This window comes from Pieris brassicae, chromosome 9 (assembly GCF_905147105.1).
Source record: "Pieris brassicae chromosome 9, ilPieBrab1.1, whole genome shotgun sequence".
In the NCBI taxonomy this organism is placed as follows: Eukaryota; Metazoa; Arthropoda; class Insecta; order Lepidoptera; family Pieridae; genus Pieris; species Pieris brassicae.
In genome coordinates, this window is record NC_059673.1 from 10,380,601 (window position 1) to 10,524,779 (window position 144,179).

Sequence of the window (144,179 nt, forward strand, 5' to 3'; positions counted from 1 at the left end):
TATATCATATACAAATAAACTTATTTACACATTATAATACATTTAAATATCAAAATAATACACGGCCAAAAACAACAAAATATTATTAATCACTTTTTTTTAATAAATCTATATAATAGTGAGTTAACACCAAAATAGTCAAAACAATATTCTAGATATTCATGAATTGATTGTAACTTGTCTTTGGTTTGTCGATTGTCGACACACGCGCAAGGCTTAGTAATAATTTTTGAATTATTTATTCTCTAATGTCGATTGTCACCCTTCATGGGGTAGATTAAGATGGAGGGAGACTGTTAACTATTCATACACTGTACGATATTTGCGTTACTATTGACGTATTTGCTCGAATCGATTGTGTCTCTTTAATTTGTATCCAAGTGAATTTGTTTATTCCTTGTTCCCGAAAGTAGCTTAGATAGAACGTCCAGTGATTAGTTCCAACAAAGCCGCATTAGCTCTCGGGGTCAGTCTATAAAATAATATTTAACTTATTTCTTTGTTTAAGAAACAAAATTATTGGTCTTGAATATCTTTTGACATAGTAATAAAGTAAACCAATTTAATTCCATACTTAAAAAAAATGAGAAATCAGTTGGGTGTTAGTTTAGTTATTATACACTTAGTCTACATTAGTTATTGTTATATCCATAACTTCGTGTTCAGCAGTGTGGACCCGTTTTGGCTAAAGGCATCCATCTGATCTTTTTATTTGGATCTGTTCTTTGCTCCCTCCACCTGTTTCTCCCCAGAAACTTTTATGATAGTATTGTTTTTTGTTAAAATATAACATAACTTTTACATATTAAAAAGTGTTTTCTTAACTTTTATGATGTTATGAGAAATTTACATATTACATATTTTATGTCAAATAATGTGTTTAAAAAAATACATATTGTTTGTTTAAACGTAGCTGTTTAAAATTTAACATTTCTTTTGATATCTCTTAATTAAATTGAAATATTTTCTGATGAAAATATATTTTTAACTCATTTCTAATATTCTAAAAGAACGTCTCGACAGCGTGCGGAAAACTCTTTGAGTGTATTTTCTTTTAGTAAATCTTTGGAGCGGTGCACATCGCCTGGGGGCGCTTCCGATCCCTCCCACCCTTTCGAGGAAAAACTCAGCTAATTATCTTGTATACAGTAAAGTGACTCTAAAATCTTCAGAAGTAATTATAACGTTGAAGCGTAAATGCTGTATTGGTTTCAGTTCTTGGCGTTATCATTGTTTTGTCCAATCATTGATCGTAGAAAAATTATTCGTGTTTGCAGCTACTGGCCCATTGACTTAACCTATATAAATAAAAATGAATAGCAAAATATGTTACTAAAACCAAAACTCGAAGACGGCTGGACTAATTGGATATATTTTTTAATTTATTTTTTGAACTCTTTGGCTTTGGGTTTTATTTAATTTAGTTATAGTTGCATTGTTATTTGATTTTTTTTGTTAATTAATTATGCACTTATTGTACTTTAGCGATAAGACCACCTGTTGCCTAATAACCTACTTACTTTTCGTTTTTTTGGTTGTATAATTATGTATGTTATGATAACAAAGTATAAATAAATAAATAGAATTAAATGAATTCTAAGGATTTATAAAGGAAAAATTGAAATAAATGCACGGAAAAGCTATTAGCATATAATAAAATGTTCCATATGTTTTAAAGCTACTAAAAAGGGGTAAGAAATCATATTAAGGAGAAACGATGATCGCGGAATGTTCATACTCGTTTATAAATAGATTATTTTTTGTCTTATATTTAATTCACTTATTTAATGCAAGACTAATGCAAAGAAATATTGATATTTAATTCTTTTTGAAGATGGTTTCATTTTTTATAGTAATTCATCTAGTATCTGGTATGTTTTATATAATAATACTGAAGTATCCACAAGGATCTAAATGTGATTAAAGTCCTAAATACTGTGAAACGGTTTGCCTAAGCTCGCTTTAACAGGCTATATAACCATGTGAATGCTTAGGCAATCCAACTTCTTGTTACAGGAGAACTAAACCATTTGAGTTACTAAAACTAGTGTAGTGATTATACAGCGTACATAGTGTCGAAACATTATAGAACACTAAGTCTGTTAAAGAACATTATCTTAGTTTAAGCCATTCACTATTATTGTAGAAAATTAAGTCAACATAATCTAACTTATTACCAATAATTATTGTATAGGCTAGATGTAATGTAATTCGCACTCTCTTTTGTGAACTATAAAATATATTTTTTTCTATCATATATACCACATATATTTTTATAGAACAGGGAACACACGAGCAAGAGGCTCATCTGATGTTAAGTGATACCGCCGTCCATAGACACACTGTCAGACGGCTCGCAAGTGGATAGCCGGCCTTTTAAGAATTGGTACGCTCTTTTCTTGAAGGACCTTAAGTCGAATTGGTTTGGAAATACTTCAGTGGGCAGCTGGTTTCAACTTTAAAACGCTCGAAATGATATAAATGTGAAGCAATTATGATTTAAATAAATAATATTCAGTACATGTTGTCTAGAACGCTAGTTTCATACAAGGTTGGCTTATGTTACAATACGAAGACGTGACATGCATTACTATTGAGTCCATGGTTTTACAAATTACGGATTAACTTTTTAATATTCATATTAAAGTCGAATATACACACGTTACTTGTCATAAGCGAAACAATATTTCATTAAAAGAGACTTTTATTTGAATTTATATGAGGTCTTTAATTCTATGAATATTGGTATTTTACACAAGCCAATATTAAATGTATTAATTACAGGTTCCTTCCAGAAGTTCAGAAGTTTTCTGAACACTTGGCAGGCTTCACGGAGCAACCACACTGCTCCGAGGATTTCATTAATTAGCACATTATACATACAAATACTAAGCACTATAGTTCTGAGAATCTATAGAAGCCCAAATGGGTGGAGCTGGATCAACAGATGATGCTGCAATTTCATTAAATATCGTTCGTTCGTATCGTTTATCTATGGGGTGGCGGTATCACTTAACACAAGCCTCCCTTGTTAAAATATACGTCTTTCCGAACGCTCTTCAAGCAAGATTTTATAACGTAATGTTATACCCTAATAAAGACACAACTGAAAAACACGAAATATAAAGGGTAACATGTACGTTAAATCAAACGAATCAACAAAAATAAAATTACAAGTAATTCTGAAAAATTAAACAATTCTTAAACTTAATCTAAAATAAAACAAACAATAAGCCTATCACACATTGATTTTGGTGATGGATAAAAATGTCAATGTCGAATTCCTTACTTGCATTTTTTAATTTCGTCATCAAAATGATGGAGGAAATGTATACAGCCTGTCGTAATGGTCACCCTAAGTGCCACAGTACCTTCAAACACGGTAACTGTAAGCCATAACCTTGCGCTACTGTGAGCTTTATAGTTTTCCAACCGATTTTCCTTAGTACATAATCTCGTTATTCGTTTTTATTTAAGTAGAAGATACAATTTATGTTTATTTTATTAATTCGCTTTAATCAAATAAAGGCCGGTAACGCAATTGTAAGCCTCTGGTTAAGTGATCATGCTCGTTTGCTTCCTGTCCCATCAAAAAAAGGATTTTAATGCAAATACAAAAAAAAACTTATCGTAAGTTGTTTAAAAAATTATTAATGTCGCTACAACCTTTTTAGGTGTGGGACTCAGATTTCTGTATTTGTTTTATGATCATTTGTTAATCGAATAGGCAAGTAGGTGATCCTTCTGGGGAGCCTTCTGTGCCTGACGCACGCCGTCGACTTTTTGGGCCTAAGGCAAGCCGGTTTCCTCACGATGTTTTCCTTCACACAAAGATAAACAGTCCATTGGTGCACAGCCGGGGATTGAACCTACGACCTCAGGGATGAGAGTCCCACGCTTCAGCCACTACGCCAACACTGCTCACAAGCTGTTTAGTACGGTAATTAAAACAAACATTAAAATAAATCTGTAAAATCTAAAATGAATTGAAACGTTCCAAATTTGCTTTACTAAGGTAAATGGTTTTTATTTTCATTTGTAATAATGACAATTATTCACTAGCTCTATAACCCTATATTCGAGGTTAACCCCTTAAACTTCACTTGTTTCTTCTATTTTATAGACAAGTAGGTGATCAGCGTTTTTGTCTGCCATTTTCTCAAGATCTTCACCGTACGGGTGAAATATACTAATTGTACGAGCCAAGGTGTACATTTTGCTCACTCGGTCGTTCTTAGTTTTATAAGTGTGGCGATTTCCTAAATCGTCAGAGTTACCCCCCGAGAGTATAGCCTGACGTAGGTACTCTGTTCGACAGTTACATTGCATTAAATCGTTAGATAGCAATTAACATTTCTTTAACATTAACATTTTTTTGCTTACATTCTATTGTTGTACGCGAGTGGTTTATATAGAGTAAAATTAAAATCCTATATTATATATCATCTCGATGACCCAGGAACCGTACACTAATTAATTATATTAAAGTAGGAAATAATAATATCATTGTTTAGTTTGTATGACAAAAGTCAAATCATTTATTTTAATTAGGCCTATCAAAAAGTCACTTTTGAAAGTCAAAATGGAGAGGAGGAGAGGAATGGGCAAGAAGCTCCATATGTACTCTTTTAAAATAGTTTTTTCAATATTTGGTATACATTGATTTGATAATCATATATGAAGAACATGTACCTAGCACAAAATAAACTACTATACTTAAATAAAATAGGCGCATAGCGTTATTATTTTTCATATAGCAAACGGGCTGGAGGCCCTGATCTCACCCGATCTTAAGTGATTCCGCCGACCATGGACACTGTCAATGCCAGAGGGCTGGCGAGTGCGTTGCCGGCCTTTTGTTATAAAACTCAGAGATAGAAATCCATTTGCATCGGTATTTGAACGCACAGTTCAGAGTTTGGTTCAAATCACTAGACATAAGCAAATTGAAAATAAATATGCCGAAGTCTTGAAATCTTCGATAAAGTAATAAGACTTTCTTGTTAAGTGGATGTTGCGATTGGCATCCCGCTGAGCTCAGCGTGTTCATAACCTTACATTTTGTTACCAGGATTTAGGGTTAATAAAGAACTATAACCTATAGTAGCCAACTGAGTTTTAAAGCATTCAAGCAGCTTTACCTGAAAAGACAACTATTATATGAAAGTTTCAAGAAACTTATTTTTTTTTGATGACGCGCTTATAAATCACACTACTTTTTATAAGTATGAAAAGTTACCTTCAAAACCTATAAAGTGGAGTATGTCCACTGAAAAAAACAAATTGTGAATTCTATTTCCCTATATTGTTTACATTTCCTGTTAATTGAAAAATTCTGATTGTCCATTTATCGAGGAAAACTTCCGGCTATAACATATTACAATCAATAGCATCAATGAAAAGCGCTGTGAAAATAGCAAAAAATTATTTTTATTTTATTTTTTACACAATAATATAATATAATCATGATATGGACATACGTTACATACATTAGAAAACTATTGTGGTTTGTATTAATTTGTCCGTAGCAGTTTGTTAAGGAGCGTTTCAAATGCATATGAAAGTATTTTTGTTTCAAGTTTGTTTACGTTAGACTTTCTAATAACTATGGTGGTCCATTTTCTTATGTAAATTGGTATCCTTGGAACTCCTAAAGAAATTCGATGTATGTCTTTAAGATTAACTGGTATAGCCAATTAATTGTAAGTACAAGTGACAACATAATTGCCGTGATGCTATTTGGCATGAGTCTCCAATCACGTTTTAATCGAGTTTATTTTAAAAACAGCTACCGACAAAGCGCGTAATCAAATAGATGTTTATAAAACGTAACTAAAAACCGCCCATTGACAATACTCGTAAAACCAATCCTTCAAAATAATTGGTATCAAAGGTATCAGTTTCGTTAATACAATATCTCCTAAGTTAAATTTGAATGAGATACGATACCTGTAATTAAATGTTTCAAAGAGATTGCTTTATTAATTAATCGTTGCATTTAGTCTCGGATTTTCTTCGCTCATTTTGTTTTTATTAAAGCGACGACGTCTTTTGAGATGTCTCGGATTGCGTGCTTTGTTTTAAAGACGTTTCAGCTATTGATAAGAGTTTTTAATTTTAAACCCTTTCTCGGCGTATTTCAAGTCGGCGACCTCGGCGTGAATTTATATATTTTTGATAGTTTCGTGAATGTTGTGTATATATAAATATCTCAATAATTATCATTAAATTATATATTCTAAAGATATTATCAATAAATATCCTGTTTCTATATAAAAAGTACTACAAGAAAGATTTTTGAATCAGTCCCGGAATTTTTAGCTTTTGTTAAATTGTTTAAATCGCAAAAGTTTATTTTATAATATTAGAGAAGAGATTTATTTGTAGAACTTCAGTATCTTAGAACATCCCTATACACAACATTTGATGTAGTTTTGTTTTGTGGCAGTAAAATAATTTGATGTTCTGAAGATTCGACTCGGGATAGGCCAATAAACAATTGTCCATAAGTAAAACATTCTTTTTGTAGATGCGTTATATAATTCTGTACATTTTTTTTCTTGTATCACCAACAGTTTACACAGTACCCGCGTGATATATTTTTATAGATATATTTTTCTACGAATTGGGTTAAATTAATGCATTTTTTTAAGGGTTCCCTATTTTTAAAATGTAAAGTACCCAATGTCAGTCAGTGAAGTCAGTTGAAATCATTTTTGAAAGTTTTGAAAGCGAATTTTGTCCAGTTTTTGTGTTAAAACATTACAAACATACATAAACACAAATGTTTCCTCTTTATAATATTAGTATATATATAATGTATATAAAGTAACTTACCTACACTAATAAAGGCACGAGGTTTTGAAGTAATTTAAAGATGATTTTATTGCGACATGAATTAATTTTGTAGTGAAACTTATGTACTCTTCGTTGTTAATAAAAAATCCCAAAACAATTTTCTGCCGTCCAACCGCGGAGTTCGTCGATTTGTATAAAACTGTAACGAAGCGAAAATGAATCGTTCCATTTCTTTTACTAGAGAAAAATTATTTGAAATAAAATCACGCTTCGAATAAACGACTATGAAAATGTTAATAATTTTTATAGCGTTTCAGATAGCGAGATTATTTATTTAGGAAATTCGGGACCGCCGCCTCAGGCATTTGTAATTTGAATCTTAAATTGCCATTATTTATTTTAAGTAGAGAAAAATGCATGAGATTTTTTGTTATGCTAATGTCGTGATTTTTTTCATTTGAATTGAATTTTAGATTGTGACGTAGCAATGGGGATGAAATCCTCTTAGCTTTCTGAATTTTAATGAACCATTACGTTTCTTGGTAATATTGTTTGGGATCTTCTTGGGAGCTTAGGGTCCTTCAAGAGCGTATCAATTTTTAAAAGGCCGGCAACGCATTAATCATTGAGTGTCCATGGGCGACTGTATCACTTAACATCAGATCAGCCTGCTGCCCGTTTAACCCTGTTCTATTGAAAAACTCGTAGTTTTGTCTGTTATTCGGAGAGAATATTTGCCGTTAGCAAATTCTAAAGCCTTGCCTCGGTGAGCTTGGTATCGTCTGGTGACTATGACGTGCATACGCAAGTGTTTCAGCATATATCATGTGAAGTTGTCCATCAGTAGTCCTTGCGCACCTATTCTATCTTACAAATTTTTTAAAAGTCGCGACGACGCGAAAGTCTGGTAACCTTCCTGGCGGTTTGGTTGACATTTTTGTTCTAATAAAATCAATAAAGAAAAGTTAAAAGTGGTTTTACGTCTGACTTGCACATTGAGTGTTAAAAATATTTCCATGAATGAACTTGACTTAATCGAATTTTTCATAAAATATTCTTAGGGTTTTATATGAAATTCTCAAGATTTATAAGCCATCTGCTTTGAAGTTTTATGAAAGTAGAATTTAATTTAGAAATCTCGGAGCCGGTCTGGTCATTGATTTTAAATATCTAAATCTTAGTTATTTTTATTTGAAATAAAAGCAATGTTTACTAATTATGACTCGTGTGTTTATTATATATTCAGTAGATATATAATTTGGTAACTAAATATTGTCAAATTTCCAACTGTAAAAAACATTTTTTTTCTTATATTTTTTAAGGGTAGTACATAGTTTTTTGACACAGGCAACAGCTACATTTGTTTGCCACACGCCGTCGATTTTTATGGTCTAAGCCGGTTTTCTCGCGATATTTTTCTTCAGCGTTCGATCGGATATTAAATGCACACATAGAAATAAATTTTGGTTACACAGCCGGGGTTAGAACCTACGACCTTAGCGATGAAAGTCGCAACTCAGATGGGGCTAACTAGTCATATTAATGGCAAGAAGAAAATACAAAGTGTGTTGATAAATTTAATATGCGTTTATATTTTATATAAAAACAAAACAAAGAGTGTTACGAAGGAAGGGGAGCATTCATTTATCACTTACATCGTACAGACATGTTTTATTCCCTTACGTTTGGGTAAATATTAACCAAGGTTTCCAATATATCTCTGTGACTAAGGAACCCTTATCAAAATCCATCTGGATGTTACGCGTCACGTTCGCCAAACACCCTGTATAAGCGGTCTTGGCAAATAAATATTTCATACTTGGAAGAAACTCCGGACCTTTTGTTGTATTTTCAATATCTTACTTCGGTCGAATGTGAATTCGATATTAATATCTGTATTTAGAAGTTTAAGATCTAGACGTATTATTAACAATTATTATTTAACATAAGGACGTCTGATGTCGTTTAATGTTTGTGTAAAATAGCCATACTATAAAAAAATATTACACCACAACAATAACGCGAATTGTTCGAAATAGATAATTTCAATTTAATAATTTTTGATGAGGGTGATCCCAAATATTTTTTCTCGGCCGACCGCCACATTTATTAGTTGAGTCATTGTTGAGATTTACTCGGGTTACGTTAGACACATTTTTATTTTGATATATACATTTTGTTGATTATAATTCAGTTCCATCCGTTATTTAGACTTTTATAGGGAGTGTTTAGTGCATTTTTGAGAACTATCGTGTGCCAAGGTATTAGCATCAGTTTAACCTCTCTTTGTTCCCAAACTAATAGAATTTCTCCAAATACTTACGGCTGATAATATTGTGTGCCTTTCTTCCTGGTAAGAAGGTCTTGTAACGAGGTATGTACTCAGGACTTATGATTCTAGTATAAGATTGTGTATTGACGGCCACCGAACAGTTCTTTGTGGTACACGAATAATACAGTTTTTTTAAGTATTAGTAAAATCAATCAAGTCAAGATAAAGCCTCATCGCTGTTCATGAAATGTAAATTTTGTTTTATGATTTAATTAAGCTGTTTCATGAAAGGAGTATACAGTATGAGTATACAAATTATGTACGTTTAGAATGGCGAATCAAAGAAATGTATCAATAGTCTGAAAAAAACTCTTAATTAAATTTAAAACCCAAGGGTGTAAATTCGCTCCAGTATTTATTACATTCGTACGGCTAACTCCCTAGAGTGAGACAGTCTAATCGTTTTAGTGGCAACACTCCACTCGTTTAAGAACTTAGTTTCGAATGAGACCAAGAAATTTGTATTTAACTGGCGATCACCAAATGGATGGACGCTATTATTTTTGTTGAAAATTTTGCTATAAGAGCTGTATGATTAAGCCGAGAATATCTCAATCATATAAGAAAACCTAAGGTAGCGATGTTTTATCCTTAGTAGAACTACGTTGTATTTAGAATATGTTTATGTTCCATTTTTTTAGTATACGTCCTACTAATATGCTTAAAGTAAGTGTAAAGAAAAGCGATAGCGCTGCATGTGATTTAGCGCTATGTATTAGCGCGTGTGTATGTGGGTGTATACATACACACTCTCACTTACATACTCTCAGTTTCACACCATCACACAGCACAGTCGAATTAGCTATTACGTATTTAATATTTATTGGATTTTCGTAAATGTTTGAACCTTTTTGTATATATATTATATATTCCATCTTTGGCTATATGTTCAGTAAAAAAAATTATCAATTATTCGATAGCTATTCAGGTACGTGCAAATATTTTGTAAACGTCGGCGGAGTCAACAAAACTTGCTATTTTTACATGCTATTATTACATGCTTTTATTAATGGGCGGATAGATAGTCGTTAATTTCTATTAAAATCCCTCCTCCTTATGCGACAAGATACAAAAAATTGTTCCATGTGCCTCGTACGAAATCGAATTACCTACATAATTCGCCAATGTTTCGGGTTTTATCTAACTAACATCATTTTCCATTTTTCATTTTGATATTTTCCACCTCACCATAGAAGATGTTAGGAAGTTTTTGAAGACGCGGGAAGACTATTATTTTGTTTTAGCAGTAATTTGAATTATTAATTATTATTTGCTGTTTCAAATGTTAAATTTCAGTTTTCTTCAGTTTAATTTTTTTTAAATATATATTGTCTATAGTGGTACTTACTTGTTTTCTGTTACATATATGTATATTGTTAATCTATGTAATCTGTTTTGGTTTTCTATATTGACTGAGTTTTTTATTTTATATTGTGTATGTTAGCTGTAAGATTACTAATAATTAAATAAATAAATAAAATAATTGTTTTTGTTGTATATAATTTATGTTAGTTGTTAGGATTACGGTATAAATAGGTATACTAACGAAGTTGTTGAATTTTTAAATACTTAAATTTCCCGTCTTTTTTTAGAATTTAGTACCCTTTGACTAATTATTCTTATTATTTGTTTACAGTTGTTGAGAGTGGGGACGAACCTACAGTATGCACGAATCGGCGAACACTGGTTCTAGCCAACCATCAGAGTACAGCCGATGTACCAATGCTAATGTCTACATGGAACCCTCGACCTGGAGTTCTCTCAAATCTCATGTGGATCATGGACCGCGTCTTCAAATTCACAAACTTTGGCATCGTCAGCATGCTGCACAAGGACTTCTTCATACAAGCGGTAAGTACGTCTATACTTTTACGAATGATAGAATAACCTTTTTTTATCTAACGGTCTGGAGGCTGATGTTAAGTCATACCGATGACCGTAGGCACTCACATTGCCAGTGAGCTCGAAAGCTATTTTCTTGAAGGACCCTAAGTCGAATTAGTTCGGAAATACATACGTGGGGAGCTGGTTCCACATAGTGGTGGTGCGCGGCAAAACTGGCTTAACAACGCTCAGTTGTGGTACGACGGACGTCGAGGTGATACGGATGGTATTATGAATTCTGACTCGTCGTCCGATGATAGAAATACCTCTACAAAGAAGCTATGAAATGATTATGTATTTGTTATAAAAGTTCAATTGTTACTCTTTCTATTGTAAAAGCCAATCTTCCAAAGAAAAACGCCAGTAAGTAAAATAAAAACAGATTTTAATCTTATTTACTGTAACGGCTATATTGGCATCTCATATATATAACAAAACACAGATTGTTGTGGTGGCGTGAACTAGAGCACTTCCTCTCTTTCTGTTTAATTGTGATTTAGTTGCGAAGAAAAGAGACAGGGCCACGCTTTTGTATAGCGCTCAAAACATATTACTATACCCAGTCGGATGTTATTTGTATCCCGGAGTATTCTCGTGCTAATTAGCCTATTCCGTGCAATGAATCACCAATGCGTTCATTGTTTATGTTGAAATATTACATTTAAAAATAATTATTGATTCATTTAAGTTTAATCAGGAAATTATTAATAGATACTATAGTTAATATTGTTTTTGTTTGGATAAACCAATTATGAGGAAGGTTATATGTAACTATAGTTATAACGCGGAAGAACTGGTTCAGTCAGTGTTTTATATGTCTAAACTCAAATGTATGTTGAAAGGCTCGCAAGTGAGTCTTCTGGCAATGTGAGTGTCCATGGGCGGCTGTATCACTTAACATCAGGTGAGCCTCCTGACCGTACGCCTCCTATTACATTAAAGAAAAGTGTACCAGTATATGAACACTCCATGTATTTGTATATGTATACGTGCTAATGATAATATAAATAAATACAATTTTGCGTTTACTGCATAAGACGTTATGTGACAGAATTGCCATCTAAAGTTCTAATATGTAACTACTAAACGAATACATCAACCAATAGCGTGTATTTTTTCTCGATCTCCCTTTCGCACTCCCTCTCAATCGGTCTCTCATTTTTCTTCGACTAGAACGCTGCAGATGTTTGTTGACGTTTCCGTCAAAATTTTACCATCATGCGCATAAAGAAGTTTCACTTCAAAAAAACTGAAATGATAAAATCTAATATGTATTTTCGAAGACAGGTACAGTAATGAATAAACCTGAAATAATCATAGAAACAACATTTTGAGTTCATTATTTCATAAAAGTTCTTAAATTAGTTTATGTAGTTCCTTAAAAAACTAAAATGTTCTAACAAAAACTCTTCTTGTAATTTTTACAAGAAGAATTTTAAATGACTAGCTTAAACTCGCTTTTCCACAGACTATCAATATTACAAATTAAATGAAACGTCAGTTTTAACATATAAAAGATTTTAAACAATCTAAACTTTCTAATCTAAGAAATATTTCTTTAAATGCATAAAAAATATAATTCGGGTTTGTAAAATAACCGGTGAGTTAAAAACGGCGGTTATCTGATTTCTTTGAATGTATTTCTTTATCCAAGTGGTGTTAGCATTTTTTTGTGAAAACCCCTCACCCGGAAAACATCGGATCACGTTGGGGTTTTTCGGTATTTCCATTTGGTACAAAGAGATTCCGAAACACGCTCCAACAGTATTAAGATTTACATTTTGTCACTTAATTATTAAAGATTTTAAACCGTTGCGTTGCCCCTCGCTAATCTTTTACCGAGATTACTTCGCTCGTGACAAATGCCCGGTTCGAATATTTACGAGAATTTTCGACGCAGGTTCAATTTTGAATTTAGAATGACTTTTCTTGTATCGTTAAATTGAGAACTGTATCGAAATGAAACGGATGAAAGATATAAATCAAATTTTCGTCGCAGTTATAAAAAAACATCTACTTAACAAAAATCTCACGAAATATAGTTTTTAATCCGCCCAAAAATATGGGTATACGTTATTATCTATTTCTTAACAATTATTCTTATTTTTAATTTTATTTAATTTACACAAGACTTCATTCCTATCAATCCTAACTTTTACGACTATTATTATTATTTGTTTCTAATAAGTATTAGTATTATTACATTCTTATTCTTTTTTGCGACTGAGGCGGAAACTAGCTTCTGTGTCTCTGGTTTTTATCTTTGATTATTGTGATTTCGTGTGTTTCTGTGTGTGTGTTTTGTTAGTAGTAAATTATGTATTAAAAAATCGTTTTCCAACACACGTTAGATAATTGTGCTCCCGGTTTAAAACATTAAAGGTTTGTAATGTAATGGGATAACTTTTTGAGATTGCGAAACATGTACATAATTAGATAATATAATTTTCATGTAAATATTTTAAAAGAATATTTTGGCTGCATAGTCATAGACATAAATAATATGTTAAAAATATTACAACAAACATGTGGGCAATAGTTTGTCTTACATCGTATTTTTTTTATTTATAATTATTTAGTTTGTGTAATTATATAATTTTTAAGTTTTATTTGTAAATATTTCTTTTTTTTACTAGCACTGTCTAGAAGACATCGCTTGTTAGCGATTAGCCCGCCTATAGCATCTCTAATAAATTATGTATAATGTTACGATGTTTTAATAAATAATGTAAACATAGTACTGATTTTACGTGAAAAGCATAAAACAAAATAACATATAGATCTAAAAGTAACTAATCGATGTCCTTAATTATTATACCTGATTTAATCAAAACCTATGAAGTACTTTTTAATTCCGTTTTACTACTAGGCGTATGCTACTCGAAGAGAATCGAATATCTCAGCCTCTACAACAATTCGCGTTTATTAAAAAAACAATACCGTGTCTGGTTAATATGTGTTAGTTCATTAAGCATTACCAATAAGTCATTCACCTCTCACCGGATGTGGCGTCACGATAAGAAAAATTGATGATTTATTAACAAAACAAACTAGCGGAAGTAATACGTTCTTCTTAAATTTTCAATGGATTTTAAGTTTTATCCCAACGCGTGAGAGTCTAGTTTTAAATATGGTTACTGGTTTTAACTGGATGTTCAGTTTATTGTGGTACAAGGCACGGAAGGTATGATGTTAATAGAGATATGCAACTTTTTATATGAATTCAGAGCCAATATTTTCACAAGAAACTTGTAAGTGTTACACAAATTGGCAGTAATCAATGACCCGGAGAACTTTGTATCACCTACATTTGTGTCAAAATATAGTAAAACTAGCTGTCCCTGCGAACTTCGTTTCTCCTTAATGTGGTTTTAGTTAGCCTTAATACCGTGACACGAAAGAATAATTTCACTGTATTATTGTCACTATAATTTGAATTTGATTTACACTTCGGTCTAAGTAACACGTGGTTGGCTATGCTAACACCAAAAATTAAAAAAGTAGAAATAATTGAATTTCATGGTATTTCGTTTACTACAAAATAAATTAATTTATACTTTAGCCTCAATAACACGTGGTAATCATGATATTGAATTGTAGCTTTTATGACACGTTTGTCAGTTTACCATAGCGGTGCCATCTATTGATTAGTTACTCAATCCAGTCGCAAAGTATCTGTTAGAATCTTTTGGAGTTAACAGATAATTGTGACTGTCAATTAAATAATTTGCCATAAAATAAAATTGCGACTATAATTAAAGATCTAAGCTATCCTATCTCTTAAGTTGGACCAAACTGCTCACGGTGTGCCAATTTAATTTAAAATCGGTTAAGTAGTTTAGGTGTCCATCGCGGACAAACATCGTGACAGGAGATTTATATATATTAAGATATCTTAAACAGACCATAGAGAACTTCCCTGTATCTACAGCTACGAAATACACATTGCTAAAGGCACCATTAAATATATGACATCCAAGCGACAATTTTTTATTTTGAAAATTACCAAAGATATCAAATATTATTAGCTAGAAATTGTTTTTATTGGAAAATCCAAACGTCGTTTCTAGTATTTAGGGTTCCCGCCTTCCCTGAACTTCCACGAATATTGCAAGAACATACTTAACCGAATCGGTCCAGCCATTCTCGAGTTTACCTCTATATGCGAGACAAACGAACAGCAATTCATATATATATATATATATATATATATATATATATATATATATATATATATCTTTGTCACTCTTTTTCGAAAAAAAATTGTCCCATTACTTTAGTTCTAGACATAAACAACTGCGTAGTCCAACTCCCTCCTTGATACCTGTATGGTTGAAATTTCTTCAATATATGAGAGTTGATCTTCGTATAACTTTGCAGTTACGGTATTAATACGTAAATTAACGCGTAGTTTCTGTCACCTACACCACAGGTTCAGTATTAAAAACATTGTATGTTCCGGTAGAGCCCGATGCAGGTTTACTGCCTCTGCCCCTTTTATGGGCAAAACTAATAAACTTCAATCGCTTACTCCCGAAGAAATACAACGTTGCATTGCGGAACAAAATTTTAAACCCAATTGCGATATCATGTTTTTCTTTACCTTAATTCATGAAGTATTTATAAGTTCAATACGAAATATTATAATAATCGATTGGATTATGAGTTATGATCGGTATTATTATGTTATTATAAAAAGCTTTATCTTAGTTTTTCATGCATTGTATGATGAATATTGCTGTAGAGCGAGTTGTGTTGGGCTAGTAGCTTCAGCGTGCGACACTCATCCCTGAGGTCGTAGGTTCGATCCCCGGCTGTGTACCAATGGACTTTCTTTTTATGTGCGCATTCAACATTGGTTCGAACGGCGAAGGAAAACATCGTGAGGAAACTGCGTGGGCGTGCGTAAGGCACAAAACGCTTATCACCTACTTGCCTATTTGATTAACAAATTATCATGAAACAGATACAGAAATCTGAAGCCCTAAAAAGATTGTAACGTTATTGATTTATTTAATATTTTAACTTTCGTAAACAATTAATATAAGAAATGTAATAATGGCAACAAAAAATAAAACTGCTTTAATCCTAAAGATACGCGGACATGTCCTTGTATTTTTAGACGCAGTCCCAAAAAGTCGTCTCCTATATCATTTATGAAGTGACCTTTATATGTATCTGTTTAATTGTACACATTTATTTTATTTATAATACAATTATTTATATATTTATTTTAAATAGATCTCTGGTATAGGACCTCAATTCTTTTGACTTCTTATAAAAAAATCAAGTTTAACGGGAAAATTAAATTAGTTTAAAGAAGTGCCGGAAAATTCGCCATTGCTTTGCGTACCACGCCCTTGATTTGACATTAAATATAAATTTAGTCATTTCATTATAAAAAATCATAGGTAATTTTTATCTAAATAAAAAAATGTACTTGAGTAAATTATATATGTAAAGTATAAAACCCTTCGTGTTATGGTTTGGCTAAAAATTATAAAGCGTGTCCTATTTCATTAAAATGCGCGACATCTGGCGCCAAGTGCCGGGCCAGGGCTAATGAGTGTAACTTCATTTTCAATTTTTGCCCAACCGTACTTTATGATTCTATTTTCCTTATTAATGGCATTTTATTTAATTGAAAATTTGCTTAACATTGACTTCATACGGGATTTACAGTAAAACTGATGAAAATGACGCGATGGACATTTTCAGCAACTCCATTGCTGACAGAGACCTTTCGCTGATTCGTTTTATAAACCTTTTTGTGTTAATTATTTGCTACATAATTACAGTATATATTCGCGGATGCTCGGCGGACCCATGTGACTTCTATGATTGTGATTGATGTGCTTCAATCTAAAAATGAAGGGGGGTTTGTTATTAGGTCGTATACCTGTATCTAGCACTCAAAATGTCAGGACAGTATATTTCTAAATTACAATTATTTTAAACGATAAGTTGTATTTTTGTTAAAAAAAAATGTTTTAGCCTGCTCTAAGCCGTACCCTGAGTGGTAGCTCTAGGAATTCTACGTTGCTTTTTTTTTTAAAAAACCTGTGTTCATACTACGCCAAACAAGGATGAACCTTTCAGTCGAATCCACACAAGCAAAAAACTTAAAATTCTATTATATTTATCCTATCCTATCTTATGTAATTTAATACATTTTTCTTTTATTTACTCATAGTGGTTGCCTGGAATAGATCGCTCGAAAGCGATAAGGCCGCCAGTTGATTTAATTATGTTCAATTTTTTTTTATATCGTAATGTAACGAAGTGTTAATAAATAAATATATTTTACGACGGAATTACTGACGGAAACTAAATCCTATACAGGAATGACTCAGCCAGTCCTCAGCATCGAAGTATTTACTACCAAGCCACGGATGCAATTAAGCTTAGTAGACAGTATTATAATGTAATTTGGATAGATATCAAGCTACCAGCCATGGCCTTACACGAAATTTTGACGCTTAAAGTGGAACAATGGTTGAGCTTGAAACGCTTGGCGAAACGCCAGTTACGGTAGCGCTAAACCTTATCTATATAGTGCATAGAAGTTACAGTGGGGAACTGCCTTCACCGGGGGCGGGTTACTCCAGTGAGCTTCCGTCCTGCCCTTCGATTGACCACCCCACGCCGGCCCAAGCTGAGGTTGAAGGACACGTCCTTTCGCCAGTCGCGAGAAAACGCAATACAACAACAATTGATCTGTCAAGTACCTTAAGGCCAGCAACATTCCATTAAAAAAAGTGGGGAATCTACATGTCTTACATTTATGGTTGACGCATGGTTGGAAAATGGAAATGGATGTACCGTACTGATGCCGTATTATTAGAGCCGCGTTTGATGCCGGGAGCCGGGAGGTAATGGCACCTAGAGGAGGTCTATGCCAGAAGGCATAGAAATATACGACATAATTATATGTTGTTTATGTGGCTGTTGCGTATTTCTTATGAACATATATATTGATACAAGATGTATTTTGTCAATGTATATGTATATCTGAGTCAATTAAATCAATCAAAGTCAATCAAATTAGTCAAGTCAAAGTCTTAAAACAATCAAAACTATAACATTATATATTTAAAAAACATCAATTGACTTTAAAAAATGGAAACAAAGATTGTAGTAAATTTCAAAATATAAAAGATAATCATATAAAGATATTACAGCACTATTGCTTCGTTTATTTTTTTCATTGTCAAGAACGATTGCAAGAAAAGTGGTTCCTCAAATTCTTATAGCGCCTGGTAATATTGAGAAAGCAAGCATACGTTTCTTATTAGTCAACTTTATTATAACAAAATATGGTTGTAATAAAATTGATCTACCGCTAATTTTACGGACACAGGGGTGTGGGAGACTAGTGTACAGGTCCTCCGTGGTCGTTTGAAACAAAAGTAATCTTAATATAACATCTAAACAAAAAATCGTAAAACACCTTAAGTGTGTATTTGTGTGTGGATAATGACAGTTTGCATGAGATTGTATTCCTCCTATGTTGCAGTCTTTGTTTCTAACTTAATTATAAGTTAAAACATAAGGAAATAGAGGATCACAATTATTTTATTTACTACTAAAGTATGTAAACTGTGGTAACATTAAGTGCTTGTAATGCACTGAAAGCAGTGAATGCGGAAACTAGACAATCACAAATTTATTTTACCTTTATCTAGTCTTTTGTATTTAGGACACCATATTGTTATGAATAAAGTTTATAATATTTGCCTTAAATATATCAAAATACCTCCCTTAACACATGATATTAAAATAAAAACAATAATCAATGTTGCTACAACCTTACCAACACATGATAGTAATTATTAAAATTATTTTTTATTATATAAATCCCTAAATAGCAATCATCCATCCTCCTGAAAAGTTTGGTCCAAATATTTTCACACTTTGTAAATAAATAAACAAGATACATTATTTAAGTAATAAAGATTTAATCAATATCAGATTTACTAAATAAATTAAATATCTAAAATCGGTATAGTGAAAGCTATTTGTTTCCGGTTCGATCTATGAAACATTTAATGCAAAAACAATAATTATAAAAATAATAAAACTGTATTTATTCATAACAAACAATTCATTATAATGTGTAAGATTAGGGAACCCTTTTAAGTTAAAAATATCTGTATCGTGGTTCCCAGCTCTTCCATAACAAACATAATAGTACATTCCAAAACAATATTATTATTATTTTATTTTATTACATTTTTTTACTGTTAAAAATACGCGTGAGTGAATGAGTGAGTGTGAAACTAATCGTTTAATTTCAGTCGATAAACATACAATAGTCAATGATGGTACCTCAAAATCACATATTTATAAAGACACAAAGACGTCTGGGACTTTTGTCTTACATAAATAGTGTGTACAGTTTCAAACACCTCGCACAACTGCAATTTACAATTATACTCTAATTAAATTTAAATTAGAATTTCCGTCGATGGTATTTCTATCAAATTAATGCCTTGAATGATATTAAAAAGGCATGTTGACCTATTTCCAGCAAGCAAGAGCAAATATGTATTATTTACGAACATCTAGACGTAGAAACGAGTCCGCAGTGAATTCTAAGGAAACTGAAAAAGTTTTCCAAGCAGTGAGGTCCCGCTCGCTTGGAAATGTGGAGTTATTCGCGTTATATTCAGTAGATAAAATGCACACGCGAATTAAAACTGATTGATTATTTTATATTAGATTTCAATATTTTTTATATATAATGGAAGTAAGTTGATGCAATACATCACTGACGAACAAAAGATCTTAAGGCTTATTCAAAACCAAGGAATAGAATTTACGACTGAATACTTTTTTCTAAATATTTTCGTTATAGTTAGAGGAAATTCAAAATATATTTGATATAAATATAGACCACTCAGCTATAATGCATATTTATAATCAAATAAGTCTTTATTTAATAACTTGAATTGCCGGATATCTGGTGCTATTCTATAAGGCTCCTCGACGGATGTGATGCCGGTCCACTCCCCTACTTTCTACCAGCCCGTCTCTTACCTCAAAATTTGCCCATCATTATATAAGCAATAAGTATCGATGATGTCGCGAAACGCGTCCGAGATATGTATGAGTATTCTTTACAACCATACAAAACTTACAAATCCTCCTCTATATATTTGATTGATATAGTAAAGATTTGAATCTCTATAAAAGTCTAATGCAAATTTTATTAAAATCAGATTTTGGTTGATTTAAAACAATTGTATGGCTTTATTTTAAGAAACAAATAAAACAAAAAATATTTCATAAAACAATTATGAAAATTATCTTCGATAGTATCGAAGCTTTCTTACGCGAATTGGGCTATTGAGAATTTTTACAAGTTGCAACGCTGGCGCTGGGCCAAGTATTTATTGCGAGTGTATTAGTAATGAAAAATTATTAGTAGATTATGGAATCTCATTCGGATTTATACAGTATTTGTTTCTCCATATTTTTCACGATAGCTGCAAACAATTTTTAATTCAAAAGGAAGATTGCAAAAGATTTTATTAATTCGAAACTATTATATTTCGATATAGATGATAATAAATTGATGTATATTAGGTCCTTACATATGAAATTGGCGTTTTGTCGTACTGGCCACTTTGACCTCAAATACCTCCTCTTTGGTAAGGAATTTCAAATTCAAATTTGTACAGCTATTTACTCATGTATTTGTGCTTCGATGACCGTCATTCATTTGTTTTATGTCTTCTGTTTTATTTCTGTTTGTGTCACTCATTTTACAAAACCTAAAGTATCGCATTATTTACGAGTACGAGTTCCGCCGTGGCACTAACTGAAGAAACGACTCGAAAGGTGAATGATGTGTATAGCGGTCCTGTTGCAAAAGAAAACACAGTTTGTTTTTGGTTCCAACGTTTTCCTTCTGGAAATTTCGACCTGCAGAACAAGCCCCGTGGACGGCCTGAGACCCAAGTTGATAATGAAGTATTGAAGGCTATTGTGGAAGCGGATCCATCACAAACCACGTCCGAGTTAGCTGCAGGCTGTGGTGTTAGTGATAAAACTGTTTTAATTCACTTGAAGCAAATTGGGAAGATTAAAAAGCTTGAAAGGTGGGTATCTCACGAATTGACTGAAGCAAACCGGCAAACGCGCGTCGACTGCTGCGTTACATTACTGAACCGGCACAATCATGAAGGTATTTTAAACCGAATCATTGTGATGAAAAATGGATTCTTTACGATAATCGGAAGCGCTCAGCGCAATGGTTGGATCCTGGCCAGCCAGCCAAATCCTGCCCCAAGCGAAAATTAACCCCAAAAAAGTTACTTGTAAGCGTTTGGTGGCCGGCACCGGCACTAGTATTGTTCATTGCAGTTTTATCAAATCTGGCCAAACTATTACGGCTGATGTCTATTGTCAGCAATTGCAAACCATGGTGGAAAACCTAGCGGCTAAACAACCTAGGCTGGTCAATCGCTCCACGCCACTGCTACTTCACGACAGCGCTAGAGCACACACTGCACAACAGACGGCTACCAAATTAGAAGAGCTTCAATTGGAATGTCTAAGACATCCTCCGTACTCCCTGGACCTTGCTCCAACAGATTACCTTTTTTTTTGAAATTTGGACAACTTCTTGCAAGGGAAAAAATTTAACTCTGATGGATCAGTCCAAATCGCCTTCACAGATTTTATTGATTCCCGTCCGACTGGTTTTTTTAGTAAAGGGATCAATGAAATACCTATGAGATGGCAAAAGTGCATAGAAAACAATGGTTCATACTTTGATTAATTAAATTTATTATATTTAAAAATATTCGACTTTTCGTTCCTCCCATACAAAACGCCAATTTCATATGTAAGGACCTAATATTATAATACATCTTCAGTGATAGTGTGATAATGATAACACAACCCTTGGTACTTGGCTTTAGATATCTATATCTGTTGAAAGTGTTTATTTTCTATTCAGTAGGTAATCAGCCTGTACCTGACACATATCGTCGACTTTTTGGGTCTTGTCGGGTGTCACGATTTTTTCCTTCACCGCTTGACGGAGTGTTAAATGCGCTTATAGGAATTCACTGGTTCAGAAGCAACCTACCTCCGTGAAGAGATTTCGATTAGTAGAAATTATAAAATAATAATATTGGATACTTATGCCATGTTCCTTCAATAAATATATAAAATAATAATTTCCCGTACAGTACAAGGTAGTGTATAATTACGCTCACAGTGCTATGATGAATGATAAATTATAAAGCTCGATAAATAAAGGAGTGAAACAAAAGTTTAATATATTTTTAATTTTCCTTTCCAAGAATTCTCTTATCGCAGGATAATGGATTTCAATTAGGATTCTAAATTAAATTTTCACTAGGACAACTTGAATTGAAGTCCATTAGCAAACCACAAGGTTTGGGATCGTGTGAAAAGATCTTTGGACAAAACACATCGGGTTGTGGGTTCTTTATATACGACTCATTTGCGACAGGTTTGGAAAGTACTGTACGATGTTTTTATTTTCTAAATAGTATCACAAATTGTTTGTAGTTTATTATGTACGATATAATAATAATAATAACGTTTCTGTTTTAATCTTATTTTAGGTATCTGTGTGTCCTGTTTTGGCGAAGACCTCCTTCAAATCCTATTCCTCTCTGCTATGTACCACCTGCTATTTCTCCACCTTCTAAGTAGTCTCCCTCTTTTTCGTTTGCTGTACCTTGGACGCCAGTTTAGTTTTTTTCTGTTCCTCTTACCTCGGCCATTAGTTGTTTTTCATAAAGCTGTTCTTTATTTTGTCCATTTACATTTTTTTCTCTATCATACATCGTTCCATTGATCTTTGATAGGTAATAAGCATAAGTCAGTGATATATATTGTAATTATTTTTGGTATTTTTTTTTTACTGTAAATAAATATCCAAGCTATATATAAAATGATATAATGATATATATATGAGTTTTTAAATCGGTCATGTATATTATTACTTTGTTCATTACAATGATACAAAGTTACAAATCTAGATTAAGGTATCGTTTTCAAGTAAATAAAAATAATAAATACCTATTATACAAGTGTATAGTTTTCTTCAATTTTATTGACCAATATCGACATTGAGGTCTTTATATTTTAAGGGTCCAAAGCGCACATTTAGGTGGTCTAATTGGAATTAATGATTTGACTTTGACACATTTCTATATTACTTACCTCGTAAGGTAAATGTCCATGCGTATTGAGATTTTATATCCCTTAGTGTTATTACCAGTCATCGATTATACGGAATATAAATGAGAGGAGGGATTACAGTATGCTTAAAGCTAGCTAGGTAAAAGGGATATAAGCCTCAGTTACGTATATTATGGTCAAATGATAGTCTGAGGTCAGCATCTTGATACCAATTTACTCCACCATATTAGGTCGTGTTTATAGTATGCGGTGCCTACGTGGTTTGGTAATTGAAGCTTTCAAAATGCAGTTACAAGTATTAAATAACAGTATTTCTTTTTTCCATTGATTGGCTTTGTACTTCTAACATAATTAAATGTTTTTATATATAAATATATCAGCCTGACGATGACGAAGCTTAAACGTGTGACCCTAATCCCTGAAGTCATACGTTCGTATCCCGGCTCTTGACCAAAGGATTTTTTTAACATATTCTACAGAGTAGAAAAACAACCTTCTTGTCTATAAAATAAATTATCGAGACCCTCACAGGGTTGGAACCGCTGTGGAAACACTGGCTGCCCTTCGTATTCCTGAAAAACTTTTACGGAGCGTACCAATTCCTAAAAGGCCGGCAACGCACGTGCAAGCCCTCTGACATTGACTGTCCATCACGTATCACTTAACATCAGATGTGCCTCCTGCCCGTTTGCCGTTTGTTCTATTAAAAAAATGTATTTTTGGTATATAAATATTGAATGAATGGAAGACGTATGATGATATTTGGCGAATTTTATCAATAAAAAGGAATGTTCCCCAGTCTTATTCTCCAAACAGGTTGATATATTCTGATATATAGCTTAACTTCAGCATAGCACTTTGTAAAAGGTTACAATGCTATTATTCTTTTGAGTCAATGGGCAATATCAGGGAAGCCTCCAGCCCGTTTGCCTCCTATAACATTAAAAACAAAGACAGCCCAGCCCGTATTTTCCCTTTGTACTAAAACATATATTCTGTCCAATAAGTTGGCATTTCAAATTTAGAACACATTTTAACGTAATCACGAAATCAAACGTATTGTTTACAAAAGAGAACGTTATAATTTATTGTGAACCTAAATTTACATTATATTTCACCACAAAGAGTAATTATTCTCACACAACAATGAATATACTTATTCGGGTTTCCGGTTTGCATTATGAAAATCAACAGACCCACAAAAGCCACTAATCAGACTTCAAAAAGTTCTCAAAACAAATTCAACACGAATTTCAGCAGGTTTATGCTTTAGCCGTACGATATTTCTGTTTATTTAAAACATTGGCTAAAAGTTATATAGCCTATAACCACTATATAATCTACTATTCATTTTTAGCCTTGTTTTTTTTATACAATAGGGGGCAAATGTGCAGTAGGCTTACCTGATGTTAAGTGATACCGCCGCCCATGGACAATGTCAATGCAAGAGGGCTCGCAAATTAGATGCCGGCGCTTAGTTTTTATCGGGCCACTATTATGTTCCAGGTGCCCATCTATGTATTTCTGAACCAATACAACATAGTCTCCTTCAAGAAAAGAGCGTACCAATTCCTAAAAGACCGGCAACGCACTTGCGGGCCTTCTGGCAATGTAAGTGTATGTCACCCCATGGGGGCGGCGGTATCGCGGTGAAAAGATTAAAACAATTTAAAGATTAACATTAAGATTGCGATGCTCATGTTAATACTATAATAAATAAATAAGCAAATTTTCTCAGACAATTATCTGTGATATATACATAGGTGCATGCATGCTTAAAAAAATGATTACATCAACTGAAGCAAGACTCAGTAATATTATTAGTATTTAAAGTTTTTTAAACATTTGTTTGTTTGTCTACCGTTATTCGTGTTTTTAGTTTTATATTTTTTGTTGGTCTATGGTTCAATTGTATCAATGGCTTACGATATCGTGTAAATGTTCGTCCGGCTGCTTGCACCGCAAAAACGTAATCCGGCTTAGCTACAATTTTCCATAGCACACTTAATCACGGACCTCACCTAATTTCCACTCGAGATTACTCTTTGTGAATCTGATGGAATATTCCGAATTCGGCATTTCCCGGCTCTCCTATTACAGCCGAAATGAAGTTCGTGATGCCAATCAGTAAGTGCTTTATACCATATTCATCAGTGTTCCAGGCGAAAATGTCCTTCACGTAGTGTTATTTCAGCAACAAGATAATTCACAATTTTGTAGGTAGTTCCCGATACGTTTGATTGAAATATCTAAAAAGATAGAATAAAAGAAACCTATCAAAATATACAAGCCTTTAAGATTGCACTAGTTCTTACTTCAGTTATATAAAGTTACGTTTATATTATATCATTACAGTATTACCTTTAAAAGTATAATTCTCAAACCAGAGCGCTACTGTACTGACGATTGTTGTATGGATGTTCAAATAAATGTTAACTGAAACACTTTATTTGAAGCTAAGTAACAACTGGATTTAATGATTAAAACATGAGCTTACAACTTAGATAACATTAGGGGTAGTGGGGTTGCGATGCTGCATTAAAAAAAACTAACTTGACTTATTGAAGAGTTCGTAATCTAACTCACATTTATGTTATTGGACATTATCGGAAACGAGACTTAAATTTCTGAGTGTGGTAAAAACTAAAGGGTTCATGTATGCAATGACTGTTTACATTTTGTTTACGCTTTTAATTATTAACTAGTATATACATGGAACTTTACCAATATTAGGTTACAGAACTTGAGCCAAACAGTACTTTGGACAAACACTTGTTAGCGCATGGAGACCTTTTTTAAAATTGTAATACAAAATAAATAAATGACTTTAAAACATGAAGTACCTGTATATTACCATTGTTGTTGTACAGAGTCATTCAACAACTATACATACTCTATATTAAATAACGTTTTTCGCCTTAAACCTAACGTTTTTAATAAAATGTCAACACTCGTCCGCATTACGGCCTTTTGTACACATAGGTGACACGTCCAAAATAAATCCATTTGGCGTCAGGTACGGAGTTCCAAGCCGCAGGAGGCCGATCTACAAAGCGTGGTCTTAACAGTGTCAATACCCCGGCCCCGCTTGATTGAAATTCCATTATCATAGACCCTCGTAATAGCAAATCTTAGGGCGCACATACGGCGAGGAAAATATCTTTAGGATAGACGTTTTGTGTGAAGTGGTCAAACTCGTAATTTGATTGTCTATACCTTTGAAAAGGCCTTTTGTAAGGCTTTGAAACTTTTATATATTGCGATATCATCGTAAATGAAAGTTACACACACTTTTTAGTTAATTATTAACTTCTATGTCTGTTTTTAAGGCTTTATTTTAAAGCTATGTTAAAGTTACAGCGGGTGTCTGGTGTTTTAGTGTAGGTAGTGTTCAAGCGTGCAAACGCGCGTAAACACAGACGGAAGATCACCTTTTTTTTTGAAAAATTAGATGCCGTAGTTTAAAGCTAAGATCATCGTCATTGGTATGTATACCGAGGTATATAAAGTAAATACCACTAAATCGATTTTACACATATATTTTTAATATACAATATTTATCTACGTTTTGTATGTTAGAAACATTATATATTAGTTTTCCAATATTTATCTAATAAAGGATTTCGAGGTCAAGTCTGTACTCAAATGCTGGATTAATACTTTACATGGAATCAGAGTATAAAAACTGATTTTGTTAGAAACTCAATCTATTTGTGTAGTATTGTAGGCATTAAACTAATAAAGCTTACACAATAACGTGTATCAGACAGATTCTTGAGGTTTCCTCACGGCTCTTTGTACGATCTGCCACGCCCTTCGCCGTAAGAGAAGCGTTTGATGTGGATTGGCTTATAGTTAAAGTGTTTTCCAAAATTGTAAGCTGTTTTATGTGAATGGAATTTATTGGTCCCTTTGACTTGATAATTCGAAATTGGAATTGCGATGCAAAGTGTTTTTTTGGTTGACACATTTAATATGTAAAATCTAGATATTACCTACAGTTTTTAAATACCCCTTTGATACATGAGTGGACTAAATATTTAGTACATATTTTTACTCCAATTTTTTTAAATTTAAACGATCATAGTTTTAGTATAGGCAAATCCTTTATTAAGTCCTAGACGTACAACAAAATTCGTCATACCTTTTCAAAATAAGGTATTTACAGAAAAATGAATGGAATAAGACTTGTACACTTTCAAAGAACATCAGCTCAGTTAAACTTTTCATCGAGATTCCTTTGAGTTTAATTCAAGAGAAGAAAATATGTAGACTACGTTAATAAAGACGACAGAGGCGTTCAGGACTCTTAGTATGAGTTTGTACCGAAACGAAACGAGCAAAATTAATCGAGATTGAAATTATATAAAAGCTTGAAGTTCAAATTATATGAACAAACGTGATGTTTGTAATGCCATAGACATTTCTTCTTGGTAATCTTCATTACTGAAAGTTGTGTTTATTTGAAAATACTCTAACCGACACGATGCATTTGTCTTCCCCTTGGGACAGAGCATTAGGTATATTGATCCCCATGTCTTTTTTTGATTAGATCAACTGTAAGGCGATTGACCCTGACTTTTCTTACCATCACTCCACCCTGCCATTACCAGTTTGTCGAGATCTTCTGGCAATATGGACAAAGTAGCTAAGGATTGGACTTGTAGGTTCTTTTTGCAGTGGACACACTTTTAAAACAATTCTACGCTATTACAATATTTTTTATTTTAAGTATAATTGTTCAAACATTAATGTGTTCTGATGGTTCACATGGTGGTGGTACGTGGCTAAAATCACCTTTAAACTGCTTAGATATTTTACTAGCAAACCTCCTTTTTCCTCCGACTCTCCTACTCCTCCTTTAAGTACACAACGCAACATGTTTTACCATATACATTTTTGATGACATTTCACAGAACTGATCGTAAAACCTGCAGTCATCATAGTTGTACTTTTCCACAAAAAACATTAAATTCCCGCGTTATCTTTCCACTAACGTAGTCGTTGCGTACAATCTACACTAACGTATTACTGAGACCAATGTAAAAATGTTCTTGGAGCGACTAAAGCAAACATTTATTTGCTCTCTCCGTCCACGTCCCTTGTAAATGTGAACAATATTTTTAATTCAAAAAACCGAGCGTATGTTTTCCTTGTAAAGGTTTTATTTTCCGCGTAATTAATGTGATTTTTTGTGGCTTTTGGCTGAAAAAGAGATATGGACTATTTTATAATTGAGTTACTTTTTAATGTTATTAAGTGTATATAGCAGGATTTATTTCACAAACCCAAAATATATTTATATCAAATTATATAACGAAAGCTATATTTGTTTTTGTATATTTGAAGATTTACTTAGAATATATAAACTAAGCATTTGTTTATCTTCATTCTATATAAAGAAAAAAATATCGTCTCGTGAAAGTTACACATGCCTTTACTTGCTAGCTTGCAATTTAAACGAATCTTATACAAACGCATTCTTATAGTTGTTTAGTGCTTCAAGTGACAAAACTAAAAAAAGTAATATATATTCATTAGGAAATTTCCTTCGCCGTATACTGTCACTAATTACGCTTTCATATTACTTATTTACAAAACCTGTTAACGCGAGGTACAACGTCATTACATAAGTTTTCTTTGAAAGATGCACTTGTTCCTGCGACGCGAGACTCGATTTAAGTCTCATTAAGTACACAACGCCGCTCTTGGGTTTGTTTGTATTCAATGTTGAAAGAGCAGCTATGTCAGACTAGACTGAGAATGTATCTTGGTGAATGTAGAATGAAAAAGGAAGGGATAGCGCGTTCTGTTTGATTGTGATTGGACAAGCATTTCTAGTTCATCACGCACGTGCATACGGGGCATGATAGGTTTATATGTATAGTAGTTTTAAAAAGTTTTGTATAGTAAGTTATAGTTTACCTAATCCTAATTTTCATACCCTACTCTTTTTTATAGAATAGGAAACGGGCAGGAGGCTCTCCTGATGTGAAGTGATACCGCCGCCAAAAGACACTCTTAATGTCAGAGGTCGCGAGTGCCGACCTCAGAGATAACTTATCGAAAATCATCTAATAGCTGAGCTCGAAGTGTCTGTTGATGGTTTAACTGGTTCAGATGAGAGATTCCATAGTAAAACATTTTTGTAAATTTGTATACTGATTCTATAAAATCTTTGAATGATTGATACATATTTCTATGTATACGTTATTCTGAATTCGATGGGGTTAAAATAAATTTGATTTGACCAAATTATATTAAATTAGATTTGAAGTATTATTGTTTATACAAATAATAATATAAAGGCAACGCAATTGCCTACCGGCTTCTGTGAGTGTCAATGAGGTATCACTTAACATCTGGTAAACTTCCTGCCCATGTGTCACATATTAAAAACAATTTATTTTTTTATACTTAAAAAAAATTATGTCAATTACGGTTACTTGAAGAATCTTAGTGAGGGTTTCTTGTATATACCTTCGCAATTCCAGAGTAAATTCCAGACCTTTGAGTCAAAAACAAAGGCAGAAATTGAATTTGTAAGAAGTTGGTGGTTGAAAATCAGTGGCTGGAATAATGGATTCTTTCTGGATACAAAGCCGGAATTTTAAAGCGGATTAAATTAGTTGAAGCCGCAAAGGTTTTCTAGGTTTCTTTGGTCAGATGGTCTTAAAGAGAAGATTAATCTGAAAGTCGTATTTAGATAATGATTTTTCTAATGAGCTTATTTGATTACTTTGTCTGCTCCAGGCTTTATTATAGCTCAATAACTCTGGTCTGCAGTATTATACTAGACTTATATATGTATTTAAAACTGTCACTCCTCACGGCACCTCAGGTAATTCCAACACAGTTTCATTGAAGCCTTTAGGGTTGCGTCTGGTTTACGAATAGTATAAGTATTATTGTACTGAATTTTATGATACACACGATCTATGTAAGAATGTTTTTTTTATTATTTCTTGAGCTCTAAAAATTTTAGAGTGAAAATCCTGTTTGGTCAATTTGACATTGTCAGCAACAACATGCAAAATGTATACTGTATGTTTTATCCGATCTCTTTCTTTTGTTGGTGAACTATTTTGTCACATCAACAAACAAAGACGAATAGTAAATCCTCACGGATTTCTAGTTATTATTCAGTGGAAACGTTCAAAGTTCTAAGAAAGTAAACATACGTCTCACACAGAGTTCAGGGAAACTTTTAACTTGAAAAATTTAAAGTAGGGAGCAATCCATCAGAGCCCGTGGAGAATTGCGATCTTTCTTATTCTTTGAATTTGTTTCGTTGCGAATTGTTTGTAAATAAACTTTTAAAATGATTAGTAAAACCCACATAGCATCCAAAAATTATAATTTGACAGTTCTTCGTGTTAGAAAGTTCACTTGAAGGATTTTGGTTTGCACTCATTGTCGAAAAATAAGAGATTGTTGTTTTGTTCTTCACTTCAGGGTGGTAAGAATGTATAACAAAGGACATCGCGTGCGTCAATTGTGATAGATAAACTGTTTTTTTATATATAGACCACAAAATTAGGACAAACACATGATACAAACAAACTTTTTGGTGTACATTCAAAAATATAAAAAGCTGTGCCGGCTCTACAACATGCCGACCAGCGAGATAAAGTATGTACAAAAACAGTGATAACAATACAAACCAGCTCCTTCTGCTTGACCATATCCAACTATGATCAGTTCGAATCGTCGACGATCAGTCACTTTCTGAGCTGAGTTCCACCATCGGATGTCAAGGCAGAATTGTAAATACCATCATTAAGGCAGTATTTGCCGCGCACCACCACTATGTGGAACCAGCTGCCCACTGAAGTATTTCCTAACCAATGCGACTTATGGTCCTTCAATAAAAGAGCGCACCAATGAATAGGCTGGAAACGCACTGGCGAGTGCAACGCACTTACCATCAGGTGAGAATAATTAAACTTAATATTATGTCTGGACTAGAGATGCTGTTGACCAATCACAATCAAGCAAAACGTGTCATCGTTTTATCTTCCTTTAACATTCTCACAGGACACGTTATTAAAGATATACATAAACGTATAAATATCTAATTGAACTCTTTGAACGTACTCCTTGTCTCTAAGATTGTGTTTACGCTTTGATAAAAAGAGACAAATGACTACTCTTATGAGTAGTTTCATGAATAAGATAGTGAGTTTTAAAAGTGACATTGAAATTTAATTAGAGTGAAATTTGATTCTCAAATCCGAAACATGAATGCGAGCGTTAATACAATACCAATATATTCCAATTATATAACATTTACGGAAGACTTTTAAGATTGTAAATTAGCCGTCGTAATCTTAGGTAAAATGTATAAATCAACAATGGGTGATTCTGTGGGGGCTGAAGGTGGAATTGTAAATGCCTTTTTCCAATAATTCTCCCCTTTGTAGCATCAATCAATTAATGTCCCCCATTGTTCAGAGGTACGGGGGTGATTAAATGTACCTTTACAAAAAGACTTAACGTTTCTTATACATCTTTTTATAGCTGTGTAAGACAAAATGTTAAACTTAAAATCCATTTACGATTTTGTTGCTAACGAAGCATGTATATAGTAGCTATTAAAATGTGGCGCCTTTAAGTCTGGACCTAAGATTTCTGTATCAGTTTGATTATTTATGAATTTAATAGGCATGTAGGTAATTACTAATTAGTGACAGAGGCCGTCGACTTTTTGGGTTTGAGACAAGCCGGCTTTCTCACGATGTTTTCCTATCGGCGTTCCAGCGGTAACTTAGAAATACCAACAAGTCATAGATATTTATATGACCGATTTAGCATACATTTCAAATTGAAAATTATCGGAACCTTCACCTAATGAAAATAATTCTCTAAATTCAAATTTATATCCGTTAAAAAAAATGTATTCAAAGCTTACATGTGTATATATATACACATCCATCCACTGTCAAACAATTCAAGCTATACATATAATATCTATAGAGCTTTTTACTGTATTGTATTGGTCTGTTGAGTATTGCCTAACCAGTTTTCAATATATTTATTAAACAGTATGGCCATATTTATATAAAAGAGGCTTTTAGAGTTTCCAAGGTTTATAATAGCCTATACAAGAGTGTGTGGCCCTAGGCGTGCGGTCAAGAGCAAGCATGCATTCTTCCGGTTGACTTGACTGTATGGGTTAAGCCATTGTGAGAAATATAAAGGATGCACTTAAAACTGTTTTTACATCGCTATTTGGTAAAACCTCTCTCATTTCCACACAAAAAGACAAGAACGAGTAACTCCTGAGATCAGTTCAATCAACTAACAAACTCTTGATATTAAGGACATCTTATAATTAACGTTTACTTGTGTAAAATTATAGGAAAATCGTATTGCATTCATGATACTGGTTATTATTATAACAGCTTCTGCTAGACGAAGCTGTTTCTCAGGCTTCTCATAACCACTGAGATGTGAACTTAGTTATCGACGATTCCCATTGCAGAATTAAACGCATTTTAAAATATTTTTGTTTTTATGCAGAATGAGTTGTATGTATGCAGTAGATGCACATATACATTTTAAAACTACATACTTGTATTAAATAATATAAAATATGGGCAATGGGGCTCATCTGATGTTAAGTGATACCACCGCCCATTGAGACATACTACATGGGGCACAAACTGTCTTAACTAACGCTGAGTTGTGATATTTTACGATTTTAATAAATAAACGGGGTATATAACTAGATAAGCTTATGTTATATGATACCGCCGTCAAACTCAAACTAAAAATATCTTTATTCATATAGGTAAAGAAGTACACTTTTGAACGTCAAAAAGAAGTTAAATTAATTGTAAATTTATATTTACTACCAGTTCGCAAGTCAAGGGCGTAGCGCGGGTAAGAAGAACTGGCAAGATACTCCGCCACTCTTTTAAATCGCCACTAACACTAGGCGGCGCTGTGTTCATATTTACGTCACATAAAAATAATAAAATGGAATGTAATCATATCCAAATCCATCAAGTAACAATGTGCCATTCTTTGCGTCGAAGTGTTTCTTTTATAACACCTGGCTACAAAATACATTTTCAGTTTTAATCGAATTTAATCATGATCCCCTCGACATAAGACTCATATTCCCCTGGGATGATCCCAGGGGTAACATAATTTCACTGACAGGAGGGGAACAAGATTTGTGATCGATCAAAAGTTGCGTACTTAAAGAGATTCCATTTTGTGAGATACGTGTATTAAAAAGTTTGTTGCGACTTAAAGTAGGGCTTAATAATCTAAATCAATATTTTATCGGATGAAGTATATAAAATGAATTTCAATTACCATATAAGAAACAAGTAATACAACCTTTTAAGGTCTGAGCAAGAAAGAGAAAAGATTTCTGTATCTGTTTTCTGATTATTTGTTTTATATAAACGGGAAGTTTTTGGGTCTGAGGATTACCAATTTTTCACGATGTTTTCCTTCACTCGAGCGAGTGTTAAATAGAGAGAAATTCTATTGGCATAGACGAGGTTCAAACCTACTACTACTTAGCCATGAGAGTCACACGCTGAACCCACTAGGCCAACTCTGCTCTGTATAATCCTGTAATGGTTCTTATAAGCTGGGTAGTGCTCTCAGTTTTATTCCTCACCACAAAATAATTATAGCGAAATCATTACAGATGCTCGGTTTCATTAGGCGTAATACCACTGACTTTAAGAATTTTAAAACTCTTATTGTTCTGTACAATGCATTGGTGCGCAGCCACCTTGAGTACGCTAGTGTTGTGTGGAATCCCACATACCAAACACACAAGTATGCACTAGAACGTCCACAAAGAACGTTCCTGGCGTACAAAACCCCCAAATTTTACTACAGAAGTGATTATGTTGATCGATTACAGAAGTTCAATTTGCAAACTCTCGAGGATCGTCGTATGATTGTGGACCAGGTGTTTTTGTACAAATTGATGCACGGCACGATTATTTGTCCAGATATTTTAAAAAAGATTTACTTCGTAGTGCCTAGAATCAACGCAAGAAGAAAACAGACTTATACTTTTGTCGTTCCACAGTCCTTAACCAATCTAGGTAAACATGCGCTCCTCAGTAGAATACTTAGGAATTTTAACCAATGTAATTGTAGATATGGTCTTGACGTGTATTATGACTCACTTCCTAGTTTTAAGAAAAAATATCAGTCATCTCAGCCATAAGTCATTGAATATTTTCCACGTTTCAATTTATTTATGTTTAAAGATACAAATACTTAATTAAACTCTGTCCGCTCTCATTTATTAGAGTCAATGTTGTGTACAACTATTATTAGATTGCATGCTAGAATAAAACCCAATGTTGTTAATTAGAAAATGTATACATGTAATCTGTTGTTGTTCCTTAATAAATAAATAAATAAGTACGTTACATGAATTTTAAAATTAATATGTTTATTATAACATAAACGATAATTTTAATAAAGGGATATTAAACGATTCTACTCACGAAATATTTGACTTAAAAAATTATAGAATTAAAAAAAACACGGATTTATTGATTAACGGATTGAAGCTATAGTTTATAATTATACATAGCTTTAATCCGTTAAAAAAGTGTTTTCTTTAAATGTGTAAAAGTTATGTTAATAAAAGACAATACGAAATTATAGAATTACTCGGTAATGTAAAGAAATGGTAGCTCATCTATATTATCCTACTTCCAATTATTATGAAAGAGCTCATTTATATAGCGATTATATTATTTACCTTTAATTAGAAAGACCAACATATAGAGAAGAAGTAGTCAAATTGGTTCGGAAAAACGCGGCAAAAACTTTTGTGCAAAAACATTTGTGAACGACGTCTGTCGTGGACGTTGAGGTGAAACGGGTGGAATTTCGTAGTCTGCCTTGACGTCCGATGATTAAACTAAGCTGCAGGTATAAAACCGAACAACTCTAAACACTCTCTGGGGTAAATGCGGTAGAAGATGCAAGAAGATTCGTCTCTTCCGTACCCAAAGCCTAAGTCGATGTGTCACATAAGGCTGAGACGTACGAAAAAAAATTATCAGATGCAAAAATATGTCTGCCATATAATACTTTAACAATATATAGCGATACCTACAATTGCGAAGGCGTCATACCCAAAAATGCGCTGACAAAGTTGTTCCGACCGCTAAGGATATACACTTCTCGATCATTGGGCCTGCCAGTTAGTAATATAAACAATATTTGTATTATGTTTTTAAAAAAATCTTCACAGCACTTTTTAATCGGTTACTCTGAGCGTCGTGATCAGCATGGACGCATCTTAGGTAGACTATCTGTTTTCATCGGTTTCTGTACAGCGCCTTTCTTCTGACAGTGTACAGTTTTGAGGGTGATGAGTCTTTCACTTGATTGGCAAATCTGGTTTATGAACGGCCCGGCCGGTAATTTTTTGACTTCTGTGTTACCAACCACGATCTGTTTCTCCAAGATCTCAATGCCTCTGAGCATTGTATGGCTGGAATAAGATACAATTCTCTGTAGGCATATGGTAGACAGGCGAGTTCGTTTGCGGAGTTGGATCACGATCAATGTAGTGGTGCTCTTCGCAGTCCTCGGTATTCTGAGCATTCGTTGCCAGCACCAAAAGGTCAGCCTTTGCCTTCTTCGAGCCAAGATAGAAACATGAACATGTTTCTACTCCATAGAAGATAGGGAATACAAGAGCCCGTATCAGTCTTACATTGGTTTTGATACCAATTCCACTTTTCTTCCAAATGTTACTTAAACTTGTCATGGCATCTTTAGCCATGCCAATTCGCCTTTCTATCTCGGGAACAGAGACGAGAACTTCGCAGTATATCTAAAAAATAAACATAATAACGAATGAGGAAGAAAGATAAAACAGTCAAATCAAATTATACTCATGTTTATAGATCATCAAATAATCTCCGACACAGGAAAATAAATGTCCTATTTTGAGATTTCTTTACGAAATACAATATCAAAGAGATGATATTCTGCGGGATATGGAAATTACTCTGGTCGCCAAATGGTAAACAACTATTTTAATATTGGATAATTTCCCTGTTGCTGTATTGTTTTTTCCTTTCACTACTTTTAATATAAGATTGTTCGTAAACATTATACATAGTGTGAAGGATTACTCGTCACTAGTGTTAACTTCTAATATTTATTTAATTAAATCCTAAACATTTTTATGAAATATATTCTTAAGAATCTTGCTATAAGTGCGCATGTGCAATAGTTATTCATTTGGCTCGTTTGGTTGTTTACGAATTGTTACGAATTGACTCGACCATCTCCCCGAAGTGTCGAGTCGGAGGAGGGAGTTGTGATTAGAGGTTGTGACACTTGCGCGGGCTTTTTTCTTTGTACAAGTTTGAAGTTATACAGTTCACGTAAAATCAGTGAAGTAAATTATAGTAAATTAAGTCATCATTGAAGTGTTTAATTTCCTACCCTAAGAACTAGATCAACTACCGCTAACACTAGTAAGTTCATTTTTGTTGTGTGCATAAATTCGTCAATAGATTCTAATTTTATTAGTAATTAGTTGCCTCTATGAACTTCGTTTCCTTTAATTTAACTATCTTTGTAGTAGCTAAATACAACAAAAATGTGCTTTCCCATACTTACATACTGTTCACTTTTTCTAAACCTAAGGAGGAGTAATAATAACCAACTTATTGTAAACGTCAATGCAGCTACAACCAATCTTGAACAGTTCTGTGTCTTATCAGCCTAACTGATATCCTCGATTTTTGAGTCTAAACACTACTAGTATTTGCCTTCACCAGGATTTGTACGTTACACACGATATCAGATGTGACTGGTACTAACTTAACACCAACACTATGTACGAGAAAAGAATCGAATGTTTTCTCGGGTCGAGATAATCACGATTATATAATCGTAAAGCATTTTCTTTCGAACCTTGTGATCTCATATTCTAGAAAACAAGGTCAAACAAGCCATCCAAGCCTACTTCATATTCATGGCGATATTCAAATCTCTATGAACTTTAACTTCTAGTATTTTCAATAATCAAATCGCGCGGAATTTAAAATTACCGGTAACAAGAGTGTGAGGGGAATTTTTAAAGCGAATGGATTCGTACAAGACAGGAATAATAATTCTTTAGCTGAGTTAGGACACGACTTTGAATGATAAATAGTCTTCTGGCTGTGACCTATCCTTTGAAATATTGTATGAATATATTTCGTTTTATAAGTAAAACTCTGGCATATATAAATATAGTGTATATTAACAAGTTTACTTAACATTAAATTCATAAGGTTTTTATTTAATAACAAATGACATTTTAAGAAAACACTTTTTAAACGGATTCAAGCTGCATTATTATCGTGATTTATGTGTCTTTTTACTTTCTATTTTTAATGTATCATCTTTTTAGTTTAGTTTGTTTTTTTTGTTCATGTTTGGTTTTGTCTTTATAAATGTCTATAACATGTATTTTTGCACTCCTTGCCTATCTTATGTAATTTAATAAATTTTTATTTTTTCTTTACTCACAGTGGTTTCCTGGAAGAGATCGCTCGTAAGCGATAAGGTCGCCAGTTGTCCTCCTTTTGATTTAATTATGTTCAATTTTTTTTTATATTGTAGTGTAACGAACTGTAAATAAATAAATAAATATAAAAAAAAATTAAAATTATGTAAATAATTATAAGTTATAATAATAGATAGCTTCAATCCGGTTAAAAAGTGTTTTCTTAATGTGTAAAAGCTATGTTAACAAAAAAAATAAGGTGAAAGCATAAAACAAATTTGCTGATTATTATGTTGCTTTTTGTGAAATGAAGTGTCAATAAATCACTACAATTTTTATTGACTTCGCTATCAAAGTGATTTAGATTTTTATGAAATTCTAAGTTTATAAACTATATTTATTTATTTTAATTTAAAAAATTAAAACAAAAACAATTATGCTAAAGATAAATTATAAGAAAGATAAACAGAATACATGATATTTATAAAAAAGGTTCAAACATTTACGGAAGGAACAAATCAATAAAAGTTATCAAATACATATAATTAATTAACCCAATTTGAATATGGTGTGATGGTGTGAAGTATACACACCGTATGTGGGGTATTTAGGGATATGGATATTCTAAATTTAAGCGTATTCCGCGATAGCTTAAACCGTACCAGGCTTAAATAGTGGCCGTTGTATGTCCGGGCTGCGTGATACAAAGCTGACTTGTTTTTTCATAAAGTGGCTTGATGTGTTCAACTTATATTTAACTTGAACAAGTTATAAATATAACTTTAACACATAATTGCTGATAAATCTTGACTTTTATTTATAACAACATTACAGTTTAATTAAATCTTGGTGGAGGCACCACAAATGAACACGGAATTACTTTTGAAAGCAAACAGGGGTCTTTGAAAACAAAAGAAAAGCGCTAAATGAACGCTAAATTGTTTTAAACACTAGATTACGAAGGATCTCATCTCATCGCGGACACAGATTAATTCTAACAGTTGAATAAATAAAACAAATCAGTGGCGGTAAAACCTTTTCAGGTCTGGTCCTCTGATTTCTGTATCTCTTAAGAAAACACTTTTTAAAGGGATTGAAGCTAGCTGGTCACCATGACCACGCACGCTGAAAAGCACGTGAAACGTCGGAAAAAAATTAAAATTATGTAAATAATTATAAGTTTTTAATAATAACACATAGCTTCAATCCGTTTTAAAAATGTTTTCTTAATGTGTAAGAGCTATGTTAACAAAAGACAATACTTCTGTATCTATTTCATGGTAATTTGTCATTATAATCCGTACCGGAATCGTACCTACGAACTCAAGGATGAGTGTCGCACGCTAAAACCACTAGGCCAACAACGTTAACAGTTGAATACTTAATTATTTACCATGATAATATTAAAAAAAAAACTATGATATTTTTTTTAATTATAGGGTTTTTAAAGTTATTTATTTGCGTTATTTTATGTACCTTTAAGATCCTTATCATTGTTTATTTACATAGAAATATTCAGCTATTTTGATTCTACGTCATTCTAAATCCATGATCTCTTTTGAAGTTTGTAAGTATTTAAAAGTTACCTACATTAAAAGTTGTCTAAAATTTACGTGACAATAGTTATTCACATCAATATTCAAGTATAACGCGTAGATTTTCCTGTTTCTATCCCTAATTCATTGATAGTTTTAGACCTACTCATAAAATTTATTGAACCAATTATACTGATATAAATATACTGTGAAGTCTATTCGCCCGCGGCTCGTGCTATCTTGTTCAACTCGTGTCTTAGGCGTTTGTAATCTTAATCTTAAGTATTATTTTGTTTCAAAGGCGTATTCTTTGTGTACTTGTCACTCTATCTCTTATGTGGGTAGCTCATGTCAGCAGGGTTGCATCTGAGTGGGCTATTCTTACCAAAATTATTCAGTGTTACTTGAATAGTCCATCTCCTTTGTGAACAGCCTCCTGTGTCCTCCTGGTGTTATCAATGATCAGTGTATTCAAATTCTTATATACGCAAGAGCTAAAATGTGGAAGGCTTTATCGGCAAATATGCTGTTTAATCTAGAAAAATAGCATCTTCGGCCATCAATAATAGATCTTTCATTGATGATTACAGGCCCTTGTATTAGGCGAAATTCTGCTCTTAACATGTTAATATAATTTAATCATTGAGGTAACACATCCGAAACATTTACAATTGTTTCTATTAGAATTTGCCAATTCAGTTGCAGAGCCGGAAATACTTGGATCGAGGTAAAATACGCGATGAAGACTTATTGTGGATGCCCGCTGCCCCATTTAGGGATTATAGGAAATTAATAAATCAATAAAAACTGAAATCAAAATGCATGTCACCTTATATAAATATACTGCAAGCAAAGCTTTCTGCTTTCTAAATGTACTAAACCCATGCTCAATATAAGAAACACAAACATGAAGACAATTTAGAAAGTGGATAAACCAAATGAAGGTTACAGCTGGTGGAACATGGCAGAGAGTGCACAATGCAGATAGAAATGACAGGATTTGAAAGAGGAGGTTTTTAAGGAGATCGACTCGAACCAGACCAGAACCTCTGCTATTCAGAGACTGGGTGAGCCATATACACTAAAACCACCCTGAGTAGTTCCTAGACATCCGCGTTATAGCCGCCGCACAATATATTGTGTGGTCTATCGTGTGGTATCATCTTTCTAAATAAAAAAGAAATATAAATGTTATCTACATTTACGAACGTCGGTAAATAAAACTTATGCTTCTTACTTTATATTTATTGCAAGTTAAAATCAAGCGTGTAGATTCTCTACTGGCAATCTTTCCGACACTCTATTAAATCGTCGATATTTTTAAACCTACAGCTCCTTGGAGCTGCAACCATTAATTAGACTCTAGACTATTGGTTATTATTATCATAAACATAGTTAACTCTATCAGCAATGCTATCAAGGTAAATCAAGGAAGACGAGAAACGCCAGTTCTCGGTTACGACGCTTGGCCATCGCGTAAAAATAAAAGTTGAGAATCGCTTTACCGTCTGCTTTCACAATATATAAATCGGGATAAAAAACTTTAAAATAATAAATACGATATCGCCCTCAGTTCAATTATTTTAATTATGCTATAACTGAACGTGTCCATGACGCACGATTCCAACTTCCGATGTATTTTTTATTTTAATATGAGAATATATTTTTACTGAAACTTTAACTTGTCCATTGCAGAACACAACGAGGATTGAATTTATTTCATTTCTAATAGAGTAATTTATTGTAATATTATACAAGTGTGTTTAATTTTGTGTGTGGTAGAATAGATAGATATTTCAGTGTTCACGTATCAATTTTTAAAAAGCAACGTACTTCTCGGTATCACTTAACATCAGATGAGCATCCTGCCCATTTGCCATCCTTAATATAAGAAAATGATTAAGATCACGTCATATATACTTTCTATAATGATTCTTGGTCCCGGTGGTCGAAAATGTGATCAACAGCATCACTTCTACGGTGGCATGACGCATACACATTCTCTAAACCGTAGTGCGTTCTAGTAAATTATTTTCACAGTGACATTTTCAAATCCTTTGAAGTCGGTTTTTTTTATAAAATAGGGGGCAAACGGGCAGGACACCTGATGTTAAGTGATACCGCCGCCCATGGGCAATATCAAAGCCAGAACGCACTCGGTTGCCGGCCTTTTAAGAATTTCTATGCTCTTTTCTTGAAGGACCCTAAGTCGAATTGGTTCGGAAATACTTCATTGGGCAGCTGGTTCCATATAGCGGTGGAACTATTATTAATTAGGAAATTTTTAAATAGTATTATTTATATGAAATTTATTGTTATTCCCATCATTGATATCACGTCAAAAATAACCCTCAAACCGCTTGTTATTTTTCTTAATCCCGAAAAAGGTGCTATTTGCTTTGGGCCCCTCGTGCGTGACGTTTGATTAGCGTGACAACTCTTGTTTATTTTATAAAACCCTAAGATTAAGTGTTGATGAAGTTTGTGATGCTTCCAGTAAATGAGTGAGTGTTTTGATATTCGTTTGTCTGTAGGAAAAGTAAAGTTAGAACAATAAAGTAATATTATAGAGAGGAAGATTTTCTCGTCGTATGTTTGTCAAATAATAAACTTCATAAGAATTGTGCTTTTGTGCTGTTAGTATTACTAGTGTGTCGAGATCATGTTTCTTTATTTAAATCAACTTGAAACAGTTCGAGTGTTTTCAAATTCATATATTAGTTCTCAAGATATATATGTAGTTCTGGAGGGAAAATAATTTCGTTCGTTTTTCTTTTTTACCCAGTTTAGATAAAGACATACGGCCATTCATAAAACTTCCACTTCTCGGTTTTTATAATTCTTGGCTATTGATTGGCACAAGAATCTTGTGATACAGAAATCTTAGATGGTTGTAAAGCCACTGGTTTGTACTTTGTTTTATCAAATTAATATTTTATCCAACATTACATTCATATAGTGTAAATTTAAGAAATCACAAGTACCTAGGTATTAAAGTCCCCTCGATACGTGGAAAAGTTTGTTTGCACCGAATTGTTAGGGTTGAAATATTTACATTTTTGATAAGAATGTTTGTGTCGTGTTTAAACAACTAATTGAATAATATCATATTGAGCTTATTTTTAATTCAAATAATCTGTTTTAACTTGAAACAATTAACAGACTCCAAAATGTATTATTATGTATATTATAAAGTATTTTTTATTGATTTACCTTGTCACTCAGATAAATATATATCGTAATTAAATTGTTATTAGAGGTTTGGTAATGAATCCGTTAAAAAATTGGTTAGTTAACATTTCTTAATAAGAGTAATAGTTGTGTTCGTATAAGTTGTAAAAAATTAAGTTAGTTTTTATAGGTAGACCTAATACTAGAGTATTGTATCCCCTTTTAGGGTAAAAGCCCTCCTCCATATGTTTTCATTTTTTTCTCAATGCACTGTTCTGTTTTGTATGATTTTAATTGTTGTGACTTGGAGCTCCTTTTTTTCTTAACACTTGTTGATTCATCGTTTTTCTCATATAATGAAGGGTGGTGGTCGCTTTCCCTATGGACCACCCGGATTACACTCTCCGTATTTAGTTTATATACAACACCCAAAGTGTTCAACGTAAGAAACTTCACGTAAATATCAGGTAAATAATAGTTAATATAAAAAAAAAACATACGAGCAAAGTTATAAAGAACGCTCACCTATAATATATAAAAGATTAAGCAAAAACAAAATGAATTTCGCCCCTCGTATGTCCGAGCGAATGACCCTCGTCGCCTCAAGGTCCCCTTATCATGATCTGAAAAATTAGCTCAAAGCGAAGGGGACAGGGTTGAACGAGTATTTCCGTTAGTTACGCCTATTTTTTAATTCCTTTTGTAGAAATAATAATTACTGAGTCCGACTTTAATAATGGTTATTCAATCTTCTGTTTTAGTACTCAAATTGATCTAATCGGATTAGGCCTCAGTCATGTATTTTTTCACCACTAGTAGCTACTTACGATTGAAAGGAATTGCGGTCGCAGCAACGCACAATCTTTAGGGTTAATGTTCGCGTTCTTATTTTAATTGTGCTTAACAAAGGTTTTTAAAAAAGCTGCTCAGTTGAATCACTTGATACTTCAACGGTTCATTAGCCGAAATATAAAAAAGGACAGGTTTTTTTAAGGAACTCGAAAATTATTTATGTTTGTTATGTAATGAGATTATATTCTCTAATCATCACAGACTTTATGATTTGAGTCACTATATGTATATTTCACAAATTTCTCTGAAACTAAGCCGTATCATGCATTACCTTATCAAGTTATATGTATTATATTTTATTAAATTCGTGTTCTTCTAGTTCTTAATATAATAAACGATATGACCGAGCTTTACGTAAGTTCAAATCATCTTTAAATAAACATTATATGTGTTTCTTACTCTACAAAGAAATAAATCCACAGTCAGCTGAGCTACTGAACTCGGGCATTTTGATAAATGACCGTAATTGGTTACCGTGCCCTCGCCGGGCGAAGCTCGAAACATCTGAATGACCAAATATTTTTCATTCTTGAATGAAATGTATAGATAACGGTGAATTATTTTGTAATTTACATGGGATAAAAGGGTCCGATAAATGATAACGAAAGCACAATCCATACTCTAAGATAAAGTTGAATGATTAAGTTTATATCGTCCAAACGCATCGTCATTATAATTTCAGATTGGTAAATAATTTGATTTCCCACTCCGCGACGGCCCAAACCGAGTTCCGAGTCTTGCAGGAGACGCCCTTGCGCTAGTCGCGAGAGAAAGCTCAATACCGCCGTCTAATATATTCATTATAATTTAATATTCAGTTTAGAAAAAAAAAATTTTTAGTGTAACTTTAAATAACTGTTATAATTATTTATATATATATGAATATTTCTTATATTATCTTAACCGAAATAATGAAAAAGAATTTACGAGTCGTTAATCTCCCAAATCCCTCATCTGCTGTATTTTCCTTTATAAACATATATTTGGTCCCCAAGTATATGTGAAACCTTGAGGCTTTTATTTTACGAGACAAAGTTACGAGAAAACTCCCAGACGGACTATTAAAGGCTATATGCCTGGAATCTCATAAAGTAAAAAAAACACATTTCAACTGTGTGTGTATAGTGACAGAGTTCAAAGTCCACTGACACGTATGAAGTGCAAACTTTTGGTCGCCATTTTGTTACTCGTAAAACATTAACGCGGTTCTGAATTTTTGCGTTTAGCAACAAGTAATATTAAACTCGTAATTGCGGTTGTAATTCCCTGATGACGATACTTGCTGCATTCGAATTACTTATATAATACTAGCTTCCGTCTGAAGCTCCATCTGCGTGGGATGTGTAATTTTCCGGTCTTTGCAACAATTATTGCTATCTATGTTATCTATATTATCATTATTTATTATCTTTGCATTTTCTACAAAGTGTACTATGGTGAGTGTTCTAAAGATTTTTTTGGGTTGATCACGCCTGCCTCATTTCAGTACAGTACGAGCCGTATCAATTCAACATTTCAACAACGTCACCTTGATGGCTATAAGTCATCTACAGACCGTTACACAAGGCACTCTATTGCAAACTACCGAACTGTGGAATCGGCTCCCGGTAGGAGTCTTCCCTGAGAGATACGACCTCCAACTGATCAAAGTTATAGTGTACGCCTCTCTTAAATGCCGGCAATGCACCCACTAAAAATGGGTGTCCATGGGCTGTGATGACTGCCCTGTTTGGGCGTCCCGTAGGTTCGTTTGCACCCCTATTAAATATTTAAAACAGAAAACCATCCGTATCTATAGACATAACTGTTTAATATGTTAAGATTTTTCTGTTTTTCTGTTTTTATTAAAAGGACATAAAAAAGTCACAAATAGCACTCAAGAAAACCAAATTATTGATAGCAATGCCTTGATGAGTAAAAAATTCAAATATTATTATATTTATTGTTAATTAATATAGTCTGACGAGCGTTATATATAGCGCGTAGCATACAAACAATGAATGAAATCAAAAGATATGAAAATGGAAAGTTGTGTATGAAAAATAGATCGAATTACAAATCGAATACATATTATTTCGTAATTTATGTACGAACTATAAAATGATTTATGTATGTATGTATATCTTTTTTGTTTGAATTTAAAGACCCACGTCCTGTATTTTGGGACTAAGACATGCCAGTTTCCTCACAATTTTCTTTACTATATACGTTTATTATACGCGAATGTAAATCCTGTATATCATTGATTGTGTAGCATCAGCTACGAACGCGTAACCCGTAGAGCCTTAATTTCGTAGCCCTAAACGTAGAGGCTTGTTGACCTAAAACCTAGCTCAAAATACCTCCTGATTCTGAGTTGGGTAATTTAATTTTCCCTAGCGAAAATTCGTGTAATTCGTAAATATTTAGACGGCTCTTCAAAGCTGTCAGCACAGAAATAATTTTATTTCAGAAAATATGATGAGAGTATTTTTTGCTCGAGAGAGTTGATGTTTTTCCCGCACACAAAGGTACTTTCGTATTTAGAAATAATGTCAATAGAAATAATGACACAGAACTTAATAAATTAAAACTTAAAAATATTCTTGCAGATTTCGTGGTGTAAATACATATAATAATAATAATTGCACATTTTATTTTCTTCTTATAAAAGCTGTATAGTACTAGTTGTTATATAATTAATTTGCGTTTATACCAGTTAAAACATTAAACGTCGACTGAGTCTATAATAATTAACAAAGCAAAGCTGTATAACCAATGTTACGTTAATTTAAATGTGCATAATGAGCTTTTTGTATTAAGAAATTCTACAAAAGAGCCAAAAAAAAATTCTCAAAACTCAAAAGCGAAACGCTCTTCATTCATCTTTTGAGCACGTAATTGCCAAACAAGGAATTGAAAACGCTGCAAGCTAATTCATATCTAGTGCTTCATCTAAATCTGTACTTATCCTAAACATTATTCATTGCTGAGGGATATGCGATCTATTAAAAGAAGGTAAGGTTTAAAATGCCTTGTGCTATACGTTTGTATGCTGGGGTCTAGCTCGGGCTCAGCCCGTATCCTAGGATACCGACGGTAGTCTTCCCCCTAGCCTCTTATTGCACTAATGTATACAAGCAATGTTGAATTTACACACAGCAGAATAGAACCTATTTCTGTATGAACCTAATAAAGGAATTTAGACTAGCAAATTCTTGTGCGTTTCTATGTTTGTTTTTGTCGGAATAGATGGGGTTTTGATTGGTATAGCGGTTTGTTTTAAAAAGTTTAGCGAGTGGATAGTTGAGTTTATCTTTTTGTATGGCCCCGTGTAGATTCAGCCGTGAATCGTGATGCGTCGGTGAATGGAAATATATACGGTTTTATTTAAGCTCGAATCGAATTTTCTGAGGTTTCACACATTTTTTCCAGTGACATATAGATAATATACCTCGGTTTGTTAACCACACTCAATAACATGTCCGGAAAAATGTACGTAAATATTGTTATTAATTACTAGAAGAATGTGTTTATAACCCTTAATTATTTTTATGTGAATGTTAATATTCTATCGCATTTTTAATACGAAATATGATGTTCGAAATTAATTTTAATCAAAATATGTTACTAGCTATTTTAATTGTGTATGTAAAAGTGTATCCAATTATTAAAAAAAAACTACATATTTTATTAATGGACTTCAAAAAATTATATTAAAGTTAACAATTTGGTAAATAATATAACAATTCGCAAGAGGTATATTTACATTTATTACTTTTTTTTAAATTTATGCTCCTTTGTGATAAATAAAATGAACTATAATTGTTTAATATGAACTTTAGAAACTAAAAAACTTAGCTATTACCGACGGTTGGGTCGCGTCCCCATTTTATGGGATATACACATAATAACAATAGCCCATAATACCACATCCCCTCATCTAGAATATCTCTTAAGAGCTTTTATTTCGCGCAACTGTTACCTCTATACACTGTCAATAGTTGACACCCTTTTGACGTTTGTGGGAATAAAGTTTGAGTCACGTGACGAGAATACTTAAATGTGACAAGACAATTCGGCAGATGTTTGCATTAAAATCTCTATTGTAAACATAAAAACAAATAGTTGTATATGTTTATGAGTATGAACGTTATTCAAGTAAAAACATTACTTACGAAAGTTTGGGATTACTTTTGGCTTTTAATTAATTGTAGAAATTATCTGAATCTGATCGCCAAACTATAAAAACTGGTGTTCTAAGGAAATGTCTAAAGATTAGTTTACATACAAATATGTTATTCTTTATATTACGAAAATGTAGTATAATAATTTTACTTAGCTGGCTACGCACTCGCTGGCCTTCTGTCAGTATAAGGTTCATGGATGGCTGGTTGATGGATGTTTAAAAATACATAAATCAAATTGAAAATTTGAGATGAATCAAAGGTAAGGTTCATTAGATTAACAACCTCCTCCTTTCGTTTTTTTGAAATCGGTTAAAAACGTTCCGAAGGCACACTTTGTCATCAGTAGTTAAGCATTGTTATCCTAAGTATGAGACTCGCTCGCGTGAGTTATACTAAAGTGATAATAAATATAGAATTTAGTTACTTTAGTTAACAAATATATATTCTGTGATGATATATATGATGTTAGTAATATCAAAATAAATATTAATGAATAATATAAAAAAATAAATGTGTAACTTCGCGTACACTTGTCTCTCATAATTTGCGACTGTGTACAGTCATCTATAGTACTGAAGATACTGTTCCTGCTATATAAAGTTGATAAAAACGCACTCTGAGACAAATTCAATGGACTGAGAAGAGAAAATGTCGTATTTTAATAGGTATTTATTTTATCATCTGAGGGTGTTATAATTGCATGTCATTATGTTCGTTGCAATTATTTTTTATTAATCTTAATAAAAAAAGTTGAGATTTAAAATAATTATGTATACTTTTATAGAGCAGTGTTGGCCAAGTAGCTTCAGCGTGCGACTCTCATCCATTAGGTCGTAGGTTCGATCCCCGGCGGTGCACCAATGGACATTCTTTCTATGTGCGCATTTAACTACTATTAGATTAACAAATGATCATGAAAAAGATACAGAAATCTGAGGCCCAGATCTAAAAATGGTTTAGCGCCATTGGTAATTTGTTTGTAAAATCTGATTGGATTTTAATGTGAGTCGATTAAAAATCCAAAATGAAGATTGAACCCATGTTATCCCGGTTAATTAATTCATTATTAAGTACATTTAAAAAAACATTAGATAAAAATATGTATATTTTGAACCACGGCTCGATGGAGAGCTGTATTCAGCATCATTCTAATTCAATTAGATTGATTCAAGACTTGAAATCGAAGGTTTTGAGTTCTCGACTTCTAAAAATCCTGGAAGTGTATTTATTTTTTGTTTATATCCAAGCATAACATTGCCATCTGTGGACTGGTCTCAATGATCGAGGTAACAAATGATTCGGATTTGTAGTGAATAATAAACGCATATCTTCCAAAAAATAGCTATATAAAAAGATCATCAATAGTGTAGAAACAAACTAATTATCGTATATTTTGTTGTTCAATATTGTTGTTTGTTGTATAATTTCTATAAGGTTCAATTTTAAACACACAAAAAAGGGATAAAGGGAATTTTGTTTCAAAGATATCTCTTATATAGAAAACGTTGGTATTACTATAAAGTTATGGAGACGAGAGCATTGAAACTAAGGTTGCATTTGTAAAAGAAACACGCTATGTTTATTCCAGTATATTTTGAAATTAATATGTGTGTTTAGTAAGTATGTGTCCCAATGTAGGTATGCTATAAGATAATATTTTTGCAAAAATAATACGCTGTCACGATATTTCAAGTTTGGTAGGATGATTTTTTTTAAATTCTATTTGGCGTTTTTGTTTTGAATAATCAATTATGTTACACGGTAGGATAAAGACAATGAAAATGGCTATTGCTTGGCTTGCAGCTTGTTAGATTGACGAAATTTTTTAAGTTTAAATTATTACATTACAAGTTGTCTAATTGTTATATTATACAAGCAAGTAATATTAATTTAATAAATGTTTAACGTCCAATAAATGTCAGTCCAAACTTAGTCCAAATTATTTCAGTTTGGTTCGTAAAGTTATATATTACCTCTTGTGGACAAAACACACATAGAATTGTGTCTGCCTCATGCCAATGCATGTGAGCATTAGTAGGTAATAGAAATACTAAATATTGTTACGAAGATGGGGAAATGGTTCTCGATTTTTTCACAAGTTAGAGACGTTTTCAGGAAGCTGATTTATGACCAAATCAGGAGAGGCTCTTTTTACAGAACTTCTCGGATTACAATTAAATATCTCGTTTAAAATAAACCATTGAAGAGATCTACGGTGATTTATATCTATATCTATTAACATTAATGTCTGTGCACCATTTTGCATCATGCTTTTCCAATTGTGAATAGGGCGATATACATCCTAAATTATCGCTGTCTCTGGTCGTAAACTTTTTACTATATAAAAACATTTTCTGCGCTTGGCCGACCTTTTTGATATAACTCATAGACAACGCGTATTGCTCGCATTCTGGAGTTGCACAATGCACTTTAATGAATGCATTCCGATGTCACGTGGGGTTCTTCCCTAGGGCTTTGTGGACGTTCCTTTTCATTTTTTCTAGGGGAGAATGAGCGAACTTCAACCTGGCTGGACTTGTTTGATTTGGATTTTGTTAACAAGGATAATTAACGTTAAAATTTGTGATTTTAAATTTGTAACTATTAAAATAAACAGTAAAAATATAAGAAGTCATATATCTATAAGTGATTACGAAACAATTTGCTACTTATCAAATATATATTTAATTGAACGTCAGTAAAAAATTAAAGGAATTTATATTTACATTAGCACCAATTTTAAAATCAAGAACTGACGCGAAAGTGAACCAAAACCTTGATTCCCGGTCAAGGGATCTCTATTTATTCGCCAAGTTTTTCAAGCTGTTTCTTTTAACCATTTCAAGTACGAATTTATTTCTTTATCCAAAAATATATACAAATAAAGTATGATCATCAAATGGTACCTTTATCACCAAATCCTGTTTGACAACAATGTCTTAATGTACAAATAAGTAATATTATTTTAACATGAAGTACTGAACACCTTACTATTCAACCATTAAATTCCTCTAAAGCCTTGATTTAAGCTCATCCATTTCTAAAAGGCCGACTACACACCTGCGAGTCTACTGGCAGTGCAAATGAGCGGCGGTATTACAAGGCGCAGGAAGTTCAACTGATGTTGAACTTGGGCGTTAGGCCCCTGTACTAAAGAGAAAATAATTAAATTTCTATCCTTAATTAATATCCTTTGATAAAAATAATAACCATGCTTATACATAGTCCATCCCTTTTTTGATATTGTATTAAATGTCAAAGCTTGGAAGTATAAAGTTCCGATATAACACATAAAATGCGAGTAAAAACTTCGTATGCTTACCGTTAGTTAGTTATGCTGTTTCAGAGCAAATTAGATGTCATTGCAAGCTCATGCCTGGACCGCCCGCGGCGTGTATAAACTAAGTAGACTGTCAAGACTCGTATGAGTTAGCTATCCTTTTCTTTTGTATCTTAAATGTCGGAGACAGGTGTATTAACCGGTTTGATTGGATTTTAATACAGCCTTTTAGTAATTACGTTGTTGTGCTTTTGAATTCTTGCTCTCTTGGAATATCTGTGCCCAAGTTGAGGATAGGACAGACATTATTTTGGTCATTGATTGATGAAACCTGGTTCCAAAGCCGCTGATTAAAAAGTAATTCAATATAAAGTTTTTTTTATTGTTTTTTTTTATTAATATTGCTTATAAATAAACTAACAGGAGGTTTTGATTGACCAAGTTTTAGGTTTCTATAGTTTTATATTTAGAGTTTATTAATTTAAAAACGGGTCCAGTTAATAGATTTTCTATTGAACTTTGGAAAGTAGTGGCACAAAGCACGCTATTAACTATGATAGTGTTGAGTACAGTCCAGTACTTGTTTAAAAGGAAAAACTTGCTTGACTATTCTCTTCTTTTCTGACCTTTTTTCTTCGGTTTTCGCCAGGCAGTCTAGACAAGGCTTTTATTCAAAATTGGGCAAAATCAACGAGGATAAAGGATAAAAGACAAAAATGTATTACTATAATTTTTATTGAAACAAATAGGCAATCTTGCACTTCAATTGAACACAATAAAAATGAAATTCAGAAAACGCCACTAACTGGTTTAACCTTAATGCCTGAAGGGCTACAGTAAAACGTACGTTATATACTAAAGAGTTAAAACAGTAGAATTAATACAAAAACATTTTTATGTACTTACGTTATTATAACAAAAATAATCTAGGGCTTAGAAGATAACAGGACGCCTTATAATCAAAATTGTCCAGCTACTCTAGGAAGAATCATACAAAAATTTGTGGAAAAAATAATTATTTTGCGGGTAGAATAGGTGAACGACATATGTAGAGCAGTGACTTTCAATTAACGTATGACGTCACCGTCTTTTATAAAAGCCCCTTTTTGCCCAGCTGTCATGTGTCGCGAAGATGGCGTCTTTTTTATCAAGGTTTGTGGAGATTGTAACGAAGCATTATTTGTCACATATAAATAAAAACTATAATCGTAAAATTGCTTCCTTATCACAAGAGTATTTTATTATAAATATATTTAATTGTAATTAAATAATCTGTAACTGTAGTACGACCTTTTTAGATCTGGGCCTCAGATTTATGTATGTTTCTGACATGTGTCAATATAATAGGCAAGTAGGTAATCAGCCTCCTGTGATTGATGCACGCCGTCGACTATTTGGGTCTAAGGCAAGCCGGTTTCGTCACAATGTTTTCCTTCACTTTCACACAAAATGTCTATTAGTATACGACCTCAAGGATAAGAGTCGCACGCCGAAGCCACTAGGTCAGCTCTGCTCAAAAATATAACAGTCATAAAATATATAAATTAACCTTTTAAAAAAAAATATTTAAGAACAAAATATTAAAAAAATTGCTAAGTAAACTATAAATTGAGTTTACAGCAGATGTCACAGACATAACAATTAAAAACTTATAGTTAAATATATAAAAACAATTAAACATCGTAAAAACAAAACAAAATACGGATGTCTAAGTCCTAAGTTTGTTTAGACTCCATAGGTGCCGAGATTTCTAAATAGAATTTTCCTTTTAAATAATGTAATTAATTACTTTATAAGCTGCATAAAACAGAGCATATATAAATACTTCCGGTGAGAAAAACTAATTTCCAAAAGCAATGAATGTAACGGTAATTATGTTTTATTTCCGGGAAAAAACGAAAAGTTTTGATCGATCATTCACGTAGGCCGCGGGCTTTTACAATATTTCATCAGGGATGATGAATTGTTTTACATTATACAACAGGTGAGTTTCCAAATTGCGCTAAAAATTATCTTGTCGAATGACCGTAATATTAATCTCAAACAATTTACAGAATATTGCATATTACGTAAATTTCTTTTGAGTTTCTATTGCTTTCACTATTTTAGTTTCATTTCGTTCCATAGAGACAGTAGAATACTCTTCGTGAATGGTAATTTTGACGTCTTCAATATTGATAGCCATTGAGATTGTTCGTACGAATACGACATATTTTTTACTTAGTATTGTCTTTGGTTAATATAGATTGAAAAAAAATAATCGACTAAAAGATGACGGGTTTTTGCAGAAATGACTCACTTAAGCTTTAAAATTATGTAAATAATTATAAGTTTATAATAATACAAATAGCTTTAATCCGGTTAAAAAATTGTTTTCTTTCAATATTTTTTACTTGTCTGAATTTAGCCATGCAAATATGTCAATTCACACAGTTTAGCCGATAATGGTAATGGCCGAAATGATAACTCTGTTGTTATAAGCAGTGCTGGCCTAGTGGCTTCGTCTTGCGACTCTCATCCCTGAGGTCGATATGCACTAAAGAATTTTCTGTCTATGAATAAGTAGAATAACGGGAGTAAACGGCCTGTCTTAGGCCCAAAAAGTCAACGGCGTCTATTGCTTGTATGTGAACACGAAACAGATACAAAAATCTTAGGCGGAAACCTAAAAGGTTGTAAAGCCACTGGTTTCAGTTATAAAGTACAACAAAATATTGACACAAGTATAAAAATATATATTTCAGACGATTGCATGTAAAATACGAAATATGTATACGGAAAATTGAAGTATCCGTTCCATAGTCTATGTTGTCTGTGGTGAATGTATTTTAATTAAGTCCTGCAATGGTCGCTTGTGGCTGTGTTTACCCGTTACAGACGGGCTTGTTTTAATTTTAAGATTAATAAGGACTTTATTTGCTTTGCCTTTATATTAGTTTCATGTTTGTTTTAAGAACTGTAATATAGAATACTTCAAATGTGCATATTAAACGATTGGTATCTGATTTTGAATTGTATATTATTATTCAATCTGTATTAGTAGATCTTTATTATAGAAGAGATATAAAAATATAATTTAATTTAATGTTTTTATTTCAGGTAAGTTTGCTGTTAACGGAACTTATTTGAAAGCTTTGTTGTCATGTCGGTATGTAAAAAATAATTTAATATTTTTTTATCAGTAATAATATCCATCTCCATATGTTTATTAATGTGTTAGTTATAAAATTAAAAGGGTAACATGCAGTCCATTGCACTGACCCATGTAAAGGGCAATCCGGCCTCCTCAGCAGGTTGTTGGGGCTCCCCTGCTCGCGCCGTACTTATATACTTTTATTTTCTATAGAACACGGGGCAAACTGGCAGGAGGCTCACCTGATGTTAAGTGATGCCGCCGCCCATGGGCACTCTCAATGCTAGAGGGCTCGCGAGTGCGTTTCCGTCCTTTACGTTTTATTTTTCAAGTGTGGCTATTGTTTGTTCTTAATATTTACCCGTATCAATTCATAGTAATTCGTACTTTTTATTCATTTTAGTTCCTTTTTATCGCTCTCAGAGATATGATATACACGTTGTTATCATATTATCTCCTATATAACTTTGTTACCCTTGATATTTTGTAGAAAAATAACCTGATAAAAAAGTATCACATGTACAGCGATCTTATCTCGTATATAGCGCAAATCTCCTTGAAGGACTTGTCTCGTGTAATAACATATGTATGTAGTAGTAATTAAAGTTCGTATTGCCTGCCATCCACACATGCGGTGCATCATTTCATATTGTCAAAATCACTCCTACCACAACCCTTTGAAGATAAGTGATGTGATTGAGAATTTTTGACATGTAATAACATTACATTTTGAGTTAAGTTATTAATTATTTAGAACTGGTTTAATATTGATCGATTATAGCATAATTATTTGGTCCGTTCCTCTCACTAGAACGTATAGACAATATATTCGATAGTAATTAATATTAAGTTGTTTTAAGTGGTACATTCCGATTTATTAATTATATAACCGCATATTCAGCTATACAAAATTAGGCATGCAAATTTCATATTGTTATAATAATCATAACAGTTAAGATATAATTGTTGTCAAAACATGGTCTAAATATCCTCCCGCGTTATGAAGGCATTATGATGCCTTAAAAAATCTAATGACATTTTGAAATTATACAGCAGTGATCTATAATTTCTGGGAAGATGATTAAATAGTTTGATAGCCGTGGCGTAACTATGTTTTAAATATATCGTGCTGAAACATGCAGTTATCCCAGCTGTGTATAACCCTCGGTAGATAGCGAGTTTCTTTAAGTACGATCGTTGTAAAATATTGGTTTAGTGGTAAAACAAGTGAATGATTCTTTGCGTGCGTTTAATAGACTAATTCTTCGTTGGTTGTTATTTCCAGAACGAAAACGTTGGAACCAAAAACGCAGTATGTTTTCTTTTGCGACACCGCCGCCATACACATCATTAATCCTTCGAGCCGTTTCTGCAGCACTGGTGCCACGGTGGAACTCGTACTCGTAAATAACGCGATATTTCATGTTTTCCATTTTATAAATAGAGTGATGCAAAAAAAAAAATAAACGTGAAAATGAAATGAATCATGGTTTTCGCATAACAAATGTACGAGTAAATAGCTGTAAAAAATTTGAATTTAGAATTCTTAACCAAAGAGGAGATATTTGAGGTCAAAGTGGCCAGAACGATAAAACGCTAATATCATATGTAAGGACCTAATATATAGGCTGTGCCTAAAATAGTAACAAAACAGGTGACCAGTACCTGCCGGTTGTTTCATTTTATAATATCACGATGTTCACGCCTTTATCGCACAAATTATTTCCAGCTTCTTCAGAACTCCCAGCGACTCCCAGCAACTCTATCAATCTATTTATTGTACTCCTCTTCAATATAATACGGTACACAAACCTAAGCGTTATATTCAAATTTTTGAGCAACTTGAAAATGGTACTAGGCGAGTGCCCACAGCGGTGCAACGCAATAACAGCTATTCGGTTTTCTTTCAATGTCCACTCCATCGTGAAAAATTACGGAAAGTGATTGTTTTTTGTTTTAAAACAATAGTCAAACATTTAAAAATAGTATTAGTATTTTTTGTATACAATCATGTTAGAAATTTAAAAATAATGTGGCCGTGAGACCGACTACGTATATTATATCCGTGTGGTGATAATTTGTGCGATGAAGGCGTGAACCTCGTGATATTATAATATGAAAAAACGGGTTAGGTACTGGTCACCTGTTTTGTTATTAGAAAAAAAATGATAGACGTTAACATCAATCTGATCCAATTTTTAAATGTTTTTATATAACTTGTAAATGTAAATAGTAAATGAATAACATAAAAAATATCTAATTTATTACCTAATATATATGTTAAATTCAAAAATGGTCCCCCCTAATGTTGTGTCTAATTAACAATACGCAGAAAGGGTTCCGAATCGATGGGTTAATTTTCACGACTTATTTGCATCGCGTCTCCATACAAATGTATGTAATTTTGCACTGTGACAGCTTGCGTTAGACAAATGAACGCCGAGATTCTCTTGATTAAGGACGGATGACGAGCTGCGAGCAAGTGTCGAATGGTGCTTTACTATAATGTATGACGTTAACTCATCTCCGTAAAAGGATTGCTACCGAGTGTACTTTGCTGAGTAAGCTCTAAAAAGATTGAACAATTAATTTTAATTTTCTTTATTTTATAGCATTTTTCACGTTGTTGAAACGGAACAGCAATTTGTATGTGCGTATTTATTTCAGAAAAGATTAATATTCTTTACCGTTGCCTTCATTTAGCTATCTGTTAGTACGGATCTATACAACTAGGTGGCGGTATATCAAGATTTGTCATTAACATAATAATGCCATATATCGCCGATAGATGGTAATCGCTATGCAATAAAACTCGCTAGTGTTGTGCTTCTTGATTTACATATATAATTTGAATAATTGAAATTTTATAAGACCTTACTTCATAGGATCATTTCTATAGTAAGCTCTTCACGCAACTTCTCACTATACGTGGGAAATTTCCAGCCATGATGAGGAGACGTGGCGCGGTGCCCTGAGCGTGAGGCGGGCGATGATGTAAATTATCAGCCTTCGATGATCGTTCACTTCCTCGCTTTCGAGGGAGCGTGGGGTACTGTCGCTGTCTGAGTGGCTTTTTAAACAATTATTTTAATGTAAAATATTGCCAAGTTGGTTCTAATTAAATGTAATAATGATTAGTGGTTAACTGCTGTGTCATTTTCTTAATATTTCGTTAAACTAATATGAAAGACGTGTTAATATTTTGTTAAACTAATATGAAAGACGTGTTAATATTTTGTTAAACCAATATGAAAGACGTGATAATACTAAGAGATGTCACTTATCAAATTTATACAAACTTTGTAATTTGACATGACGTTGCATATAATTGATTTCGATAATTTTACAACGGTTCCAATGTTATTATTTAATTAATATGATATTTTATAAAGGTCTATTTTCTCTTGAATACTCTAATAAATTAAATACTGTATTTACAAGTAAACCAAGGGTTTAATAGCGCAGAGCCAGAAATATACTTCGCTTACTGATTTGAATGAAAAAAGTCGATTATAAAACCTAAAAGTATTTTGCCTTTCATGTTTTCATATTAAAACTTTTCAAGCGCCGCCTTCGCTGTAAAACAAACTTTCAGACAAATTCATTTTCTTTGCGTCTCGTTATTTGTAAGGGCGTATTTTTATTTATTATGGCAACCCTTTAATTAAGTGCCTATAAATTGGCAGCGATATAACATTTTTTGAATAGTTTCAAATTATTTTCTATCAACAACTTACTAAATGAACGTGAACTTATGTTTGCTTTAAATTTCGAATTTCCTCTTTCAAACCAGATCCTAAATTTTAAAACGTTCCATTATAATAATCAAGCCTCATTTATTCCTTAAACTATTAACAAAATATGCACACGATTAATATACAAGGACCTCTTCATGAGTATTATCTCTATCTTATTAGGTCTCTATCAATTGCCTCCATCTCTCTGTCTTGCATTTTTCTCCCATTCTTCTCCACCAACTTTCTTAAGCTCGTCAGCCTACCGCAATAGAGCGACCTCTCTTTCGTATTCTCCTCTTTCTACATCTGCCATTGTTCATGCGAGCGGTATGGCCCGCCCATTTCCACATAAGTTTTTTGCAATGGGATAGTGCATCTGTAATTCTGACCTTGTCCTTTAATTTTAAATTGAGAACACTCGAGTCCGTTCCTCGATGACATGTTGTTGTTTGTGTGATATATCCATGATTGATTACCGTAAGAAAGACATGACAATGTACACGTGTCAAAGACTTTCTTCGAACATTCAAGACTTACTTCGAACATTCCATATTGCTAAATATATATTAAAATAACTCAACTCGCGTAAGAAAATTTCGAGTATTCATAAGTAACGCACACTAATTATATTAAATTACGTGCATACCATAATATACGAGCACCAAGTTTACTCATCCACGTATTCTAATAGACCCTTAGCACAGTCTGATAGGAACAGTAAAATACACCTGTTCAGTCATAGTAGATTCGCAATCTCCAATGTGTCAATCAGCTTGATTCTCTCTATTCACTGTCATTGCGTCTCAATGCGTATTCTACAAAGTGTACTGAAGAGTAGTTTGGGTTTATCCCTCCGGCTCGTTTCAACACCATTCCAGCCGTATTAACTCACCATTTCATTCATCACCACGCAGCGTTACCTTGACGGATGGAAGTCTTCTACGGTCCGTTTCACAAGATACTTTCTTTTGAGAACTGTCGAATGGACAACCGGTGGTAATCTTTCCCGGGAGATACGACCTCCAATTGTTTAAAAAGTGTACTCAAAGGCTACCTTCTAAAATGGGTAGGTTCATGTAAGATTTTTTTTATGTGTAAAAAGAGTGACATGAATAAGAACCAGTAGTGTAAGAATCAATGACCCCAGATTTTTGTATCATTATTTAAAAATTAATAACAAACATATTCAAATGTAATATGTCTTACTGTTTTAAATAAATCTCGGCTACGTTCGAAGCGGGAGGGAGTGGTTGTGAGCTTCTTAAATAATTACGGAGCAGTTTGTGTAATAAATATTACTTATAAAGCGATTTCAGTCGAAATAACTCCGTAGAGTATGATGTATATGTTTAGATTCGACTTTAACGAGGTAAGAGAAATGTTTAAGATAATTGATTTGAGAACTGGCAGTAAATGTAAAATTAGAAGCATTTAATGTATATTACTTTTTTATTGACGTTCATAAGTATCGCATTACCATGGAGACCGTTCAGAGGAGTTGTTCGGATTAACAGCTGTTTTATCGACGTCGAGGCAGAATATGAAATTTCACCCGTATCACCTCGACGTCCGCCTTTCCACGACTGAGCGTTTTTCACGGCAAATTTTGCCGCGCACCACCGCCATGTAGAACCAGCTGCCCACTGAAGTATTTCTGAACCAATTAGCCTGAGGGTCCTTCAAGAAAAGAACGTACCAATTATTAAAAGGCCGGCAACGCACTCGCGAGACCTCTGGCATTGAGAGTGTCTATGGGCGGCGGCATCACTTAACATTAGATGAGCCTCCTGCCCGTTTGCCCCTGTTGTATAAAAATAATAATAAGAGTAAATCTTGTTGGCTGATTAACATTTTATTCAATATAGATTTCTGCGATTCAGTTCATGCAAAACCGTTTGCATGTAGCTGATATCATCTGAAAAGTTGTAGACAAAGAGTGTGTCCCATTCAAAGGTGTGGCCTACATTGAACTGAGATAGGCACTGAGGGAATAAATATATGTGAGATACATCCATTCTTTTACCAAATTTCTACCAAAATTCGTTGCAAGAATCATTGTGTGATCGACGGTGACTAAAACACTGGTGTAGCAAGATTTTCAGAATTTAAGAACATGCTCATGCTCAGATGAGCAGATAGTTTTAACGTATAATATTATGTTATTACTTTCATACTAACTTTATAATGGGGTGTGTATTGTATGTTTTTTACAAATGAAATCGATTTCAAAACATTTTATTAAAGTAAATTTCCATATGTTAAATGTTGGATGTTTGACATGTCTTTACGAAAAAAATTACACGTACAATGTTCAATCAAATCTAAATAATCTTTTAATAACTTGTTTCTGGGAACAAAACATTTGTTAAACAAAAATTATATCAAATCAATTGGAACGTGTAGGGGCAATTTTGAAATAATGACGGTTTTGGGCCTTCTCATTATTTATGGATTAGCTTTTGTTTCTTTTGTATATGTAAACACAGGGGGAATAAGTTTTACATTACCATAATCATTGAAACTTATCATGGAGGAGCTGCATTGATAACAAGGAGGATTGCATAACAATTATTATGTTAACATTCAAGTCAAGATTTGCATTGATGCGCTTGTTCTGTTGTTATAATAAAAAAATATAAGTTAAGAAAACACGTTTTAAACGGATTGAAGCTGTTTATTATTATTATAAACTTATCATTATTTATATGATTTTAAATTTAATTTTTTTCTGACGTTTCGCCTGGTTAACAGCGTGCGTGGTCACGGTGAGCTTGAATTGAATTTTTATGGGGACAAAATATAAAAGAAAAAGTATTTAGTACTGTTTATTCCGGAAAATTGAACATTCTTTCTGGGGTAGCATAGAAAAATGTTCCGTATGTTGGTATGTAGCTACTAAAAATTTGTTAAGTCGTTTTAAAAATATAACCGGACGTTTAAAACAGAAGGGTGACAACTTACTTGTCTATAAAGAAAAAAACGGATGCAAAGACCTCCAGGATACGGTAGGGTTGAATACATTGGATTGTTATTACTATTTTTGTAATAACAATCTTATAATAAAGACCTTTAAAAATACTACTCTTTAGTACGAATGTTTTATGTACTTTACAAAATCTACTGTAGAGAGTAATGGAACGTGATTTAAAAATTAATGCTTAAGCAACTTTGTTGCTTAAGCAACAAAGTACAATGATCTATTCCTGATATACATAGTACACACTTCTACAAAGCGTCTTAAAGCCTACTCGTTTTTTCATTTGTTTAAGCAGATTTTCCCACGGGTCTTATGGAAGTAATTGGAAATTCTTTTGAATATTCGTTGGACGTCACACTGGATTTTAACATAGAGCTTTACTCGATCTTTTGTAGAGGATTTGAATGACGTTTTTAATTACTAACTCCCTTGGATGAGAGGCTTTTGTGAAAGAATTTGTTTTTTACGCACGCCCGGTACCTGAAGTTAAAGGTATTCTTAAAGATTACTCAAACTCATAATATCTTTATTCATATAGGTAAACAAATACACTGATGAACGTCAAAAAGAAGTTAAATTAATTGTAAATTTGCATTTACTACCAGTTCGCAAGACTAGGACGTAGCGGGCAAGAAGAACTGGCAATAAACTTTCCGCCACTCTTTTTAATCGCCAAGTATTGAGTATTGATATAAAAGGGACACTCACTGAGAACACAGAAATTGCTTAGACACACAGATAGTCACATTAAATCCATCATAATATATAAACATACAGATATTAAATATGTCAATTATAAATGATACATTAAAGTTTATTCTTTCAACTAAAATTATGTATCGACCATACAAAGGATGTAATTAAAAATATAGTTCAGTTGTCTTAATATAAATGATTGTATATATAAATGAATAATAATGATTCCGAGCTTTCGATAATTGTCTTTGAAAGTTATACGGTAGGTTTTGTTTTCTCTTCATTTTTTAAATTTACATTAGATAACCAAAAAATCAGATTTGAAGTTAGATTTAGGATTAGGATAATAGATATATCAGTACCAGGAGAGTAGCCCAACTCCGAAGCACTTACTCATACAAGGGCAGATTTTCATAACATTTGCATAATCCGAGGGTCGCTCTTGGTGTCGGGGGACAGCCCTCAGTGGTTTTGTTATTCAATAACAAATCTCTCAGACGTCATGTGTAGTGTCCTTGAGGCATCTGGTATTACAGAACATTATAATAAACGGACTGATTGTTACATTGTGCTAGGATTCGGCTTTCAATGTTATTAAATTTTTTTTTGATATCCTATTGTTAAATAAATACAAGAAAAATGCCTGAAACACGTAAGCCTAAAGCGAAAAAAAAACTTTTTCGTGAAGATTTTATTGACAATATCACAGCCTACACAAAGTTGAATAAGAGTTTGTTTAAGAAATGTAAAAAAATATTTTAAAATGACTGTATTAAATATTGACTAAGTTTTATTAGTTTGCTTAGTGGCGATTAAAAAGAGTTTATTGCCATTGTTCTTCTCTTCCGTTCTACGCCCTTGATTTGAGAACTGGCAGTAAATTTAAAATTAGAAACATTTTATGTACATTTCTGTTTTTGACGTTCATAAGTGTACATTGTGTTACCTATATGAATAAATTGTTTTGAATTTGAATAAGATTGACTTACTTGACGTTAAGTCCTACATTCCCCAAATGGGGCAGAAGGTAGCGTAGAAAACCTGATCGGTCCTGGTCAAACCAAAGGTTGTATACGATTAGTTTGGTTTTATTCTGCTCGATTTCTTTCGATAACCTGCTTAATTATACGTAGATTATATCGATTATATGTCTTCAAGTCCTTATTACTTACTATATTAGTGATTTAGAGCTCAGTTACTTAGTAACTGTGCTTAGTATAAACTCACATCAGTAATTTGTATGTATGACCTTAGGGTTGAGAGATGCACCCTCAAGCCAGTAGACCAAGACTTTTAAAACCTACGCAAAATAAATCGAGAACGCCGCTTAAATAAACAGTTATACGAGTGGACATACATAATGTTTTCTGCAAACGCTTGTTACGTAATCTACACGAGAGCCTGCTCGTACTAACAACCTAGATTCACTAACTGGCTGCGTTCCGACTTATTGTTAATGCAACGTTGAATATTTTATTTGGATTATATAATATTTTACATAGAACATTGCGTTTTACTTGAGTCCATACATAATTTATGGTACACATTTTTGTAACTTTATCTAGCAAGAATCATTTACAATTTATAGGTACGCAAGATATTTATTTCCAGGCATCGGTAAATAAGTAGTGAGTTTTTGAAGTGAAACTTTATCGACGTTGGAAAAAAAATTACCGTCACATTTTTACGTTACGCGCCATCTTTTTTTGTCCACGCTTGATTCGAAGAGATTCGATCTCATTAAAAACAAAAATATATAATAACGATAACAATGATAGTTATAATTTTATTACAATTAATGAAATTCTGTAATAATCTTAGTGGTAATAAGGTAAAATGAAATAATTGTATTATTTGTATTCATGTCTATGATAATAACAGCCTTTTGTTAAACTATATCTTATTGAACGTTATTTAACCAATTTCTGTAAAGTTGCATATAGTAGATCGTTTTTCGAAAAATAAGGTCATAAAGAACTTCATAAACATAACTTTAAGAACGTTTCACTTCTTACGTGTGTACTCGCACACATTTTTTTTGAAGTGAAACTTCTTGCAAAGCGCTGTTAAAAAAATTACCATCACATTATTTTACAGAACAGGGGGCAAACGGGCAGGAGGCTCGCCTGATATTAAGTAATACCGCCGCCCATGGACACTCTCAATGCCAGACGGCTCGCGAGTGCGTTGCTGGATTTTTAAGAATCGGTACGCTCTTTTCTTGAAGGACATTAAGTCGAATTGGTTCGGAAATACTTTAATGGGCAGCTGGTTCCACATAGCAGTGGTGCGCTGCAAAAACTGCCTTAACAAACTCTCAGTTGTGAAATGGCGGACGTCGATAACTAATTGATAGTGAAGTTATTACTCTGATTATTTTAATTTATTTTATTATAGCGGGACACCACTTGATTATTATGGTAATAAAGACTCTTGATACATTTATCTTTATAACCCAGGCGTGTTTGTTGTGATTATATGAATAATGTTTGCTTTGAATACTTGTTGTATTAAAAAGTATCTGATATTAATTACAGTTCAAACTACTGTCGATACTAAACATTGGCGCCGGCTAGTATTTACTAGGAGTAATTATAGATGTTATCTAAGCGCCGAGCGAGCATTACCGCTCATAGTTCACCCTTACATTAGTAGAATTGCTTATTTTTTATAGCACACGATTGTATACGGCCATTACTTGTTTGTATAAAGGATCATAATTTTGTTTAGTCTCTGTCTGGCTATGATCGCACCCAAAAGTTTAAGATATATAACTAAGCCTCATATATGTTTACAACAGATACACTTTATACACAGTAATTTTTTTTCAAGGAGCCCTTGTACAGTCTAGGTTGTTAAAAACGTGGTTCCATATTTATCTTTATCTTGAGCAGTCGTCCTCACCAACTTCTTAAGGTCATCCGCATACCAAAAGGGCGACCTCTCTTTTGTTTCCCTGGTGGCCCTTTCCACCTTGTTTTACTCTGCCATCTGCTATTGTTCATGCTACTAAAGATATATATATATATATGACAACGATAATCGACGGGATAACAGGGTAAGACAGACAAACTGTAAGGGAAAGGAGAATTAGGCACAATCACGATAGTTCACCTTGAAAGCATATTTTGACTTCAAAATGTAGTTTGCTGGCATCAGCCGTTTTGATAGTAAGTTTATTTCGACATGAGCATGATTATAAGCAAAAACCATATTTACTCCGCCAGCTTCACATATCTAATGTGTGTGTATTATTTCACTTCAGAAATATTCGTTATATTTATATATATTTAAGGTATTTTTATGAATAAGATTGTATATTCTTACATTTGTACGGAAGTTATTTTTGATATATTGGACGAGCCTTCTAACATTGCGCTGAATAGCAGTTGTTACACTGTTCAAAACAAAAGAGAAACTACAGTGTTTTTGGAGACTTATGTTTTATATAGTTGACACAATACATTGTATATATAAATTTGATTATAATAAACATTTTAAAATGAAATAAAAGCCGCCGCATGGCTCTTGAATGGAATGCAATCTAAACTTCAATTAAATTTACTCCTAAAACACTGAATGTACTTGAAATGAACATCAATTTAGGGCCCTTTTATTTAAATTCAATTTTGATTTAAATACAAGGGAGCTATCGTCCTGTCGGTGAATAGAATATTGATTATTGAGTCTGCGTGAAAACCAATTAGCTAACTGGTAGACATAGTTATATCATTTTGGGGCCTCTGAATTTAAAGTTTTGAGCAGTGTACTAGGCCATGCAGCGGCTCTAAACACTGACTTTGTGGGTTCAGATCATGGCTCGGAGTTTTCTTTCTGTGTGCAATTAATAATAATAGTTATTTTCCAGAGAAGAACAACAGAGGTAAGAGAACAGGAACGACTTGCTTTTTTAAAACGCGAATGTTTAGTGTTTAGCAGCGGTCTTTATTCAAAATTTTCTAGGGATATACTTTTTTAATAATTCGGGATTATATATTTATCCCTCATATGTGAAGTATATATATTATTATTGATATACTTGCAGAAAAAGGTGTAAAAGAAATTAACGTTCGCAAATCATCATCTCACCATACCACATTTCTACCCTACTATATATTGGAAAAGTAGTTGGGCCCTAAGTGGTAAAAATACGTGTCTGCATCTAGGCCGAAGAGCCGAAGCTGCGCCAACCTGATAACCGGCTCGTCCATTAAGCGATATAATGGTCGCGCAAAATTGATGGAAAAAATGCAGCTTTCCCTCGGTAGTTTGATGAATCTATTCGGAATTCAACATTCTCGATTCGTGGTTTAAGTTTACTAGACTATGATTTCTAAAGATTTTCAGATTAATAGGTAGAACTGGTAGGTGTAGGATTAATAATTTATACATATAGGTATATGCACAATGTACACTTATGAACGTCGAAAACGCGTGTACATAAGTACACACACGTGTTTTTTTTACATTTTGAATGTAATAATTCATTAAGAAAACACTTTTTAAACGGATTGAAACTATGTATTATTATTACAAACTTATAATTATTTACATAATTTTAAATTTAAAAAAGTGTAAAAGCTATGTTAACAAAAGATTATTGATATGGTAACATATGATGACAATACTTATATTATTTTTCATATCAAATTCGATGTGTGTGCTCACTGTGTGTGTAATATCATACTTATTTTTTTATTTATTTTAGCATTAATATAATAAAAATTTAACATTATTAAAGGAAAAAGAGGCACCTTAACGTAGATTAATCTTCGGAAATAAGTTTGCATATTTTTTTATCCTACGCAGATGTTTTACGCTAATAATTTACATTTATTCATGAAAAAATATCTTTAAATAAAACATAACCACAGCTTCGATGTAATATTGAGTTATTAGAAATGAAAAAGTCTACGTTGAAACGTTTATTTCTTTGAAGTGATGTAACCTGTTAGTTGGTTCACTCAATGAGTATCGCAGAATGACCACTAATAGGCAACGATGGCGAAACGTCGTGATGCGTATACATCTGCCCCTATGAAAAATATTTATTCCTGGAGTATCGACCCAGGACCCCTCAATATAATAATAATCATAATCCTCTGGTGGAATAACTCTAAAAGCGTCTTGGACTCGGACTATATCCGCTTCTTTAATCATTTTCATTTCATAGACATGTCGCCGGTTTATGGATTTGAAACATGCTTCTGTCCTCAAAATATTTTCCTTCGCCGTACGAGCGACTGTTAAATTCGCAGACAGACAGAAAGTCCATTGTTATACTGCTGGGGATCGAGCTCACGACCTCACGGATGAGAGTCCTCTAAGCCAACACTGCTTACACGCCGTGGAAATCCGAGACAGCGGATTTTTAATGTTTGAAATTCCCAACACCCTGTTGATAAGCAGAATATTTACAGATGAGCGGACGAGCTCGTTTATATTTTTCGACGCCTTTTATTTGAGGTTCGATAACTTCCCTGAAACTTTACAAAGGAAAAAATTGAAATTTCAGGAACAAAGGCATTATAGGCGTTAACTCACTCAAAGGCTCATAACTCAAAGGGCTAAGGCTTTTTTATTAGACTTTCCGATTTTCATTTTTCTTCTAGCCGATGCCAGCAACTTAGGTGAAATAAGGTTGTTTTTAATGAGAATTGTAATTGATTATTAGTATACAACATTTTAAAAAAAAACTTAGTTAAGCTGTATGCAGAAGATATAAAAATACATTATATTAAAACTATTAAAAAAGGTTTTTTTACCACAATGAGACAGAATCTTTGGTTTACCGAGTACTACACTTTTAACGAACGTATACGTACTATAAAGATACATAATTATTATGTATATTTGACTTTGAAAAACGCAAGTGAACCGTGTTCTCTTACTCTGTTTACGTTGCGAGAATGATTACTGAGGTTGTAGGTTCGATTCCCGGCTGTGAAAATGCCTTGTCGTGTGGCATAGAAGGTGGATCACCTAATTGCCTATTAGAAAATACAAATGATCAGGAAACGGATACTGAAATCTGGGGCCTAGACCTAAAATTTTTATAGCGCTTAATTTAATTTAATTTAATATATTATTGTATAGAACATGATTAAAAGTTTTGACGTATGCTTGTGATACTTATGACAAAGTGTATTTCAATTAATAACCTTATTTCCCTTTAAAGAGTAAAAATTCGCAAACGTTTTCACGTTTAAAAACGGATACTGGAGCGATGCACGGTAGAGTTTTTAGGTTTAAGCGGATTTTGCAGGAAGTTTGATGCGCTTCCAATTCGCTTTAATTGATTTTACAACAAATTACTTGAACAATGTGTGTTAAGCTACTTAATTAATGCATGCTAGCTTGCACAATTTTGATGGTTTTTGTTACATGCAATTTTTGCTTTGTTCGTCTAAAATCACATTGTTATATAAAGAGTTGAGAGAAGAGAGAGCAGTGTTAGCCTAGTGGCTTCAGCATGCGACGCTCATTCCTGAGGTCGTAGTCTCGATTCCCGGCTGAGCACCAATGGATTTTCTTTCTATTTAACATTAGCTCGAATGGTGAAGGAAAACATCGTGAGGAAACCTACTTGCCTTAGACCCAAAAAGTCGACGTGCGTCAGGCACAGAAGGCTGATCACCTACTTGCCTATTCAATTTACAAATGATCATGAAACAGATACAGAAATCTGAAGCCCAGGCCTAAAAAGGTTGTAGTGATATTAATATTTTTTTATGTAAAGAGTTCCCTCAGCTCAGTAATTTTGCATTAGGGTGAGATTCAGAGTCGAGATTTTCTGAGTGACTCTCAAATGTCAAAAACGTATTGAATTAGACAGATACAGTCTCGACTGAAGATTACCTTTACCCTCAAGGCAAAATAATGTTTATGTGTTAATGTTTAGTCCGATTGCATATAATATTGTGATAATATAATTACGTTTGCCATAATGGGGAAAGTACGAGTTTTTTATAATATAATAATGATGTTCAGTAATTATGCTTTCATTACTTTTTTCGGCATTTAATTAAAACAAAATAACTAAGCCAATTAATTTGAATACCAAATGAACTACACAACAGTACTTTTTAACAATACTTCAACTGTTTCAAACCCTTTTAAAAAATACATACAAGAGCATCAAAAGCTATTTAAATACAACAAATATTTACGAAATCTATAATTAAGTTACGGGAAACCCGAAATCTATCGTAAAAGGTTCCAAATTTTACATTTTATCCGTATCGTTGCTGATTTGAATCACAGATTCGGATGAACTTTCCTGTTTACACTTTTTTCATCGGAAATTCATCGAACTTTATCGAACTGAAATAGATTTCATACAAAGGACGAAACGAAAACCCCCAATAACGGTGGTGCCTCGGGCTGTGACATTTGGACAGTTTATTTACGCGACTGTCGACCTTAATAGTATAGCAATAAAATGTATTGTGTCGTCCACTATAAAACCTTTGGCGCGAATTTGACCCGTATTACTTTGAGTTTATGCCGATTTGAAAGGAAATTCCGTGATAGGTAATATCAGTGTTTGTAAAGACAACTGATAGATGAATAAACGGAATGTTTGTGCTGTCATAAAATATTTGAAAAATTATAAGCTTTTTAGTTTTTTTTAATAACATTATCTATTTGTTTTAAAAGCTAATGAACATTGGTTACTTAACTTAAATTTTAAAGTTAAAACCCAACAGTTCATAATAAGATAACTGTAAAGGAACAGGGTCCAAGAAATTAAACTGTACCAAAATGGACCAAATGTTTCGTACCTTATTACCATCTGATACATTTACATTTATTTTGCGGGAACCCAGCATCTCCAAGTTTAATGTCTAACCAACGACTGTGAAGGGAAAAATAAATGTGAAATGCATGGTTTTAATATTGTCCACGTATTCAACGCATTATTGTCTATAGATATTACCAGTTTTCATTAGTTTCTTACTTAATTGTAAATGTTTTACGTAGCAACTTGTGTAGCACATTGGTAGAACGAGCGCCGCGCTACGTAGGTACGTAAGTTGGTTTAATTAGTATGAGATGTTATGCTACAGGAACAAGATTTGGTTATATATATAATAATATGTTTGAGTCTTAGACAGATTTGTATATACGTTGCTTGATAAAAAATATTTTTCAATCAGTCATAATGAGTCTTCTGTGTCTTAACCACTTTTCCAAATTTTGACCTAAGAGATGACCTCATCATAAAATAAAATATTAATTTTATTAATTGAAAACACTTTTTAATTAATGAACATTTACGATGAACATTTTCTCAATGCAATATAATATACCTTTATTTCATTTATGTACATTGAATTAAAATGTATGTCTATTTTACAATACACAATTTAAAGCAGCATTATTCACAATCTGGCTACAATTAGTATGATGACATCAGTGCGGTATCAAAATGTCTTCAACGATATATCCAACACTGAGGCTTTCGAGCTGGCTCAGTAGTTCGATTAATCGAAGATCCCGTTATGTTTCTGGAGGAGCACAATATCCTTCACGTTGGTAACTCCATCGTTGTTATATTATATAGTTAAAAGATCCCTCTTTTAAAAAATCTTCTTTGATCATACGATAGACTTCAATTAAAAAATTCAATATACATATAGGCATTCAATTTAGGTAATTGCCATCATGCTAACAAGGTCTTTTGAAGTGACACACTTCATGTAATCGAAATTGAGTAAATACGATTACTTTGTAAAAGGGCGTTAAAGCATTTAAGATATTTTGGGAAGTTAACACGGTGTCTTATTAGGGGGACTGAACAAAGAACTTGCCAAAAATGGTTTTTTATAGTAATTATAGGCTACTAGCGCGAATATATTTAATTTTAATTATACTGCCATATGCATGAGAGGTTTTTAGATTGATTGATTGAAATGGTATGTTGTATTGCTTCCGATACAGTATAAATATTTAAGACTTGAATATGCTAAATGGATTCCTCCCTTGGTAATATTATTAAAGAAATTTAATTATTTCGTAACTTTTGTTTGATTACATATGATTATTTTATGATTGTATAAATGGAACAAAAGTTAAAATGTGTGCGTGTACTAGTGTACACTACGTGTGTGAAACTTCTTTATGACTTTATACATTTACTTTATATATTTAGAAATTGGTTAAATAAAGTTAAATTAGATAAAGTTTAACAAAAGGCTTTTATTATCATAGATATGAATACAAATAATAAAATTATTTAATTTTACCTAATTACTACTTAGATTATTACAGAATTTCATTAATTGTAATATAATTATTACTTTTACTATTATCACTTCAATAAATAAATAATAATTTATTAAGTACCGAAAAACTCGTTTGTTATGAATAAAATGTTTTTTTTTCTTCGATTTTAAGGAGCAACCATTACACCAAGCTCCGTATGGCATATTAAAGCAATGTCTAATAATATAAAGGCGTTTAGTATATAAGTATATAAATGAAGGGAAGACTCAACATTAGCTACAAAATAATTAACATTGGAAAAGGATTACAGAGTAGTATTGAATATTTAGTTTAGCTTCAAGTTGAAGCCATGTTAGAGTTGGCCAACTGTGCTCGATGCAAATGAGGCTGTAAGCTGTTAAGCTAAAGTGCCTTCGAACAGATGACGCCTGTACATTCACTAATGGACCGTATTATTTTAAAATCAAAGTACGCTATATTTCCTTAACTAAAACATTATTGTATTCAATCTTTTTAAATATATATTTACGTATTTTTTTATTCACAGTTCGTTTCATTAAAAAACTAAAAAAATGTTGAGTAAAGTGCAAGAAGTATGTAGTATTAAGAATATCCATAGCGCTAAATCACCTGCATCTTGAGCCCACCCCACACCACACCACACCATTTTCTACATATCCTTTATATATTATGGATTCTAACTTTGCCTATATGTTTAGTGTAATTGTTTTTTATTGTATATAATTTATGTTAGCTGTATAGGAGTATGTAATGCACAGATGAAACTAGTATATGCATAATTTAGCTATCTTTTATAAATTACCAGTAAAGTATTTGTCATACTTCATTCCTGGAACTTACTCATAGATACTCAATCCAATCTATTAATGAATATTTTTGATGTTCAATAGTAAGTAGTATACAAGATATGGTATAAACAAAATTTTCAAATACTACAGCGACAATTACGAATAAACTTTTATTTCCGAAACAATAAACGAAAAGTAGAGATTCCGAACACCCGGTTGACGCCCCGCGTGTCATTACAATTTTTTACTCACAGGTGCGAGAAACGAGGTGAGATTACAGGCATTTTTGTCGAGTTCCGGCGACATTTTGCTTTGGTATTGAACACTGTTTGGAACTTCTTAAATTATTTTGTAATAGTATTTAACGGAAATTATAATTTCATATTAACATGATCATCAAATTAAGCCAAAATGAGATGTTTAACTAAATATAAACGCATTTATTAAGAGTTACCAATTAAAATATGAAGTATATTAAACTCGAGATATCTGGCTGTAGGGTAGACTGTGTACCATTGCAAACGTCTTTTAATCCTTCAAAGTGTTTAATTTGTGACAATTGTGAACACAAACGAGAATACAGGTATACTATTATAAAGGTAACATATGAAGTAATCCAAACATTCTATATCCGATTCATGTAATTTGATTGTTATTATACATTTAAGTAAATCATCCAAAACCATTATTTCATCAGAGTATATGCATCTGTTAATAAATATTTAAGCCCGCAAGTTTACATAAATAATTATTTCTGTCATTTCTCATTTCATCATGAATTTCCATTAATTAGTGGGGCTGTCCATATTCATCGTTAAGCACAAATGAAGCATTGTCGCTTAATGGAATTGCTTTTAATGTATTGTTAGGCTCGCACTACAGAACAAACGCCGCGTTTTTTAGGTTACTGAAGTATTTCCGAACCAATTCGATTTAGGGTTCTTCATGAAAAGAGCGTACCAATTCTTAGAAGGCTGGCGAGCCCTCGGCGTTAAGTATTCATGGGCGGTGATATCACTTAACATTAGATTACCCTCTTGCCCCTTTGCCCCCTGTTCTATAAAAAAAATATTAATAGAAAGTAACTCATTTTTAGATCCATTCATAGACAGTATTAACGTAAGAGTAGTGCTAAAATAGTCGATTATCCTCTGGAATTAAGTGTCAATGGGCGGCGGTATTACTTAACATTAGATGCGGCTCCTGCCCATTTGCCCCCTGATCTATAAAAAAAACAAATCAATGGAAAGCCACTCCTTTTAAAATCCTTATGTGTTGGCTCATTTGTACAGCCATTGATTTTCCTTTCAATCTTCTTTTCTTATTTCTACTTTCTTTCTATGTACATTTTATATATTTGCTCTTAGTGGGTTACGAAAATCATTGTCGTATAGACACAAAATGCTTTCTTATAAAAATATAAATACATAAGACGCAAAACACGTTTCGTTTTCCACACACCATAAATTTACGAGATCTAATGAGGACTTAGGAAAGCTTTGTTATAAAAATATAGGGTAAATATACATCGCGATTATATTATGTATGTGAGTGTAGCAGTGCGGGCTGACCTCAAACTATAGTGGTAGGATAATTATACGAAAACAAATACGGTATGTAATGACAGTGATAACAGGTTAGTGGCGATTTATGTTATTGTGTTCTTACTACTTCCGGTTTTACAAACCCATTACAATGCTTTTATATATTAACTACAGTTTGAACTTTAGATTTGTATTGTAGTATAAAGTTTGTAAACTTTGCTTTCTATACGGTTGATATTAAGGTTTTTTTTAACAACTAATGGGGTTTCAAACAAGTTATTGTGTTTCATTAATTAACGAGTTTGGTATATTTCTATAATAATACAAAAGTATCACTTTCATCAGTAGGTATTGTTTTGCTTGGAAGCAAACTTGGGATATACGGATCATGTACCTAATACACAAGGCCATTGAGACGGTAGTAAAAACTTTATCGTATTTCAAGTGAGAAAAACCTTTTAATAATAAAAATGTACTAAATAATACTGTAAAAATTATAACAACTACTATTCATTGCAATATTAGAACATTAGGAACATATTCCTTAACCTTCATTAAAATAATATTTGGAAGCGCGAACAGTATAAAACTACTAATAATATTCCATAACTTTGACATAAAGAAAAAACAAATATAGGCGATGTATAGAATACATATCTATTTATCAATTTCATCGCTTAAAGGCTTTCATACTGTCATGTTACTGTAAATATTATATAATATATCAAATAACAATAACAATCACACATATCGATGTTGAAATTATTTTAACTTTCAATAAAAGCATTTTAAACTTAGTTGACTGTTATACCAGTAAACAAATAATTTTCTAATTATATTAACGGCTATTATTTATATAAGTTTAAAATAAATGTCTCGTTTGTCTGATTTTATGGGCAAATCGATGGGTCTTAGTGGGTCGAAGTACTGATTTCGTATTTTTGATGAACCGGTAATCCCCGTAGATTTATAACCGGTCGTTAAATGTAAGTGTATTTTTGCAACATGTTAACACGTTCAATAGATTGAGTTTTTAATTATAACAAAAAGTATGGTTTTTCCTAGAGTCATTTTAAACTGTATTAATAAATTCAGTTTTGATTAATATTAAAATATTGAAGAACTTTTTTTTTATTTAGTGGTCTTGTGTTGCATATATAATAAAATGTATTAAGCTTATTATGGGAAGTCGGCGACAAGACAATATCCCATATATAATATAGATATAATAATAATATCCTTCTGCTTTCGAATAGCCAACAAATTGGATTTTAAGATGCTAACAATTTTAGTCGTCATATACATTTTGGCACGAATGTTCCTATTAGTCTAAATTTTAAGTATTCAGAACTTGTATACAAAATATCGCCTTTAATTATTTAACTTTCTATTAAATTCAGTAGAGCTCACACGACGTGAAAGTGATTATAAAATATATATTGTCGCATAAAAGTTTTAACATTCAAAAATATGATAACTTGTTATTTGCCAACGCAACCTGAAATAAAAATCCATTTTTGATTTCATAACAGCAATAGTCAGAAATTCATAGCGTTTATTACTCGACAGTTTTTACCTTGAATACTTTATTTAAGTCAAAACATCGCTTTTAGATTGAACTTTATTGATGTCGAGTTCGGCACTTAAATAAATTGAAACTGATTTGTGACTTTTGAAATCATCGTTTCTTTGAGCGTAGCACAAGCCTACCGCGTAGCAGTTGCGTAGCAGATGTGGCTACTATTCACAAATCATATTTGCATTACTCGGTATTTTTTCTGTTAACTATCATTTTTTAAAATCTTATCCCAAATACGTTATAAAAACGATACGTTCTTGAGGTACAGCCAAACTCAGTGGCGTGTTTAATTCATGATATATACATAATAATATTAATAAAAATAATCTGAAACTTGTTATCAGTTTCAATTTCACATTAGTTTTTATTAATACATTACATTTAATTATTTTTTTCACTGAGTAATTTCATATGAGTATGTTAAGGTTATATTTATTTGTTTCAAGTTAATAACTCATAATAAATGAAAATAATTAAAAACATCTGGAAACCAATAAAATATTTTTTTGAGGAAAGTGGATATAGAATTTATAATAACCTGATATTTCATAATAGAAACGAATTATTAACACAGAATCCGTGCACAATAAAGCTCCAACTGAAAGCAAATAAAAATAAATTGTAACTGTAATTACGTCCTAAATTCAAGGAGGTTCGCAATCGAGCCTACTCTTTATTTAAGTTATGAATTTTTATTAAATTCCCTCGAAAAGGTTTTGGCGTGTCCGCTTTCGGATTTAATTAATTTTCCGTTTAATGTAATTTATCGCGGATCCGGTGGCCCTCGAAGGTAGGTTTTAAAATTAACCGTACCCCTTTTCGGGGAAGTGATTCGGTCGTGTCTTCAAGGCGCGAAGGGGCGCGGCGTCAATGTTGTTTTCCAAAAACATTACGATGTTGAAGCTGTTACATATTCATTTTTATTTATATAAATTTTATGGTCACGTTTGCTAATTTTCTGTAGATTTTATTAGAAATGGGGAAAATATATTGATGTATTTATATTAATAATATATCTTGTATAATAATAATTAACCTTTACCATATAATCCTATCTGAGCAGTAAATATAAAAATAATAATAATACCAAAATAAATTTTAAAGTTTGGTCCCTGTGGCCTCTGAGTATCCTGAATTGTTTGAGAAGGGAAAGCTCTAGGGTTACCGGTACTGTCTACCAGTCGCCAACTTAAATCTTTGACTAGCGCATGTACCCGAGAGTATAAAAATAAAATTCTCTGTTCAATACGAATATTAAATTAATATCTAAATACCAATATTATCTATGTAGGGATTTATCGTTGGTCAGAGCAAGATTGACAATTTTTATCTAGTGTAAATACACTTAATTCTTGATGAAGTTTGGTCAAAAAAAATGGTGGATTGTGTCACACTTATATTTGTTTCTTCAAATTACAAAAAATAATAGTATTCGATATAAAATTACACAATGTTGAAGTAGTATTATTCGTACAACAGTTTATATAGATAAGTAATAAAATAAAGAAATAAATTTAATATAAATATTATATTAATAAACTATGTTTCTTTTTCAGGTAAGTCATCATAGCAGAATTAGTAAGTAAATTTAAAGATATCTTTATTACAAAGCGCTTCTTAATAAGTGTTTTCTTCTGTGAAGAGTTGGATATTGCGCGTTTTTTAAAATTGTTATTGGTCCATTGTAGTATAATAAATCCAGTTTACATGCGAAATTATTAGCCCTTTTATTTCAAAAATCATAACTAAACAAAAACGTCCTCTTACGTAACGTCTTTTGTTTTATATTTTCACCCAAGAAGCCTGGTGCCGTTTTATAAAGTATATAACGAAAGCAATACTCAAACAAAACGCGAAATTGCGAGCAAATATCGTCGAAATTAGATTTACGAGTTGGGAATTTTTCGGGGACTCATCCCGGCAAGTTTCGGATCAGTTTCGAATGCCGCATTATCATATAAATGCGGTGTTGACGCAAAAATTTGGCGAGCACCTACCTGAGGATGCATACGTGAGCTAAATATCAGTTAGCTCATATTTGAGCAGCTTTATTGTATTGTCCGAGGTTAATATATCACTTCATTTACATATATATGAATTATTAGAAATTATATATTTTAGTTGAGAGAAAGACAACTTACATTCTATAACCAAGTAAATGTAATTTTGACAAGTGTGTTATACAAAGATATTCGTAATTTTATATATGCCTTGTTAAAAGTTTAAGGTATCTAAGCTTTAGTCCAGAAACGAATGAAGATTTAAATAAATTTTTCGTAAAATATTTTTTTTCACGTCTTCAATACTACACGAGAGTGATATGGAATATTTTATCCTTATCTAAAGCGTCAAACATATGTTCTTTAATAGCCAGGAAACATTTCAGAACAATAATTGAAAGTAATGTAAAGAAGTGCCTATTTTTAAAGTTCCGGTCTTTAAAAGGTATTCCCATTTCAGTAAACAATGTCGTACAAACAAGTAATATAGAAAAATCATTATTAAAATTCAGATACGTTTTACATACTTAAAATATATCGATACGTTCACAATTCCCTTTGAACATTTTTATCCTAAAAAAGCCTTGTTGTTTTCGCTCGAATGACATGAAAAGGAATTGTAACCGATCCCCAATACGGTAAATAAGAATCGATTATTGTCTCAGGAAATACCTCTGTTCAATTGGGGGATTAATCCAGAATAGTTTTGAACAGGGGATATTTTAGATGGGGCCCAGGATGTCCCCAGGGGAGGGGGTTGGAGGGATTATATTTGGAGCTCGCGGGGAAAAATTGTTTTATTCACAATTTGGAGATTTTACGACAAGCCTTAGATATATTGGTACATTATAGTTATATTTGTGCGTTCTCAAGTAAATATTATTTGTATTTACAAAAAAAAATGCGATCGAAACGTTTTCCTAAACTCTTTAGATCAAAAGCAACATGTTATTTTTAATTAGTAACCATATATATATATATATATATATATATATATATATATTATTATTATTATTCTTCTTTATATGATATATATATATATATCATATAAAGAAAAAATCAAAAATTTACCAATAACCACATAAAACACTACTGTATGTTAGTTTTCGTATTTTTGACATTATACGCATGGAAATATTGTAAAATGCCTATTAAAGATGATTTATGAAAATCAAACCTGATATAATGACATTTATTTTTAATGAACCCAAAACAGCCTCGAAGCCAGACGATAGATAATGATGTCAAATTGTTTCCTCAACTCAAACCACAGGCTTAAAGTCCAATTTATTTCATCTTTCAATCTTAGGAAACTGTACAGTCGTAAAGCTTAATTAATCACTTGCTGAGGTGGAAAATTGTGCAGCTGTGTCTCATAATGACGCCTTCGATGAGGCTTCGGTGTAACTCATCCATTTGCGGCCTCGCTTCACACGCAAAGAGAGATGAGAATTAAAAACGTTAATGGAAATGGTAAATTAGAAATGTTATATTGTGGTAAAGTTATTGAAGTAGAGGAAGGCTTTAATGTGTGTTTTTGAAAATTGTTCAATTATTCTGATTATGGGACATTTTATCATTTGAATGTAATTTTGTGATATTGAAGTATTTTTCACTAACGTAATGTAACGATCATCTTAGAGCTCACAAACTAAGAATAATAATTTAAGATTAGGTAGTGTAAGCCTATTTAAAAATCCGTATGAATTTATTTAACCTGTATTTGTTTTATATTTTCTTTAGTTTTTGACTAAAGAATAGTTTGTTTCTGTTTCTACATTACAGCACTCACTACGGAATTAACTAAGACACACTTGTAACACTCCATATTGTCATAATAAAGCAACGAATTTCGTAGCGCGTAGCACCACGTAGCATTACGTAGAGGTCCATTCATTAAACCTCGAAACAATGGAGAGATAAGTAGATAATTCAATAAGCTACCGCCTCAACTCCACTCATATTTCACCATCTATGAACCGGGGTCGAGGTAGCGTAAGCGCTGGCCTTTGTATATTTTTAACCACTTATAAATATACAAATATTAAACTGTTGTTGCTTTAATTTTAATCTTTTTTTGCTAAGATAAAGCGAATATTTCGTATCTCAGTATGACTGAAAGGTATCCTTGTTAAAAATAAGATTGACACATATGCCATTTTGGATATTTTTTTAGAACAGAGAGCAAACGGGCAGGAGGCTCATCTGATGATAAGTGATACCGCCGCCCATGGACACTCTTAATGCCAGAAGGCTCGCGAGTGCGTTTACGGTCATTTTATAATTGTTACGCTCTTATTTTAAAATTCCCTAAGTCGGATTGCTTCGGAAATACTTCAGTGGGTAGCTGGTTCCACATAGTGGTGGTGAGCAGGAAAAACTGTCTTTTAAAAAGTGATCAGTTGTGAAACGGCAGTCGTTGAGGTGATATGGGTTGGATTTAACTTTATGCCTCGACGTCCGATTATGAAATTCAGCTGCATGAAATAATTAGACCAAATCCATTCAGGAAAGTTATTCGGTTCAGAGAGAGATTTCACTGTCCATGGTATAAGATGAAGAGTCATATTTAGTTCCTTAACAAGTCCCGTACCCCAAAGTAAATTAAGCAGACACATTACGTCTGTGTAAATGTTTATTACTCTTTATTGACAATAAGGTAACCTTTTGCCTGATCTTCATTTTTTATGTGTGTATGTCATGCTTTAAAACCAAAATCAGATTTGTATTGCGCAGCCCGGATATACAACGCCCACTATTTAAGCCTTGACTTGTTTAAGCTATCGCTGAATACGATTAAAAGGGTATTAATAATCCATGGCGCTAAATCACCTGCATCATGAGCACAGTCCACATAATCTGTTCATCTCCTGGCCTATGTGTATCTGAATGTTTATGTATAGGTGGAGTCGATAGTGGAAGCGAATTCTTACCTAATGTATATTTTATGAAGAGCTTAATGTTTGGATATTTACGTTCAGTTACGTACCTCTACTATGTTAAATGACCGTAGTTAAAATATGAAGAAGGCTTATAGATGAATTATTCAGTCGTAAAGTTTATTCAAACTTTCGCTTCGTTAATATAAATGGAATGAATTTAACACATCTAGTCCCTAAAGTATTTTGTTAACACTTTATTTCATGTTAGGACTTAGGTTAGATATTCCAATTAAGTAACTTTATAACAAACGTTTACATTAATAGATTAAATATATTTAAAGTTTATACAGCTATAACATATAGCAATTATAATAGAGTATATAACTAAGCCAGTCGGGCGGCAAAATACTTTGACGTATTTTTGCTATTTCAAAAATTTATTATTTCTAAACGCTTCATACAGAAACTTAAAAAATTATATTACACTAAAAATTATATTTTTATTACAATAGAAATAGTATGACCCTACAAGTAGGGCGTTGTAATATTCAATTATGAAATATATAACTATGTGTGAAATAAATAAATAATTTCATCGTTTATTTGTAAAGAAAATGGTTCATTTAGATCGATGAATTATAGAAATCCGCAAAATCAGCCAATAGACAAATGTCAATTGTCAAATGTCAAAATAATAAATTAAGTTATTTTCGAGTATAATCGTTGTCAAAGTACTCGTCTACGCTATAAAGGCACACAAAGGCAAGGAGATTTTTTTTATTTCCCATCCCCAAGAATTTAGTATTAAAAGTTATTAATCAAAAACGAGTATATTCTATATGTACATTGTGTTTATAAAATACGAATGTATGTCACGTCACGGCCAACACCAAACGTTAAACGGGTATACTTTCACACGGATGAGTTATTATCTCATCTATCACCTTTGACAGGCCGTAATTAAGCCAAGGTCGTGTGCTATTAATAGATTTCGCTATTCATAAGTATTATTAATACCTTAATATATTTTTAGTATGACTAGTGTATTCTATTAATTATATTACAACAACAATACATAACGTTGAAAGCAAAAACCAATATTCTAAAATATTTAGAATAATAGAAACAAAACTAATATCTATTCGATGTAAGTGAAAAAAAGTATATACACACATTTACATTATTAAACGATAGCTTTTGTGCATTGAATACCAATAATATTATGTGAAACGAGATTGTATCCGTTAAGTTAAGGATTTTTACTTCCTTAAATAGCATAATGTAATTTGTATTATATCTAGTAACCGCAAGTGTAACGAGAAAAATCATTACATGATTGCCTAATTTTTTTGACTGTCTTCTCAATTTATGTATTGGCTTAACTTTATTTACGTTGTGTATTTATTTATTTTAATGTAATTATTGCATAATTAAGCTCTTAATTATTGCCTAATTTTATTGGCTTACCTTTCAATTTGTCTATTGACTTATGTATTTTTATGTTTTCTTTGTCCATAAGATAGGAAAGTAAATAATGTTATATCGAATTCGTTATGAGAAATAAACTGTATCGTAGATGAAACAGAAATTCATTTCAGTACTGCGACTCGGCATCAATCGGTTTGGACAACACGCTGACTGGAGGCTGGCCATAGACTATGATATTTTACGCTTTATGTTGAACCTTGCAATACAAGTTAGGTTTATATCAAGGCATTTTTATAGATTTAATACAAAGAAAAGCATGTTTGATTTTGAGCCATCTGTGGCATATGGCTGTAATTTTTGCATAACAATAAACCTCTTTCTGATAGAAAATATCTTTAATCTTATACCACTTTTGAGGCTATTTTAAGGTTAATTGCTTCTTCTTCTTCTTCAACTTCTTTAACAATACATATATTTTAATTTCGTAATAAATGCTTATCTTTATAAAATATTTATCCACTTTTTATTGTATTCATTTTTTACAAAACATAAATAATGGACGTCGAACAATGGGCATCTAAGTACTAATTGTAACAAAGGAAAACCTACAGGTGTAGTACATTGAGCAGGTCTGTTTCTTAATCTGTGGCAAGTGTAAGCGGGTGTGTGGTAGGCGGGCGGCGGGGCGGGCGGCGCGCTGTACCTGCGCGGGGCACCGTATTGATTATTCTGCGTTTACTTTCGCCACTGTTTTAATGCGACCTATGAAATGTTTTTATTGGCAACTGGCAGCCCTCGCATACCTAATAAATGCTATACCTAAAGATTAAATGCCTTTATGATATTTATTATAATAGGTTTACAGCGGATGAAATTTTGTGGTTATAAATTAGGTATAGGTAGCCCAATTTTCTCCATATCAAATGCGAAGTTATGGAAAAGTTTAATATAGGTAGCGATGTCTAGGTGTTAATTTTAATTTACAAAATGAGAAGTGGTATCAAAGGAAGGAAACGTGGAGTTTTCTCTTATGCTTAATTACTCACTCCATTGTTACTGTATTTATTGTAAAATAAAAAAAATCGTATGAATAATTTTTTGTTTAAAATTCTTAATACTAAAATAATATTTGATCTAAATATAATCATAACGTTATTAGACTAATAAATTTGAACGATGAACCTTCATGAATCATCGTAAGTTTTCTTAATATTACTAATATCACACAGTAAAAGATCGTAGTGAAGCATTGCGACTTTTTAGGAAAAAATCGCTTTATTAAGTATAAAAAATATGACATTTTTATATAATCATTATAAATTTTTACGTTTTCTGTTTCATGTCTTGTAATCATCTTGCAAATAATATTTTAATTTTTAAGGCAATTTTGATTAGCCCATTGTAAAGTTTCGAAAAACGAAGTTATGCTCTCCTAGTAGTAATGGTGCTCGTGATGTCTGCCCTTTTCAGTGTTTTAGTTATTTCTATCAGATGTTTTTATTTTAATTTTTGTATAGTATAGGGGGAAAACGGGCTGGAGGCTCACCTGATGTTACGTGATACCACCCCGCCCATGGACAATCTCAATGCCAGAGAGCTCGTGAGTAGGATGCCGGCCATCTAAGAATTCATACGCTTTTCTTGAATGACCCTAAGTAGTAGTTGGTTCGGAAATACTTCAGTGGGCATCTGGTTTCACATAGTGCTGGTACGCGGCAAAAACGGCCCCTCTGAAAATTTCTCATTTTATTGTGTAGCATAGATTTTAGTTACAAAAAAGTTCAAAAGCCTTAAATAAGCTTCACCACCGCCATTACCCTTTACATTTTGTTATATTAAGTTCTTGAAACAAAGGTCGAGAGTGATTATTCATGTTATATTGTCTCAGCCGTGAAACGATTCTTGTTCGTAGTATATTATTTGTTTGCATCGTCAGATCGCTTTGATGAAATAGCCTTTAATATTTTTGCCTATACATTTCGTCCTTGTGAAAGTCAAGAAACGTTATACAAATACAAAATGAGAACGCCCTCTTGAGTACTTTCTTTTGTTTTTTCTTTTAACATATTTACGAATGAAAAATAATTATTTTAACTTTACTACTATATTTGTTAATGCATTCCAGTTCTTAACACGTTTTGCAAATTTAGCATTGACAAAATTAAACATTTAAACAATCTTGGAACCCATTTATTGACTAAGAATGCTTAGAGTCCCACTACATTATTTGCTTTGTTATTGATATCTGAGACATGAAAAAGAATGATATTTATATTAGAGACTGTTACAACAATGTATTCTATATAACGCTGAATAAATTAACTTTATCTGTAAAAAACATCGTTTATAGTTTGAAAGCGGTTCAGTTACGGTGTTTAAATAATAAGTTAGACATTTTTATCTAAGTCTAAGTCTGTGTTAGTAATCAAGTTACTTAAAGACAAATTTTGTGTTCCCCTCAGACGGCAGTTTTGATTTGCATTTTCGTGTAAATCTAATTCTCAAAACCCCTAATCATAAAACTGAATTCTATCACTCCTTTACTGTGCAAAGTATTCTGCTTTGGAACTCCTTACCACTTGACATCTTGATGAGCTCAGTCTTTAAATTTATTAAAAAAAATTCTTCTCATCATTTGTCTTCTGCATGGTAATTTATATAATAATTGTTACTCTTTAACCATTGAATTAGCTTTTACATTTTTGTTTATATTATTATAGATTTTAATTTATTTTAGTTACATTTAGTGTTACATGTTACTTTATGGTTGTGTTTGTTAATTATACATGCACTTCTTGTGTACCCTCTGAAGGTGTTTCTTTTTTATTGTTCCATATTAGGGTGGGCTGGAAGAAACCGCTTGTCTAATAACTTATAACCGTGCTTTTATTGTGTATGTTTTTACACAAGGTAACGAAGTTTAAATAAATATTATTTTAAGAAGTATAGTGTAATTTGTAATATATTTCTTTATTTATCGTATTGAACATATTAAGAACCGTATCAAAAGCTTTCTGATAACTCAAAGGTGCGAGTGAAGCCGTATTTAATAGTTAGTTTAACTACACACAAGACAGGATTACTCCAATAACCTTAAAGGGGTTGGTAACGAGAGGGTTGCAGATTGATTGGCACAGGTATTATGTATGCACATCTTTGGGTAACATTAATTTCCGGCCCGGTAACAAGATCCCTGGAGATTAAGTTGTTTAGTAATAATGACTTAGTATACACCGCGATATTGTCTTGTGTGTTACATACTAGGGCGAAGAACTTAAGTGTTAAGGTAACTTATGTATACTCGGCCTTTAAGGACAGTTGAAATTTAATTTAATTAATTAATGAAAATGTTTAATCTTTAATAAGCTTATTTATTTTGGTACTAATGGTAAAATAATAAACGGCTCAAATATGAGTCTTTCCTGCATTTTCGATTTTGTTACCTTTGGAGTAGAGACTCTTGGGCCGTGGGTTAAAGTGCACAGGCGGTAATTAAAGATTTAAGTTGGCGCCTGGTAGAGAGTACCAGTGACCCAGAGCTGGTGCTTTCCTCGCTCAAGGAATAAGTATCGCAATACAGCGAGGACACGCTGCCAGCGTTAAAGGTACACTGCCACAGGTACTAAACTTTTCAAATTTGTTTTAATTTTCTTCTTATCAATTTTTATTATCATGTAGGTAAAATTGTAAATATTCAACTGTAAACAAAGACTTAATATACTTTTAAATAAATAAAAGTTAAAAAAATAAGCAATATTTTTGCATTTAAATCAATAATTATAAGTTGAAAATATTTCCAACTTATAATTATTGTAACCCAGGTAATATGGCGACGTGACTATAAAACTGATGGGATTTCTTTGACTAGGGTGGTAATGATCTTCTGTGATATTAATAACTATAAACATTTAAACATACTTTTTAAACAGGCCCGTTTTATATTACTACTGTTTTAGTAGTACGGAGTATAAAATGTTTTCTATATGATATTTTGATACAGCGTGTCAACGAGTCGCCCCGAGCACAGAGCTAATTATAAATTTTCTGAGTGAATTTTTCAACTAATGAGCCGTACTGTTCTAAATTATATTGTGCAGATTTTTATACGTATATTTCTAGTGAATTATTTGCTTCTAAGAAATGTTCGGACTTTTTCTTGGAAAATTATAATATATAGAAATAATTAAGACTCATTTTTTTCATCGTCATCTTTCCGTGAACTCCTTAATTAAAAGATGCATTTATTCTAAATCATTCCCATAACTAATCAAATGTATAAGTGTAACATGTGAGCACCATATATATACATAATAATTTATTTGTATACACCATGTGCCCTGTACTTAGAGTAGTTTTTTTAGGTACATGGTCTTCACATATAATTATCAAATCAATGTATACAACATATTTAAAATTTTAAAAGAGTAAATATGTAGTATTTTATTTCCTTTTGGAAATAAACTACGAGTAAAGGAATGTGTTTTAAATATTTTGAACATTTATTTTTAATTGGGCTAATTGAAATAAATAAAATATATATGTTTATTATGGAATATAATATACAGATCACTTATTCCATGTCATTAAATTTGTTCGCAGACATCCCTACTCATCGGCAAAGACAGAGGGTGTAGGCTGAGTGAAAAAGCCGACGTAAAAAACTCTCGGTACTCTTGTAAAATAGCTAATCATCATACGATTTGACTTTGCTTATTTTAATAGGAAAAATTATAAAATTGTAGTGAAGTTATTCTATATCTACCTCAGTCAGGGTAATCATAAGACATTGGCTACCCAGTCCTTATATTATTATTTTCTTTTTATTAATCGAAATATTATCATTATTATTTCACAACCTAGATACTATCTTGTTAACCCATAATTTTGTATGTAGGTAAGTAGTGACATAGCGAATTCCAATTTTAAATTATTTTTTCTCATCTCAGATGTAATAGCACTGGTAATAAGTTTCGTAAAAGGGGCCTTTTCGTCCTAATATTGGGGTTTTGGGGTGGACGAGTCAAATGAGACGCACGTGACTACCAAGTTAATAGTAGCTATAATTTTATACGGTAGCTTTGCTTGCCATTTCACGACCCTTTTAAGTGGGCCTTAAAAATATGCGATGTCAGTCGTGATAAGAATTCTGGTTTATTGCAGTCTATAAAGTATTATGTTTAATTTGACGGAATTTAATTGAATATCTATTGAGAGTAACTGAATTAAATAAAAACTTGATATAAATTCTAATATTTTGTTGTGTATTATTATTGATAATTAGACTTTGGGAATACGTCACCTAGTCGTCCCTATAGTGATATTATATGACCATTATTGCTAGTACAATAGAACGTGGGATGAAAAGTTCATAGGTTGACATAGAAATATTTTTGTTATAGAATTTGATTTGATTATTCAATGCCTACGAGAGCGATACAACGACTATAGTGGTCATTAATTTTTTAGATACCATTTTTCTTGCTTTTGTCTTTCGAATGCTTCAATAACGCTCCGTATTAAACTGATTTTAAGTAACCACTAAACTAAACGTGTATTCCGATGTATCCTATAAAATAATAGTAAAATTTTATGAGATGAATATTCCTTTACGGCGTTTGTAAAGGTATTGTTTATTTAAAGTGTATGTCTTTATTAAAAATTTTACTGCGTTTTGTGCAGTAGATTCCAAAGTATTTTTTTTAATAATTGGTTTTTGTAGATAGGTTTTTTGGCGGCAACCGGTAGGAATCTCATCGGATGTTAAGTGATAGGCACACTCAAATTGTCAAAAGGCTCGCAAGTGAGTTGCCGACCTTTTAAGAATTAGTACGCTCTAATGTATATACCCTATATGAAACTAAATATGTACTGCACCGTTTTCCGTTACTCATTTATATTTTGTTAGCGAGTATAAACACAAGCTTGAATGTTTACTTTTTGGGTAAACTTATGAAAGTTCTAATAATATTTTATTTATGTATTTATTTTAAATCTTACATCAAATACATAGGATAAAACAAAACACAGCCAAAACAGATTCCATTGATAAATAATAATTTAAATTTGAACAGATAACATAAGTGTCATAAAAAATCATTAAATAAATGAAAGAAAACTAAACTTTAATAATTAACGTCTCTTGAAATACTTCCTCTTTGGTGAGGTAAAAATATCAATATCCTCATAATTAGAGTCATAGATAAAACCCGAAACATTGGCGAATAATGCAAGTGATTCGTGTCCGGTTAACAATTAAAAATTTAACCCCTTGAAATTACTCTTTAGTGTTACCTATTAACCTAATTATAAAGTGAATTTTAACCGAGTTTGTTCGATATTTTTAGATCTTCATTTCAACTTTCGCTTTATTTATTCGGGCATCCGAATTATTTGCACACAACTCGGCGGATCTTCGCCTTTAGTTTATGAACTTAAAGGCGAAAATCCTATGAACGACGTAATCGAGTTTTACGAAGTTGCTGGGGTCAATTCTATTTGTACGGAGTTGGAAATATTTAAGTATTCCAAACGTTTGATGCTGGAGTTATCCCTAATATTTGAGAAATTTTATCTAATTTATTCAATACTAGCCGTCGAGTTTTCTTTGCGAGTAAAGATTACAATGTAGGTGTAATATCTATATTAACAATACGAGGAAGATGTAATAAACAAAACACTCTATTTTTCCATACAAAATAATTGAGATAAACTCTGTGGATAAATTTAACACCATTGCAAATTCATTTACACTAGACGACGGTGATAAACGCCAAGGCCAATCATTGCCGTGGTGGTTCGGTACGATGAAAAGAATACAGACCAGGGCTTAACTATCATCGCTAAGTTCATTTGTGGCGAAATAATAACAAATGCAGATTAATTGTATAATTGTTTACTGTTTAGATGTCCAGAAGTGTCGTATGAAAATAGTCTTATTTTCCACCCAGATATGACCCATCCTACATCTTATAAAGGATTTTCTAAAGCAATATTGTTTATCATTGAAATACATACATTGTACATTACGTATACATATATTTTATTTGTTATATTATAACGTATAATTTCCACCCCATTACCACCTATATTTTTTAATAGTAATATATAAGTGTGCTGTTCATCGTCCTTCACATCATCTGATCAGTAAAAATGTCACACTATTTGTTTAAAAATCATGCATAAATATAATTTTATTAGCCTATTATTAGAATTATCTTATAAAATAGGTATTTAATACAAATTTAAACGTTTTTTTTTTCGTTTTCAATATAACTTCGTAACATATACTATATATAGGCACTCTATACGTCGAGTTATATAAATAAGTTATTAATTTTTTTAATAAGATTTATTTGTTAGTCGTAAAACACATCGAACAAAACGTTTTTCGCCTCTATTTCACTAATTAATAGACAAGGATAAAGATTTTATCTAATTAAATTTAGTCATATAATACAGCCTCCAAAGGCTCTATTCAATTAAGCTGCCTGAGATTTTATCGTCGCTCGCTAATAGGATTACGGGCGTGGGGTGTAAACATATGTATAAAACGTTTAATTAGACTTAAACTGGTCTTTATTGTATGCTAATAAGTACTATACCTAATCCTTATGTAATTTATAAACTTTATATATTCAATAGTATATAATAGGAATAGAGCGTGTGATAAGATATATTTTTCTATTGCATCTAGATACTATATGTGTGAAAAATATCGTAAAATTTTCAAAAGAAAAAAGAAATGCATACTTTCTATGACTTATTCCAAAAGTGTAATGTATCCTTTTTAATCGTGACTTTAATAATAATAAGCCTTCTTATTTCCTGTTTTACAATAGATGGTAGTTGCTATATTACAGTAAACAAAAAAATTGATTTTTGTTGTAGCTTAGATTAAAGTAATATAATATTTATTATACATTATTTATTTATGAATTAACAGGAACCCCGGTTTTAGTAAAGGCCTTCTCCAAAGATACCCATTTTTGTCGGTCTTGTGCTATGAGTGTCAGTTTATGCCAGCTGATCTTTTCAGGTCATATTCCTAGCGGTCTAAGGGTCTCCCCTTCCGGCTCTTGCCTGGTGGTCCTTTCCATTGGGTAACTCGTTTGGTCTACTTTCTGCTAGACATTCTCGCTACATGGCCAGCCCAATGCCATTTCAGATTTTGAGCATGATTCGTGACTTAATAGAGGTGTAATGTTAAGTTTTGTTTTAATTACAATAATCAACTCTACTAACAGGCATTATGAGCATAATAAACTAAGAGGAGCTTACAAATATTTTATAAAAAACTTCGGACGGAGAATTTATTGCTAGTTCTTCTCGTTTCTTCGTCCTGAACGTAAACTTAGAAGCATTTTTAAAGTTAACCTATACGAATGATTGTTATTCGATTTAAACGAAAGAAGGAAATTTACTAGACTTTCTACTTCACCTGATTTCGGTTGAAAATTTAAAAAAAATTAAGCGCCAAACAAATGATTTTATTATTATTATTTAACATCTATAGTCAAGTATGCAGTATATTTTCCAAAGAAAGCTTTGATAAAAAAAAAGTTTTAACGAGGAAATAATTTGATAGTCCCATTGAACATTCTAAATACTCCCACGGTTAATAACAATTATAAGTTTATTAGATCCTATTTAGCGTATCCGGTTTAATGGTTCTATGCATTTGAACGATTTTATTACTAAAGCACAGAATATTTAAATACAGTAAACATTTATTAAACAGCCGCTTTGAATCGCAAAAATCTTATATCGTCTTTCTTATTCAAGTATTTAACATGTTTCATGATTGGGAATTCTCTGGTATAAAACTAAGTCTTCCTTATAAAGTATTACGTTAGTAAAGATAAACTAGAAAACATTGATAAGTGAGAGAGCGTCCCCCGCGTCGGCGTTTTTTTCAAACACCGCTAACGCAATCGCAAGATATCTGACATTAAAAATGTTCAGAGAAGGTCTTACACACGACCATATGTATTGTTAGCTTCTTTTTTGTATTAAAAGTATACTAGTTATTTGTAAGAAGAAATCTTTTGCATACCGACGTAAAATTTTAGAGTTTTTAAAATATTTTTTAAACGCTTGTATTTTAAATAGTTTTAGCGTTGTAGCCCTACTAACACAATAATACTGTGCTATGTGAATTGTCGGCAGCTAGGGAGAAAATCTCAATATTTCTTAGTATTTTTCATTTATTTCCAATTTTCCACGCTTATGATCGAGAGGAATGTCAGGTATTTAACGCGCGCGGACGAGCGATTTTATTGTGAAGAAAATATTTAATAAGTATGATTTTCTTTGAAACGCGCTACGATTTTGCCGGTTTTCAGTAATATTATGGAAGCAATTTTACGGCGATTGATTCTAAATCGTATGCCGATGTAACAAGGTTGAATGTTGTACATGTGTTACATAAAAGAGTTTAAGCAAACGTTTGTAAAAACGAAAAAAGCTATAAAAGTATGAAAAATATTGCGAAGTTTTCAAGAGTAATTTTCTTCCGAGAGAAATTAGGTTCATATTGAGTGTGCAATTTGTATGTGATTTTTTGATCTCGGTTCATTTCACTTTATTTTTATTTAAAACATTACACATAATTACATACGTATAACACATTACTTACTGTTCACTTGAACCTTGCCGATAAGGCACACTTGGCTCCTCCAAGTTTTAATAGCTGAAGATGCGCGATACACCGTTAGATCTCAAGAGTAATTTTATATTTTTGTGAGTTGGTAAATAGTATTTAAGATGTTGAATAACTCTATTAATATCTCGCTTCTCTCAAAGTGGCGAACTTTCCTTCAAACCCTTAATGCCCTGCCCTGATGTCCCATATACATCTATAGATTTACTATTTATTATAGGAATCAGTAAGATTGTTAGGCTTTAGGTTTCCACCCTCTGATATATTTCGTCCTTTCACTGACTGGCAAGCAGTACCTGAAATATAAACTATACCTTTATAGAAAAGTATCGATAGAAAAACTCAATAATTTGATTTTTTTTTGTTAAATTTTAATACATATAATGTAGAAGGTCTTTTGAGATTCGGTTGAACTAGCTTTCTTTATATTCGGGTGTAACATATCCTGTTGAGGAATATAGTTATGTCTCAAAGTTACTACTTACTACATACTATTTTTAGTATAGTCCGAAATATGAATGCTGTTTTCTTATTTTAACCACTATTATCGCTTTATCCCAAAAACGAGAGATGATGATGAAATAATGATTTTGTACTAATTGTAATTGTAAATGTAACAAGTACATTAAGTATTGCATTTTATTTTTGATTATATCAGAATGCCGATGGTTGGCAATCTGATAGGCCTGTATTCGAATGAGAATTCTCGTCAAGAACTGGTTTCTTGCATCGGCTGACTGTGGAGCATTAATGTTTCAATAGGTTTGTGACGGTTTGCGTGCAATTTTAATGGTTATTGTGTATATGTCACTGGCCTTAGTATATAAGTTAATTATTTAAAGAGGTTTGACGTCCTGCTGGACAGAAAAACTGTGTCCAATGTTTTTCCACTACACCAACTTTTACATCATCATCATCAATACAGCCCCTTATGGGCCTTAGCCTCCTTAAGTACACTTCGCCATCGCAATCTATCCAGAGCTTCCCGTTTCCAATTGCGAACCCCTATTGTTTCGAGGTCCTTCACAACTCCACCCCACCACCGGGTTGTTCAGTAAGGACCTCGGGGTTCTGTCGTTCGCCATTCGGTGCACATGTCCCAGCCACTTGAGCCCGTGTCACTTTATGAATTGGACGATGTTGGCGTCGTCTAGGATGTTATAAAGTTCCTCATTGTAGCGAATACGCCAAACACCGTCGTCTCAAACAGGACCAAGGATTCTTCGAAATATCTTCCGCTCGAAATTTAGGAGAGAAGTCTCGTCTTTCTTGCTAAGGGTTTTAGAACTATAAGTAAACCGGTCGCAGAAGAGTTTTGTCTCAACTTCTTTTATACAATAAATAAATAATCATAAAAATAAAACACAACAGTTAACAATTAACCTACTTATACAAAAAAAATGTATATAATAAATTGTAAAATGCATTGATATTATGTATAATAAAAGGATACTAGAGTTAGAGATACTAGACTATTTTTAAAGCATTTTTTGTAACATTAAATATAGCTGGAAACTTGTGTTATAATGTGACGGTATACAATACATAACCGTATTACGTAAATAGTTTGTAATAATAATTGCAATGTACACCTGTTAACCTATAATCCTAAATTATCGCATACTAAATCGTTTTTTTATAAATACATTTTTTAAAACTTAATATAAAAAAGATCAAGACACAATGTGCAATAGTTTTCTCCATTAAAGGCAGCATGCTCAGCCTTCTTAATAAAAAGAAAATTTGAAACGAAGTTAGTGCACAACGTAACTGTTGTAGATTGTGTTTGGCAAACGTTCAGTTTGTAACATACACTAAACAACTTGTGGATACTGGAATATTAGATTGAATATCTCTTTATAAAATATATACAGTTATTTTTTAAATATTTAAGTTAAAGTAAGCCGTTCGAGCCTTGACTGACTACCATTTTTATATTGCTGTCGGTTAGTCAGAGAAGACAAATGAGGCCTAGAAGAGTAAGAAAGGTAATAAAGATATCACTAACCTGTATTTATATTTATCTGAAACTAAGGTTATACTAAAGTATTTCCCTTCTAAACATACCAAATGTTGATTCGTGTTAAATGAAGTGAAATTTTATAGATTTATTTTGTTTTTATAAGAGATTTTATACGTTTATAAATGGAAATTAGAATCTCGCACTTATCATTCACGAGAATAGCTTAAGATAAATAGGTCTTCTGTAGCCAACTATGATGAGATGTTCATATATTCTTCACAAACGTAGCATTTAGCATTCTTTGATGATTAATTATGTAAAATAATTTATAGTTTATTTACATACCTTCAATTCGGTAAAAAAGTGTTTTTTTTCAATGTGTAAAAGCCATGTTAAACAAAAGAGAATACTATATTTCTTGGATGATGTTAATATGGCGATTTTAAGTTTGACGATGCCTTTTTCTCTTTCTTAGTATTAGTGGGTGTGTTAATAATCTTTCTTATTTAAAAGAGACAAAACTTAGTTAAATGATTTTTCATTTCATTCTGCAGTATCCATATTTTCGTCTAATTTTTCTCTATTTAGACTGCTAAATCATAATACTCGTTCCACAACTTAGCGTTTTTCAACGCAGTTTTGTCACGCACTACCGCTATGTGGAACTAGGTGCTTACTGAAGTATTTCCGAAACAATTCGACTTAGGGTCCTTCAAGAAAAGATCGTACCAATGCCCATTTGTCCACTTTTATGTAAAAAAAGGTTTAATGCACTAAGATGTCCAGTTCCGAAAAAAAGAAGTGGAGACGTCGAACTAGTTAAGGTTCCAAAGCCTTAACTCATATTTATCTGAATATCGTCTAACTATGACATTATTTTTGTAATATTACCAAAATGCCTATAACTTGTACCAGACTTACAAGGAAGACGGTTCACACCTCCGTCACTGACTGAAAGGTCCTTTGATAATTTATTATTGAAACCTCGCCTTTATTCTTTCCTTTTGTAATATTGTCTTCGGCTTATTTGTTCCGGTGTTATTGGGAAATTTTCGTTATTCTTCCATTTCTTATTTCACGGCGGTAATTTGTGAAATTTTTACAGGGTTTTATGGTAGATTAGTTTTTTATATATTTTATTTTATACAAGAAGTTTTTATATTTAGTAAGAAAATACATTGATAGATATTAGAAATTAAATTATAAAAATGTTTTTGACTGACTATGATTTTTTTACATGTGTCTTTTTTAAATCATGGATCATTACGATCTAGCCTAGCTTAAGACTAATAAGTAATTTAAGTCTAACCTAATGTACTATAAAGGACATAAGAAAGTGTCCAATAACACTACTAAAGGGAAGACACTCTGTTCATGTGTTCTATTTTTTCACTTACTGTTTAGCACATAATACTAACCGTCTATATGAACACGAAATTGTTAAACGGTTTTAAACATTAAAAGTCGTGTCAGGCGTTGGCATGGCATAATTGCTATCTGCAATACACACAATATGAACCAGAATCTTTAGACCAGCTTAAACGATATTAATATAAGGATATTGGTCGATCAGGTTTTGAAAACACTGTTATAAAAATGTATGAATAATGTATGAGATCATAAGTAACAAGTTTTTCTTAATTTTTTTTTATAGAATAGAGGGAAAACGGGAAGGAGACCCACATAATGGTAAGTGATACCGCCGCCCATGGACACTCTCCATGCTAGAGGGCACCCGGGTGAATTGACGGCTTTTTAAGAAAACCTTTATAACCTATACATTTTACGGAATATAATTTACATATGTTATCAAATTATCAACGGTGGTGATAAACTTTCACGTCAGCGTTTTCTCCAAAAATTATCAAACAAAAAAGCCATAATACTTTTATGCAAAGATACAAACACGCTGAAAATATTTAATGAAAACATCACCTGTGCTCAAGATATTTATAGATTTTTAATAAGAAAAATTCGTTTTCAAATAATCAAAGAAATATCACCCCTATTTATATTAATTCTGAGGTCATAGTCGCCTGGAGTAAAGAATGCAATGAGGAAAGGTAACGCGAGGGGACGCAACAATACGCCTCGTTTGATAAATTGCTATATTGTAAATTCGACCAGTTGTGTTGACCCGTTCGGTGGTGTAAATAAGGAATAACGTGGACGGAGAGGATATAACGCGCGGGTCAAATTATACCGGTCGTTGTGCATCGTGCGGAATTTCTTTCATTGGTTGAATTTTCCATTTGGCGTCTCGGTTTGTTGGTTATTGAATTGTTTGATGTGTAACGAAGGTTTTTATAGGCTCAAAGGATGTTGTAATTGAAGAGACAATGACATGTACTCGGTTTGGTTCTTGTTATTGTTGAGTCGATAAGTTCGTTCGTGAGATGAGTTTTGCTAAATGTTTTGTGTTTATTACATATCGGTTTAGACTTTTGAGATATGAGACAGGCTTTCGGTACTTCTCAAAGTCCATAATGTTTTATAACTTTGTCTTATTACTTTAAAATATTGGTTTATCGATTTTGAATTTTTTATATATTTAGATTTTAGTAAAGTTTTTGATAGAACCTCAGATATACTTTTTGATACTCATTTAATAGATACTATCTAGTTTTTTTATATAGAAATAAAAATGAAATAATAAAAAAACAAGTTACGCTCTTAATATAATAAATACTGAAAGTAAAATATTTAAAAAAATGTGTGCCTGTACTAATGTACACACGTAAGAAATGAAACTTCTTTATGACCTTATTTTTCGAAAAATGATCTACTATATGCAACTTTACAGAAATTGGTTAAATAAAGTTAAATTAGATAAAGTTTAACAAAAGACTTTTATTATCATAGACATGAATACAAATAATACAATTATTTCATTTTACCTCATTACTACTAAGATTATTACAGAATTTCATTAATTGTAATTGAATTATTACTATCATTGGTATCGAATCTCTTCGAATCAACCGTGGTAGGGACAAGAAAAAGAGGACATGTAACAGAAAATGTGACGCGTAACGGAAAAATGTGACTCGTAACGAAAAAATGAAACGCGTAACGGGAAAATGTGACGGTATTTTTTTTCCAACGCCGATAAAGAAATTTCACTTTAAAAATGTGTCAAAACATTTCTAACACGTAAACCATTATAAACGCAGTTACAATGTACAATTGATTCGAATTACAAATTAGAAGTCTAATAACTAATTACTTCGGTAAGCAAATAATGCCGTGCTGCCGAGGTGGAATAGCCGTCCGATGTATGCGGCGGATTATTCGCGTAATTTCGAGCCGTGGTCGCCGGTTACGGACATGATATCGGCACGTAACTCGCGGTTTTGTGTACAGTCAGCTATTTCTAGAATACTGTATCTCGTATACCGAGAGAATGATCGGTCAAAGTTGTCCTGTTAAGCTTGCGACCCTGAGGCCGTACAACCGCAGTACAACTGTACTATGTGATTTATGTAAACACGATAGTGTGTCAGTCATAGACCCGAATATCCATAATGACAGTCAGAAATCTTGCCTTTTTGGGAATCTCGGACTTAATAAGTGATTACAAGATTTCAAAAGAATCTAGAATGCTTGTGTTATTTACTGACCATGTTCTAAAGCATCTCTGCTTGCGAGATGACAGATTGTTATTAAATATAAAATACGTAACAATAATAACAAAATGTGCTATGTTGCACTTTGTTTTCCGTTAATTGTTCAATAATATCGAATCAGCACGCATTTTGACACTTTAAACGAAAATATCTTTAAAAGTCTCATTGGACAGCTATATACTGAAAGTCTTGGTGGGCAACCCAAGTGCTCTCCTCGGTTTCTTAGTACTTAGAGAATATTTGCGACGAGTGTATTTATTTTTTGAATAAATACATAATCAAGTTATATGCTATCCCTACCGATCGATGTTTGTACTGACAGCAGTATAATCTGTTTGGCTTCGATAATTTTATCAGCGGTCTCTTGTGAAGCTCATTTGGATCGTAATCAGCTTGGTAACCAGAGAAAATAATTTTCCGCTTTCGCCTTTGCATAAAATTTTTTCAGACAACAGCAAAACACAACGTAACTAATTCATTTTTTAATTTTGTTTAATAGTTCGAAAGGTTATGAATTGGTGGCTTAAGCTTGCAATTTTGAAAATCTTTATATCGTTCAGATCACGAGTTTTTCACCACCAATGTAATTTCTGTCTGATTTTAAACACATCGTGAGGAAACCGACATACCTTAGACTTATTGTATTTTCGCTCTACTTCTTTATTAACGTTCATAAGTGTACATTGTGTTACTTAAATGAATAAATGATTTTGAATAATTTCTAAAAATAATTACATATAAACTATTACTTATAACGAATTATTTATAAAGGCCGGCAACGCACTCGTAAGCTCATTGTTATTAAGTATCCACGGGCGCAGTATCACTTAACATGAGCCCAGCCTCCTGCCTGTTTTCCCCCTGTTATATAAAAAAAATATAACGACGACAAATGTAATTATAACTAGTCTTATACGGCATATATAATTTCGCTTAAGGTTGACAACGTATCGTGCGTGTAGCTTGACACAATTATGTCACTTATAGGACTTCCGTATCCGGTTACTCTATCCGGCTTCCGATTTCTTTATATTATTATCAATATTTAGGGCGTTTAGAGGAGGTTATGAGTTTGATTAAATTATTGGTTCACATAGTATTGTCTTTTGTTAACATGGCTTTTACACATTAAGGAAACACTTTTTAAACGGATTGAAGCTATGTATTATTAGTAGTATTAGTACTTATAATTATTTACAAAATTTTAAATTTAAATTATTAATAAAATTTAATTGTATGAATAATTATAAGTTTATAATAATAATACATAGCTTCAATCCGTTTAAAATGTGTTTACTTAAATTATTGGTTGTTTAATGTGAATGGAACAGATGTATTTTTCGTATAGAATGGACAAGAGGGTCATGTTTAGCATTACATTAGGTAATACCGCTGCCCATGGGCACTCTCAATGCCAGAGTGCGAGTGTGTTGCCGGCCTTTTAATAATTGCTCTTATACAATTAAGACAGTGTTAAGTATGATTGGCTGGTCTTTGTATCATAAACAGAATGCAATTTTTTTTGTTATGTTGGTAATACAGTTACATCATTGTAGTTAATAAGAAAAAAATAAAAGTGTGTGATTTTACAACCGCCACGCTGCCATTCTTCGCACAGACTCTATTAAGGATTGTGCTATTCCACCTGTAGAAGATCAGGACTGAGCAAAGCTCTATGATGAAAACCTATGTTTTCTTCTAGTCTTGTATGATATATCAGTGACACTTAGGGCTCTGTATTTAAAAAAATTCTCTATTTGTAACATCCTTAAATTTGATAACACTGTTTTTTATTATTGGATGGCAATCGAGCCTACGTAACGACTAAAAGGGAAAACAATCCATGGACACACATTTTAGTGGGTTTGATGCCTTTGAGGGAGGAGTATACTCTTTCTTTCAACAATTGAAGGTCGTGTCTCATCGGGAGTCGATTTCAAAGTATAATTCAACAAATAAACAATTATAACTAACAAAGTTTACCTTGGATAATTACAAACCCCTTTATCCGAGGAAGAAAGCCGCGACCACGAGATAGTTATTAAATAAGTTTGGATTCAAACTCAAAGAGCAAATTATGACATTCTAATTCGATTAAACGTGAACTTTCAGTACTTTACGGTTCGGGAGCCTCTCCGAGCGTGGTTTGTTCGAAAACTTGGCAATCATCTATTCGAAGTTAAATTATCGCTTACAATTATTGGGCCGGAAACCGCGGGGAGCTTATTAATAATAGATGCGACAGAGGCGAAAATATTTTATTATTCACAGGTTTTAAGGTATGGGACTTGGTAATGCCTTGTGAAGTTCTTGGTTTAATAACCCTGAAACAGAAAAAAATATTTCATGGATATAATGATCGCTTGCAAACGGCAGATTGTTGAGTTAGAGAAGAAATATATTAAACTTACATTTATTGCCTGTTCGCAAATCAAGAATGTAGAACGAGAAGAAATAGCTCAATGTCACTGAAGTATTTCCAAACCAATTCGACTTAGGGTCTTTCAAGAAAAGAGCATACCAACAACACTCCTTTAAAACGAATGTCCATGAGATGGAATAAATCATAATAAATAAAAAAATGTTTATTCAAGTGAGAACATAACAATAAACGTCATTTCTGTTTCTGTGTTTGGTATCAAAAACTATAATCGTGTAAACATATATGTGAAAGTCCCGTCGGTCTGTTTCACCCTCCCCATTGCGGTTCTCCAATCGCTTGATTAATACAAAGTTGTCAATTATTATAATTGAGGCCCGTAAAGCCTACTCCATTGATAATTACTTGACTCTCAATGTTGAACGATATTGATAAATGCTAATTGCCAATTAATTTACGAATGGGACAAATATGTCAAAAAGACATGGAGTTTATATTTAAATAATATATTAGAAATGTGAGTGCTAGCGAGAAATTTGCCAACTATTATGTGATGTAAACATTTTTTATTAATTATAAGGAGATGTCCATTACAATATGTCAGATTTGGGAACCCTTTTAAGTAAAAAATACCTCTGTCAGTTATTATTATTTTATTAGTAAACTTAATAATGTTGTATTTAACTAATAATTATAATTAATTTATATATAATTAAACTAATTAATTTCTGCTGCTGAGTTTCATCATTGGACCTTAAAGCAGAATACAAAATACAATCCGTATCACCTTGACGTCCGTCGTTCCACAACAGAGCGTTTCTTAAGACATTTTCTGCCGCGAACCACCACTGAAGTATTTCCGAACCAATTCGACTTAGGGTCTTTCAAGAAAAGAGCGTACCAATTCTTAAAAGGCCGGCAGCGCGCTTGTGAACCTTCTGACAGTGCGAGTGTCCTGAGAGCCTCCTGCCCGTTTGCCTCCTGTAACATAATAATAATTACACTGAATTTATATTTAAATAATAATAATACAGACTGAAAACCTCAATTAAAAAAATCTCTACCTACCTACTCTAGATAGATAGATAGATAGAATACACTTGTGTATATTTCTCCAGCAATCTTTATGCAATACATTGAATGGATCTTACGAAAAAGAAGTGAAAAGCGTGTTACTGCTTTAATAATGAATCAATATAGTATTTTTTTTTGCTTTTTAAGTGAGTATTTTTTCTCATTATCTAATCATTCGACAAATAAGGTAGAGGATGAATACTGTAGGTAAAGTCAGGGGCTAGTTAAAATACAGTCCTCTTTTCTGTTATTGGTCCGCGGAGGTATCTAGTTTTGTGTTATTTCCCAAGAGAGGTTTAGCAATATTCATTCAAAAGGTAGTGTTGAAATTATATTTTAAGATTGAAGTGTACGTTTGGGGTGTTGTATTTATAAGTTATACGCTACGGTATATTTTAAAGACTTTTCTCTTAATATTTAATTAAAGGTTGTATAGAGAAACATAGTGAGGAACCTTGTTGTTCCTGGATTAAAAAAAATACCGCATGATAGGCATTGTCTAAGCCAAGTAAGAAGTCATGTTGCGTCATTAAAATACTCTAAAACTATTTAAGGATCGTAGTATATACATATTTAGTATGTAGTATATATAGTACTATATTGGTAGACAATATGAGTTGACTTTGTAATTTTATTAATCACGTTTTAATAAGTCTATTAAATATTTGATCTGTATTAGTTAGAATAAATAAATTACACAGAAGTTTCAGAATACATTTATAAGCGGCTGTACTGTGAACTGGAGAACCTTTGAGATGACAAAATAAATGTATAGACACAATAAATGTAAGAAAATTAAAGTAGTAGATTTAAACATTATATATGTTATATGTGTCGACAGCAGTGTTGGCTTAGAGTCGTCAGCGTGCCTCTCTCATAACTGAGGTCGTAGGTTCGATTCCGGCTGTGCACCAATGGTCTTTCTGTCTATATGCGCATTTAACATCCGCTCGATCGGTGAAGGAAATAATCGTAAGGAAACCGGCTTGCCTTAAACCCAAAAAGTGGATGGCGTGTGCCAAGCATAGGAGGCTGATCACCTACTTGTCTATTAGATATATAAGCATGATACAAAAATCTCAGGCCCAAATCTAAAAAGGTTGTAGCGCCACTGGTTACAGTCTTACTGACTACGATTTCTGAAGCGTATTCAAAACGTCGAGTTTAATTATGTAATGATTTGCGTTTTTATCCGTTAAACAACTTTTATCTACATTAATATACTTCAACCTCTTATCGTCATCATCGTTATAATCTATTTTATCTTTCATATTATTTGCCTCTGTATAGATTCACACTACAAACAGTAATTAACGCAAATGCTATTGATAATTGTTAACCCACCAGTCTTCCGTTCAGCACACATAATTATTACCACAATAAGCTATTTATATATATTATTGTTTTATCCGTCGTGTACGTATATAAATAAATAATTAAGTTGTAGTTATAAAAAAAATGGTTTGTAACAAGCGTGTACTATTGGCTTTATCACAACCAAACGTTTAGTTTACAAAACTATAACTCACTTTCAAAGTATAAGAAATCAATACGTAGCTCGAAATTACCGAGTAGAGAAAACTTTGATCCAATAATACAGCATCGAGAGGGGCTCGCTTCAAAAAACTTAATTACACGACACGAAGATAAATAAAGATTATCCCGAAAGTGCGCGAGTTAATTTCCCAGGGCCAAAGTAGGTCCAGGGCAATTGGAGAGAAACTTCTCTTCATTTCCTGCGTCTGATCCCGGAATTTTCCCATCAAGGAGGCGGTTATTTTTTCGCTTTACCCGAGATTTGTTTGGATATTATGAAGGTTTAATGCTCGTATGTATAATATAAAGCGCGTCAGAAAAACACATTTGTGCTATTGCAGCGCCTGTTTATTTATGTAAAAAAAGAGTTATATGTACGAGCTAAAATTACACGTTGTGATTTGACAGAAATTTTGCGCTGATGAAGACGTAATTGCCGAAACTGAAGCGTATTTTGAGACTAAAAACAAATCATACTCTAAAAATAATTAGAAATAAAATTCTTTAAAAAATTGTTTTACATTATTTTACGAACTTTTCAGTCCAACTAATATTAGCCAGGCTACAAAAAATCGGTTACATAATGTGCTTGAAATAAACTCCTTTAACTAGACTTTGCATCTCTTATAGAAAACGTATTTTACAGTAATATATAGGAGCTTTAAAGATCGGCAACGCACTTGCGGCCACTTTGATAGGCTGGATTAAAAAAATATAATATAAGAGGGTATATAAGTACACAAAAACAAAATGATTTGATTCACTACCAATGTATGAATATTTAAATACAACAATGTTTTTACCACGTGGAATTTGTAACGATTCATAAACCGGAACGACGCGTGCGCTTCGCTCAACTGTACTTCCGGCGCAGGTGCGCTTCTTCACACTTGTTTTGCACTTTGGGGCTTTAGACCCGTACAAGATAATTTCAATTGGTGGATTTTTTATATTTGGAATTTCTTACCTCTTCGTGTACGTCATGGTTGTTATAACTGCTTGTCATTTAATATTGTATTTTATTTTCCTTGTACCAAAATATATCAGCGTGCCGAGCATTGTGAAACTTCTATAAATTTGTTACATTACATTTCAATTTTGTTAATGTCACTGCTTGATTTTATAGACAAGTAGTAATGTTGAGTTTATAGATATTACTGCTTGCTTGACCACTAGAATATGTACATATACAATTGGCATACGACATTTCCATAACTCATACTAAGATAATATTTTATATCCAATGCGTTGTCCAATAAAACATGTATGAGGCGCGTGCGCATTCGATGCCTCTCATTTGCATATCGGCAGTCATGCAGAACGGATGTGTTCCACGTCGCTTGTTTGTTTATTTTTGGTTAGTTAATTTAATTTACATGATGTTTTACACCATTAATTATGATGTGTTAAATTTCGTAACTAAACGAAGTATACTCAAACCTAACCACAATATATTTACCTTTTCATAAAAAAATTGAATTACCCATATCAAAATGCTATTTTAAAAACTTTTCGTTCCGGAATATTTCAATTTTATTTTTGTTTATGGCAAACCCGTGGTGCTACAACCCTTGGTCTCAGATTTATGTACCTTTTTAGATCATTGATTGATCATTTTGATGTAAGACAAGTAGGTGATCAGCCGTCTATGCCTGACACAGTGTTGACGTGGGTCTAAGACATGCCGGGATTCCTACTTTTTTTTCCGTCATCGTACGTATGAGTGAACGCCAGTCACTGTTGTGAAACATTTTAAAAACGTTTAGTGTAGCGAAGCGGTACAGATCTAAAAAAAAGCACGTTAATTTATCTTGGTTGGACAATGACCCTTTGGGGCTTCTTATTTCCAAAAGCAGTTAAAAGAAATCATACAATCATGTTGGCAAATAGGCTTGACCTCGTAATCAAGTAATCTTGTTTCATTGGCCCTTGTTGACTTGCGGCACAATAAAATACATTTCTAGGCTTTCTAAACCTATAAATAAATATCCAGTGGTTTTGGTTGTTAAGTAAGTTGTTTCCATCTATATATATCAATTAATATAGGTCGGATTTTGTGTTCATTAACTTTAAATATGTCTCTAAGTTTTCAGTGCAAATTGTTGTTCGAAATACAACATTTTTGTTCATTTTTTTTATGAGGGTGACTCGGCCGACGGTCACATTTATGATTCACTTACTGCTTTGTTTCACTCGGATCGTGTTGGACGCATTTTTCTTTATTAGTTTTTTGTAAATTATGTTCGTTAATAGTTACATACGTTTTCAATTTTATAATTTTGTTGTGAGTGTTTTGTGCGTTTTGTGAACTGTTGTAGGGCAATGTATCAGTAAGTTATCAGTCTGACCTCATTTTTTGTTACTAAACTAATATAATTTCTCCATATCCTTACGACTAACAATTGTGTGACTTTCTTCTTGTTAAGGATATATCGAAACGAGGTTTACACTCAGGACTTATTATTTTAGAATAAAATTGTGTATCGACGGGCCATCGGACCTTTCTTTGTGGTGCACTATTGCCAGCAGTGGGCTCACGTACTTTAATTATAGTAAAAACGCGCAATAATATATGTCGGTTGTAACTTCGATCACAAGGAGCAACCACCACGTGTAAGACGCATGCCCAGCCATCAGCCCCCTCGCTAAACAGTCGTGCGGAAAAATCTCTCAAGAACCAATAACGTTCTATTGCTAACAACTCAGCTTAATTCAACTAGACTTGTGATTTTGAAAAATGCATACACATTTTGTGAATAGTACGTATATATTATGTCGAGTAAAATGACAGAAGGCATAGTTAATGTTAGTTCCTATACTGGAAATATTTAGCCTTTATGTTTACAATAAAATATTAATCTTTTAATGTAATTCTGTCATTATTATTATTATATTTTAAGTTTAGTTATTGTTTTTTGTTTTATTTATTTATGTAAGCAGTATAACATTATTACTATTTTATTTAGAATAATAATATTTTACATACAGACATACGAATGCATGTTACATAAACACTGCGGTTCTGTAGTCTGCCCTACCTAAAGATACTATTTATCCATACAAATTAGTTTACATTCCTTAATATTAGTGTTACATGTGTATAAGTATAAGTTAAAAATATATAGGTATTTTACTATAAGTTTGAAAAATTTTAAGTTAGATTTATTTTTTAATGGTCTAGTTTTTGTATGTCCCCCTATAGGGTAAAAGCGTCCTCCATATCTTTCCATTTCTCTTTGTCTTGAGCAACATTAATCCAGTTTTCCCCCGCTCGTTCTATAATGTCATCTGTCCATCTTTTCTTTTGTCGTCCTATACATCTCTTTCCAGTAGGTCCAGTCCATTTTGTTATTTCTAGTGTCCATCTTTTATTCCACGCTCTAGCAATATGACCTGCCCATTTTCATCTAAGCTTTGTTTTGTTTACGAATGCCAACATTCCTTGTTGTGTTTATTTTCCTCAACTTTAAGATGCTTCCTTCCATTGAATGCTAGCAAGACAGGATTTTTTGTTGTTTTCTTACTAAAATCCCACGTTTGACTTGCGTATGTCACACAAGGTAGAATATTTGAATCCATTATTTTCTTGTGTAGATTGTAGTTCATTCCATTCCGTTCATCCATTCATCCATTCTGAATTTCCTTGTGGGTTCAGTACTTCTTTCAAGTCGCATTTATTATTTTATCTACTTCGTTTTCTCTGCTGTTCTTGTCGAAAGATACTTGTTTCCCTGAATAAACATAGTTGTTAAAATATTCTATAGGTTTACTGTCTGGGACACACTTGCGGGTCATATGGTATACTAAATGTTAAGTCAGATATGTTTGATAATCAATTGTTAATCAAAATTATGCCTGTAAGATTCTTGTAGCAGGTAACAGAAAGAGCTAAGATACATTTCGATTCTTTTTTAAGAAAATCACTCAAGTTCGTTTAGAAGCTACGAGGCCTCTCTTTGCGACGATAATTTACAGTTCATTCAAATGAATCTTACTACTGATTCTGTTTTGTTTCTTGCCAATTTCTTTACTTTGATGGTTTCGAGACCGAAACAATCTTTATTACTTACCACTTACCTGAAACGCGATGAAAGTTTGAAAAACTTGTGAAAGCAATCGATCTTCCTGCCATTGTTCCCACGGGTTCATTGGCCCCTTACTGATTGTATCCTACAATCGGCTCTTTAAACCTAATGATCGACCACTTTGGCGATATAAGACCATTATGTTGTAGTGTAAATTATTGTTTTTTGGTATATTAATTTATGTTCGCAGTATTATGTTATTTTTATTTTATTAAGAATAATTGTATTTTATATATAGACATACGAATGCATGTTACATAAACACTGCTGTTCTATAGTTTGCCCTACGCAAAGATATTCTGTTTAATTTTGTGTTGTTTTCATCATCTAATGATCGACCACTTTGGCGATATAAGACCATTGTGTTGTTGGGTATAGGGAGGGCGTCTGTATAATCGTAATAAAATCGAAAAGGATTTTTGGCCTGTTTTCACCAATGAATCCTGATTTTTAGTTAGGTGTATAATTGGTTATGACTTTATGCAAATTAACTGAAATATAATATTATTATTGATGAGGTTGCAAACTAATTTCAATATCGCTATACATTTCATTATCATCAATTAAATTAAAAGCCGCCCGCGCGGTAAATAATAGTCAAATCAGATTAGAGTAAAAAACCACCTTCTCCGGGTAAGGCGTGGACCTTTACTTAGTACTTCGCTCACTCCAATGAGCTTCCGCCCTGCCCATCAGGTGATTGACTACCCGCGACGGCCCAAGCCGAGGTCCGAGTATCGCAGGAGACGCCCTTGCGCTAGTAGCTTCGCTCGCCAACACAGCCCGAGCTGAGCTGTAAAGGCCCTTAAGGCCAACAGCGAGATTCCATTTAAAAAAATGCCATCAAGTATATTCTATCTTTGAAAATACACAAAGTTAGTGTTTTAATACACATCATAAGTTTCAAATATACTTTTACTGATCTATACCTATGTTATAGTTCCATATAACAGTAAATATATTTTACTGCACCTATTGTTAACATTAATCAAATATAGACATTATATAAAATAAAAATAAATCAATGGCGCTACAACCTTTTTGGCTTGCAAGGTTTATACCTGAGGTATAGACATTATATACCTTAAGTATAAACCTTACAAGCCAGTAAAAATTAAATCCAAATTGTTCAGCTCGCGCGAGATATTACGTATTCGAATTGAAAAGTGCTGGATAGTCCTTTTATTTTTTAAATATTTTTTTGCTGATTCTCTTGACTGACTATCTTGTCGTCCATTGGTGTTTAATAACTTATGTATATGTACAACTTAAGAAAATGGTATTGACAACCCAGATGATTCATCACTGCTACCCAGTTTTTTAAACAGCTTTTTGTATACAATTTACAGCAAATTCCAGAAAGTTGCCTCTTAAACTATTGTTGAACATTATTTATTTTATCTTAGTCTCTGTTACTTTCATTCCCATAACTTGTTCACTGTTATACCTGTCGTAACCGAACATTAGACAGTCGGTCCGGATATGTAACACCGTCTCTTCAGCTGTATTGCTACAAGGACAGGCAGCACTTTGTCTGACCCTGAACCTGTAAAGATACGACAAGAATCCACCGTGATCTGTTAACATATAGGTAATCAATTCTGTACGGTTACTTTATTAAGACATCACGCTACGACTGAATTAACGTGAGCAAAGCTAGTCAGACAATATGGCGGTATGCGGTAATATGATTTCTCGCTGCATGAAGTTTGCCTCTACAATTAGTATGGCCAAATTGTGTTATGTGCAAGTTTGCGCTGGGCCCTTGCTTGATTGTGTTCACCTGTACTCTCTAGGATTACATTGATATATACCGATAGATCAACTAACGTAGTATTTGATAATGGGGCCTTGAAATGTTATGGTTTAAATTTAGGTTTAATAATTCATCGTTATCGCTAAATAAAATAAAATAACTCGTGTATAAACACGTGATTACATTTACATCCTTGTATATCGTGCAAGTCGCTGATGAAGTGATATAGGTGACCACAGTTACTTCCAACGTTGCTAAAATGCGTGGCCGGCCTTTTTAGAAATATTATATATGTATATCAAAAATATTATCTTTGTCATAAAATTTTGTGAGATTCTATACCTTTATATTGATTGAATATAAAATTGTGGCACTATTGTGGCAACTATACTCGAAAAGTATACTTACACTTTGGGACAACTATAATCAAATAAACACTAATGGCATATTGTTTAAATACGCCCCTACATTCATTTGTTTTTGTGTTAATGTTTGAATTACCACTGTTGAGGAAGACATTAAAAGATCAATCCTAACAAAAGGAACCTTCAGCAACTCGTCATACCCCTAAGCTTTGGGGCTCTTGGAAAAGCCGGACTTCGTGGTTCGGCTGACTGAAAAGGGAGAGACTCGCCGCCGTTTGATAGATTGTGAGTTAGGAGGGAATTTATTGGATTTGAACTCCCTAATTGACTCAGAATCATATCATAAAATCTGATAAAAGCCAAGAGGCTGATTGCAGATGGGTATAGAAAAATGTTTTTGATGAATCAAGTTTAAAATAGCGTTTAATTATAATTACAATTTTATAAACTATTGCTTTTGTTGTGAAGCGTTTCGAAAAAACTTAAACGTAATAAGTGGTTATTACTTTATACAAAAGGTTTGAAGGGAACGTCCAACTCAACTGTAAAATTACTACATTTAATAATTAAAAGTAAAAGTACAATTTAGACGGTGAAGAAAACTACAACCTTTTTATGTCTGATACAGAATAGTGAGGTTCTGTATCAGATCATTTGTCATTGTAATAGGCAACTAGATGATCAGCTTCTTGTATTTCACACACGACGGTTTCCTCACGCTGTTTTCTTTTAACATTCGAATCTTAAATGCACACATAAACAGAAAGTCCATTGGTGCACAGCCGGAAATCGAACCTATGATCGCAAGGTTGAGAGTCGCATGCTGAAGCCACAAGCCCAACAACGCTCTATATTATCTATAACAATCTAATAATGTCTCTACTCGTAAAGAATTTATTGAAGCCGAAACATGATATCTCATATTATGTAATTTTTTAAGTAATGTTTAAAGAACTTTATTTCTCATTACAGAAAAAAAATTTTTACGAAAAAGAAACTTAATATTAGGTCCTTACATATGAAATTGGCGTTTTGTATGGGAGGAACAAAAAGTCGAATATTTTTAAATATAATATATTTAATTAATCAAAGTATGAACCATTGTTTTCTATGCACTTTTGCCATCTCATAGGTAGTTCATTTATCCCTTTACTAAAAAAAACCAGTCGGACGGGAATCAATAAAATCTGTGAAGGCGATTTGGACTGCCCCATCAAAGTTAATTTTTTTCCCTTGCAAGAAGTTGTTCAAATTTCGAAAAAAATGGCAATCTGTTGGAGCAATGTCCGGGGAGTACGGAGGATGTCTTAGACATTCCAATTGAAGCTCTTCTAATTTGGTAGCCGTCTGTTGTGCAGTGTGTGGTCTAGCGTTGTCGTGAAGTAGCAGTGGCGTGGAGCGATTGACCAGCCTAGGTTGTTTAGGCGCTAGCTTTTCCATCATGTTTTGTAATTGCTGACAATAGACATCAGCCGTAATAGTCTGGCCAGATTTGAGAAAACTGCAATAAACAATACCGGCACTAGTCCACCAAACGCTTACAAGTAACTTTTTTGGGGTTAATTTTCGCTTGGGCCAGGATTTGGCTGGCTGACCAGGATCCAACCATTGCGCTTAGCCCTTCCGATTATCGTAAAGAATCCATTTTTCATCACAGGTAATGATTCTGTTTAAAATACCTTCATTATTGTGCCGGTTCACTAATGTAACGCAGCAGTCGACGCGCGTTTGCCGGTTTGCTTCAGTCAATTCGTGAGGTACCCTCCTTTCAAGCTTTTTAATCTTCCCAATTTACTTTAAGTGAATTACAACAGTTTTATCACTAACACCACCTGCAGCTAACTCGGACGTGGTTTGCGATGGATCCGCTTCCACAATAGCCTTCAATATTTCATTATCAACTTGGGTCTCAGGCCGTCCACGGGGCTTGTTCTGCAGGTCGAAATTTCCAGAACGAAGACGTTGGAACCAAAAACGAACTGTGTTTTATTTTGCAACATGACCGCCATACACATCATTCACCCTTCGAGTCGATTCCGCAGCACTAGTGCCACGGCGTCGTAAATAATGCGATACTTTAAGTTTTCCATTTTGTAAAATGAGTGACGCAAACAGAAAAAAACAGAAGAAAAAAACAAATGAATGACGGTCATCGAAGCACAAATACATGAGTAAATAGCTGTACAAATTTGAATTTGAAATTCCTAACCAATGAGGAAGTATTTGAAAGTGGCCAGTAGGACAAAACGCCAATTTCATATGTAAGGACCTAATATATATATTTACCGTATTTACCGTACCGACGTATAACTAGTTTGTATACAAACTAGTTATACGTCGTCATCAGCCGTCCTAATTTTAGTCTACTAAGCTTATTATGATATTATGTATCTTTAAAGCACTTTTGAATTGATACGCTTATATCACATTTTTTAGATGGGATTGATTAAATTTTTGTACCTTCATGCTTAATAAGACTTTTCAAATAATTTGAACGCGGCTCCAAATAAGCAAACTCTCTCGGCGAGTACTGCTTGTATTTTTTTAACGATGAGCTATTATGAAGAGAGTTATTTTAATTTATTTTAATAAAGATATAAGTGCTATAAACATATAGTTTTAATAGTCATAATTCTGGTTAATTTTTAGATTTTATTTGTCTTAGTCAAAAAAATTAACGTTTATATGTTAGAAATTTTATTTTTGCTTGCTGTACCACATACTTTAATTAGATATATGAAATGTAACTTGACTAAACAATTATAAATCAAATGACATTCAGTAGTGTACTTCTTTTTTAAGCCTCTATTCTTAGAACGATCCGCGATTTCTGTGATAACATTGTACTTGAATTCTTTTGATGTAGAGTACGTAGGTACAAAGGGTCGTGAAGTGCATTCTCATCGAGTGCTAATAACCATTACCGGAGTTCATGGCCCGTGACGTACACATTAATAGTTGCCATATTGTGGCTACTTTTAGGGTGAGAATATAAGGGTGTTATATGGGATCGATTATGTCTTAACATATCTAAACTAAAGTCACTAAAACTAGACGTTGCGATTTACTTTTATGGGTGAAAATCATTCGAACCATCGAGTTATGATATTATGATAAATTCGCATTTAAAAGAAGTTCAATTGCGTTTAATATACACGCCCAATTCGAACATTATTAATAGTAAATCTGGTAATTCGTTTTAAATTATGAATAAAAAATAATAAAAGTCTTCTATACCTACGGCTCGCCTATCTGCTACTTTGAATGGTCCAATTGTAAATAGGATATCTCGCTCTTAGAACATGATTACTAACATCAATGTGAAAATATTGATGTTTTACAACAGTCTGCCCAGTCACTTAACCGTAACCTTGTTTATCATTATCTTAATAAGGTTTAAGTTTTCATTTAGTTTAGGTTATTTTTGTTTTGTTTTCCTTATCTTTTTATTTTTATATATTATATTATTTTATTTTTAGTTTTATTTTTCTATTGTGTTTGTTAGAATTTTTTCCTTTGATGGATTTATGTTCTAATATAATTGATGTGTATGTGTGTTAAATTTGTGTTGCCATAATGTCTTGTATTTTTTAGGCTTAGACATTGTTTTGGAACGTATAAATAAATACGTCCTTTGTTTATCTGTAAATTCTGTATACAATATATATTCGGAAATTGCATTTTACAGTGTCATTCTTCACTTGTAATGTTTTTTATATTATTTCCAGGGAAAGGCGAGACGTGACGTATCTCTTGAAGAGCTAAGAGAGCACATTCACCAATACTACATACCTTTGGGGCGACAATTCATGGTGCTGTTCCCCGAGGGTGGCTTCTTGCACAAGAGGAGAGAGATTAGCCAAAGGTCTGGCATTCTATTATCTTGATCCATTAAATGTTTTATAAAGTGGAGGTTCAGCCTCTTAAAAGTAGTTCTAATAATATAATTTTTTTTCTTTGCAAATTAAGTGGTAGATTTAGATTGTTTAATTATAAAAATAATCAAATTAGCCATGACAAAATAGGCATAAAAATGTCACATTAATTACCATGATATCATAATAACTGAGCAGTGTTGGCCTAGTGGCTTCAGCGTACGATTCTCATCACTGAGGTTGTGGGTTCGATCTCCGGCTGTGCACCTTTGAACTGCACTTCTTTGTTACATGCGTACATATCAAAAGAAAAACATTCCAACGGTGAAGAAAAACATCTTGAGCAAACCAGCTTGCCTTAGACCCAAAGAGTCGACGGCGTTCGTCAGGCACATGAGGCTGATCACCTACTTACCTATTAGATTAAGACATGATCATGAAACAGATACGGAAATCTGATTCCTAAACCTGAAAAGGTTGTAGCGCAACGGAGTTTTTACAATCTATAAGTAATTTATAGTTGTTGTCAAAACTTATAGTCTACTCTCTCATGCTATAAAGCACTTCGCCTTTAAAAAAATAAATTGTTAGCAAAACGTGTTTACGTTAATAACCGTATATCCAAATATATTACGTTAATAACCGTAAAATTCTTAAAAATACACGTATAGACTAGAGAAATCAGATCTTTTTTTATATAAAACAGGACAAGTATGTATCGCGTGTCCCTGAAAGTAGCTTTGAGCATTTAAAATAAAAATTTCACAGAGCATTCTTAAAAACAAAACAAATACATTGTTATGTTTCATTTGAAAGACATTTCGAGCCAATTAAAACCATTCTAACAATAAATTGTCATGTTTGTTTTAGTTACGTCTACTATGTATTATTATAAACATATAATTATTTTACATAATTTTCCCGACGTTTCGCGTGCTTGACATTAGTCGATATCAACTCCGGGGAAATAAATACAGATAAAACAATTTTCTCTACAGCTGTGTGACTTTTTGACATTCAACACTTTTTGTCTTCAGTCACCGTGACCACGCACGCGGTAAAGCACGCGAAACGTCGAGAAAAATAAAATGATGTAAAATAATAATACATAGCTGCAATCCGGTAAAAAAGTGTTTTCTTTAAATGTGTAAAACCTATGTTAATAAAAGACAATACTAAATAATGACTTAAAAAAACACTGACTCTAATTTGAATCAAAAAATATATTTTTACTATGAGAATTACATAATATGTTGCGTTTGTGCGTGTGTGTTCTATAGGGATCGGAATAGTCTAGAATGGTATGTATAACATAGATGTCAGTGCCAATATGTAACTAATTCATATCCTATTTAGCATAATAACATCTGATTATAGGTGATATTCAATCAAGGAAAATGGCTAAGGACCTCACTGTGTAACTTTCTATAGCAGACAATGAGCGTCATGTTCATAAGGTATTAATATATAAGAACTATATAAAGAAATCATTGCCGAAATCCAATACCAAGAGATTTCGAAGAATTACTGCCGACCACAATGAAAAGAAAAGGCTTTGTACTTGTTATTTCTCCTGAAATATAAAATGGTCACGCTCAATGTATTCTTAAGTAGTGAAACTGGATTTATATTATTCTAATATTTTACTTGAATTTGTTATAGGTTCGCCGAGAAGAACAATTTGCCTAAGTTAGAATATGTATCTCTGCCTCGCGCTGGAGCTTTGAAAGTGATTATGGAAGAAGTTGGACCCCACAGGGATCAAGCTAGTACATCTAAAAGTGATAATAAGAAAGGTAACACCAATGTTTATGTCTTTATTGTATAGTGAATATGTAATAAGATAATTGTTTGATTTTATGTGGAAACAACACTTAGCGCAAAGAAAATTATAAATAAGGATTGTATCACTAACCACACGAATTTCTATGTGTATTATAATTTGAAACTTGGATATTATATCAATCTAATAGATTAAATAAAAAATGCCATGAATTTTAACGTTTAAAATAATAAAGATCCACAGAACCGTTACACAATGGCCATGCAAAAACACAGATTCAAAGCGAAATGCCAGTTTGACATTTCAGTATTCTATTACCGTTGGAACATCGTTAGGATTAATTAGAGAGTGGAGAATGATTTGTGATCTGTAAAAATTCGTAAAATATAGATCGAACCTTTTTCTAATATTATTGTTTAGTAATAAGATTCCTACATATAAATAATTACTTTTCGGGGTTAATAATTTATTCGAGATTTTTTTGGTTTAATATATTGTTCGGATAATCTTTAGTATTTTATTGTTTTCATCCCATTAATTAACCATAATTACTACTACTGAAAACCTTCACAATCACCATTTCATTCACCCTTTCGACTCTCAACTTGTCTGTGGTATAAAAGTACGCCATGTTTGTTTACATTTTAAATTATTGCAGGATGAATGTATTAAGTATATTATGGCACATTTCAATTGTTAGTTAACGATATCAATTCCGAATTTTAAGATTAGATTAAAAAGTATTTGAATCTGTTTAAAACAAATGAAACTCACGCTTGTGTTTATACCGTTTTGTAAATAATAGATATTTTTCATTTGAACCAGGAATAAATTAATTTCTAACCTAAAAGCTAAAATTGTTGTTTGAATAGAAGTTCGCCTTTAATGGCATATAATTTATTATGAAAATTAGTAGATCACCTAGATATAAGAATTGTTTTTACCTCTCATACATAGAAAAAATATCCTCAAAGTCAAGCCGAAGCGCGACCACAAGCAGTGACACAAGTTTTTACATAGTTATAAATAAATAAATAGACACTTTTTAATACTATTTCAGAAAACAACGTCAACCACAACAATACCAAGATCCTGGATACCAAATCTGGAGACTGCATTGAGTGGATCCTAGATGTGACGATCGCGTACCCAGATCGTATTCCTCTGCATCTGATTGACGTGGTGTGTGGCTTCCGTGAAGCCTGCTCCACTCATATACATTATAGATTATATCCTAGTACTGAGGTATTTTAAACACTTAAATCATATTTAGTAGTATAGTCGTCTATTAAATCTTATTATAAGTTAATTTTAAAAACGGTGTAACGAAATTTAATGTCCGACTAGATACTGCTGGTTTTAACAAGCATACACAGCGTAAACTATGACTCGCATATGTAAAATAAAACTTTAACTATGCGTGAATGAATGAATGGGAGTTTGGGTGTATGTGTTTGATAGTGTAACTGAGAGTTGTTATGTGCCTGCACTGTGTTCATATAAAAACACATCCAATACATGTTTGACATATTATAGTGGTCTCTGTTATTGCACATCATAGACAATAGATATATTATCTTTAATCGTCTTTTTTATGCTATTTACGGAACGATCGTATTTATACGATATCCTAAAATTACTTTAAAAAATCCGGGATTGCTTGCCGGCAAGAAATCTTTAGGAAGACAAGTCGTAATCATGATTGCTATATTATTTATATAGCAATATATTGCTAGAATTTTTTATTATCTGATAGATACAAATGGTTGCGTTTTAAACCAAGAAACGTTATTTTTTCTGAAATTACACTTGCACAAATGAACAAGAAATATATGACGGTAGTTTAACAATATTTTAATCGACAGGTACCTTCAGACCCCGAAGCCATGACGAACTGGCTGTACGATCGATTCATAGAAAAAGACAAAATGTTAGAAGAATTCTACCGCACTGGGCAGTTCCCGTCCAAAGGGAACGTGCCATCAGTGTCACGAACAGTGAGACAGGACAACGTACGATATCTCATATTGCATTTATTCTTCATGGCATCCACCTTTATGCAATATAAGGTGCTGTGTGCGTTACTGAGCTGTATTTGGTAAATTTTATACGATTTTTGTAACTCAGCGTCTTTAAATATTGAAATTGGTTTACAGTTTCTCACTTAATATAAATATTCAAACTTATTAAGTATAACATACGCTATAAGTCTTACAACGCAATATATAAATCTTGCTTCAAAGCTCTGGATTATTCCGATTTATGGTGTTGAATTTTTTTCTTGAAAAATTTAATGTATAATCTAAGAATCAGATACAGAAACGTGTCTGATCTATGGAGATACAATAGATACATATTTGTAAATTTTCGTAATAGTCGATAAATATATTCAAACATATACACACAATTTTCATATATTTAAAGACGCACGCCAGATAATGCTAATGAATAAAAGTTTGTTGTACACTAACTTAAATTTCAGACTTAGTCAAATTTAGTTTTTGTACAACAGAATTGCACCATGAACCAAATAGAAATAGTTTAGGGAAATAAATGTTGTATCGCCATAAAACAACTTAATTTCACTAAATATCTTATAAGATAGTGGCGCATGTAATAGTCAATGGCTAACTAAAAAAATGAGTTCCACAAAACAGACTATAAAACTAAATTTACCTTAGTCACACTGGAAGAACAGTGTCTACCAGTAACTTAGTAGTCATGATATGACTATAACTGTTTTGTTATGTCTATAGTAGAAAGAATTCATTTATAAAAAGGCCGTGATGAAATTTGTAATTGTGAATACAAAGCGTCCGTGTTATCACCAAAGTGATTTGAATATTTCACTGTTTTTTTGAGTCCAGGAAAATAGCAGATGTAATAAATGAAATAGTAAAATAATTGTAACTTATAGAACAAATTTGTCGAACGTGTGTGTGAGAATTTATGTGCTAATGATCGAATGGTTTTAGTTCTTTGATAAATGCTTTTGCAATGCAGAATTGTTATAAAAGGCAGCTATATAACATATATTTTACGAGTTTAAATAAGTACAGTGCAAGTTCGTTTACATTGACTAAGTTTCGTGTTACCTATGACAAATGTAACCTTAAGGTTTAAAAAATAACAAGCCAATTAAGGCTGACTCTTTGAACCGTGAGATTTTCTTATTTTATTTTTTCACTATCCATGAAGTCATACTTGAAATTGGACCTCAAATTCAATTTTTATAAAAATCGCTAAACATAGCATTGATACGCGTTTTTGAGGCCGATCTTATTATTTTAGTGGTTTGTTCGTTGTTTAGTGAAAGCTACGATAATGTATTCAAGTCGTGCTGTGACAAATAAGTCAATATGTTAGGCCTTCTAGAATTAATTTGCTTTTCTTATTGTTGTTTTAGTTGTAAGTTTCTTTCTATATTTAATTAAGTAGGTACCACTCTCTTATTTAGTTACATCTACTTACATCGCAATTTGTATGTAAGTAATATTTGGAAACGATTTTGGCTGCGTAATTCAAACAAATATTAAAATAGTAGTTCAAGAAATAAATGTGATGTCATTCACCGCACAAAGGTCAAGGATAATATATCAGATGTCATATTTCAGATAGGCATAAAAAGTGAATTGTGATGATTCTTGGATCTGCATAAAGTCATAATACTAATCATCAGGCTCTTTCTAAAGGAGTACTTTCAATGTTTTATATTATATTTGTCTATACACGTACGTAGAAACTTTTATAAAATAAATTCGCTGGAGTTAAGCAAACTAAAGCAATACTTCTCGTATTGCGTCAGCAGTTTACTGAAAGCAAGCCAAGATCACGTTTCACTGTATTTGATTTTACCGTATTTACTGTGAAATGATATTGTCAATTTACGCTTATAAATCGGATTATACATCACACGTCGTTTGGTTCATTGAGATCGGGTTATTAGAAAAACAAAGCTTAAAAGACCAATGGTTAGAAAATAATTGCGGTTCATAATAAAAAAATATTTGTTTTAAATATACTACTTTCCCAATTTTAAGCAATTAATTAACGAAGCAACATAAATAATAACTAGTAATATTTTGGATTACTTGATAACTTAACGCATGAAAAAAGAAGATTTTGTTTAACTATTATGACGAATTTATGTTTTGAGCTCTTTTATAAATGAAAGAGTGGTACCTGGAAATTGTATGGATAAGGTTTGTTTTAATTTCCCTATGGTTGTATTTTCTTTTCGTCGTTTATTTTAATAAGATTTTGGAAGATACGGAATTTTGTTTGTTCATTTTAATAAAGTACCCATAACTATTTACATGTATGCAAGGACGGTATAAGAAATACTATGTTTGATTTACAGAATTGCATGTAAAGTTAACACGTGTACTGCAATTCATATATAATATCACTGCGGTACGAATGTATCTTTTTTAAGTCGCTAATATAGGTTAAGTTTATACCATAAATTCTAGATAGGACAAAATTGTTCCTTTTCCATATCGTGTACAGTTTAATATAAATTATAATTGGTGATTTTTGTAACTAATGCCAAAACACGTTTGCCGTAAGTGCCTAGGCTTAATTGGTATATAGCTTATTAAAAAAATAGAAAAACTTTTTTAGTTCATATCAAGATTTTGCACGTTAATAATGCGAAAGTCAAAATCATTGTCTGATGCTAAGAAATCTGTCAACATGTCATTATAATTTAAGTGCAAACATAATGTTTAACGGTAAATGTATGGTGTAGCCTTTATAATTTCAGTGAATTGCTATCCAATTTTAATTAATTTAAAAGCCTTTTGCTTCTGTAGCACACATTGCAGTGTTTGCGTATCTTTGACGTTGTTGCAGATTGAATTTCCTCTAGAGGACTCTATGGTATTGGAAATAGCTGCAAACAACTATATAAATGTACATTAAATTTGTCCCTTTCGTACCGAAGAACCAATTTCCCAATTAACCAAAAAACAATTCATAACTATTGTGGATAACTTTAAATCATTATTTCTATAGAAAATAGTGCGTTTAGGTTAATTTTGATAGAAACACTTTACGGTTAGTAAGAAACTGGAAATTATTAAAAATTATATGTGGCATGGGATGATGTAGAGAAGTGTAGGATTTTTACTTAAATATGGGTCTACCTTTTCACATATGTTTAATGTACATACACAATCACTATAGAGTTACTGATCATAATAATCCGTCAAAAAGCTTTATTTAAAGATTTACAAAGGAAAATGTATGTGAATCGATGTTTGTGCTGTTCCTAACAGTACAACCTAGATCACTGTTAATACTTTTAAACAGTGTAGAGAAGTCATGAAATAAGTTTGATAAACATTTTGGATCCATGCAACCATCTGAGACTTTAACAATTATATTTTTAATTGACGTTCAAGTTCCTTTTCGTGTAAGTGCCTTCAAATTTTGGTGAACTTTCAAACTGAGCAACAACAAACAATAATTTTAATATTAGTTTAATGTTTTTTTTCTCATTATGTTAATTGGTAAAAGCTCTAAGACCGACGTAAGCCCTTTTTAAACTCTTGGCTAATTAAACTTATTAACCATAAAAAAGTTAACGAGTCGGTTAACTAAAGCTATCTAAGTAATTCATTGGGTTTTTTTTAAACATATGTCATTTCGTCATTTGGGGTTTCATTATTTTAACGGGTTTTTAGAATAAGAATGTTATGTTTGAAGTTAAGTTTGTTTAACATAGGAAGATAGAGATGATAGCGCCCTTATTTGCACCTTAATTTAAGACCTCTAAAGCAAGCATAATGATGTCTTTCACGATGAATTTTTGAATGAATACTGTTTTTTCATACTTATTTACGAAGTAAATATATTTTGAAAGTGTAAGTTGTCCCAATATTTACAAACTTTATGATCGCAAACTGTGCTATATTATATTGCAGGAAGTGGCCATCCATTATTAAATGTGAGGAAATTTATAGGTAAATCGGAAAGTGTTTTTCGTTTTTCATGATTGTCAGGTAATTTGGAAAAATCAGGGATAGTGGTATAAATGAGTGAGATATATTTTAAGTGCTAATTTTTCACTTTACTGATGTTGACTGCCATGAAGTCGGTATTACACTTTATTTTTGTTTAATTGTGCTTTTGCTGGGGCCGTCGATGTTTCTAGAGGAAATGTATTTTTGTTAAGTGTATCGAAAGCCCCGGAAAGGCTTTGCTGTACATAATTTGCGAATAATGCTCCCTGTCTATAATATATGAATAAAGCACATTGTGTCACTTGAAGAGTGTTTTATTATAATTTTATTTATTTAATTATTAGTCTCTAGATCTTACATCTAACATACATATTATAAAACAAAACACTTAGACAATACAGAAAGCCAAAACAGTTTTATTATGATAATAGGAATACAAACTCTAGACTCTATAGCTGATGCTGATGCTAGTATATTTTCTAGATTTTTGTAGTTTACATTCGTTTCCAGAGTATTAAGACATGCCTAAAGTCCTTACTCGGTAAATTCCAAGTCAATACTGACGGCGTCCCCAATTCATTCAATCAATGATAAGTTTTTGTTACACGCAATCCCAAGGTTTTAACGTCAGCGCTACGAATATTGAAAGAACTATGTCGAACTTGTATACGAATCGGCGGTATGGATATCGCTATCGAATTTAGAGAATAAGGCTCCAGGTCAATAAACAAAAATTCAGATGTGTATTGTCGAAATTTGCACGGTTAAGAACGGTATGTTTAGGGTGTAATTCAGGGAACTATGTAAGTTTGAATTCACTATGCCAAATTTAATAAGTATTTATGAATACAGTAAAATATAATAAACGACAAGAATAACTCCTATAATCACAATGTTCATAAGACAAAGACAAAATCAACGACGATGTAGCGCTGTTTCAAAAACTTACTGGATTTTGTCATAGTTCGTTCCGAGTACTTCATGTACTTCGGTAATTCTTGTTTCAATATACAACTATGTTAAGACACCGATTTGAAAGTTGTTATAAAAAAATGAAGTAAATATTATGTATATTTCACATCCAATATTTCTAAAAGCTACGTCGATTATACGATAAATCTGAATAAATATATTTGTCTACAGTCGTCTAAAGGTAGAGTTTTCATACACGCAATTGTTACAAAAGAACGCAGTATAAACTTATTAACGAAAGAAAAGATTCGGTTTTTATCACATTTTCGGACGTAGATATATATCTAATCTTTTCTTTCGTTAATAAGTTTATACTGCGTTCTTTTGTAACAATTGCGTGTATGAAAACTCTACCTTTAGACGACTGTAGACAAATATATTTATTCAGAAACGTTTAAATAAAGATTGTATTATTTAAAACTAGAAATCGAATTAACCAAAGGAATAAAGTAGAAGAAAAGTCATGTTGTATGAGAAATAGATAAAAAAATCAGTGGCGCTACGACCTCGTCATGGTCTCAGATGTATGTCGTGATAACTATGTTTCTTTATATAAAACTAAGTGCTATACAAGCCACTAATCAACTTGCTTGTTTAAAAAAATATGATTCTCTTAATGATTATTTGCGTTTTTTTTTTGTTTTAAAGTTTGAAATAATATTAATTTGATAATGTTTGTAATATGTTTATAATGTGATGATGTAGTTGTAAAATAGTATAATAATTTACTAAAGTGAGTAACTTCTACCTTTCGTTCTACCTTTTAATACGTATTTGCACGCCATCATGTGTGGTAGAACATACGAACTTTAGATTGTAAATCCTAACATGTTTGTACCATATTCTTGCAAATAAATTAATACTATTATAAAAGTTTGTAGTCGATCGGTAATAGTTTTTAAGTCAAATATACACAAATGTAAATATTTTTTCTTTATTAATTTACTTAGAAGAGCAGTGTTGCCCAATTGGTATCAACGTGCGACTCCCGGAGGTCATAAGTTCCATTCCCTGCTGTGCACTTACTGTTTATAGGGGCATTTAACAATCGCTCGTACGGTGAAGGAAACCATCGTGAGGAAACCGACATGCCTTAGAGGCAAAAAATCAGGCACAAAAGGTCCTAGGTAATGTCTATATAAATTATCACAAATCATATACAGAAATCTGAGGCTCAGACCTAAAAGATTACGCCATTGTTATTTAAATATTTCTATTATACAAGACATATAGAAATATTTAAATAACAATGGCGACAGGTATGGACCAAATTAGTTATTTCCTGTTCATTTATGCTTTAGGGGCCATAGCGTACGCGTTTCCGAATCAATAACTAACAACTATGGATCACAACGAAACTAAAATATAACTACCAAAACTTTGGTTTACCCGTACATATATTCAAGCCGAGAATCAAGCAGTTGGTCATTGGCTAAGCCATTTACAAGATGTTTTGTTAGATGTAGTTGGCAAGTAAACCAACGGACCGCCATCAACCCTCGATTCAAATATCTAACTTCAGTCTTTTAACTACTTTCTTTGAGTACGCTTTTTTATTTACAATAAAGACGCGTTGATTTTCGGCTCAAATTGTGTTTACAATGTGATGAACAAGACTCTTGTATTAGATAAGATTTTACTTATTGCTAGAGAATAAAATTGTGTTAGAGATGAATTCAATATGAAGACAATCTGTTGACCACTCCAAGAAGAACCATTATATGTTACATTGAATTTTATGTGAAGTCCTTTGTATTCTAGTCGGTACTTTATTGGTTCCGTTGAACGAATACAAATCTGTTATTCAAGGAAAATTCGCTTTTATTACAAGGAAATAAGGTGCTACATAACGTTGAAGTGCTTTCCGCTTATGCTTTGGTACATTATATTGACTTTGATGTCTAATATATTGTTATATTTGGTATACATAAAATTGCGTTTAACAACCTTACATAAGCTACATGTGAGAGCAGTGTTAAGTGGCTTGAGCATGCGACTCTCAACTCTAAGTTCGAATGACGACTGTACACTGATAGTTTTTTTTTCAAAGTGCGCATGTACTCGCTCATACGTTAAAGGAAAAACACACGAGGAAACTAGCCAGCTGATCTGAGCTATTTTTCATAATAGGTAAGATTACCTATTATGAAAAACTATCATAAAATAGATACATCAATTACGCCCAGACCTAAAAGATTATAACGACATTGATTTTTATGTACACTGGCGGACCATGATTTTTTAAACCTTTTAACAATGAGTACCTCTGAAATTTTACTCTAGGTACACCTAACATCTACGGCTATAATCATTGCGATGATACCATACCCTTTAAACCGCCAGCGAAGTAATTACGACCGCTAAGGATATACACAACTTCTCCTTGGGGCCAGTATGTGTTTAGACAGGTTCATGATAAAGCAAATGTATGGAGCCACTATTCAGCATTCTTCTTCCACAAGTTCCTTAATTATATTATTTGTAAATGAATATAACATAAATGTCGTTCATGTATCTGTAAGGTATCGTAGCACCGAAACAATTGGATATATTATGGATACGGTTGTTTGTTTGAAAGCGGATTTGATGAAGCTGATATTATTCATAATTTATTGATTACGAATTTACATTCCTAATGTTTGACTTAATATTTGGGCCACCCATAATACCACTGAGCTACTCCGATGTTAGCCATCGAAGATGGGGTCAGAACTTCCCTCATTATTTCAGTCCATTGTGACAATAGATCAATCATCAAACAGAACTGTAGTTGTGTAATTAACGAGAGAGCCTCAAAATAAACAGACCGTGTCCTATTTATTTAGGATCTAATCAATGGTAAATGTACTGTTACGAATAATTGTGATTTCGAATCTTTGATTGGATGTCACAAATACACTGCTCGTTTAATATTGAACAGTGTTTTGATAGTAAAAAAGTAATAATGTATTTTATCACTTTACAAATTAATAAAAAGGAAATTAAAAAAAAAAAAGTTCGGTCCATGTGGCAGTGCACTTTTAACACTGGCAGCATTTCCTCGCTGTATTGCGATACTAATTCGTTGAGCGAGGAAAGCACCAGCTTTTGTGTCACCGGTACTATCTGCCAGGCGCCAACTTCTTTAATAAGCGTCTGCGCACATGAACTTTTTATTTTAAATTATTTTAAAATATATCAGGTAACCGTGTCTATTAAAAGTGTATTCCTTTTTAATATGTCCTTAGATTTCTGTATCTCTGTCGTATATATTTTTTCTCATGAATGTATAGTTTGTTTTCACAAGCTTGAGTACATGAGTGAGTTGCATGTGAGTGAATGAACTGCGGAAGGTATGTTCATAAGCCAGTCTCAGCCAGTTTTCATACGAAATACCATCCGTAACACCCCAACGTTCGTCGTTTCACTATGTGGAACCAGCCAACTCAAGTATTTCCAATAAACCAATTCGACTTAACGCCCTTCAAAGAGCGTACCAAGTCTCAAAATGCCCACAACGCACTTGCGAGCCTTCTGGCAATATGAGTGTCCTTGGGTGGTGTCACTTAACATCAGGTGTCACTTAACCCTCCTGCCAATTAGCCCCCATTAGATTAAAAAAATATAAATAAATCCTTTAATCGTTTTTAATCTATTATAGATATTGTCTATGGTCTAAACGGGAAGAGGATATTATTTAAAGGGTTAAAACTTAATTTGAAATTTGAGATGGGTAAGTATTGAGTTGTATCGATACCGTTGACCATTAAACCAATATTACAGGATAGTTTTGTGATTTTATGGCTTAAGACAATTATTTTCACTAAAATATATAATATTTTCATAAAAATAATGACGCGTTAGTTAAGAAACGTAGAATAGTAGGTAAGAAAACCCAAATATTAAAAAAAAAACGTCCAGATGTGCAAAGATTGGACAAGACAAGACAATATAGTTGTTAGTTTTAAATTAAATTAATAAGATTTATAGAGAAATTATAATTCATTCAATTGTTTACATTACCCGTTTTTTTGATTGCTTTACAGCTTTGTAATTAATTAAATATTTATATGCTATAAGATAATTTATTTACTGTAGTACGTAAACGAATGGAGAAATAAGGCTATAAACAGAGTAGGAAATGGCTGGAGGATGCCTTTACCCGTTAAGGATTCCACGGTAATAATGTAAAAAAAGTAAAAAAAACAAGCTGTATATTATTTTTATTATATCTAAGTGATATAGGGAGAATTTATACTTTTTAGGTTGATAGATATAAGCTTACTTTTAGATACACAACGGTTTATTAGTTAGTAGACAGTGAAATAGAAATAGTTTACAAGTTATACGTTGGGGAAGGAATTAAAGCCCCGCCAGCCGACTAACTGAAACAATCACTTTGTTGCAGCTGTGTGCTGCGTTTAAAGTACTAGCTGATCGCACTTAATATCATTTTTAATATTTAATTCTGAATCAAAAGGGATTTATTATTAATTTATCGTTTATTAAATCAAAACATAACAATCAAATATACTGTATTAACAATTTTACAATTAGCAGCCAGCTCAACGAATAAGTATCGCAATACAGCAAGGAAATGCTATGCTATGCTATGTTAATGCCAGCGTTAAAGGAACGCTGCCACAGGGACCGAATTTGTTTAATATGTTTTAATATTCTTTTTATAAATTTATTTTTATTATTACTGTGTAGGCTAAGGAAATTACAATGGTTTGATCCCAAAATTACCGCCCTTGGTTATGCAAGTCTGAATATCATATAGAATAGAATAGAATTCTAATGGTGAAAGAATATTTGACATTAAGTTTTTGAGTCCAATCGTTACAAAGAAAGGTTTTACTCTATATAACTTTAGTAAAAATAAACGGAAACATGAACGCATCATTAAATCATTGTTCATGTGTATATATATAACACTATGCTTTCCAGCTTTCAGAAACGAATCGTATCATAAAATGAGGTATGTTAACTGTAATGCTGTTATTGCTAAATAGTAAATGTAAAAATTTACATAAAAATATATTTATTTAGACTTTTTAAATTTGTTTTAATTTTCTAATTATCCGTGTTTAATAAAAAATATATATATTATAAATACTATGTATTTGTGTGTTGGAAATAAACAATACGGGTTTATTTGTATACATTACCTTACTTTCTATTTCGACAGTAACAAGTACAAAAACTATAGTAAGAACACAATGGCACATACCCGAAAACGAGACAAAAAACTTTTTATAGCCAATTTATGAATGTGACCCTTGGAATCCAACACTGCAATGATATAGATCAGTTTCAGGAGAGGCAAAAATCGCGAAAAAGGTGTTGACACAAAATCTATTCCAATGTAACCAGTTACTAAATCTTTCAAACAGGTCTTCGCCGTATCTACTCTAGCTATTGGCCACAGTCCGCAACAAAGAAGCACAAAGTTGAACACCTGACAGCTGATTCTAAATAGAAATTTCACTCGCATTTCCAGTGAAGTTTAAGTAAGCGCTCTTTTCTTGTATGACCGAAGGGAGTTAAAACTTTTCAGTTATAATAAAATATATTGCCTGTGTTTGCACGATTGGATTTTTTTGTATTTCTGATAAAATATAGCCTCACAAATTAGGTAGTATTCTAATGGTTAGGGAATTTTTGAAAACGTTTTTACGTTATAAACAAATATACATTTCCTCTTCATATTAATTCAGATGAAAATAGAGAAAATTGATATGAGAAAAACATGTTTTTAGTCAGTAATAAATTTCAAAATGTTACATCTGGGTCACAAAGTACCTTAGTTACGTCAGTTGATTTTGTTTATACAAGAAATTAAATTTTCTATCGAATATAAAGCGATAGAAATTCCTAATAAAACAATTTTAAATATTTTCCTTGTTATTCTGAAATACCTGATTTTAAGTGGTGAGTCTAGACATACAGTATTATGTTTTTGATCTTATAAGTGCACGGCTTTGGTTTAAGCTGCTTTTATTAAATTTTAAATTAGATACGATGTAAAGTAGCTTTTGAAAACGTCTGAGGAATAACGTACCTAAAACTGCATTAGATGCTTGAGAAAAATTGATTTTTGCGATAGCTGAGTGCTGAGAAAATTGTGAAACTCTTTAATGTGCAAAAGTGTATACACTGTACTCAGTTTTATGCTATATTACATACTAGAGTATGCTGACCAAAGCTTCGAAGCTTTTGAATATTATTGGCACGCGAATGTATTGCCCAATTCACTACTTACATTTAACTACTAACTATCAAGTTACGGATGATTTTTGTAAAATAATGTATATATATTTTGTTCACTTCTTGAGCCGTGGGGTTCAAGTGCACAGGCGCTAATTAAAGATTTAAGTTGGCGCCTAGTACCGGTGACTCCATAGCTGGAGCTTTCCTAAAGTTACCTTATCTTTCTATCTAATCTATAATTTTCTTATCAATTATTTTTATTAGGTGTGAAGGTATATTAAGAAAATTGTAAATACTGTATTGATTGTGAGGTTTAGGTTTTACTAAAATCGAACATCTAAAATGAGCGAAGGATCAGAAGTCATTCATAAAACGTGGCTGTGATGCCACTATGTGATCTAAATATGAGCTAATCTAATAAGTAAATAATTAAAAAAACCATATCCACATTTCATCCATTCAAAAAACTCATAGATAACAATATTAATCTTTAGTAGGTATAATATTATTTTTACTGAAACTTAAGAATTATTTTTTTGATGAATTGTACTGTAGTTTAAGACATTTTCTTTTTTAAATATCATGCCCATTTCCATAAGTAATATGTACATGACATATATCTTTCACTCAACTTACTACTCTCACTGCTGTGCTGTGCACACTCCAAGTAATATAACGCATTAATGCCAGTCCCTCTGCTTCGAGAAGACGGCAAAAGGTGGTCATAAAAATCTGAGATTATTTTTGCAAAGTGGCTCAAGAAATCGAACCTGCCACAAGTATACTTAGGATAATGCTTTTGGCCGTTCAGAAGCATAAGGACAATGAAGTGAAAGTGATAGAATTAAGATGGCGCTTTACATGGTAGCACAATGTACACTTATGAACGTCAATAAAGAAATACATATTAAATGCTAAATGTTTCTAATTTTACATGTACTGCCAGTTCACAAATCAAGGGCGAAGAATGGATGAAAATAACTGACAATAAACTCTCCGCCATTTTTTTTCGCCAAGTTGTTTGTTCTTCAAAATGTTTGTAAGGAGCTGCAACTATTACACCGCGAGACACATGACATCTTAAGTAATTAATAGTTAATTAATAATGAAAAATAATAAAACCAAAGATCTCTCAGCAGTAAGCATGGTGAAATAGGAGCACGCAATTACACTCTCGTGGGAACAACAGGCAAATACATAGTCGAAATAACTAACATCACCGCATATACGAAATCAAGTACGACCAGTCACCACAAGTAGCACACGTTCACGAGTATGTATTTACTATAATAATAATAATCCTGTGACGTTACAACTCCAAATGAGTCTTAGCCTCAGTTTGCAGATTCTTTGATGTATTTAATAGACATGTAGGTGATCAGGTTTTATCTGTCATATGTCATCGATTTTTGGGTTTTGAGGCCGGTTTTTTCAAGACGTTTGGTGAACGAGTGTTACATAGGAAGGATATTGCTGCACAGTCGGGAATTGCACCTATGACTTCAAGGATGATAGTGACATGAGTGGCCAACTCTGTTTTCACAATAAGAAAACTTATATAGATAATAAGTTTATGGATATACTAAACAACACCAGTACTATACAGAAATGTTGTATATACGCAATGCACGGAACGGTATTCTAGTAACCAGATACGAATATCGAAATTGTGATTAATCTCTTATATCCAATGGGATAAGCTGGATAAGTTTGTCGTAACAACGTGTTTACTTGTCACGCTGACGTGACGGATACGTGATGGTTACGTGACACGACGTGACGCGAATGGAAACTTGTTAACGCTTGTTTCACGTCATTAGCAGTTGATCCCGAAAGTTGTGAGTTATGAAGAGTTCTAACGACTGTTCTAATGGGGAATGTTTATTGCTTCCACATAAATGTAATTAAACTTGTAATGTAACTTAATACTAAGTTTAATTTTAGCTTTTATTATTTTATATTGAATCTGCATCTCCTTGAGTCCTCCGGAGTCCGCTTCAGAACATATTTGAAGTGAAACTTCTTTATCGGCGTTGGAAAAAAAATTTACCGTCACATTTTTAGGTGACGCGTATCATTTTTCCGTTACGTGCCATCTTTTTCTTGTCCCTACGACGGTTGATTGGACGGGATTCGAAGCCATTAATAACAAAAATATATAATAACGATAACAATGATTGTAACAAATCTATAACAATTATTGTAATAATCTTAGTAGTCTATGATAATAAGAGCCTTTTGTTAAACTTTATCGAGTTTTATTTTATTTAACCAATTTCTGTAAAGTTGCATATAGTAGAACATTTTTTTTTAATAAGGCCATAAAGTAGTTTCACTTCTTACGTGTGTACACTAGTACACGCACACATTTTGTATTTATTTTGCGAACTAGCAAATCGATTCCCGATCTGGGTCTTCTCTGGGAGATATGACCAACTAAAAAAAAGCATACTGCTCCCTCAAAGGCCGGCAACCCAACCACTAAAATGGGTGACATGGGCTGCGTGCCCTCACGTTTGCCCCCATATGCCATATTTTTGAAGTTCGGTTATCGTTTGGCGCGTTAGGGAAAAATGATGAGGTTAAATTTTACGATGTGCGCGCACATGGTCACAAAAAACCGACACCATGAAGTTAGCTAAAGTCAACATTCTAGTTTTTTCTATTGTTAGTGTCGTTTTTTCTACAAACGTGGAATAAATTTTTTGAAACGATTCTTATCTTGTTACGCCAAAGAAGTATAACTTCTAACGCGTGTACATAAGTATACACACATTTTTTAATTGATTGAATATTACACACATATGCGTGTCACCTAATGAGCGCACCTTTCCAAAGCAAAATTTTTGTGCTCATACTCCTATTTGCGTTTCCACACTTCTGTACCTGTAAAGTAAATGTTTTTTGTTTGTTTGTTCGGTGTCCATAACTAAAGATAATATAAACCCCTTAACATAAATCCCTTTATTCATAAACTTATTTTTAAGACAACGTGGAATTTTGTCCTCTCTTATATAATGCTGAAAATACATGATCATATGCCAAACAATTATTCACCTAAGATAGTTTTTTCAATTGACCCATATGTGGATATGACCAAGTTAAGTTACATACGCCAATAATACTTAGTTAAAAGTATTTCAGCTTTTATTTAATTTAAGCCTTAACAAGCTTTCTAATTATATAGTCTTTCAAGTTTTCTAATTATGTACTATTATATTCTGATGCTTGGAATTTGCGTATAGTAAAGTAAAATATACTGATAATAAATTTAATGATATACATTTTACCTTATACGGCTCGCTTAAAAATGCATAGTGCTCACTTTGCTCTTTGAGATGATAAACCTTTGTAATTTTTCCAGGAGCCTGGAAGAAATCGCTTCCAACAAGGCCGCACGTCAATTTAAGCGTTTAGTCTTTGAAAAAATACTCATGTAGTTTCTCGTGTGATCATTTAATGACGTCCCGGGTAGAGCTTTGATCTTGTTTAGTGTTTGGCTTAAATTACAAGAGATTTAATAGCATTATAAATAAAATTTCGTTAATAAATCACGTGGTGACATAAATCGACTTTTCGAGAGAGTTAATGTTAAGTAAGCGGTAGTTATTAGCGAAACATAATAAATTTGTGATGTGCGATGGCCAAGTGGCTTCAATGTGCGACTCTCATCCCTTAAGGTCGTAGGTTCGATCCCCGGCTGTGTACTTTGGACTTTCATTTTATGTGCTTAATATTCACTAGAACGGTGAAGGAATATATCGTGAGGCAACCGGCTTGCTTTAGGTGTGACACAGAAGGCTGATCACTTACTTGCTATTTAGATTCATGAAATAGATACAGAAATCTATAAGAAGATTGTAGCGCACACTCTCAATGCCAGTGCTTGAGAGTTGTCGGCCTTTAAAGAATTGATACGATCTTTTCTTGAAGGACTATAAATCGAATTGGTTCGGAAATATTTCAGCGATGTATAATTACTATGATTAGTAAATAGATTTCGAGACCCACATTATTTACGTTAAAACTTTTAACATGAACCCTAACACAAATAAAACTCATCCACAAAATAGTGGGTCGTATCAAAGGCTAGTACGCGATAGTTGCACAACTTTCATCAAACTTGGTCAGGCTTAATGAGATTCTTTTAAGATAACTTTCCAATAATGAATACGTGTAATCAGCGAGTTCTATATTGAATTTTCCCTTCTCTTTCCTATATTAGCAGGGGAATTAGTTCATACTTGTACACGTTATTTGGATGGATATTTATATATCTATAATATCTATTACTCTATCCAGACAGTTATAGGAATTATCAGAGTAGTTTTTTTAAGATGGGTTTTCTTGGAAACAAATAATTGCGGCATAAAATTCTTTAGAAAGGCTTTTTATTATTAAATAACGATGTAGTTCTGATGATTGACTAGAAGACAAAGCGACCACTGTCTGTACCAATGTCAGGTTCAGAGTTCACAATAAAGATAATTAATATATTTCCTTTTGTCTACTAGCGAACTGTGGAATCGACTCTCTTGGGCGTCTTCCCTCGGAGATATGACCTCCAATTGTTTTAAAAAAGAGTGTCCATGGGCTGACACTAAAACGGGTGTCCATGGGCTGCGATGAACTGCCCGTTTTGTGCAACCCGTAGGCATTTACCTATCCTATAAAAAAGTGTCAATCGCAAATATTATATAGGATTACAAAAACGGTTTTTATTACAAATTTTATTCATAAAACCCTCGTAAATTCACACGTGAACTTACGCAGCGGTCGGTCGATGATGCGTAATCGCCCAATCGCAGCGTGAGGCGAGTTCACGTTCGCGGTTTGGTTGTTCAAATTGATGATTGAAGAGTACTACGGATCGAATTTTGTGTATTGTTTTACGTAACCAACATCAACGTTATCCAAATATATATACAAAAATGCAATAAAATCGAAAAAAATATACATATGCGGTGTTGTATTGCATGTAAAGGGCTTTCTCAGAATCTCAGATAACTTCTCACAAATTTTTAGTAGTTTACAAAATTTTTGCTGTCCGGTAGTAAAAACAGCAGCGGCACTTCAATCATTGGACTTGACGTTAGCTTTCGGTCTGTTTCCTAATGTTCTATTTCTAATAAAACTAAAATTATGTAATTTTAACTTAACGCATTTTTTGCTTAACGCAATGTAAAATAATTGTAAGTTTATATTAAAATACTGTCACCGTGACCACGCACGCTGTAAAATAAATTCTATCTGATATTACATGATAAACTAGGTCAATAAATTAATACTAACTATAGTAAAAAACACAATATTAAGCACACGAAACGTCGAAAAAAATATGTAAAATAATTATAAGTTTATATTAATACTTAGCTTCAATCTGGTAAAAAGGTGTTTTCTTTCAATCTGTAAAAGCTATGTTAACAAAAGACAATAAATACTACATATATATATTTCAATTTAAAAGAAGTCACAGAAAACTCTTAATAAAAATACATATATATATATATATAAAATATGTAAAAATATATATAAAAGATATAAAGGAATCCGATCTTTTATTATAGGAGGTTGATACATCCTTATTCACAAATCAGGTCAGTTTGTTTTATTAGCTCTTGCAACACTGAAAAATTTATTGGTTCGGCACACATTTGCCTTCCACATGTCAGTAAATTGTCACAGAATCTAAATGCAAAAATTAACCACAACCCTTGGATTGTATATCTAATTATGATCACCCCAACTCATATAATTTCTATGCTAATTCAGTGACAATGCAACGCCTCGTTTTCCTTTAAATCTTGCTCCGTCGCTTGACACCCTATTTAGAACTAATAAACAATTGTTGAGCTCGGAATGTTGCCACTAAATTGTCTTAGGAGGTTTAATATACAGACTTATAGGTATTCAGTATGAAAATTATGAAGTATAAGAATAAACTGAAAATAAAGCTCGCGTTACAAATACTTATTTAAAAAAAAATATACAGGTATAAGATAAAATTTGTACCTACCTGTTACTGATAGTTTAAACAGAAACTATTTTTATTAACAGCCCAGTAAGGTATTAAATTTTTTAAAATAAATTCTATCTGATATTACATGATAAACTAGGTCAATAAATTAATACTAAGTATAGTAAAAAACACTATATTAATCACCTCCGGAACGTAGTTAGAAAACATGTATTTGTAATTTCTATTGAGGTTTGGTTTATCGACTTCTATAGGTAAAAGCAAAAATATCGCTTACAGCTAACGGAATTTCACATAAACAAAGCCGCCGAAATTCGATCACCTACCTGTTCCCAACCTTTATAAGGCAAAAGAATGGAATATCATTTAAATGTTTTAACCTGCCCCTTATCTGCCCTCTCGACGATTATCACCTCGTCGTCTCATTTGCATTAGCCTTTATTTGAATTCCAATATCCAGTAGTGAGATTCAATGGCTCTATTATACTTGTAATGACTGAACGTACAGAGGCTAATTTACGTTTCTTAAGGCCTCAAACAATGTTGTGAAAGTTTGACTATAGGACGACATCAATGTTGATTATAATAAGTATATAATCAACTTAATAATAATTGTTCTTGTATGTATTGTTTAGTTACTCGACATATCGTTTAGTTATTCGACAGTAAAGGAGACGACAAAAATAATGATTCTAAAATTCGCGGTTTTACTATAAGTGCTATGCGGGCAGCGATACAATGTAGAACAGATTGCCTATATTAACTAGAAAGTTAAAGATAGTTAACAAGGAACTAGAAACTAAAAGACGATTAAAATATATCACACATTTGCGGTTATTCATTTCGTTTGTATTTGTATTGCAATGGTCCAAGGGTTCTCATGAGGCATAAATCCTTGCATAGGTCTTGTTCTCTTTCCATTTAAAAATCCTGTTAAAGTCTGTGGACCGTAGATATTTGAAACATAAGGATTAAAACATTTTATTTTATTGGTTACAACCAATAAAATAAAATGTCTAGAAAATTTCCAAAAAAAAAAATGATCCACCTAAATTACAATACGTGTTGTATTAGTGTACTGATATATTTGTACTGTCTTTAAATATAATAAAGATAATTTGAAGGCCCCGGAATATTAAAATGTATGTATTATACTTAGTCCTGTGAATAAAACTAAGGACGATTTTGATGAAGCTTTCATATAAAGAGAGTCCGTGGAGATTTCAAGAAAAATACATTCAAAGTTATATAAAACGTTATGGAGCGTGAAAGGGTTTCCAAGACTACGTGTAAATGTTATCTATCACTAAGAAATTATTACAACACGTAATTATTTTTAAACAAAAGTACGTTAATGTCAATGACATATTTTACGTTATATATCTTCTTATCGCCTTCATAGCTGAAGGTCATGTAAGGTTACAGGTAATAAATAATCTTCCACTTTGGGTCTGTAGCTTCCCTTATCGTTTTAAGGGCAGAACCGTAACTTCGTCAACCGTAACGTCGCGAACACAAGCGGGTTCTGGCCCGTGGCCTTTTAACTTCCACTGACGCAACCAGGTGGTCCAGTTTATCTGGTCAGTCTCATAGGTTCATGGTTCATTCTCCAAGATCAGATCTCCATCGAATCATATTTTCCCGTCTTGCGCTCGAAATGTCCGATCCGTAGAGGAATACATACGCAGAGAAAAGCAATGTTTGCATAATATAATAAAATGAATACTATATTATGCAAGCTTATAATAGAAAACCCTCGTAGGCGGGGTTAAGAACTGCAAGTACTTTTTATAATACGAATACAATCTTTTTATTTAAAGTAAATGAAGCACCGATTGAAAACCTTCAAATTAATGAAATAATTTAAAAACCTCGAAAGAAATACTCTTAATCGCGACGTTAAATCTGTAATTAAAATTTAAATGTAATCCAATGAATTCATCCAAAGAGCGTAGACCAATTATAATTCTAAAAGCATATTATATTTGCAATCAGTCCCGGCAAATTAGCCTAACGATTCCCTTAAAGCCTACCTAATATAACCATTTCTATATTCACCCCTTGTCTAAATTGGATGTAGGCTTTTTATGAGTCCCGTCGGAGGTTTTTTGGTTGAAATGTACGTTCCCGGAGGTATAACGAAAGATCAGGTAAATGGAGAGCTTTCCGGAGGGAATGTTTTGGGAGTATCATAACCTGTTTTGTTTTTTCGTAGAAACTGTTACGAAAGGCTTTTACGTTTTACTGTTTCACGTGATATGTGTTTGTGCTTTGAGTAACTTGGTTTTTAAATTAACGACATCAGTTCACTGGTGATCTGTTTAAGTGCGTATTCTTAATTTTGTAATGTATATTTATATGCTTTTATGTACGCTCACAAAATCTATATAATATATAAACTATAAGTTTTATGGATATGATTCTTTGTTATTTAAATCAATAAACCATCCAAGTTCATGTGTACTGTATTTGTTTAGATATTGCACGCATTTGAGTAGACAAATATAATATGTAAATAACGACAGGTTTGTTGTCAGTTTCACACCAACAAATCATACAGAAAACAGTTTACTTTTTTCTGTTTTTGATAATGATTATAAATTTATAATATACACAGTAACCACTAAACCATAAGCAAGTCAAAGCAAAGCACATGTTACTATATAATACATATATTACTAATTTACAGTCAACGATAAAAACCCCCTGCCTCTGATAAGAGAAGACGGGCTTTTTATCTCATCCTCGTGTCCTAATGTGGATAAATTAAAACGCATTCACTTAATTTAACCGGTCGACGTAAACGAATTATTTTTACTGAGCCTCCCAAATATTTCCGTTTCCGTAATTTGCAAAGGGTTTTTTGATTTGAATGAATTTGATTCGGTACGATTAAATGACAGGAAATTATCTATTTGAGATAAAAGGAATTTTCCCTAGTTATCTTTACTGCTCCCTTTTTATATAGATTTTAATGTAGAGGCATTAATAATAAAAAAAAGGGAGAAATATAAGAGTCTTTACTCCAACTTTGATTTTGATGTCATTCGTGACTCGTGAATATTGTAAAATTAAATTTTAATTAAAAATATACTAATGAAACAACGTCGAACAAAAACAAATTTAAAAAAAGGATGGTTGAACTATTATTCCAAAAAAATCTATTTAGATTTAATTTTGATTACATGCAAGATGTTATATAGTTCGTATAGCATAACCACAACAAAAGCTTGATGACTATGCATCAAATAAAGCAGTGATATATGAACGAAAAAGGTAAGTCACAGGCCCGGTACAAATGGAAGGCAACAGGCAATAGAAGGGATTCGCTGCGTCAGAGGGGGCGCGTTATCGCGTATAACCCCCGATTGAACAGGAATTGAGACAAAGGTGTAGGGAATTAGAGAAATGGAAGCAACAATGACCTTTTCCTTTATTTAGTATGAAACTAAAAACAGTGTAAAATTTGTAAAGATTAGCAGGAATGAGTCTTTGTTTTTAAATCATTTTTTATTTAAATAAAATATCAAGCTGCTTCCTGTCCGAGAACTCTGTAACCATCAGCAATGAGGTGCCAATTGACAGGTCTATAAACGCTGAAAGTGCAAGCAAGTAAGCCCTCAACTGGAATCCTCAAAGCAAAAGGAAACGTGTCCTCCCAAAAATACCTGGCAACCAAGCATCATTGCAACCTCTCTGCCCCACCTGGGGAACATAGTACTTTAAGTCAAGTGATCAGCCTTCACATCACATACCCTTTTCTTACATTTAGGGTATGTGCAAATGTTAAAACGAACATTAAAATTCCTTACACAGTCTGGATTCGAACTCACTATTAAACTACTCGACTAATACTTGACGATACAACGATAAAACACATTTTGACAAAATGTTGTTTCTAACGAATACAAATATATCATAATTGAAAGAAGATCTAGTATTTTATATTTCCACGAACTTAAAGGTAGAATGGAAATCACTTAGCCTGTTGTATGTCAAGTGCTATAGCTGTCCTTTTGTAAGGCACGTAGCATTGAGAGTAGTCTTAGTTATTGGAAATCTAAGATTTCCAATACTTTCCAGAGACGTGAATTTTTTAAGGAAAACGTATGGAAAATTAATAAAAAAATAGAAATACCTCAAAAAAACCATTTGTGTCTAAGGAGTTGTAGGTACTCCTTTCTGCAACTGTTTCGTGATCACTTGTTTTTTCTGAGAGGCAAGTATGTAAGGTCTGATACTTTCAACTTTTTTTGGGTCTGAGAGATGACCGTTTCCACACATTTTCTTTCACCGTGCGGGCAAATGGCAAATACGCGCTTAAACGGAAAGTCTATTGGTGCACAGCCAGTAATCGTACCTACAACTTCAAGGATATAGGATAATAATTTGACTTAAAAATATAGGAATATATTTGATTATAATCTCACCCACTGTATATGAATGAGGCATTCGGATAAAATTTATTTGCTAACAAAATATTAATTTTTACACGTAATTTAGTAAAAAATAAACGGCTCAAAAATAAGAGAATTTGCTTCAACTTAGATTTTGTTCCTTTTGGAGTAGATACTCTTGTAACTCAACTTGAAACTCAAGTGCACAGGCGCTCATTAAAGATTTAAGTTGGCGGCTGGTAGATAGTACTGGTGACCCCAGAGCTGGTGCTTTTTTCCTGAACGAATAAGTATCTCAATACAGACAGGAAATGCTACTAGCGTTAAAGGTACACTGCCACAGAGACGAAACTTTTTATATTGTTAAGAAAATTGTAAATACTTTTTATTTGATTTCAAACGCTCAAGATATATTTAATGTGCGAAACCAGGGCTGGTTGCTAGTTCTGAATAATTAAGTAATACAAAGTTGAAAGTGTTTTCAAAAGCAATTCGGGGGGGTGAAATTAACCAAAGTCGCCTATTTAATACAAGAAGGCCCAACTTTTTAATTAAAGCCGTATTGGTGTTTGCGGAGACGGAAGTTAATATCGTCAAGTAACAAATTGTATTCAAAAAGCTATTTACAATTCTACGTCATTATAAGGCAAAGTAAAGTTAAAAGGCCGGCGACGCACTTTCAATGAGCAATGAGTGTCTATGGCTGGCTTAACATCAGGCCGCCTGTTACGTAAAGTAGGTGCTGAAGATTTGTATTGATATATAACAGATCTTAAAAAAATGAATTAGCTCATAAAATCCGCGTGATAATTTGAATTAAAATTATTATTTTTTGCAAAAAATAAAAAAAATAATAATAATCGTTTATTAGATAAGATAATGGTCCTAGTGGATCGACTAATTATAAAAATACGCACAATCAGCCGTATATAACTAGGCAAGCAAATGTCATATTAAGTCTTATAATGTTATGTAATAAAAACATTAACATAATATTATAATAATAAGTTAAGTAATTTTTGAATTGGTGTCAAAATACTCTATAAAGGCACCTTGCCTTTAAAAATTTAATTACCGTGCCCTTGAAAGCATTACACGGCATAACTTCAATGCAGGTGAATAAATAGTTTGATAGCCATAGCACAACAAGCTATACAAGCAAGTTTCTGTAAATGATTTGGACAATTTTAGATGCTTTTTTTACAGTTATAAGGACTGACTTAGTTATAAGGCTACTTCAAGGACATATATACTTAGTACTGTAAAAATACCGAGTACGTAAAAAACAGCTTACGAGAGGTTCAATGTCGATACTAACCCTAATTATATTTTTTCAGCGTAATAAAAACTTTGTTCATATCTACCGAATTTAGTCGTGATAAATAATTGCTGCGTGTTTTGAAACCGCTTTGCGAGTCCGACTCAAAGCCAGCACAAATCTATTATGGCGCGTACATATCTAAACCCGGATCTGAAATGAATAGCCAGGAAGTTCAGACGATTTCAGCGATTCAAAATAAAAATTGAAGCCAATTATTTGCACAAAATTGCAACAACTCACTCCGCTTTCTGTATGTTTCCTTCTTCGGCAATTATCAGCTATCTGTGCCTCACACATTTGCCGACTCCCGGACGATGCATTCAATGTACGAGCAAGCATAATTTGCATAAATTAACACAACTAGGCTACTAGGTGAATAAGCTTTAGTCTTAGCGTCATTACTGAAGGTCTAACCTAAAAAACCTAACCAATACCTCGACTTGCTGCCTCCAAACCACTATATCCTCAGGGGATTAGGGATGTTGAGACCCATAATTGTCTTAATTTGGTGTGACCAAGAGTCCAAGAGTAGAGTACTACTCCCTACCGTGAGACTATTCGGTTCGGTAAAATTCAAATTCAAAATCATTTATTTATTTTATTTGTTTATTTACACTTTGTTACACTAGAATATAAAAAATGATAAAAAGGAGGGCAACTGGCGGCCTTATCGCTTTCGAGCGATCTCTTCCAGGCAACCACTGTGAGTAAAGAAAAAAATAAATAAAAATGTATTAAATTACATAGAACAAAAAAAAAACTAAACTAAAAAGATGATACATTAAAAATATAAAGTAAAAAGATACATAAATCACGATAATTTAAGAGAAGTCTCACGTCTGATAGTAGTTAGAATGAAATTTAGTGATACCATGTGGACAGGTAATGTTTGTACAGAAGAAATTTAAAGGAAGAAGCTTGCACAATGTAGAATTATGAACTTTAATAAAAAATATATATTAAATACTTCTAATTTTACATTAGCTGCCAGTCCTTAAATCAAGGGCGTAGAACTCTCAGCCACTCTTTTTAATCGCCATGTTTTTTGTTTTACAATATGTTTGTAAGGAGCTCCAACCATTACACCGAAAAAGCTTTTGTAATTAACTTTGAAAGGATAATGTGCTGGATATAGGCACATAGATCGTTTCACAATTACAAGGTAGTGAGAGTTAATAAAGCCGCGGAAAGTTGTCGCCGTCACAGCCGTGTAATATAATTAATATCGTTCACGTTCCTACAGCCTCCCTCTCACACCCTTCCATTTAGTTCCAGTTGGAGCTTACGCATAAATTGTTTTCAAAATGTGTATTTGGACTTTGATCAATAAAGCTTTTTATAAATTTGACGAATACTTAAATGGTCCTAATTTTATTTAAAAGAGATTTAAAAGAGTGACGGAAAGTTTCTTACCAGTTCTTCTTACTCGCTCTACGCCCTTGACTTACGAACTGGTAGTAAATGTAAATTTACAATTAATTTAACTTCTTTTCTGACGTTCACAAGTGTACTTGTTTACCTATATGAATAAATATTTTTTGAGTTTGAGTTTGACCGTAGCATCTCATTTGAAAGCCATGTTAACTGCGTAAAAACAAGAGATCCCTCAGAATTCGAACAGAAGCTGAATAAAAAACTATGTAAGCTGATTCTTTCCGTAATCATCTTACGAATAAGTATCGAAATACAGCGTTAAAGGTACTTTGCCACAAACTTTTTCGATTTGTTTTAATAAGCTTTTTTTAATTATTTTTTGTAGGTTAGGAAAATTGTTAATACTATGTTTACTAATTGTTTGATAGTTATGTTTAGGTTTTAATAATCCCGTAAGCATATGGATTTGATTTTAGCCTTCGATGAGTTTTGTATTTAAGCCTTCATGTGGCTTTGAACGACTAAAAAGCGATAGCTTCAGACATCATTAATGGGCCCTGAGTGAACCCTAAGTCTGTAAAATATTCTTACTCTTAGCTTTGTACATTTAACAAGGCCATCCTAAGACTAACGTCAATGTCTTTAGGAATGTGCTACCTAGGTGTTTGAATTATAAGACTAATAATCAAAATATCATCTATTATATACACCTTCATAAGTGTCTCGGTTAGTGTAAAAAAATGCTTTTAAATATACACATTTATACTTCGTTACTTCTTACAGCAATGGCCCATTAACCGCCCAGGCTATCGCTGAGTAGTTACAATTTTATAAAAGTACTTTAATCATAATAATTTATTATATATTGGCGCAGTACAAATCGGAACTATCCCTCCGTCATGTACACGAAATGACAAACTTCCAAAGCTCCAGCAAATAGGTATTTGTTGACTAAATTCGGAAGTGTTCATGCAACTGGTTGAACGACTTGTCGAGCGATCTGTTAAGCTTTGATAGAGTCATCAAATTTCTTATTTGATCTGAATTATTTGGTATTGAGATTTCCCCAAATGTATCCGACGAGATTGAGTTGTATTATTGTTATTAAATAGGACGCGGCTGAAGATTAATATTTATCCCTCTGTTTTTACTTGTATGAATAATAGTAATTTATTATTATTATTTAAGATTAATTTTTTATGTGTCCGTTTGAAGACCTCTATACCCTGTGAACTAGACATATATTACATATGTTTCATCAATCTTTTTTCCTGGAATTTGAACATAATCACCACCTGGTAACACTGGAGATGATTATAACAAACCTAACCTAAAATTATTAAGTAGACAATCATGAGTTTAAGGACTGTATTGGATGTTGGGTAGGAATTACGCAGGTCGATAAAAGGAGATCCAGAGATACTTCCCTAAAATAACAATCGTTCTATAAATTTGTGTATTGGTCCAGTTAGTTAATAACTTTAAAATGTAAACGCTACTTTGTACTAAATTTTGGCTAAGGGCGATTGAAAAGCTTTCATTGGGAAGAAACAGAACCATTTGTCAAAAGAAAGTTTTATCTAAACTAAAATATATCTAATTAATGCAAATAGTCAGGTGGCCTTCTAATTCGCGCAATCATTGCCCATGGACATCTTAAACTATAATTTCCTTGCGCTTCCTTTACCTCATAGTACCATGCATACGTGCTACACGTTACACCCAACGTTACATCATAGTGTTACGAAAACGGGTCGACTGCAATGTTTCTAGATTTTTCCACTAGTTAGAGAACTTTTCAGCAGGCTGTAATATGATTTCTGACCGTTTCAGGAGAGGGTCAATCACATATTAGAAAATTGTAATTTCCATAATGTTACCCTAGTTTTCAGGAAGCTGAAACCTTTTTTCAGTCGGTTTCAGAACATGTGTAGTAGTAGAGTGGTGCAGGTCAGTTTCAGGAGACCCGTTCTCAGGCGTTTCAGGCCTAGTTGATGGGTATACCCCTTTGATGGAGGAATATTCTAGACTATTCACTTTTTCTAGGTGTGGGACAAGGACGGAATGATACGAGAGAGAGAGAATATCCGAACTTTCTCGAAACTAGACTGAGCACTCTAGAACGCCGTACGACAAGGACGGAGCAACGTGCGAAAGAGACAAAGAGTGCGGACGTTCTAGAATCGTGCAATCGCTACTCAGTAGCAAGCCCGCCTAAAGAGTTCTCGAATATTGTTTAGAATTATTTCCAGGGATATATAAGCGAGCCGAAACGCGACTAGTCACCTTTAGTTTTGAATGCGATAACAAGAGAGAAACACCGAAGCGATAAAGTGCGAATAAAGTGATTACAAGTGATAAAGTACTGTGTGAAGTGTGCATAAGTAATAAGTGATTGTTTTTGTGTGTTATAAGTGCATTTCTGCAATTAATTTGGGCCCATAAATTCCTCATTCATTTTTCAAGAAATAAACCCTTGAAGAAATCTACGGCATTTTCTATCCGATCCCCTAGCTCGTAACAATATTATACATGATATAGTACATTATTTGTAATAATATATTCACTAAGTTATGTACAGATTAATAGCGTAATACCTACTCTGTGGGAAAGTGAAATAATCCCTCGTATACCCTGCTAACACAACTTGAACTCTCAATTAAGGTATAGTTATAAATTCACTTCGGCACTTCTAGCAGAGATTGAGTATAGACATACATTGGAGATGCAAGAAATTCTAAGTTTCAAATTCAGAATACAATTAGTGTATAGACCAAAGGAAACAAAATATTTTGTACTTTCGTTCCAGTTTTCTACTCCAACGTATACCTGTATCTGTATAACGTAATGTAATACCGGAAATAATAAAAGGACTATCTACAAAAAGCAAAGAGATACCGTCAGAAACTTTACTTGTGAAAAAACGTCTTGCAACTCTTCTACCGTATTAAGTTCTGAGATCCATGTAATACCAACTCGGTTAATTTATTCAGTCCCTACTTAAGAGACCTTATGTCTTAAGTTATTACTTAATTAGCTAACCTAACAACATCTTAAGTTTCCATATCAATATTAAAAATCTTTTATGTTTTAAAGAAATAGATAGAATTATCTATACTGGTAATAATACATATATACAAAGGGTAATAATACAAACACACGACATATTATTATCTCATCACCTTAATTTTGAAGACAAAATCAATCAGATCACACCTGCTCTGTTATGGAAATAATTGAATCAAATAATGTTAACGAATGATAAAGTTCATCAAAACTTATTTGAATTGAACTTTACAATTTAATTATTTAAGAAATAATTACCAGGGTTGAGGATCATTCCTCGGGTTGAGGTGAGATGGAGTAGAATCCCTATTTTGTTTTAATTTTCTTTTTAATTATTTTTATTATTACTATGTAGGTTAATAAAATTGTAAATACTGTATATTTATGTATTCATACGTAAATATTATTATTTAAGACTTTTCCATAATACATTAAATGTGTTATTTTAAGTTAACTGAATTACGAATTTAGTTAAATTAAGATAGCAAAATATTACTATATTCCGACTAAAATATCTAAACATATGTTTATGACTTGTGAAGTTAAACACTGATGATTTTCTATCATCTAACTACGAACGATACTGCAACGTGGTGTTAAAACCCACACGGATAATACATTTTCTATTATATCAAAGCCTATTGGATGTGGGATTTGGAGGTTTTCCACCCAGACGTCTGAAATCGTCTTGCAAGGGCTATCTGTTACTTTGTCGTAAAGTCCTATTCTGGTACCCCGTTATTAATAAATCCGTAATATTTTTACTTATAATTTTTCTATCGGTTATACAATTAGGACAAATGATTCCAAAAATGTATAAGCTTGTTCCGGACTATTGTATTTCATTAGATTCATCACTAATAGTTAGAGTCTTAGAATTGAATTTATTCGAAAACAAAAAAATGGTCGAATTTGGAATTAAAACTCGTTCATTTTTTTAAAACACAAGTAGTCTGTTGTTTGATTTGTGCGAATATTGTTTGAAATCGAACTCGTACCTATGTTTAATAATAATATGTATTTATTTGATTATTCAGATCATTAATCCGCATTTTGTTGAAAAATTTGATCTAAGTTGCTTATTTTAGTAACTTACTAGAAAAACAAGTTAGTACAAAAATATTTTAACAGTTAATGTATGTTTATGCAATACAAAAACAACACAACCACTTCTACTTCTTGACTTCGTTTCGTTTCATATAATAAAGCCGTTTACAAACATAATACAACATATAAATAATTGATAAAACAAAATTTTTCTTTAGCAACCAGTTATATGGTTTAACATAGGCATCCCCTATTTTTGTCCATTCTGATCGTTCCCGGGCTAGTCTGCTTCATCTTTTCCGCAGACCATAGGGATATAAATTTCTACTTGATGTCCCCTAATCCTTTCTAGTAAATGTAGCCGTTTGGAAGATTTGCTCGACAAGGCTGCCATTAGATTCATATACCAAATTATCGAGTTATTGGTTATTCAGAATAAGGTTATAATGTCTGATATAGGCTGAACTTCCCTATAAGCTCCCGTAATAGGATTTCGATATTGTACTTGCGAGCTAATATCAAATTATCAAGGATGCTCGGCGTATTGTACCTTCCATGTATTGGAAGTATATAATTATTGGGTACAGTTCCCTTTGATCTGGCTTTGGCTTAACGATCTTTGTGTAGTATTGATTTTGACAAATTAACGGCATGTGCGTTATTACAAAGGTATTATTCCATACGTATAACCCTTTATACGTTTTGACTTTGTCCGACCAACTATTTATGCGTACTGCTTATGATAGAATAACAAATGGAAAGAAAAACACTTTATTACATATAATATAAAGCATGTATTAATAGAGAACTGTGTGGGGTCTACACAAGAATTCCCTGTGTCGTGGGCAGTTAGTCTCTTCTATTTGACATAAAATAAAATATAAAAATTGCCTTTATACAAGTACACTACACTTAACTATACTAAGTCCATGTCATTTATGTCTTACACTAGTAGTCGACCTCCGACGGAGTGAAGGCCTAAATATTTGTATGTCTGTGCCTGTGCATGTGATTATGAGTATACGTATTTGTGGGTGTGT

General features: G+C 32.6%; 1 protein-coding gene and 1 non-coding gene across 2 annotated transcripts; both read left to right on the forward strand.

Annotated features, from left to right (window-relative positions):
* Positions 1 to 9,150: 9,150 nt before the first annotated feature.
* Positions 9,151 to 119,097, forward strand: LOC123714097 (acyl-CoA:lysophosphatidylglycerol acyltransferase 1-like). Its single transcript, XM_045668224.1, has 6 exons — positions 9,151 to 9,172; positions 10,767 to 10,981; positions 110,898 to 111,034; positions 112,707 to 112,840; positions 113,888 to 114,072; positions 114,693 to 119,097. The coding sequence occupies exons 2-6, from the start codon at positions 10,853 to 10,855 to the stop codon at positions 114,927 to 114,929; spliced, it is 822 nt and encodes a 273-aa protein (XP_045524180.1). The 5' UTR covers positions 9,151 to 9,172; positions 10,767 to 10,852; the 3' UTR covers positions 114,930 to 119,097.
* LOC123714757 lies at positions 56,715 to 56,917 on the forward strand. The gene has a single exon (XR_006754360.1). It is a non-coding gene; the product is annotated as a small nucleolar RNA U3 (small nucleolar RNA).
* Positions 119,098 to 144,179: the final 25,082 nt, after the last annotated feature.

What these genes read in the sequence shown, in the direction of transcription:
- LOC123714097 (XM_045668224.1), top strand. Translation starts at nt 10,853, where the DNA reads ATGCTAATGTCTACATGGAACCCTCGACCTGGAGTTCTCTCAAATCTC. An exon ending in AGGACTTCTTCATACAAGCG is followed by an intron (nt 10,982 to 110,897) that starts GTAAGTACGTCT and finishes TATTATTTCCAG; the next exon opens with GGAAAGGCGAGACGTGACGT. An exon ending in AGGAGAGAGATTAGCCAAAG is followed by an intron (nt 111,035 to 112,706) that starts GTCTGGCATTCT and finishes AATTTGTTATAG; the next exon opens with GTTCGCCGAGAAGAACAATT.